A 144,179-nucleotide genomic window follows, 5' to 3' on the forward strand; every position below is an offset into this window, starting at 1 on the left:
TAATGTGTTCTGAGATCTCTATAGACACCCCCCCATTTCATAAAATATTAAAGGTAAAGAAGAATAAATGTTTGTAGAGAAATGTTTTTCTTTAATTTTTTTTCTTCATATTATACAATAAGAGAAAATTCTAAAATAGAAGTTTTCCTGAATGAAATTGATAATATTTTTCTTTGGGTTTGTTTTTCGTTTTTGTTTTGCTTTTTGTTTGTAACGCACATATGATTGATGTCTTAAAAATTGTTTACGTATTTAATAATTTATACAAGTATATGAGAAGAGGAAATTTTATAAAAGAAAAATATAATATTAAAACGATTTAAATGTAATGATAAAGTTATAAATTATTATGGTGTCTTCTTTTTGCAATATATATGTATATGTAGAATTCAGCGGTGCGAATGAAATAATTATATTGTCAAAGAAGATTAAGAATTTTCCAATTCAATGATTTTTTTATTCAAATTAAATATACATTTAAATATTAAATGTATATTGCATTTTCACTTGGTTTAACATTTTATCAGTTTGTTTGACTTGCAACTTTAAAATTTAAATTCTTAAATATTTCCATTTAAAAAATTTTGTTATATTTTAAAGGTAGTGTACATTATTGGTATTATACGTTTACTCATAGGTGATTTGTGATATCGATAATTAAATTGATATTACAATTATATTTCAAAAGTATTGCTATAACAAATTATTTTCACATTATTTAAAATTAACACAAATATATGCAGGTCTTAAATTATAAACACTTAATCTAAGCAAATTGCAAACAAAACTAAAATGTATTACGAAAGTATAAGAAATTTATAATCTATTCTATAACAATGGTATTTATATAATTGATTTTGAACAGAATTTAAAATTTCATTTAAAAAATATTAACTCTGATAAACCTTTTCCTTTTATATTCTAATTGATTAAATGATCTAATTGGTTGCGCATACGTTAGATATATACGTTAGATAAGCTGGAGTTAGAGCTAAGAAAATTTTAAAAAATGTTTATAATTTTATAAATTTCTGCATTATTAAAATAATTTAAAATTTTATTGAGTGTGCTAACACTTGTGTGTTCAGATTGAGAGTGGTAGCACTTGTGTGTACGATTGAATATTTTTTATTTTAGAATTTCAATAATTTTTCGCAAAATAAAAAAAAATATTTATCCATTAAGCGAAGTCGAACACCTCTTATACGTATATTATTCTATATGAATCATCAAAAATAAAAATTCTTCCATGTCCTGATAATTGAAGTCATAAATTTTATGTTTCAACTTATTCTGATCATCGGATAATTAAGTGATAATGATATTTTATAGTAATTTTGATATTACATAATTTGACATTGTTATTTTAAACGAAAAACTAATTCCTATAAATAGTTTGTGTCTATTTAATAAAGTTTTTGAAACTTTTACGATCAAATTTACTAAAAGAAAATTTATGAGAATTTCATGCTGAGAATGGAAATCTCATAATATCATTATATTCGGTAATATTATTCGATATTTTTAAATTATTTGCCTTCTATAAGACCTGTTTTATCTCCGGATATCTGACAAATGGTGATTGATTGTGACACCAGTCTTTTAACCGAAGGGCTTCTGGTTCAAAACCTTGTCACTATAATAATTAACTTAATATTATATAGCTTAACATACAATATTATAAAAAATAAAATTTTAAATTGCCCATATATCCAATAATATTCGATATTACATTCCAATAAAAAATAAACAACAAATATTATAATAACCTTCAATATTTAGTATAAAAAAAACTAAGGCAGATTGTTCACCGCCTAGATAACTCAATAAACTGTGAAACTGATGCTTGACTCTAAATTCAAATGGAATTCTAATGCTCCCAAGAAGAAGAAGTAAGGCGAAGAAAAAAAAATTATCTCCGGATAAGCTCAATGTGACAATCGTGGTGGAACCAACACGGCAGGAAGTTTTTGTTACCAATTTCTGTGATTTTTAAATTAAAATTTACATCAACTAAATTATTTTTAAAAAATAAATTTTTTTATTTTCTCAAATTTTTTCATCATTTTTAGTGATTTTTTTTTTTCTTTTTTTCCTTTTTTTTTTGTAATTTACTAACACAACATTTTTCATAATAATAATTTATTTTTTTTTTTTGTTATTTTCTTTATTTTTTTTTTTAAATAATAAACTATCATTTTACATTTCTAAAACTACTACAATAGTTTTTGCTTTTTCAATAATTAATAATTTTATATAATAAGGATTTTCAATTATGTTTTGTTTTTTTCATTTTATTTCAAAAAAAAAAAATTTTAAATTTTATTTTTCAGTAAAAACTATTACAATCTCTTACTAGTGCGCTTAAATATGTGACTTTGTTTTTGTTTTTTTTTGTAGTAATTTTAATAGTTTTTTTTTATTTGTATGTATTTGTATTTTGTTTTTCTAATTTTTTTTGTTTTTTTTTTTTGGTTTTCTACTCACTGTTTAATTTTTTTAACTTAACATGCAATTATTATTAATAATTAATTTAACATTCTTTTTTTATTATAAATACGACAAAATAAATAATTAAATTTATTTGTCGTAATGTATTTTATGCATATATATAGATGGCGTGTGTTTATCATAGGAATTTTCCCGTATAATCAGGATTTCATCCCGCGTTTTGCGTTGCAAATTTTTAAGTACAATTTTTTATATTATTAATTATTATTTTTTTTTTTTTTAATTTTTTTTTGTTAAATTAATATTTTGTAGTATTTGAATTTTTTTTTTGTTTTCTTATTTTTTTTTTTAATATCTCAAATTGAGGCACTATCCGGCTATACCACAGGTTTTTGAGTTTTTTATTCAATATAATTTTGTGTATTTTGTGTTTCTTTGTTTGTTGTTGTATTTATACTCAAGGAAAATTTTCTTTAATTTGTCCGTCTTCCTCTTAATTCCTTATATAATAGATTTTTTTTTTGCATTTCCTTTTGAGTTCTTTCCAATTTTTTGTATGCTTGTTTGTTATTTTTGTTTTAAGGATTAATTAGATCACTTTTTAATTAATATAGTTATTATACATTGTTAATAACTTTTTCAATTAAAAAGGTGCTATATATGATGCGAGTCTAAAATATTGTAAATTGTACATTGAAGATTGAGCTGCCAAGAACTGGTGTTATCTGTATAAAAAGAGATAGAAAAAATAAAATAATTAGTATAGGTAAAGAGATTTTTAATTAATTAATAATCGGAATGTACAAAAACGATTTGTAGTAACAATAAAAATAATTAAATTTTTTATTTTCACCAAATTTTTTTTTTTTCTATAATTTTATTATTAATTCTTTAAGAATAACTAGTGGAAATTTCTTCATACAACTGCAGAACAGATGATCAATACCTGTTCTGCAATTGTCTAAAGACACATAGTATGAATGAAGGCTGCATTTGAATGAAAACACATAGTACTCGTATGACACATATATGAATAGACGTAATCAAAGGAACAAGGAGAAAATTTAAAAAGTTTTTCTTCTTGAACTGGACCCGAACCAGTGACTTACTGCTTTCTACGCGGACACTCTACCGATTGAACAGCAAAGGTATGAAGAAATTGCCGTCAAATTGTTGTTCATATTGCTTTATACTGTAATCTACATGATTGATTATTGTTTACATGAGATGCTACACATAATCATTCATTTGAACATGTTCCATATGTTCACAAGAGCATGTATCAATACTATTACAAGCTACTAATAAAACGTGCTCGATTTAATATTCTTTAATTTTAAAATACAAGAATAGTTAGAGTACGATTTTAGAAAATAAAAATTAATTAAGCGAAAGTCTAAAAATATTCTAAGAATAATTGAAATTTAGGAATGTGTTCATAAATTTTTAAAATATTTTGATAAAAATCACGTAATATTTTAAGAACTTATAAAATTTTAGCCGTTTTAAGAACTGATAAAATTTAAAAAAAAAAATATTATCTAAATTATGTTCTGAAAAACAAAAATTTTAGACTTAAAACGTTAGATTTCTTTCAGAAATTTTGGTTTGATCCAGTTTACATTTTTAAATGAAAGCATGTAAAATTTAAATCTAAGAATAATATAATTGAGAACTCGTACACAAATCATAAACAAATGGCTGCGATTTTAATTAGTGCAAACACTTTAACCGACTACACAATTATTTTTAAATTTTATGAAACTTAGGGAAGCGACTTACCTTAATGAAATAAAATTCCATGTTCCAAGAACTCTGTTTCCATTATATTCAGTAAATTTTTTGAATTTTATGCAGCAACAAAGTGATTTTTAACAGTGTAACAAAAAGCAGAATAAAAATATATTCTCAAGGATAATCAATATTTTATCCTTGATTTTTCTTAAACTATTTTTGAAAATCTATTATAATTGTATTTAAATACTTTCCTTATTGTTTCTCTCAATAATTTCATTCCGTTTTTTTTTTAATCATAAAAAACATAAAAAAACAACCACTTTTTTTCCTTTTCAATAACAAAAATTAACAATGAAAATTACACAATTTTTATTTTTTTTTGTCGTTTTTTTTCTTTTGTCTTTGAAAAATAATATTCAAAGTTTGTTCAAATTAATTTGAATAAATAAACATTTAAAAAAAAAAAATTTTTTAATAGCGCTCCTTGAACTATGAATTATTTTCCCGATCGAAATTATGATTTGATTGCATCATATTTAAAATTCCTAAGAGACGTAATGAACCATATGATTCAAAATCATCAACATTACGACGTCTTGGCGTACATGTTGCTGGACGTGGTAAAGCCAATGGAACTGGTAATAGTTCCGGCATCACAGAATGATGTGTTATTAAAGCCCTTAATGAGGTAAATTCTTTGGTAAAACCCTATATATATAAAAAAAAGAAAAATAATAATAATTTTAACACCTAATACTAATTGAAAAGAAAAATTACCTTAATTTTATAACCTCGTATTGTCCTTAATATTAAATAATGAGCTACTTTCGGTGCCGGCGGTGGTACTCTTACTGATAAAACAAAACAATCTGATTTTGTATTACTTTGACGGACTAGAAATGAACCAGGACTTTGGCTTGATAATATTTCAACAGCAATTTCACGTGATATACCAGCTTGAAACCATGCTGCACCTTTTAATTCTATTTGTTCAGTTGGACTTAAACCACCTTTATTTTTTAATAATGCAGATGGACCAAATATTCTAGGACTTGAATTTGCTACAAAAAATTTTCTCATTAATTTGTAATTTAAAATTTTTTTTTTCAAATAAAATTTACCACTACATGTTTCACGCATATATTTCTTTTTAAAATTAAATTCACTGTTATCCAAAAATTGATTAGTATCTAAAGTTGAAATTGCTGTCAATGATTGTCGGCACGAATCACCAAATTTACTAGAAATAATTTTTTCTGGTTCACAAATACCTTCATTGACATAACCATCAATTGTAGTTGTTGATCCAAGATGTTGTTTTTGTTGCTGCTGTTGTTGTTGTTGCAATTGTAATTGCTGCTGTTGTAATTGTTGTTCATTATTTAATGTTGTTGGTTTTGCATGTACTAAAGGTCTACTATCTTCAGTTAAACCAAATAAACCCATTGTTATACGTTTCACCTATATAAAACAAAAAAAAATAATACAATAATAATATAAAGGAAAGAAACAAAAAACAAAAATAAAAAAAAAACGATTAAAATTACAATATATCCTTGATTGGAATTTTAATAGATCCAATATAGCAGAGGTATTTGTGTATTATTATTGTATATATACTTAATGAAAAAAAGGATTAAAAATAAAGAAAAAAACAAATTAAATTGTTTACATAGAACGGAAATTGAATTGTCAATTTCCTTGCTTTTGCTTTTTTTATTCATTTATAAGATGGTGATGCTGTTATGCATAGCATACTGAAATTAAATGTAAAGCAAAATACTTAAAGGGAAATTGTACAAAAACAAACAAGCACCGACAAAGGATATAAAAAGTTTAAAGTGTAAATAAAAAAAAAATTTTCTACAAACTGGTTTCAGATCACAAATGAATAACATGATCAGAAAGCTAATATTTTCCGTAAACAGTTTTAATACATACGCTCAGAGCAAAGCTTAAAGGATCTTACGTTGTTTTTACACTACAACGCTTTTCATTTATTCCTTTTTTTTATTATTTTTTTTGAAAAAATATATTTAACCTTAATTTGTGCTTTACTTTTTGAGTAAACTGTAACTAATTAGCAGTGATTTGTATGCAAATCATTTCTCATAATGTACATATAACCATAATTATACGTTTACATTGTTACACGTTTCTGCTATAAAATATGTAGGAATTTGTTAATAATCAATATTATATTATGACTTTTGAAATAATCCGAAGTTACAGCGATGGGCCTTAAAGGATTTTGGTCTGTTTTTGAGAATTATTAGTTATGGTAGAATAATAAAGACGATCCTTAGCAGCTTTTGAACTCATAGGGTAAAAATTGCAGATTATTAATTTGGATCTCTTAAACAATTTGAAATTTTTTTGATTATTGATACCCAATTGATTTTCAGAAGAAAAAAATGTTTAAAATTCTAATGTTATTCGCCTTTCAATCTGAAATCACTTCAAATACAGCACAATTTTTACAGTTTGTCTATGATTTTCCTGGCATTAAGGAATAAAATCGCAATATAAAGTCTGGAAGTGCCTATATAAATAATCAATAAGAGGACAAGATTTATTAAGGGATACGCAACATATTAACCCTCTCTTAATTAGATTTTTTGTAAATGAGTTGTGTTATTACAGGAAAAAATAAAAATTGACTTTACTTAAAAGCTAGCTGTTTTTTTTTTTTTTAGGTTTATTCGATTGCTTAATTAATGTACCGTTGTAGGAGCCAAAATTTGTGTTGCATATAAATAAGATCGAATATCAATTGCAACTCGACTGACCCTGTAAAACTTACAAATAGCCTCCAATTTTTAAAAGGTTGCGCGGAATCTGTTGCGTTTAAATTAGTATTAGTATTTGTTATCTTTAGAGCAGAGGCTCCCAGACTTTTTCTCTTGTAGACCTCTTGTCGAGTTTTTCGATTTTTGATAGAACCCCTGCTACTATCTTTGATAGATTTTAGTTTCTAACAGTAGTAAGGTACACTTATGATGTGAGAAAGTTAAATAAAAAATTTATTTAATTAAATTCATATTTTTTCCTAGACCTTTAGCAGGTTTTCATAGACCCTTGGAAGTCTATATAGACCACTTTAGAAATCACTGCTTTACAGCCAAAACTCTTTATCGTTTACTATTAAATTGTTAATAGTAGAGAGAAACCAAAACATTTGTTACTATATCTCTGACATTTTTTATATTAAGATTTACAAATTTTACAATTTAACTGTTACTTTTTGCTCTAAATATACATTATATAGCTAAAAATAATGTTGTTATCGTTGTATATGTTGATTGTGTTGGGTAAACAACAATTAAGATGAAAGTACAACGTCTGGGTTTATTGTTTATTCTCTATGTGACTGTTTCAACATTTTTAATTAATTTTAATTTTTTTTTCTTTCATTTCCTCTTTCTCCACTCCTCTACTTTCTTTCTATTTTACTTCTTTCCTATCGGGTATACTATAACCTCTACTGTATTCAAAGTATGATATTTATGTTAGCATACATATAGGCAAAAATTTGTATAAAAATGTAAATAGGATTGGTAAAAGTAGTATAGCTAGCATCAGCAGCAGCAGTAATAATAGTGTGGTTGTTGTAAAATATTTTATATAATATTATATAAAATAAATAAAATAAAAAAAAACTGAACTCTATTATGTAAAATGCTTGAAGGCAATTTAATTATTACATTTTTTTTTATATAAGATAATGATGGGGATAATATAAAGAGTTCAAATCCAGAATGTATATTCATTTTAAATATTATAAATATAGAAGAGTAAAGTTATTGGACACAATATGCTACTGTGCTATTACACTTCCATATAATGTTAACGCTATGCTAGTATCGTTTAAATAATTGTAGAGTGCGGTGAGAAATAAATTAATTGTTTTGCAAGAATATTTTATAAAAGGTTGTTTGAAATTACAAAAGGTTATTTGAATTTTTTTTACTTTACACTTGTAAATTACTACTTAAATGTACTCATGTATGATTGTACATATAGCTACAAAATAGGATTTTCTTAAACTTTTAAATTACAAAGTATTACAAAAGAAAAAGTTTCTTTTAAAATTTTAATCAGCAATCATTGTAGAAATTTATATTTAAAATATTATAAAAAGCCTTCTATAATAATTTATTTGAGTGTTATTGTGCGGGAGGGTTTTGCATCTTAATTTAAAATTTTCATTGTTCCAAAATTAAAATATCGATCTTAAATGGGCTTTAGTAAACAGCTTATATGAGTAGATTATTTTTAGACACTTATATGACAATATTTTAAATTATAATTATTCAAACAACAAATAATGTAAAACAGCTGTCTGCAATGTGCGGCCCATGGGCAGAATGCATCATTCAACTTAAAAATGTGGCATATGCTTGGAAATTCGAAAATAAGAGAAAAATATATTCGATTGCGACTATTAAAATTTTTCATAATCTTTGGAATTCAATCGTAGATATTAGATATGGGAATATAAAATTATATAAAAATCTATTATTTGTCAAAATAATCAATGAAGTCAGTTGAAAATGTTTAACATTCTTGTAAGTAGGTAATGTAAGAACCTCGAGTGGCCTCTACTCATACTCATAGAGAACATATTTGCCCATAAAACACAAAAGTTTGCCGACGTGTAATTTAAAATATTTAAGAATTTTTTTTTTAAATTTTGTAAATGTAATTTTTATTTTATTTTACATTGAACTTGTTGGTTTTAAATTGAAAATATTTCCAACAACAATTTTAAGATTTCGAAAATCAATTTACTTTTTGTTTTTCACTTCGTATGCGAATATCTAAATCACATGGAAATCAAAAACTATTTTAAAAATTATTAGGAAATTTAATTATTTATTATTAGAAAAAAAGTATTGAATTTTTTCCAGTACATAAAAAGTAATTAATTTATAAAATTTTCAAATTCACGTGAATTGAATTTTTAAAAGTATAGAAGGGTTATTGTGTGTCATATTGTTTAAATTTCGAAAGTATATCGTTAAATCTAACAATACAGCCATATATACACATTACAAATTCATTCCTTTTAATTCAACTCTTTTATTTCTATCAGCATTTAAAATTCTATTAATAGAACAGTATACAAGTTTTAAGACACAGTTTTGTTACATTTTATTACATACAATAAAATAAATTCTATTTACAGCTACTATATAAGTAAAAAACCTAATAAAACACTATACAAAACTTAAACCTTACCATCCCAAAAAAATAAAGTGAAAATTTTCTAACTCATTTAAAATTTATAAGGAAAATTTCTTGTATACATTTTTGAAAATTTTTCTATGTACACTTTAAATAATTTACTTCATTTTCAAGCACAACCTATATAGATGACACATATATACACATACTTTGGGGAAAGACTGGTGCATAAAACGTGATCAATAGTTCAACTTCATCGTTTGTCATACAAACATTTTTTCATCGTTTGTCATACATTTCTTTTTCTTCAGAATGCTTAAATCAAAAAATTTTTAAATGAAGCGTCAGTATTAAAAAAGGTAAATATAAAAGGTGTTGTAATAAAAATTATGATTTTTTTTTTGGATTTTTGAATGAACAGCAAATTCAATATAGGGTTGAGCTTTTAAAATGAAGAGAAATCACTGGTGTTTTACATTTTATGGCTCAACGTATAGGGTGGTTTCAAATTGCTCAACAATTAAAGAAATTGCAAAATTATTTTCCGAAGTGGAGAAGTAAGAAACTAGTTTCACCATTTTACGGTCCTACAAATCTAAACTGAAACTATTTAACTGGAAACTCTTTTATTCCTATTTTCTCAATCTCTTTTTACCCTATTGTTCAAAAATTACATAAAAATACTAGCTACAGAGTAGGAATACTTTGTGTTTTAGCTAGGTAAGAATTTCAGAATAAAATGCGAGTAAAACAATTTTGCATTACAAATCCCAAATTCATGTCCAAATCAAATTTAAGTGAATTACCGTAATACATCACTACCTAACTAAGACTATTTTGCTTAAATAATTCTCTTAAAAAATGTGCGCCAACTTGATTCCAATCATTTAAACCAACTTGATTCATTAAATTTTAGCCAATAAATAAAATTTTCTCTTCCGTTTTTTCCTTATAAAAAATGCTATTAAAGTTGTCGATAACCAACTTTGATGATTCGATTCAATTATTATATTCAGTTTATTTCTATCAGCATATAAAAAATATGTACAAAATTTATAAAATTCAAATTTATTTCAACTATATTGTACCTGAGGTGTACCACATTTTGAATATTTTGTATTCATATAAAATATAATAGTTTTATGTTATGACAAAAACAAAAAATACATAGAAGGTTCTTTCTAACTACATTTATATTGTATAACAATTTGGTTTACCACAGAAGGTGCAAAAGGATCAAAACCAATTCAAAGATTTAAAAAAAAATTATTAAGAAAAAAAAAAGACAAAAAATAATATTATGTACCTAGAAAATATCTGAATAAAATTCGATCAAATTTCCTTAATATTATAAAAATGAAATTGTACGCCAAAAACAAATTTTCAACTTTTAAAGTTTTTAAAGTTTACATATATACTGCAACTGTTATTAAATATTAAAACAATCATATGGGATAACCATAGGATAAATTTTTTGAGATTTTAATCAACTGCCCTTTGATTGCTGTATTCCTACAATTGCTTTTAAATTAACGGTTGGAATATGTTTCTTTCCCCTTGTCAGCGCAGCTTGTTGATTCAAATTTTCAGAATCAGAGAAGAGGTGAAGAGTATGATGTAGAAAAACTGTTATATTTCCAGCAAATGAAAATTTTCTTAATGACAATCATACAATTTGTATTCAAACTTAATAAAACTTATTTACGAACCACAGTTAAAATGAAAAACAGTAGGAAAACTGTTATAGTTGCTGTAACTAAAGAACTTCCAAGAGACTACAAGATCATATAAGCTTGTTATCAAACTAAATCAAACAATATTATATAGATTGCGAACCGGATTGGATTTGATTCAGAGAAAAGATACAGCAGAATGTAAAAAAACTGTTATATTTACAACTGTATATCGTAACTTAAATATTTATCATACCTAATATGAGAGCATTATAAATCAAACACCAAATTTTTTACAAAAACTGTAAGTATAATAGGTAGTCTAAGTTTTGAAAGTACAAAAAAAAAATATTTGCATATTTTCTTCTTTTTTACCACAAGTAAAAATAATAAAACCCCAAAAATTTTCAACTATCATAAAAAAAAAGCAAAAAATAAAAAGTAAATGTAAAAATAAACTATAAAAGAAAAAAAAAATTTTTTTGAAACCCCATCATGCCAATTTCCTTCAATCTTCTTCATACATAAAATATTATACCGTATCGGTTTAAGGAAAAAAAAATCAATTGTTTCCACATCTTATCATTTCTACATACATTGTACATATTGTTAATATGTTATATATACAATCTGATACAAGAATAAGAATGTTCATATGTAGCTGTTAAAAATACCTATAATATACATATATGTATAACTATGTGTATAAAAGAAGTTTCATCAAATTGCTAGTTTTATTGTTTCAATTTAAAAAGTTGATATTCTTATACCAATTCTAACTATAAATACCCTCAATCTCTCTCTTGCTCAATTTTACCTCATATTCTATATGACTCTTATGCGTTACCCAAATTCACAATATTATGTTTTGAATGGTTTGTTTTTTTGTTTTGTGACCTGAATATATTTTCCGATTTTGTATATGTATCTAATGGTGTATACTTGTATATGCAGTATAAAATTGTTTTGTTATCCTTTTTGAATACTTTTATTCTTTTCTTCTCTAATACAATATTATTCGTAGAGTATATCCCGAAAAATATAAACCGTATATAAAATAATAATCATAAAAAAATGAGAACGAAAAATAGAAAAAAAAAACTAGGAATTTATTGATACAAAACTAATTCAGATCATATAAATATCGGAATATAGTATGTGTTATACACATATGTATACGGGAAATGTACTATATTGTGAGAATGTGAGATTTGAATGAGGGTAGGTTATACAAAAAAAAAAAAATATTATTAAATATAAATTGTTCTTAAATATAAATTTGTATGATTGAGTTCGATACAAGAACTATTTTTCGTCTTAAATTAAGTTTAAAAGATTCCAAAAAAAAAATATAAAAGTATAACGATTTACTATATATTTTTATATGTATTATTATTATTTTAGTACATATACACTCATATGACGTATGTATCCTACTATAAACGTAATATAGTTTTTCTGGAGTTGCCAAAGAGTGCTTAATTTTCAAATGGAATGCAATTATTGCTAATAATCAACTGTATAACAGTTTTATTTTGAAATTAAATTCTATAAAGTTGGAGCTTTTATTCAACTTAAAATTGCAGAATTACATTTATGAACTTTATTAAATTTATTCTGGCACTTTATTTACGTTGCTAGAATACATTTGAATACTCTGCTGCGTTAGAATTAAGCTTTTAAACTTTAATACTCAAATTATAACACAAAAATTTAGGAATTTGAATTAAAATACACAAATTCTTTGAATTGTGTGCAACGCTGTCTTTTAATATTTTAATAGGGTTAAAGTGTACTTCAAAATTTTCTTAATGTGAATATAAGGCAAAAAAAAAATTTGGCATTTAACACACAATATCAATTGGGCACCCCATATACATACATACATATATATATTATATTTTCGACCAATCTATTGCATAAGTAGCTTTGTTTATTTATGTATAGTATGTGATAAGTAAACACAGTTCAAATTAAAATTGTTCGAAAATTTCGATATATAGCTATGTGGAAAATTTGATAAAATAACAGTAAGGAAAAGTGAAAAGCATTAAAATATAAATAAAAGTATATACGTTTATAATATATGGTGAGTGAGTGAGTGAGTGTGGAAAATATATTTTAAGTACATATAACATTTATGTATGTACGTATATATTGTACTATGTCGAAAGAAGAATGACTGCGGAAATGTTGTTACTAAGAAATACATACAAGAACAAAAATCATATCAAAAATAAAAGAAGAAAAATAAAAATGTTCCTATACATCTCTCTTTTCTTCTCTTTCTTTCTCCTCTTTTTTTTTTTTGTTAGTCGTCTGTTGAATAAATTTATTGCGGAAAACAAACCATTAGGATCGATTGTTTTTTGATATTACGAACATTTTATTCAATATTTAGAAATTTCCAAAAAAACAGAAACAAAATAGAAAAAACAAAAATAAAACAACATTATCCTGACGTTGTCCTGATATTTTCTTTCCATACTTTTTTTTTTCTTTTCTTTTTACATTTTGATTTCTTCCCAAAGATTTAAATTTATTTACCCAACAGTTAGTAATGGAATAGTTTACAATTGGGTACATCTATAATATGTTGGTATTTATATACACACATACAGATATATTTATGTATGTTTGTATTACAAAATAACATACAGGGGTAATATATTGTTCGATTTACTTAGTATCAAAATTGTTTAGGTCTTAAATTTAAGAATACAGGCACATACATACATGTATATAGAACAAAGATAGGTAACTATTTATATAATATGTAAATTTACTTAACACAATGTATGTATGAAGAATGTAGCATAAATAAGTATATATTTTTCATTTCTAGATATGTACATAAGTACATAGATAATATTATGTGGGTATATAATTGTGTACAGGAAATCAATATAAAAATAACAATAAAACAAACAAAAGGACACGAAAAAAAATTCTAAGTAATTCAACTATTTACCATGTACAATGTAAATCTAAAGATCGTAAAAGGGTGGAAATCAGTGGGTAGGGAACAGGAAAATCAACTTTATTTTTTGTTTTGTTTTTTTCTGTTTTTTCATTCCGGAACAATTCCTATACATTATATGCTCTATAAAATGTTAGTTAAATGTTATTTTTTTTTTTATTTTTCCTTTCTATTCATGTTATTTAAGGATATGCAAGGATTACGAATAAAAATAAGTTTTTGTTTTTGTTTTGTTTTTTTTTTGTTTTTATTGAATATTGAGATTTTTGTTTGGTTATAATTTTTTTTTTTTGTTATAATTCTTTTAGTAAATCGATAAGGAACGAAAATGGGGGCGAAAAACAAAAATTAAAAAACAAAATCAAAAAAAAAACCAAGAAAAAGAAAAAAAATGTGGTACGACAACGTGTTTTAAAAGTTTTGTATTGGTTTTTTTTTTTCTGAATTTGATTTGTTTGCATTTTTCTATAATTTTTTATTATTTTTCTTTTCTATTTAAATTCTAACGCTTACATGCATAGCTTATCGTTTTATTTGAAACCATATTGAATGTACCAGAGAAGCGCATTTTCATAAAATAAATTTCAATAAAAATGTTATAATCGATTTATTCATTTATTGTATATATGAGAGTCTTGTGAATAAATTTCTATATATAGAAATTAAAGATTTTATAAAAATTATTTATTGAATTTAAAAACTATAAAGTAAAATTTAATTATTGTTAATTCTCGATAGGATTGTTATATAATGAAGAAGCAATTTAATTGAAAATATTGTTCTCTTCAACGTTTTATTTGTTTTGGTATTCATTTTTATTTCTAAAGCGATTGTATTAGTTAATCTAACTCAAAATTCTTGGATGTGGAAGGGAAGGAATTTTTTAGTGGGGATTTTATTTAGTTATATATTTCTCAACAACATGAGATTCCCGTATTCGTCATCATATGAAATTATAATAATTTTGTTTAAACTGTATAATTTCAAAATTTAATAAGAAAATCATAAAATATACAGGACTTTGACTACATTATTTAAAATTATATTATTTTCAATCAAAAAGTTATAATAAACTTGCTGCATGTTTAAAGTGCCAATATTTTATTTCTCTAAATAAACTGAATTTTTATAATAAATTCGCAGAAACAAAATTTTCAGAAACATCCTGTACATTTCTAATAATGAAATTTAATTAAATTTAAAAAAATTAATTTTTCTTTTAATTTCTTTTACAATAGTAAATTAATTTAATTGACCTCAATTTTCTATCATTTATAATGTATATCAGTTTTTATACTACTTATAAAGTATTTATTTTTGTTATTTTTTCAATATTTTAAATTCAGATCAAAATTCCATTAAATATTACAAAATTAAATTCGGATTAAATTATATTTTGAAAGGATTTCTTCTCAATGCGTAACTCCACAAATGGATTTTTTATTGAATTGCTGTAAATGAACGTTTTTAATAATTTAATTTCGTAAAATTTTTAAACGAAAGATTTTACATTTTTCAATTTGAAAATATGTATAAATTTTTTTACGAAAATATCAAATAAATTTCTTAATAAAAAAATTTTCACAATTTCGTGTTGAGATTATTATGAAGTCAAAATTTTTAAGGACTAAGTAAAAATATCATTTTTGTGCATTAAAAAACTGTTATATTAACAAAAATGTTTTTGATTTTTCTACTATTCAATTATGTTTTAAGTAAGTTTTACAGGAAAAGTTGTAAGAACGAATGTCATTTATAATAAAACTATTTTCACGGCAATTGAAAATAAAATCCTGTTACACATTTCATTCAAATTAAATTTATTTAAATTTAATATTTTTTAAAATAAGGTACTAAAATTTAGTTCTAATAAAATGGATTCTATTCAAAATATTCATAATATAATGAATTTTCTTTTCAGCTTTGATTTAATGAAAAAAATTAATAAAAATTGCTTTTAGCAAAATGAAATAAATTTTAAATTATAAGCATCGAAATTCTTATTTATCGTATACCAAAGTTTAATATTAATTATTGTACTTTTATTTTAAACAGATGAGTTGATTTTAAATAATTTTGAAAACATGCAAAATTCATTTAAAAATCAAAAATAAAATTCCGAGAAGAAACCAAAAAAAAAAATTTTTTGTATTCTGTAAATATTTTTTTTTCTTTTTCTTCATTCTATTTTTATATTTTTATTTTTATATTTAATATCCTTAAACAAAAAATTCCATTAAAACGCCTCATTTCCTTCCTTAATTCTAGACTTCGTTCCCCACACCTAATATTCATGTTGTATGTAATCTACTCTCACTTTATAATACCATTATATCCTCATTCTCAAATTAAAGTCAGGAAAAGGAAGTTAACAAAGAAGTTTTTCTCTGCTCTTTTTATTTTTTTTTTCTGGCTTTTTTTAAATTTTTAAATAAAAATGCTGGAAAAAAACAAAATCAGTAACAAAAAAATCTCTCGCCATTAAAACACATTTTTATATCTGAATTCTCATGAGAATTTTAACGCCCGGCTAGCGTCTGACTGTTATGTATGTAAATATTAAGGCGGCGCGGCGTATTAAAAGGAAAGGAAAGTAGAAAACAGGAAAAAAAAGAACAAGTTAAATAAAAGTTGGTAGTTGGTAGGTTCATAAAATAAAAAATTAACTAAAAAAAAAATTAAATAAATAAAAAAAAAGGAAGAAAACAAAAAAAAATTAGACAAGGAACAAGAAAAGAATTTTATTGTCGACACGTGATTTGTTCAGTGTTCTTTTCTTTCGTTTTTCTTTTGATTATTTTCAACTTGGTATTCCCGACACTGTGATGACAGTAAATTGTTGTTGATATGTTACTGCTGTTGATAATAAAATTGGATGCAATTTAAACTGTTCATATATAAATAAAAGAGGAAGAAAATGAATTAAATGGTAGAGGAAAGGGAAATTAAAAAATTATTTGAGGGAAAAAAAATTGAAGTAATAATTAATCTGAGAGTCGCCATGTCGCTCACTGCTATAATATTACGAATCACTGCTACAATATCTCCAACAAGTTTTTGTGTAGACATTCAAGTTTTGAAAAAGATGCATTAAGTGGAAATCATTTCAAATTTTCAGAAGTCAACCAAAACAAGTAAAATAAATCAATTGGAATTTAATAAATCAGTAAGGTTATTTGTCAGTTGTTGTGCGGGGTAATTTTTTTATCAGCTAATTCAGATCAATATTCTACTGCATTGCATTACACCCGTATGCTCTACAGAATTGTTGCACAAGCGAATCACACAAAAGAGTTGAAAATTATTTGGGAGCATATCAAAAATTTTTTTTCAATTAAGTTCTAAATTACAATATTTTTAAGGAGCATTATCCTGTAAAATCTAATTATTAAATTTTTAACACTAAACATACCATAACGGGTCAAATGACCCATTTTGAACTTTTGCATTGAAAATGCACGTATAATTTTATTGCGTTTGCACATTTGACTTCATGACTTTTTCTAAGTACTTTAATGTACAGTTATAACAATTTTTTTTGTTTGGTTTGTTTTGTTTATTCTGGGTAATTCTTGTTGTATACCGATATCTACCACAACGGGTCATTTGACCCGCTATGGTAGAAATAGGTATATATTAAATCTTGGAATGATTAGTGTTAATTACAAAATTTTGTAGTCAATTGAAAAGCAATGTACCTTTCTATTAGGCGCACTAAAAATTCAAAAACAATTTTATTTTAGAGTTCAAGTACCTAATTATAAAAATTACTCGATTACTTTTTAGTAATTTTCCAAAATTAATTTTTAAATTGTAATTGTGGGGATAAGTATAAATTTTAATATAATTATAAATCAAATTAATTTAAACTAGATATAAAATAATTTTAAATGCTTATCTTAGAAATTTTAGTAACACTATTTCAAAAGAATGTGCAAAAAATGTGAAAATACATCAAAAATATTTAAAATATGCTGTTGTTTTTAAATTCTGTATATTGATATTTCTACAAATCAAATGAAAGAATGGCACAAGAAAACTTTACTTAAATTAATTACAATTAATTTTGGCTCTTGATTGATTTTTGGATATGATCAAAACTGAGCTACAAAATTATTAGGATTTGTGTTTCGACAATTCAGCATTTTAAAATCCACTTTGCTTTACTTCCTCTACATTCATGATATCCAAATTAAAATTAAATGGAAATAAATGAATCCATTAGAGTTAAAATATTGAAATAATGCTCATAAAGCTACATTACAGTATTAAAATGTGAACCATAAATATTTATTATAAAAATCAATATCAAAGTTTTAGACTCTACATTAAAATTTATATAAATTAAGATTAAAAATTTAATCAATTCAATTTAAAGTAAATGCCCACTTTATGCAGAGAATAGAAAACTCTTCAATGGAAGTTTTTACTGAGTAAAATATAAATACTATAATATACGTATTTCGTAAATATCTACATAAAAAATTTAATTTAATTTACCTAAGTATCCTAAACATTTATTATCTTGCACAAAATAATGGAAAATATAAATAAAATCCAAGTAGATTTTTCTTATATTACCAACAAAACTGTATAAGCTAGTATACACCAGTATATGTATACCTTTATTGTTTAAATGTAACGCTTGAACGCGCAAATTGCTTGTTGCGGACAAACTGGACATAAATTACATATCCATATACATCCATACATAAATAACTTGTATAGAAAATATCCTTTTGTTTACTAACGTCACCACTATTATATTGTCAAGTGCAGAACACTTGAATATCATAGAAAATTAATGACTTTTTGCAATATTAAGCTTTTAAGAGTTTTTGTTTTTCAGTTTACTTTATTTTTTTTTCTCGCAGAATTTAATTCTAGTTTCATATTTCACGTTCTTTCACTTTTTGTTCCTTCTACATCGCCATCGCTATCGCAATCCCTATATAAATGAAAATGTAGAAAATCATAAAAATTGAGAGCGATTTAATCATAAAGTTTAAGGGAGGTCGTGCTCTTCAAGTTTATTCTCTTTTATTTATCATAAATTCTATTATTATATGCGCAAAGGTATTTATATATATGAATTTATATAGCTGTACGTTTGTGAGCTTGTTCATCTGCAATAGTAAAATACGTAGGTACTCTTATTATAGTTTCCAGTCAATGCCTAGATTTTCTATATAGTTTAACCGTTATTGCTTGCCTTTTTTTTCTCTTTTAATTTTATTTGTTTACTTTTTCCTCTACATTTACATTTTATTTTATTTTATAATAATAAAACTAGTTTCTTTTATCCTTTTAAATGAAATTTTTGTTTTCTTTATTCTTTTCATTATAATTGTATATAGTGTGTTCATATAAATGTATGTTAATATTATTTAACTATGGTATAAACCTTTATTATTCTAAGAATAAATGAATGTACGCGTGTATTGTGTTCGGCAGGCATTGTAAGAATTTAAATAGCATTTTGCTTAAATTATACTTTAACATCGAAAATTTTTATGGCATCCAAAATTAGTTTTTTCATTCATAATGTGTTGAGAATGGTTAGTGGATTTACATCGGGAAATTTGTGAGATACTTAATTGCTTAATGCTTAAAACTGCTAGTATAAGTTAGCAGGCTTAGTAATGAAAATTTTCTAACATTATTTAGTTTATTGTTATTAGTTTATAAATTTATTTAGTTTATTGTTATTCTGCATTTTCTTTTTAATTTAGACGAATTGCTTAGGCCAAGTATAAATTATCATGCAAATGATGGAAAAGAAAACGAAATGGTAGGGAGTTAGCAAGTGTTAGACTTCATTAGTATGAGAAACATAAAAAAAATATTTTGGATTAAATCACGTCATCGGGTCCTAGTCATCGGATCATTACTACCATAATCTGTACTGTGATGGCGAACATTGAAAAGCTTCAACGACTTCAAGTTGTTCGAATTCTCCCTAAAAAACACCTGCGTATTCCAAAATAGACTTAAAATATTATGATAAATAAGGATGCTTCCTGCTTCTTCTATAATAAAAGGATTCTCTTAAATACAATTTCATTTAAAGATTTAAACAGAAAACTTTAAAAATCATTTTCTAAGAAACATTACTTCTTTGTATTGCCACTATTTTTTTTCGTGTTAAATGTAAATTTGCCTATTTTTTTCCATAAGACTTTTATAAGCACATCCTTTTAAGGATATACAAGAAAGTTAAAACATAATCAACTAGCTATGTTCAAATTTCTTTTTTTTTTAAATTTTATAAGTCTATTATAAAAACCGCCTTGTTTAGAATAATTAGAAAGCATTAAATATTTTTCTTTATTTTTTATGTAAAATTTTGTACCAACTATGTCTACACATACATACAGAATTATGAAAACGTAATTTATATACAAAACATGTTGATGAAAAAGTTCTTCATAGGCAATTGAAATTTTCCTTGAATTTAAAATTAGATGATGAATAATATTAAATTGGGTAGCTACTACTTAATGTTATACATTTAAAATTAGAACAATTAAATAAATTTGAAATTTATATAAAATAGAAGTATAATAAATTTTAATTTTTGTTTGTTCATTTTCATTGAAAATATTATTATTTTAGGAAATTTAATTCGGAATGTGGTGAAATGAAGCAATAAATATATTTGTAGATATTTTTATTAAAACTAAATTTCATGTTCCAAATCCTTGCATTTTTATTAATGTGTATGAATATATAATTATTTACTTGGAAAATATTTATATTAAATTTAAATTGTTCAATAAATGTTAAATTGTGAAGTTGTGTTTTCATCCCAATATGAGTTGTTCTTTGAATATAATTGAAATTTTGCATATTTTGCCTCATTAAATACTTTTTATTTCAATGAAAATGAATGAAATTTCATTAATAATATTAAAGGTGTACAAATATTAAAAATATTGTACGTATGTCCAATGTATATGAATCATAATTGTGGTACTAAATGGAGTTTTAAAGTTAAGTTGCACGCATATGAAGTAAGATAGAACTTATGATTCTTAATTTACACTTGATAATTTTTTTTATCTATAGAAAATTACAGTACATTTTGGAATATTGCAAAGAGTAATGATAGTAATGAACTGATATAGTTTTTTTTCATTCTGCACTCCTAGGAGGGGCATAGGACTATTGCATGATATTATATAGGTAATCATGCCCTAGATTCATTGCGTCATAGAGTTTTAATTAGGTAGATGACTAGCCTGTCATAGAGTTTTCTTTATACTAAATATTCAAGGTTATTAATAATTATTGTTTATTTTTCTTAGTTTTTAATATCGAATATTATGAATATATGAAAATTACTATAGAATTAAAAGACAATTGAACCCGAGACTCTTCGGTTAAAGGACCGCTGCCACAACCACTGCAGCAATGGTCAGGAATAATTTACATTCTTCAATTTTTCAATTTATAGTCTAACATTACAAAAGTAGCTCATGAATATTACTCATGAATTTCCATATACGAGTATTGTGCTATTGTATTCTAATATATTGCCTTGCATTTTAAAAATTGAAAATATTTTTCAATTATCATCGCATTTACCAGTTGAATTCTTCAGTTTGAACTGCAATATATAATTTATGCAGTAATTGCTTACAATACAATTATTTTACTGTCCAGGACTTCATAAGAATAAAAATATTGCATTTATAAATGTTATTAAAGCAAAATTTCAGTATATGACGTAAAATAAATATTCTAGTACAAACACACACAAGTCATAATATCACATGTATATTACAATAAGGAATTTTGTACAAAAACAATATACCAAATACAAAATTTAATTTATAACATGAAATAATGTTTCTAAACCACCCAACATCAACATCAAACACACAAAAAAAAAAATTTTTAAAAGGGTTACAACATTGGTTATGACTGAGAAAAATTTAATAATTTAAAAGTTATAAAAATGTCAACCGCAATATTAATAAAACATATTTTCTAAATGGTTATGCAAGAACTGAAAACAAATTTTGACATTTTAACGTTCTTCTTAGAAGAAAAAAATGGAAAGGCAGCAAAAAAATAAAATAAAATGAAGGTCAAAAAAAAAAGAAAAATGTAAACGTTATTTGCCTTCTTTTCATAATTAAAAATAAATTCATGGTCTTAAAAGTCCTTGAGACAAGAGAATATTTTTTTTTTGAAGAAAAATTCATAAAACAAGGGGATTTTCAATTTCAAAATATAATTAAGAAAATAAATGTGAAAATTCTTAGAAAAATAGGTAAAAATAATTTTGAAATTTTTAGAATCATTCTTAATTATTTTGTATACTTAATTAAAATTTAGAAAAGGAGTCCCTAAATGTGTAGTAATTAATAATATTATATATGATACTAGAATAAAGGATGAATGAATTTGTATGTTATGAATATTAAAAATAAGAAGAGTTCAAAAAAAAATTTATCCTTGAAATCTGTTCGAGTTCTAAGTTAAACAATTTCGAAGGTTTTTCTCTTGTTCTCGCTAGAGCCCTTATTCTATACAAATTTTATTTTACAATTAAATAGTAACAACATCGAAATCTTTACTGATAAACTTATTTTCCTACTCCTGTAATTTTTCTAATAAAAATCTCATATTATTGAAACTTTTGTTTGACTTCTGCATGTAGGACCAATTTATTGTAAATTTTATTTTTAAATTCGGTAATTTTTGTCCCCATTAATGGAATATACTATCAGAGAACTCTTCTAAAGTGGAAAATTTTTCCTGAACTAGAAGATAAATTGGATTATTCTATGTGTTTTGTTTTTTTATTTAAAATTTATCTGGCAATTGGCAACACAATATAAGGGATATTGTCACCGTTTCTATGAAAAAACTTTTAAACATCTTCTAATGCGGAGCTTTCCAGTGAAATCATTAGAAATTCATTATGCGATCTCTAACAAAACTCGTATTATTTAAAATTAATAACTTCAAAGAATAATTTAAATAATTTATTATTTTCATTTTGTTCCTCATATAATAACTAAATTCAAAAGACCATCTTAAACATATTTTTCAAAAAATAATAAATATAGAAGGACAATAAAACAAAAGAATCCTTTAACTTATTGAAAAAAATATTTTACCTTCCTTTTCTCTTCTGTTCAATTCAATTTTCATATTGTTAAAAATACAAAAGTATAATTTTTTCTTATCCACTTATATTTGAGTGTAAAATAAAGTAAGGATAAAAATAATGAGAAAAACAAGAAACAAAAATATAAAAATTTAAATGAAAAAGAAAAAAATTTTCTTACCAGTGGTGGTTTATCAACTAATCGCCTGCAATTATTCATTTCCGTTGGTGAATTATCCTCTTCCGAACTTGGTGAATGGGGTGGTGGCTCATTTCCATTAGTACTATTATAAAAAAAAACGAGAAAAAAAACAAGAAGAACATTACTCAAGTTTTCATTTTAAATGCCTTCACCAAAATAATCAGAAGGAAAAATTTTCTAAAAAATTAAGGAAAATAGCAAAAATAAAAAAATACAAGAATATCGCAAAAAAAAAGGATCAAGATGGTGGAGCAGGTTTTCTTAAAGAAATGGTTTCAGTTTTTGTTTTTTTTTTCTGCTTTTCTTTTTGTTTGTTTTTCGAGTATAGAAGCATAAGACCAACATCATTTATAGTAAAGCAACCCTTCAATCAATTTTAATTAAAATCCAAAAAAGAAGAAAATAGAAAAAAAATATATAGTAAAAAGAACAATAATAATAACAAAAGAAATTACACAAGAATGAAATGTTAAAATAATGGGCTTGACTGAAAGGGGCCGATTCTTAACAAAAATATAAAAAGTAAAGAAAAAAATAAAACTAAAATAAAAATTAAGGATAAAAAACTTAATATAAAAAAATAAATGAAAATTACCAACGAGAAATTGGAAGGATATTAAGATGACAAAGAAAAGAAAGGGAAGAAGAAATATAAAGAGTGAACATGAAATATACAACAAAAGAAATTTTCCATTAAATACTAGAAAGATTGAGTGGATTGAGCATAGATTTGATTACCAGAATTATGCAATAAATACAGTGAAATCTTTAAAAAATGAAATATTATTGAAATGTGTAAGTTTCTCTTTCAACGGTCTCTAAACACTGTAAAATGTTACTCTACTAGCTGTTTTGTATTAGCAAACTGAAAAAATATTTCTACAATAATTACTAAGAGTTGAGTTGTAAAATCTACTAAAAATTATTTGGACTTATGTGATCTTTTTATATTAGTTCAACAAGCCTACAAACTGAATTTAGAAATTCTCTTTTAATAAAAAGTTATACACTTTAATTACCAGATTTTCTCTTTTGGTAGGAGACTTATAGAAAATTGCTTTAGAATTAGTTTATAATTGAATTAAGGGCTATTAAAATAAAAATTAAATATCTGCTCAATTATATACTTGTACTGTATTATGTAAAATAAGCCGCTTTCCAGTATTAAAGCATTTTGAAGATAGAACGAACCAAAAGCCATTGGATTGCAATGAACTGAAATAAAATTCAATTAAACTTTATTGGATTGCGATTTTAAATGAATTTTGTTTAAAATAAATTTAAAAATTCGAGGTACAATTTAATGAAACTTTACTGTACATACGCAAACAAAATATTGAAAAAAAGGACTTGATTTTAATGTATATGAAAGGGGCCATTAAAGTACATATTTTTTTTTAAGAATAAGAACAAGGATAATTTGAAATTCTTGTATTTTTAGTTGGTTCTTTAATTTTGAAATTTATTTTCATATTTTATTTTCAGCCAAATCAGTTATTATTTATGTATAACAGTACACATATACATGCATACATGCATACTTACTTTAAATTTGCTGTTGTTGAAAATAAATGTATCGGTCTATGGCGTGGTGTTATATTATTACTGATATTTGGGGAGCCATGATTTTGGTTATGGTGATGATGATGAGTTGGCGTATTATTATGATTATTTTGATTTTGATTATTTTGATTATTATGATTATTATGATTATTGTGTAAATGATTTTGTTGTTGCTGTTGCTGTTGAAATTGAAAATTTTGTTGAAAATGAAAATTTTGATTATTTTGATTAAGATTTTGTTGCTGTTGCTGTAATAATTGTGTTTGATTTTGTTGATGTTGATGTTGTTGTTGTTGTTGTTGCTGTTTATGAAGTTGTTCAAGTCTAATTCGGACGTCTTGCATAACGTCAAATCGTTTTATATTATTATCAAGACTCCCACTTGGTTGATGTTTATTATAATGTTGATGTTGTTGCTGTTGATGCTGGTTCTGTTTGTGTGGTGATTGTACTTGTTGTTGCTGTTGTTGTTGCGGATATTTTGATAATTTTTTAATATCCGTTTGATAATTTTGATTTTGATTATTTTGATGCTGCTGTTGATTATGATTTTGATGATTTTGATGATTATGATTTAAAGTCTCTTTATGATTTTGGCTGCCCAGATTGTTGTTTATCACTTTAAGCAGACAATTCGGAAACTGTATAAAGTACACAAATATTTTGTTGTGTTTTTTTTCCATTGAAATTATTATAGATGATTAAAATTGACCAAAATATCCCCACATAAATGTTTCATTTTATTTAAATATAATTATAAGTATATATATATATTAAAATAAGTGCGTATAAGTATGCGGCATAATGTACAACATTTTTTTTTGTTTTTTTTTTTGTTTTCAACCACATATTTTGATTTTTATTATTATATTATAAAACGGAGAGAAATGATGAATAATATTTTTGGATCAGAGTTCGTATTAATGGTTAGTCCCCAATCATGATGTTTTTATATATTATATGATTAATGAGGGTTAAATTGACAATCGTATATTATTTTTGTAAGTTGGTTGGTTGGTTGAATGGTGGTAATGTGTTGTAGATGGTGTTGAATTATTACAGTTGGTCGGTTAAAAATATTGATCGATTAAGTTTTTGTTTTTTTTTTTTTTAATTTCGAAAATTGAAGTACAGAGATTTTTTTATAATTTTTTTTTGTTGTTGATTCCAAAGAACGATGATTTTTGTATAGAAAGTGACGATGCATGAAAAGAAAAATAAAAGAAAATATTTTGTATAATCATACAATATTGAATTATAAATTTATAATGTATGTATGTGTATGTATTTACATGGATATGTTCTGTTTATTTCAGATATTTTGTTATACTTTGTATAAGAAATGAGACATTCTTTATTAGAAATTTAATAATACCAGGAAAAATATAATAGAAAATAAAGTAATAGAAAAGAATAGCTGCAGATAAATTTAAGGGGCATAATGACAATATAGAAAAATTGATAAACGGTGTAAAGTAATAAAGATAAATTATGTTGTCGAATAGATTTAATATATCATAAGTTTTGAAAAAAAAAATATTATAAATTAACTAAAACGTTATTGAAATGGCAACATGTTCTTTCATAAAAATATAGACTGTCACAAAGTTTTGTTATAATGAATTGCAAGTTTTCTTTTTGAATTAAATAAATTTAGAAAAATTAAAAAAAAAATTACAGCAAATTTTTAAAGAATTTCAAAATTTGTAATCAGAAGAAATATTTAGTACCAATAAAGAGAAAAGGCAGCCTAGAAAATAATGATGTCTAAATTTCACAAATAACAAAATTGGCGGAGAAATGAAAGTTTACCAGAGATATCACAGAACTTTGTAACAGAAAATTCCAAGTAAATTAATTTCACTAAACACACATTCGTTGTAATTCAATTCAATTTAATTGCAAATTAGAAAATAATTAAACTCGCAAACTCATTCAATTATTGGCTTAAATAGCATCAATTTCACCAAAAATTGTTAATACTACTATCGGAAAGTAATATATATATATATATGGCCTGCTGAAATTCCAGAAAAATTAATGTTTATACAAAATTAAATTTAATAGAATCGTAAAAAGGATGCGTTTTAACACAAAAATAATATTTTTCTTATGGTTGTGCGTAAAACTAAGTTCTTAAATATTTTATATTAGCAACCAACTTTTTTTCGTTATTAAATTTAGTAACAAGTTACAATTCTGAACTACTGATAATACCTATATTCTACAATTTGTTACGCTAATTTGCTTTCCTTCTTTTAAAAAGTAATCACTTGCATATAAATGAAAATTTTGAAAAACTAACAACGTGTTTTTAACACTAATACTAATTTCAAACGTCCCTGTGACTTAGGTTTCAGTAGCTTACGTGAATTAGTTTCCGAGATCGGCGTCGTACAAATAGGTTAAGTACAAGGCCGAAGTTGCGAAAAAAGACTTAGCGCTTTCTCAGAATGTTTATATTACAAAAACTACAAAATCTGGGGCAAAAACGAAAATTTTATTAAAAAAACTTATTTATAATCAAAAAATTCATTTAAGTAGTTTAATTAGAAAAAAAGGACAAAGACAAAAAATTGAACTATGCAACGTTATTCTAATTTACTGGCTTCTTTTCACAAATTATGTTAGTTACCACCACAATGAATCACTATCGATATGAAATATAAAATTTTTATCTTACATCAACGATTAAAATAGATGTCGACACCTAAAATTATGCAATATTTTTCAGTTTTATTTTAAAGAATATATAGAGATGCGAATAAGTGATTAGCAACAAATTTTAAGATGGATAAGAGATGCGATAAGAGTGGCCCTAATACTAATTAATAAAGTCAAGACAAAGTAAAGTTAAGGAATGAATTAATTTGCAGTGTAAAATGCCTACATTACAACAGTATTTATACATCATTATTTGCTCAACTTTTACTTTCTCCTTATGCATATTAGTTCGTGTCCATATCAGTTTTTTTTAAGAATTATATAAAATTTTCATTCTCAAAATATAAAATGTCGTTTCTGTTATACAAAAACAAAACAAATATATTTTATTACATTTTACATTTGGTTGGGTCCCAAAATATTATTAAAGTTGTAAAATTTTTTCCAAAATTTAATTCAATGAAATCGTATTGTATGTACTTAGATATTATGTAAAAATGTATGTATACACATACATATATAATTTGGTATAAACTTGTTTCATTTTAATGAGAAAAGTTTTGACTTATCAATTTCCTATAAATAAATTTTTATGATCATAAAAATAAAATACAAGTACCACATAAGATTTTATTTACAAAAAAAAAAAAAAAACTTTTCAAATTATTTTCTTTTTCCGATCCAATACTCCAAATTTACATACACGTACATACTGAACTTACATAATAAAAATATTTTTGCCACAAAGAATACAAAAAATGAAATGAAAATCACAAAGTTTTTCTAAACAAATTTGTTTATCTATTCAGCAAGCAATACAATGAATTAAAAAGTATAGCAGAAAAAAAAATTTTCAATTTTTTACGCCCTAAAATTTTTTTTTCTATTTTAGAATTCAATGGATCTAAACTAACTGATTCAAATCGAATGAAAATCAAATCGAGCATAAATATTTTCCTGTTTTTGTTTTTCCAAACAATATTATTGTGCACATATTACTCTTATGTTGGACAAATCGTTAAGCTAGACAAGAGTAATAACCGAGCGACAGATGATAATGAATAAATAGAAATGACAAACTAAAAATATATCAAACAAGAGAGATAAACTATATATACAAGCTATCAAAATTCATTGACGTAGCAATAATTCAATAATAATAAAAATGAAAAGCGAATTTTTATATTATTATGTAAAAAAAAAAAACCAAGGAATAAAATGATAACAGCAATAATATAAACAAGTAAAACACATTTTATTGATTTTGAAAAAAAAGTTATAAAAAATAATTTTGTTAATATTTTCAAATATTATGGCAATTTTTGTACTTTTATTAGTTAAATAAATTTTCTATTGTAATAAAATATACGAGAGCATCGAAGAGTACGTAGAAGGAATAAGGGACAAGGAATACGTAAAATTGTACTGGAATTTTATTGTCATTCGTGTATATTTCAAATATACACGAATTTTTAAAAAATATTAGAATTAAAATCATAAAAATCAATCAAAACTTAACGCAATACCTTTAATTGAAACTCAGTTGCTATACTAATGAAAATTTAACATTATTAAAGTCAGCTTAAACCGTACTTCTGACTTTTCTAAAATTCAAAATAATCGGAATATTCCTTTCTTGCCCGATTTTTTATAATCTATATAATGTGTTCTATTTTCAGAAATGCCGCTCGATTGTTACTCAAGTAAAGAATTTTTCTCCATATTTTCCTCACATTTTAATGTTTGCTTCTTTTATATGAATTCAAGGATTGATCAATTTTAATAAATTTATTCAGAATTCAATTCGAAACAAAATTTTTATTTTGAAGAATTTAAAAATAAACTTAAATTTCATAATTTTCTTCTAATATTTTTAAAATAATTTAATTGTATAAATTACAAAATTTTCATTAGACTTGAATGGAACAACCCGCTTAATTCTTGAATGGAGCAACTTGCTTTTTAAATTAATAAGAGCTACATGACACATTTAACATAATAATTTTGTTATTCATTTTTTAACAAGATAAGAAAATCTTAATAAAAATTTCATTCTAAATATTTACTTAACACAATATTCTATTAAAATTATATAAGTTGCCATAGTATACTTTAACTATGAAGACCGTATATTAAATTAATGAATGTAGTGTCATTATTTTTGCCACCAAAAACACTGAAAACAGTAATTCAATGTAATTTAAAACCATACAAACTTTTTTAAAAACCAAAAAAAAAAATTTTTTTTAACTTTAGTCAAAAAACTATTTATTATGAAAGTTTCCTATTACAAGTTAGAAAGTTTTGTGTGAAAGTGTAAAAGTTAAATTTAATATCGTATTAAGGGTCGCCTAAACTTATGCAATCTAAAATTAATTAAATTAAAATTTAACAATTCTACATTATTATTACTCATGCCATTTAATTGAAAATGCTTTCAATTATTTTATATACATATAGCTATGTATTCGAATATTAGAAATATATTTACAAGAATTATGAAAATAAAATTCAAAGATAAAACCTTTTTAATATCCCGAATTATTAAACAAACAATAAATATTTTATTAGAAGATTAACTTCGGCGAATTGACCTTTTTATTTTGTTCAATTAAATGCTTCAGTAATTTTTCGGTAAGAGTTCTTTTCCTAAAAAGTATTTATTTCCCATATTTTCACTTTCATAAAAAAAATACACTTAATGATCTGCTAAGTGACCTTCATCAATATTATATTTTCTTTTTATTAAAAATTTGTTAGAAGAAAATTTTAAATTTCTACAGGCTGTATTTTATTTTTGTTATAAAGTAATTTGAGTTTGCATACCCGTTTGCTATTAAAGAGTAAACGGTACTGTACAAAACGAGTTTAACACAACTTGAAAATATTATTACTTCATAATTTATGCAATTAATATTGAAAATTTTAGAATAAAATTCAGAAATTGTATTTTAAATTTGAAAATTATGAAAAAATTTTACTTTGTTTTCCTACATGTTTTAAAATTTCGGATTTTAATTCAAATATTTTTTAACATATAAGCTAATTGAGCTTATTTCAAAATTTACAACTTTTTGTACGAGATTTTAAGACTTAAATTCATAACGTATTATACTTTGTTTTATTAAAATTTCCAGATTAAAGTGTCGTGGTATTGGGGGGTGCATTAAAATTCCAAAAGCCACGCTTTACTGACTTTATAGTATTCACTAACTTTATTTATGGTTAGAACTGGGACAGACTTTACACATAATATTTTAAAAAATTCTTTCATTCATTTGCACTTATAAACTCTTATAAAAGTTTACAGAAGAAAACACAAAACTAAAAGCAAAACATCGTCGTGTAAACTCTTGAAAAGTAATAAAAACCTACCAAAAAATACAACAAAAAAATATTATCCTTTATCTTGAGAAAATAATTTTGTTTATGTCTCGTTTTTCTTATATTCTTTTTATCTGTATGTGTCATTTCTTATACAATATTTTTAAAACACAACATTTTTAAAACTAAAAGTGAACTGTTTCCATCTTATGTAATATTGTGTATGTAATAATGATAATGTACTTTAAATTTAAAAACTAACCTCAACATATATGTCTTCCTCATGTAAGGAAGACCCAGTTGTTGTTGTTTCTTTCCTTGAGCTGGTTGGTGTTAAAGTGTTAAACTTTTTCCTTAAAAAGTCCTTCATATAATCATAAATTTTTGACTTCGGTCTACTAATAAAATTTTCTCTTTTATTATAATTTAATTTTGTTTTTGTTAATTTTGTTGTTGCTGTTGCAGCTACTACTCTTTCTATTTTTTCTGAATTTTTTGTATTTGTTACTGATGATGGTATTGTTATTTTCTCCCTAAAAGTTTTTGTTGAAAAAGGAATTTCTGAAGAGATTGAATAAAATATTTTTGTTTTATTATGGCAATGATATTTTTCAAGAATATTTTCTTCTTCTTTCGTTAAAACCCTTAAACTATCTGGTAAATCTTTTTGATTTGTTGTCTTTTCTATCTCTTGATATTGATAGTTATGATGCTGATGATGATGATGTGGGTTATGATGATTATAATAATTGTAATATCCTTTGTTACTAATGTAACAATTATTATTCTTATTCTTTTTTAAATTCTCTTCTTTATTTTGAATTTTTTCGGTGCCATCATCATTGAAATTTGATAAAAATTTTATTTTATTTTGTTTTAATTTTTGTTGTTTTTTAGTTTTTAAATGTTGCTTATGTTGTACTGTTACTGTTGTTTTTGTATAATATTTTCTTGAAAATCTGATAGTTCTTGGAATAAAACTTAATTTTTTCTTTATATTATTATTTTTATAATTTATATTAACATTATTATTATTATTATATTCTTGTTCATCTAAATTAAGTAAAGGATTCTTAATAGTTGTTATGATAGGTTTATTTGTACAGGTTATTGTAGTTGCAGGAATATTAGTTTTATTTTTTGTAGTTGATGTTGGTAATTTCCCGTTCTGGTTAATATTATAATTACTATTTCCAGTTGTAGTAATGCTTTTAGATACCGTCGATAAATTCTGAAATGAAAAAAATGAGAAATTCTTTTGTTAGAAAATTTATTGACTAAGATTAATTGGTTTACTTATGTTGGTATTCATTCATAAATATTTTTTTTTATTTTTGGTTTTATTGTTAAATGTTTCATGATTTTTACTAATAAATAATATTATGAATTCTTTTGGAATTTTTTTCAAGCGAGCTATATCTAAAAAGAAATGGAAAATAAATTTTTGAATTATTACCCATTTTATTGGATGCTTGTTGTAAATCTTACGCATACTTAAATTTTAATAATGTATGCAAAAACTTTTTATGATACACTTTCAAGGTTATTTTAGATGAGATGAAAAATCAATGAATTTCATAGAGCATTTCCTTCATTTTGGTATTTCTCTAGGCACAATTACGTGTTTCATTCAGCAATGAATTAAAATCCTCATATCTCTAGATGTTTCTTCGTAGTAATAGACGAAGAAACATCTCTTTGTAAAAAAATTTCAGCATAAATTGTTAGTAAAAAGAAATGAATGTTTATTACCGTGAATGAACATTTCAAATTATTTCTGTGAACGCTAATTTTAAACCACCAAATAATCTATGACTCAATTTTCTCTTCATTACTTCAAAATATTCTTGAGTGTTTTCGAGAGCCTCCTCTAAATATAACACGATTTGCTTTAAGAACTATAAACAGTTACTCGTAAATAGAGGATAATTATAGTTATAACTCATTTCGTATCGACAAAGTGAATTTAATAATAGCATCAGTATGGCTTAAAATGTTAAGCTTATCGTAAAAAAATTCCACTTCTCGAATTTCTCCACTTTTCGAAAATTAATGATATTCATGAATTTCGAAAAAAGTAGATGACATTTTTTTGGAATTTTTTATAGAAAATCAACTAGAAATTTATCTTGCATTTACTTAAGTATCAAAATTTTATTTAGTTTTCAAAATTTAACTTAACTTACTTCTGCATTTACACCATACCTTTTATTCACTCAAAATTAATCACGCCGTATGATTTGGGTTAGATTTAAATTTTCACAACAAATTTTTAATTTTTTAACAAGAAAATATTTTTACAAAAAATTTGCATATATTTTGGGGCATATTAAAATTTTTCAGTATGAAAATAAATTTTTAATAGGAAACGAAGGAAAACCCGGAATTCCTTATTTTCTTATATGCCTGTATAAACATTAAAAAAATTTTTTATGTTCCTTTCCTGTTTATTCTCTTATTGCTATCATTATTATTATTAATTTTATTATTATTATTTATCATTCTTATATAAGTGATGCTATTGAATAAAGAATAACTTTTATTATTGCCAATTTTGCTTTTATTTTTTTAGTGATAATTTATAGGAATGATTATGAAAGGACCATTGGCTATCAGCTTAATATTTTATTTAAGAATTTTTTTGTTTTGGTGGGGGGGGGGGGGGGGGGGGGGGGAAATATAAATTTATTACTGTTCTTGTAAGTTTTTATTTATACTTAATCTCTCAGATCCATGAATAATCACATAGAATTTTTGAAAAATGTTTTTATTATTTACTTTATCTTTTTATGAAATATGCAAGCAAGTAGATTATTTGGAGTATAGAAAAGTTAAAAATAATTTTTAAAAGTTTTTTTTTCTGTTTTCTTTTTTTTTAAGTGTTTTTAATGGCGATTTTTTGCAATATTTATATATGTTTTTATAAAACAACCAAAAACAATAAAAAAAAATATTATATTCAGAAATTTCGATGATAATATATTATTATTATTGTTATTACAGAGGAAAAAAATTATTATACAATAAATTATTTTCAGTCTGATATTTTTATTAATTTATCCTGTATAACGTACACTGATAATAAATCAGTAAAAGCAAACAATAACTATGTAAACATGTGTGTCGGTTCTTAACAAATAAAATTCATATATTTTTAAAGTATATAAGTACGACTGTATAAGAATTTAAATTGTCGAAAAATATAAATGGTACGAGAGAAAGCACGATATGAAAAGAAATGATTGTATATTACAATGTTTAAACGTTTTCGTTATTTTAATCAACGTGAAAGCAGTAAATGAACAGGGCTGATTAATCTACTTTCCAATTAATCGAATCTCGGAATGAATCTGATTTTCAGTAATATAAGTGAAGATTTTTCGGCCTTATAGTATTATTTACCACGTTTCATCAATAAAGAATATCTCGAATAATTCCAAGAGGTGAAAGATAATAAGAGCAAATAAACAGTTTTCAATATGTTAGAAAATTTCATGAAAATTTGTTGGAATTATTTAATATAATATATAAATATTTCTGGCTCAGAACCCATTGTAAAATAGTTCATGTACCCATATTTCAAAATATTAATCGGAAAAATTGAGCCTAGATAAAAAGAACACTTCAAAAAGAATTATAAAATTTTGATTAAATTAAGAGATTACCCATAATTTTACATTTTAATTTCGGTAAAATACAAGGGAGAGCTCATTATTTTATTAATTTATATATAATTGCTATGTTATTGTTTTCCTGCAACTCCAATTTTGCATTTATTATCATATAATAACAAAAAAAAAAAAATATCAAATTAATTTTTGGTATTTTGTTATTTAAATTATTATTTTTCTGTTATCGATTTTTAATTTGTATTGAAAAATATTTAGCATATATAAAAATTTTTATTAAAAATATTTTATTAAAATAAAAAAAATATTAAAAATTATCATAATATTGATATTAATGTCACTATATATTAAAATATAACAATGCGTGAACGCCTTTATTATTTTAATGAATATTATTCTTAATATCATTATTATTATTAATAAAAATAATAATGAATCCTCTTTTATTTTAAATTTTTATTTTCATAATATTCTTATCTCATTTTTAACATACCATAATATTTTATAATGTAGAGTGATTTTTATAATAATTTAAATAATATTTGTGATTATCTTGTCATGCATACCCGTGTAATATTATATAATATATACGTACATTAATTATTGGTTATTATTATATATAAAATGGAATTTATATAATATTTTGTTGTAATCTATAGTATTAAAATTTATTCATAATGACTATTTTATTGAAATTGTTCTTATTATTAATAATATTGTATACATTTACTTAAAAGTTTTTAGAGCAAATTTTAATATCCCTATAACTGGGCAATTTATTTTGCACATCAATCCGAAAATTCCAAATTTTAAGCCTTTCAAATATAAAAAAAAATTTGAATGTTCCCATCTGCTATAGCTCTCGATGAGCATAATTTGAAATACGCCAATCCTGGAAAAAATTATTTGTAGAAAAATTTCATTATTTGCAATTGTAAGACCTATTCTATATACCATTAAAAACATATGTATATTGTTTTAAGAACCCATTAACTATATCTTAACTATTTATATTAAACTTTTTTTTTATAAAAGTAACTATTATTTGTATGCATTCTTTATTCCTTTTAATATCAGTTCTTGTTTTCTTATTTTGCTTATGTTTCACTTTATATTTATGCAAAAATTACAATAATAATAATGAAGCAATTGTTTAAAATATTTTTTAATCCTGAATAATTATAGAAAAATATTATTACAATTTTCTATAATATTATATATGTAGAGCAAATGTAAATATAGATAATTATGAAATGTAAGTATAATTAATGATAAAATGTTCGTTCATTAGAAATATTTTCCAGACATTTTTTAATGTGCTATTACTTTATTCGTATTATAATGTATGTATTAACTGGGTCGAATACCATTCAATGACTTCATTTTTATATATAGTTTTTTCAGACTAAAATATTGATTAAAATTTTAAATTGTAATACATTTTTTTTTTCATGCAAATAACATGTGAATAAATTTGAGCTTCATTAGAGTCGTATTCAAAATTTTCATTAGGAAAAAAATTACTTATTAAAAATTGTAATTTTTTAATTTAGATTTTTTTTTTAAATTTTATATAAAGCTAAACTACATTTTTTTCTAGTGCTTAATTTAATTTTTGATTAAAACTTTTAAAAAATTATCAAATTAAATTGCTTAATCAATAACAGACATTATTTTGGAATATTTTTTTTGAAACCGATTTAAATCAAATCTTAAATAGTACTTTAAATAGTCTCTTGGTTCAAGCAAATACATAAGAATTAACATGCATTTGTTGTACAAGAAATATTTCTATATATACAACATTTAATTAGAATTAATATTGAATTTCCCATTTTTTTCGGAATAGAATGCCTTTATTACCAAAAATTAATTAGTAAAAATAAATTTCGTGCTCTACATACGCTTTTAATCAAAGCTGCTTTTTCTCGAAAATAAATTTATATAAGTGTACGAAATATATGAGCAAAAATTAAGGCAATATTAGCAAATATATTAGCGTTCTTTCCGAGAAATAGGGAATATTCTTTAATTCATCTAAAAATTTAAAAATTTTTTAACAAAAATATCAACATTTTCAATGAAAATTTTTTGAATTTAATTTACCATTAATATTACATTTAATATGATTATTTTTAATTCTAAAATTTCTCCGGATTACAATATAACATAAAACGCTAATGACAAAATTAATAAAATTTCTATTACTATGGCAAGTTCTATTATGAAGTTGAGATTAATAAGTAACAGATTCAAGCTATTCTAAAACTATTAATGTGCATCTATAATATGAATTTCAAACGCTCCTGGATTATAATATTATTGGAAAATTTCAGAATTTCAAAAATTTAAAATTATTAATTAATTTCTAAATTCAACGTTTGGCCATAGAATATAATTATAGAAATAAGAAAAAATTAAAAATTCCGAGATTATTTAGGTATTCGTTAATAAGAAGTTTTCCTTTGATTTCATTCAGTCTAATATCCAATTTAAAAATTTAAAAGGAAGGAAAATTGGAAATTTTCAAATTACATGATTTTTTTTTCTCTATTTTGTTTTTATAACAATTCCCCAACTCCCTTATCTTATTATTTTCTTTAAATGAATCGAAATAGTTTTTTTTTTTTGAAAGGACATTTTGAAATTTTTGTTTTCATGAATTTTGTTTTTTTACCTTTCCCTTTTTTAAATATTAAATATAATATTCATAATAATAATAATAATACTTTAATTTTAAAATGACAAGAATTTTAAAGTTTATTAAAAACATTGAAGGAAATTTTATTTCAAAGCTTAACAAGTTACTTGAAAATTTTCGGACACGATTATAATACGCTTTTGAAAATTCATGATACGGTTAAGGATAACAATAAATACATAGTTTTATAATAAAGTAGCCATGTGAAATTTTCCAAAAATCTTTTCTGATACCATAGATGGCCTCTTATGGTTAAATATTCCTTGATTCAAATGAAGTAATAACAATGAACCAATACAAATTAAAAAATTTAATAAATATTAAAAAAAAAGCGAAATAAAAACTTTCTGAATTAATTAATTAATTGTCATTTAATTAATTAATTTCTTTTTCATAAACAAAAAATTATTTTATTAATATTCCAAAATATTGAAAATAAATTATTATTATGTAGATACAAAACATGAAATTCAACTCAAAACTTCTCGAATTCTAAAATTATCAATATTATAAACATAGATCCTTAAAATTTCATTCTATCACTAATTATTTTCATTGATGTTACACAAGCGTGATATTGAAGTTGACCAGAACAACCGTATTTACCCATTCTATATTAAAAATTAAATATACAAATTTAAATATAAAGAAAATTTTCAAAAACCCCTTCAAATATCCAAATTAAATGTACATTGCATATTGTATATAAAAGCCTATGCATATTATATTTAATTTGAAAAGGAAACTAATTTGTCTGTTGTCCTATAAGAATTCAAATAATTAGTAAAAAAAAAAAAATCTGATTAAAAGAGTCTAGCAAGACATTAAACATTATGTAGACCACTTCACTCCCATTTATCTAATTAAAAAAAAATACAAAAATTTTCTTTTTCATTTAAAAATTCCTTAAATTTTGTATACCAAAACCAAATGTTTATATTTATATTATTTACAAACATATGTTGTATGTATTGATGTGTAAATATGTAAATAGATTTTCAAAATACAAAGAAGCAAACATATATTGAATGACTCTAATAAGAATCTTATATCCTTTTAATTTTAAATTAGATGCTATATTTATATAAGAAAAGAATATTTTTAGTCGTAACATGCGGTACGAAGGAGCAAAACAAAAAATACATTATAAAAAACATAAGAAAAAAAAACAACATCAAAGGATTTTTTCTTTCTGCTTTTTAAATAAAAAAAATTTCATTTGAATATGAAAGCAAATAAAAAAAAATCAGAAGAAAAATTTGCAAATGTAAATAAATTTAAGAAGAAACAGAAAGTCAAAAGATGAGAAAAAAAAAACAACAAAATTTTAAATAGAAATTTGTGAATCCTGCTGATTTTGAAGATTTGATTTTTTTTTTGCTCGTCCCTTATTTTTTTTTATTATTATTGTTATGTTTCTGTGTGTGTGTGTGTAGTAGGAATTTATTGTTGTAACCATTATTCTATTATATTTTCTTTTCTGTTTTGCCTTTCTATAATTTTCTTATTTTTGTTCGTCTCTTTTGCGATTCCCATTATAGCTGACCTAATGGAAAATCAATTTTTAAATGAAATCCCTTTTTTCTTTTGTTAGCACTCTTTGATTTCATTCACTTTAAAAATAATATGGTGGTTTTAAAATGAACCAGATTTTCAATTTTGCCCTTTACATTTGAAAAAAAAAATTAAATGAATTCTCAATTATTTTCTTTTTATTTGACTTTGGTTAAAACCAAGAACCTTGATTTTTTTTTCTTTATTTTATTTATTTTTTTTTTTTGCAAATGTTAAATTGCAAAATCGAAATTTCTTTTCTTCTACTCTTTTTAGCACTTTCCAAAAAAAAAATTTTAAAAAGTGGTTTTAATAGATTCACTCTATCCGTTTGTTCGTCCGTCCGTATGTGTGTCTGTTTACAAAACTTCTAAATCTTGAAGATAGGAAAAGGAAATTTCACGTGTACATTGATCTTTACTAGAAACTCATTTCCGTACCCATCTCCCCATCTAAAAGTTGTAACCCATTAAAGTCCTTAAAAATGCTGTTTTTTAAGAAATTGCTGTAGCAAAACCATAAGCCTTTTAAAAATTTTGCAAACGCACACAGGTAGTGGCTGGGCTCTTCTACCGCGGCATACGATATTTGCACTTTAAAAAAACAAAATGGCAGTTAAAATTTACCTTCATTTTTCCAAATTTTTTATGCCGATTTTTTTTAGACCACAGGTTGCGGGAGACAGGGAAAAATTTTAGCAGCTTTTTGATATTAATTTCGTTAAAAGAATTTTTTTTATCGCCCCTCGAAATTTGTAAAATTTGAGTTTTTGACATCATATGTTTCCGAAACTGCAGAAAACTGGCAGTAAATACCATGCTATTAACAAATAGAATTATTTTTCTTAACTAACGCAAATAGCCCTTAAATTCTTTAATGCCTTATTCAATTTTTTTTCGTTTTATTTTAAAGATTCCATGCATTGCTCATCCTTAAGGTATGCAATCTTTGAAACGTATTTATCTATGAATGAAAGTAATTTTAATAATTTCACTTGTTGCAGGGAAAATTGCTACATTACAAACCATGAATTTCGCCCAATTTTCTTTCTTTTTTATTTATTTGAAATTTTCTATTCAGACGTAAAATGAATATTTTAAAGGGCAAATTATTTTGTATGTTGATATATTCAAATCAATTCCAATATAATCACAGAGTATTGACAATGACGACCTTTATTAAAAAAAAAATACCGAAAAAAAAACAAAATAGCTGTCTAGAGATCAGCTAAAATTTATTAGAAAAATAAAAATTTCTACATGGTAATCTCAAAAGGTCACAAGATTTAGTTGGAAAAATTAAATTAAGGTTTAGCATTTATTTGAAAGTTTTGGTTTTTCAGGAAACTAAAATTTTGTTTTTATAAAAAGACCTTGATTAATTTAATCTAATGAATTCAAAGTAATTGTAAGAAAATACCAGATACGATTTATATGAGTTCACTCGAATGAATGCAAAAGAAATTTGTAAATATGATTACTGATTCGAGGATCCATTACAAAAAAAAGAATTACCTGCGGTTGAATTTGCTTTATGTTGTATTTAAATGATGGTCTCATTTAAATAATAGATTATACTAAGACTTAAAATTTTCCCCCACCCTATTGAATTTACTACGACAAAATGTTAAAATAATTTACAATTTTAGCTAAAAACATGAAATTTAAGGAAAAAATATGTTCAAAATCACATGTTTACTTAAAAGAAAAGTCAGTGTTCTTACACTTTTCCTCTTTTTTTTCTGTAACACCAAATTCTAATAATATGAAAAAAATCAACTCAGAAACTAAAAACATAAAAGAAAATTTAAAAGCTCTTATCATTACCCCGATGTTTTTCATTTTAACCTAATAACTAAAATTGTAATTATTAAAAAATTACAATGCATGTATGCAAATACAAAAAAAAACCTCCGCAGTTTTTAAAAACAGATGTACTTTAGAATTTTAGCGTCTATATTTATTCTACTTTATTCTGATTCGGAATAATTTAAAAACGAAAAAGAAGAAAAAAAAATAAAGAAAAACACAAACACACATGCTCTATTATTGCCAATTCACAAAGGATTTTAAAATGAGGAAAATATTTTTTTCTTACAATTTCGAAAATATGAGTATGAGAGAATGTATGATTTGAACAAAAAGGGTTGTCGTCATTAGAAGTGAAAAACAATTTCCCTTTCAAAAGAAAATAAGAAAAAAAAGACAAACAAAAAATATGCTTAAGTTCGAGTTTTATTTTCATAAGCCATTGAATATGAAAAATAAAGAACACATATAGAAAGGGAGAGGATAAAATTTTCCCATTTTCGTTGTTTATACAAAAGAAAAACGAAAAATGAAAATGTTGGCATTAAACATTATTTTCTCGTTACAAAAATCTACTCCTTTTTTAATGTACGTACATGGTATTTTAATTTTTGAAGTTGATAATTTTTTGAAAAGTTTTTTTTTTCGGTTAAAATGAAAATTTGTTTTTTATTTGTTTCAAAGTTTACAGTAAATATATATGTAGTTGGGTAGAGAAGACTTAATATTATTCTTTATTAAATGAAAGGAAAATCAGTGCTGAACTCAATGACATAATACTTAATTGTGGCAATCGTAGGAAATCAGAAGATTTGTTTAAAAACAAAAAAATTTTCATTCTGACGAATGATTCGCTAGCAACACACAGAGAAATGGATTATAAAAATAATCGATTGCAGTCAAAGTATCCGATAGATTTTATCCAAATAAAATGTATTTTATCCGAATATATAAGTTTACACAAGCATAAAGACTTAGTTAGTCAGTTAGCTAGTTAGGAATGTTGCCCTTTAAGCGACGCCAGCCATCGGCTTCCATCCACAACACATCGTTCGTGTGCCGTTCCTCTTCGGCAACAGGATCTTTAAAGTTGCACATTTTCGCCCGTTAGTTTAATTAAGTTATTTAATTTAATGAAGTTACCCCCTTCTTCTAGTTTTGCCACAGTATCGGGCACCGACCCTTTCATTCCTTTCGATATTACTGTGTTCCGGAACCCAACATAAGATAACACTACAAGCCAATCCAGATTTGACAATACAGAAACCCAGCGCCTCAAGAGCCGCCCTGCCACCCACGAAAATTTTGACGGACCCAGTTGATAAACCATCTCGATGGCACTGGCGACGGCAAGTACCTCGGTCTGAAAAACATTACTATCCGGCAGTCTTACAGATCAGCCTAACAGAACGTTAAGACCTTAATTCAGTTCTGTTTAACTGGTTTTATTTTTCTCTTGGAACTTAGTTCTTTCGATTAATTTAAAATTTTATTCAGTTTAATTATAATTGTTAATTCCCTGTTAACCAAAAGAATTGGAACTACAGCCGAATTAAGTTGATTTATTGTGACTGAACTCAGTTGATTAAATAAGTTGATTGAGTTGAATTTCTGATTGAATTCAAGTTTATACTGGTTTCAAATTTAATGTTTTAGAACTTAAGAAAATTATAATGCGAAAAGAAAACAACCAAGCCTCCCAAAGATTTTTTTCTGAAAACTCGATTTGTGCCTCAGTAAATAAAATATCTCAGACTAACTCTGAAATTAAATTGAATAAAATTTACTTGTGCGTGGCAAAGGATCATCATACATGGAGTTTCTATGTTTCTTAAAGTTTCCAAAAAAAAAATTTTTGTTTTCTTTTTCTTATGCTATATTTCTTCCTTTTGTTTTTTCCTTTTCATAATAACAAAAACATCAGGTAAAACATACCTTGTATAAAATTTCTACTTTATGAAAATATTTTCCTTGTAGAACGCAACTTAAATATTCAAATTTATGTAATTTGGCAACATGTAATTCTATAGGCATATTTAAATATTATTTATATATTTAGATTCCTAAATCATTTAAAAATATGCTTTCTTTCTACTCTTAATTAACCAAAAAAAAACAAAAACTTTTACATAAAATAAATTTAATTTTTGTTATCATTTGCCCATCAAAAAACAAAAAGGAGTAAGTTTTCTTTTTCCACATTATTTGGGTACACATAATTGTGTGTTTGTGTAATATATGTGGCATAGTACTACTATATACTGTATACAATTATGTAGATTATTTACATATGTAGAAATGTCCAAAATATTATAAGTCTAATTAAAGTTTTCCACAAACAAATTACTTATATGATATCAAAACGAATTACTTGTGTTAAAGTTAAAAGGAAAAAAAAAATTTTTCTTTCCCACATTGTGCTGAATTTTTCCGAATTTTTGTTTTTATTTTAATTAAAACAGGATATTTTTATATTAAATTATATTATATAATTTAGTTAAAATTTAATATTTTTGTATACAAAAAAGCCATTTCAAAAAGAAGAATTAAATTGAATAACACACACACACACAAGGAAGAAAATTAAATCTCATGAGAAATTAAATTTTAATTTACATAGACTCCTAAAAAAGAATGCGATTATGACAACAAAAATAAAATAAAATAAACAATTAAACAGATTTCCAAAAAAAAAAATTTTGTAAGTGCTGAACCATGTAAGCTTTTCTTTTTTGTTTGTATGTGTATTTCGTTTGAATTATATAAGCAATGAACAACATTAGTTGACGCTTCTAATGAAAAATAAAAATTTTTAGAAATTTTTCAATATTTAAGTGGACCATTCTTAAAACCGGTGGACGATTTTGAAAAATTAAAAAAATTAACGTACACGCGGGGTAGCATTTCATATAAAACATCAACTCATCGTGCGATTTTCGTGTAGAAACTTCAGTAGTGTTTTCGTCTGAAATTTTGGTATGTTTAAGTGCATAGAAGCAACTTTTTCTTTTGACAATGGTATTCTACGTCCATTTAGGTTTAGCACTAAAAACTTTTGAAAGCTTTCATTTTTTTTTATTTATCTCAAAAACAGGTCAAATGTGAAACAATTTATTTTCGAATATATGAACGCAATTAGATTAAGTGTAGAAAAATTTCCAGAGATAATGGGCTGGGTATAACTATAAAACAATATTGAGCTTAACAAAAAACTCAATACTAGTAAAAGTTTTTGCAAAGATTTTGTTTTGTTAAATCGTCAGCTGTTTTTTGTCGATGTTTGATGTCAATACTGATAACAATCTTGATATTATGTACTGTCTGGAGTTAACTATTACTATTATATCGTCGGTATTTTAACGCTAGGATATTCGGAAAAATAACGTTGTAAATTTTACACGTATCTGCAAACTGGCATTAGTGTGTATATTTTTAAATGCGTTTTTCTCGAAACACAAAAACAGCAATTACTTAACTCTTCCATAATACCGACGAATAGTTGCTCTCAGTTTAAAAGTCAGAAAAAATTTTAATTAGTTTACGAGTGGGCAGTGAAAACTACCAAACATTTTTTATTTAAAACTTTAAATCTATTCAAATAAACAATCTCTAATCATTAATATTATAACTGAATTCTAAAATATTTATGTAGGTATGTAAATTTAGCAAAAAAAAAATATTTAAATTTAAAATGAACATCAATGTTCTAGTTCAAATTTAATCTCTCATACATAACAGAACTTCCGGTTTTCCTATACGAATTGCTTCCTTCTCTAATTTTTCATATTTTTTCCCCCTGTTTTTGTTTTTTTTGAATAAAATTATAATATACTAAAAAATTAAATTTAATATGCAAATATATTTATTAAAAAAAGAAAAAAATAAATATTATGTGTTTATATTTTCCTATTTTTTGCATGTTAAATTCAAATTAATTCAGAAAACAACAAAAAAATAAACAAAAATAAAACAAAATAAAAAAAATATCAACACATACAAAAAAAAAATAATTATCCCTCTTTTGGAATAAGGACTTAAAGTGTCATAAAATTATTTCCCTTTTCAATAATTTAAGAACTCAAAGTACCTTCCAGGCAATTAAATCAAAATTATTTTTTTGTTTTTCCTTTTTTTTTTGTTTTATTCGAAAGTATATCATGATAAAATTCTTGATACCTTTATAATAATTTTCTCAGGTTTCCAAATAAATAATTTTCTCTTTTGGCTTATATGGTAAAATTTAAGAGAAAAATCGAAATTAAAATTTTTGCCACAAATAAAAAATTAAATTAAATTTTATTAAATAATGGCATTTTGATAATTTAACAAAATATACAAGAGAATATCGTAAAATAAACAAAGAGGTACTTTATAATGGATACAACAAGTTTAGTTGTTGTGATAGTGCTATTTATGTCCTCCAAATTCAGCAATATATGTGTGGGTTTTTTTTTTTTGCCTAAGAATGTAATTTATTTATGAAAAGCATTTATAAACTAGAACTCAACTTTTTTGTATTGTTCAAAAAAGTACTTTAATATAAAAGCACTTCCCGCCAAAAAATAATCAAAATAATAATACTTAGGAGTTTTTGAGCTATAAAGAGTAACCTCTAATTACGTATACATATAGAGTAACCTCTAATTACTCATATTGAATGATTTTACCCATACACCTACAGGTATTTTACACCTTTAAAACTCATGCGAGGTAAAAATGTATTACGAGTATATAAGAAAAATTTTTGTTTTACAGATTTTATTTAAGCTAAAATTTTATAATTTTCCTGCATTTAAATTCACGAGAACAACAAAATATTATTTTAAAGACTAGTTTAAAGACAACCTTTAAAGGCTGGACTAATTCATACAGCTGTTAAAGGTTGTTCTTTAACTACTATTGCTTTTTTGAACTAATTATTACTATTACTGTACTCAATTAGGTCTTATTTACAAAAATTTTACTATTAGTAGATCACTATCAGATTTTGTGTGATCAAACACTAGGCTTTTGCTAAAATGATTTTAACGTAGAACAAATTTAAATTTGAATAAAAATTTCTTTTCTCAAGTGTTTAATCCTATTTTTCACTCGAGAATAATATAGCTGAATTATCGAATAAACGAAAATTAATTTCTAAATTATGGTGAATGAGATTTTAAAAATTCAGAATCGCTAAAGTCAATTTAAGTATAACTGATAAGCATTTAGCCAGCAGAATTATTTAAGAAACTAATCCATTAAGATTTTAAAATAACATCCACGACAAGGCAATATTTTCAATTCTGGCTAAAATTATGAATTTTTTTTTCATAAATACAGGGTTAATATGATGACGAAAAGAAAATTTTTTTGATTATTTTGTACATTTTGCTTGCAGTATTGTGTACAGTGTTAAATAAACCTCATTAAATACCTATTTGAATGTGGTTTTCACATTTTTCATGTCTCGGAAAAAGCGATTGTGAGTCACATACTTATTTAAGTTGGTGTAGCAAAAATTTGTCAATGTGTTTATAATACTTTTGGTGAAAAATTACTAGCTATTTGGAATTCATTATAATTCTGTTTATGCATTAACCAAGATACGAGTATTAAAATTTAAAAATACTCAGTTCATGGTTAAAAAGCCACCAACATTCAATTAATTGCCAATATTATATGAAATGTTCAGACGAAAATTTTTAAGCACATCTTGACTCATTCCCAAATTTTCGTCTAATAGAAAATTAATTCGAAAATTAATTTCATATTTAAATCATAGCTACCACAAAACAATTTAAAAGTCCTGCATTCAATGAGTATAACCTTTAAAATAACTAATAATTGACATTCTTATTGACTACAAGTTTTAAAAATCGTAATCATAATGACATTGACATGGGTCTCTGTATTCTTGTAAACAGAATGTATGGTCCTACAGTTACCTCAGCTTGATTCTATTATAATGTACTTTTATAATTTTTCATAATACTCTTAAAGAAAATAACCACAAAAAATAAAAAAAGAAAAAAAATTGAGTGAAAAAAACGGTAAAAAAAAACTTTCAGGATATCAAAAAACTTTTATTATACTATATTATAATAAAAGGATAAAAGGACGAGGCAACAAAAGGACAAAAATAAAATAACAAGAAAGACGACTATACGAAAGAAAAAGAACTAAGTAAACGAAAAATTTTTGTTAAAACGTCGAATATTCCATCCAATAAACATTACGGATTATAGGGTGTTACAAGGATATTATAAAAGGATAATATGTTAACAAAAAAAAAAATTTTTTTTTTTAATTTTCATACACATTATTTTTTTTTTGTTTGCTTTTTCTTCTTTTGTATTTTTATAAATTTTATTTCTGTTATGTTAATAATTTTTAATGAAAGTCGTACAGAGGAAGAAAAAACAAAAAGAACAACAAAATTTCCACTATAAAACCACCAACACACACATTTATTTTCTTCCGTGTTAATTTTTTACTGTTTTTCTTTTTTTTTTGCCTTTTGTTTTAAAAAGGACGCAAATGTTTTGGATGTATGAAAGCAACGAAAAAAAAAAAAATAAAAAAACAAAAAAAATAGGGTTCATTTTTATGTTCAAAGCACATTTTCAGAAACAGTTAAAACTTAAAAGTGAAAATATAGAGAAAAAAAACAAAAGAAATAGTAAAAAGAAAAAGGAAAAAAAAACAAAAATATAAAAAATAAAATATTGTCCTCGCTTAACAACGCTTCAACACGCTATTTTACTGTTAGGAAAGCGTTAAAATTTTATACTTTCCTTTTTTTCCTCAGGCCCCCCTCCTTCCTCCTTTTCAAGTCTTTCTCCAATACGTTTGGTGGTTTTTCATATAAAATTATAGCAAAAAAGGCAAAACAGGAAAAAAAAAACAAAAAATAAAGAGAAAAGGTAACAACACAAACACACACACAAATTTATAAATTTTATCAAACGGTAAATATAAAGTTTATTTTTGATACTAACGGTACTGTATAACACAAGTGTAATAAAAACTAGGTTTAAATTATAATGAAGAGAAAATAAAAAAGCAAAATAACAAAAAAAAAGGAAAATATTGTTGTTGTAGTTTCCTTTTTTCTAGTTTTGTTTTTTTGAATTTTCTTGGCAATGAAATTGAAATTTTTTACTTTTTCTACATTTTTTTTGTAAATGCCTTTGAACGGAAGGATCTACTAAAAGTAAAAATGAAAGAAAAAAAAGGAAAGTATAAAGTGGAATTTAATAATTTTTGCCATTCGAATAAACAAAATCTAAAATAAGGAAAATTAAATATCGATTAAGCGAAAAAATAAATTTTGCAATACAAAATCCGAAAAAAAAATTAAAAAAGTTTAAAGAAAAAGGATTGAATTTTATTTCTTTTGAACTTTAATTAACTGTGTAGTGGAAGAATTTTTTCACTAAATTAAAATTTCTATTCAAAGAGAAATAAATTTATGAAAATTTACAAAAATTCAGTAACTTAAATAATGAATAAATAAACTAAATTAGAAAAATTAAAAATTTTAAGGCAAATTTTCTGTTAAGGTCTACATTTTTATTTATATTTTTAATATGTTTAACAACATATAAGAAATTTAAGGACGGTAGCAGAATATTTTATAAAAATAGATTTCGAAAATTTTACTTAAAAAAAATTTTAATTTAAAAACAAAAAATTTAATTTATTCAATTAATTTACGATGCCATTTTTATTATTACACTTTTTTTCGTTATATAACAAACCTCACCATAATATGGCAACAATAACTTTATTTTAACAAATAAATAAACACAAATTATTATACAAAATTATTTTATTGTTATAATAAACAAAAAAATCTTCTAAACAAAACAAGCACTTTTTCTTATTACCAATTACTCATTATTTTAATTAACTTATTCAAAATATAATATTATAACAAATTGAATTTCACAGAAAATATGGAATTCACGTGGAAAACAGCATGTCAAGCGTCTTAAATTTATTCTGCACAGCATGTGCAGATTGTTTTTTTAATACCATAAAAATTATATTTAAATTTACTAAGAAAAGAAAATCTTTTGAATTAATTACATTTATGTTTCTATTATATTTCGACAAATTTCGACAATGAGAACAAAATTTCCAATTATATACAAGTGTTAAAATCTAATTAAAATATATGAAAATGTATACACTAAAATTGGACTTGAACAATAGAAAATAAAGTAAAATAGTTGAAAACATTTTCATAATTTCAAATATACTTATTGCAAGAAACTGTATCATATCATATTTAATTTTTAATATTTAAATAAAAATATTGTTCGAATTTTTAAATTATTTATTATTTGATTTTGTTATTAAATTTTTGAGTAATATTTTGGAATATGTAATATAATGGTAAAATTGCTAATTCTAATTAGAAATGATTTTAAACTGAGATTCTTTTTTCATGTGACCCGAAAGTATTTTTGGAGCCGTATAGTCGCTTTACAGAAAATCAAAATGAAATTTAAAATTTAAAAAAAAAACAAACAATTTAATTTTAATTTAACCATTTCAAAATTTGAAAATTTTTTTACATCAAGAGCCTGATCGCGTATCTCGCTGTTTTTTTTTCGTCAAATGAGAAGAAAGTGAGTAACTATCATATATTTGTATAATGCAGTTTTCGAGTGAGAAGAATTATTCCGTGTTGCATGTCTCGTTTCTTTCAAAAATGTATTCAGAATTTATTTACTTTGTTTTTAAAAGATGAGACGCTAAGTCAATAATTTGAGAAAAAAATAAAAAAAATTAATTGAAAAAATGAGTAATTATATTGGAAATATGCAATATCCATTAGAAAAACAGAAAATTCCGATTTGAAAGTGAATAAAAAGTGAGATGAGAAAACGAGATATACGATTAGGCTATAAATCTTAGAAACATGCAAGTTTTGAGAATAAATTTTGTTTTGTTTCTTTTAAATTATTCACCAAAATACAAGTTAAAACTCAAAAATTTTTGATAGTTACAGCTACAAAATTTAAATATTAAAACAATTTAATTGAAATCTCTTATTTGAATTAATTCAAATCCTCTCTTCAATTGAAAACTTGTAATCTAAAATTATTGGGTTACAACGAAATGTTAAGTAAATTATAAAATATTACTTTCGATATTATTATACGTCAATACCTAATATTTTAACGTCAATACCCTGCAATATTTTCACCTTATCAATGAAATTATATTCAAATATTAACAGCATAATTCCATTTAAACTTTAGTTTTGAGCACCAATTCATACAAATACATACACATAATTTAAATTTTTCAAAAATTATTATTCAACATAATTTTTAAGGGTTCAAGAACAGTTTGTTTTTTGAGCACAATTAAATGGAAGTTCAAAAAAAGTATAATTTTCTCAATTAAATTTTTATAATAAACAAAAAAAATTAAAAAAATTTTCATAATTATCAATGCTTATCTTTATGTTCATAACTTTTATGATGGAAAACTATGAAAAATAAAAATTTGTATGAAAATATCCTGCGAATATAAAATGAAGAAATTTTTACCTATAGCTACATAAATATAAAAAACAAAACTCAAATTAAGAATAGAAAAATCATAAATTTATATGAAAAGTTTTTTTTTTTCTTTATTTAAATAATTTTTCTATAATAATATTTCACATTTTGTTTGTTTTATTATTACGTCGTTGAAAACATAAAAACGTATAATATAAGTCACAAAGAAAAAAAAAAATTAGAAAAAAAATGGTTAATGAATGTTAAAAAATTATTGACTCAATGAAAATCCTTACGGATGAAGGTATTAATAAATTTTCTTACTTGAATTTATTTTTTTGCTTTTGTATTGTTTTATAAATAAAATACTTTTTGTCCTTGCCTACTTCTCATTCCTGTCGTTTACAATCTTATTTTATTTTATTTATTTTATTTTTTTGGGTATATTCAGAATTTTGTACCTACAGTGGGTTCACTAAATTTTCTTTATATACTTGTACTTTTGTACTTAAATTGTTCATTTTCGTGAAAATATTTTTCCGTGCCATTAGGTAATAACAATTTCCCATTTTCCTTTTTGTTTTTCGTTTTGTTTTCTTGAACTATTTTTTTCAGTTTTGTTTTTAACAGAAAAAGAATAAGAATAACAAAATAAAAAAAAAATTATTTGATTTCTTTTTTATTCTAAATAACCTTTTAATATACGAAAAGAAAAAAAATATTCTTTTTTTATTATTTTTTTGACTATTTTCCAACCTACATACATACATTACCTACATCGTGTAGTAAAAGTGTCGTAATTTAAAATTCTGTTACTTTAAGTGTTATATATTTAGATTCATTTGTGAATTTGTGTATATGTGCATATAGAATGAGAACGAATATGTTTTTGATTTTATTTAATTTAAAATCAATTTATTTTGCATGTTATAAGCCAGTTACATTTTTTCATATGGATATTTTTTTTTTACACATGTAAAATTCTATTTTTGCTTCTTTCTTATTCAAATATAATGGTCACCCTGAAAATATAAGGCGAATATCTGTACTTTCATGTAAATAAGTTGTATGAGCACTCCATTATTATTAAGCCCTGAAATACAGTGCAGAGCGGTAGTATACAGATATATAAAAGCAAAAAAATTATAATGAAATTCCAACCAGATTTTGTTATTTTCTAGTATAGATTTACTATGACCAATGGTGTAGTGGTTATTGCACTCGTCCTTTAAGTTAAGGGTATAAGGTTCAAAACCTGGTCAGATCACTATAAAAATTATATTCAATATTACTTATGTCATATTGACAAATTTTGTGAATTTTTCACCAAAACAATACGGTAAGTAGCATAAATCACTAAAAAATTTAAGATTCCACACAATTTAGAAAAAAATCGCGAATAATATATTTTTGCGAAGAACTATTTTTAAGTGTTATCCCAACAATTAAAGGTAACAAGATCAAAAATACCTAAACATCCTGTATGTATTTTGCTTTTGGTAAACAAAAATTATTTCTTAAATTTATTTGATAAATTGTAGGCATAGATGGTATTAATTTTCTACAATACATTACAATACAATAGAAAAACTTATTCTTCATTTGACAAAAATTGAGGTTTCTATTAAAATATTGGAAAATTTTCGCACGGTGGCCACCTAAAATCAATAAAAAATGGAAACTCTGTCCATATTTTCTAAGAATCTTTAATTCTAATAATAAAATGTAAAATTTTTTTTAATATAAATACCCAAATTTTTCATTTAAATCAAAATTATTCACTTACACGTTTTGAACTTTAAAAGAACTCTAATTATACATGTACATATTTTAATACAAATAGTAAGTAAGTAGAAAGCAACACTCTCCTCTTTTTTTTTTTGTTTTTTAAAGGAGTGCTTTATTGAACCATTTATGTACAAAGTAATCTACAGTTCATTTATTGAATCGTTCGGAAATCCTTTATGAAAAGTCCTTTATAAAAATCGTAAATTTTCTTTTTTTTTTCTCTTTTTTCTTATTTTTGATTTTCTCATTTTTTTGTTTTGTTTTTTCTTTTTTTAAATATAGAACCTTCTCTTCTACTACTCTTATACTGCACACAAAATATAAATATATTTTTGGATTGAAATATAACAGTAAATATCGAATTGGAACAAAATTATTTTTAAAAGATAAAGAAAAGTGAATACATATGAACGAATACTTTTGTTATATAAATAAATTAGTATGTATGTATATACTAAAATATTGTATTAACAGAATCTGCTATACATATATTTTCAAAAGGACATAATCAAATATATAAAAAATATATACTTAAATGTGTGTGCGAATTTAAAAGGATCACAAATAAAAAAAAATTATCTAAAAATATTTAAAAAATGTTAATATAGAACCTAATTCGTAAAATATTGGACTACTGGTGCCATTAATCTAAAAATTGGAAAAAATAACCAAAATAAAAAATCAAGATACAATAGAATTAAAAAAAACAGTAAAAGTTTTGGTATTTTTCCCCCAAATTTCTTTTTTAAAGATTTTTTTTTTAAGTTTTCCTTTTCTTGCTTTTCTGATAAAGAAAATTAGATTTGTTGTGACTTTGAATGAATTTTTTGTGGTTGAGTAAAAATCAGTAAATAAATTTACAAATTAATGAAAAATTATTGCTAATTTTCTTTTTTTAGAATTCGCTTTTTTTTTGCCATTTTGTTTTTTGATGATTTGGTTTGGTTTTTTTTTGTAAAATTTCAGACAAGCAAATATTTTACGCAAAAGGTTATATTTGAAAAGGTAAATACAATTAATAAATATAAAGTATAGTTATTAATTTTAAGGCACGATATGACTAATAACCGCACAAATATTTAATAATAATTAAATATCCTTCTTTTGTATACTTCCACTTGTATAATATGTATATAGAGAGTTTTTAATTATATAAGGGCACCAGTTAGAACAATTTTAGTTATTAATGTTCTATGGTTGGTACAAAATATTAAATTTAAAAGATTAATTGAATGGGGAAAAGAACGTTAATTTATATTAATTTTGTAGGTATGTAAAAATGTGATCCCTTCTTTTGTTTTCGCGTTATTATACGAAATTTCGGGAAAAAATTGGATTTTACGCGAAATTTTTCCAATTAAAAAAAAAATAATCATTAATTTATAATTTTAAATGTTTAATTATTAAAATTTATTTTAATAAAATTTCATAATCTGAGATTAGATTTGTATATTTTAATTATGAAAATAAATCTCAAATAGGTCTTTGTTATAAAAAATTTGAGAAGTTTTAATTATTTTTCATTTATACAACAGAGAGAATACCAAATGGGATAAAAATTTCATTATTACTACAAGTTTCGGCTTAATAAGGGTCAAATAAAAATTTCACTATTTTTTGTTACTATAAACTTTTTGTTCTATGTGTCAAATATGATTGTTCCATACAACTCACAAAATTATAATAATGAGAGAATAAAACATATGTAGGGCTAAATTTTTTAGCACGAATTTTTTGGGCTAAAATTTTTTATAATAAATTTTTAAAAAACTTAATACGCTTAAGCATATTTTGCGAAATTTCCCAATTTTTATCGCTTTCCTTTCATTTTTAAATCTCGGTAATCCTAATAAAAATTCTAGTTTATTTATTTTTATTATTAAAAATATTTTTAATTTAATTTGATTAATACCAAAATATTAGAAAGGATTATGATATTTTGAGTAAATATATAATTACAGTTAGGTATAAATAAGATTTCATTAAATAAATAAAAATTATCCAAAAATAAAGTGCAAAACTAAAATGTTTTCATAAATGGGTATATTCTATTTTTAAAATACAATAATATTTTAAAAAATAATTGGAAATTTGAATATTTTTTTTTTGGAAAAAATCGTTTTGTAATATAGGTCTAGTTTCTGTTTATTCCAAAGAATTAAAAAATGTGAGTTATTTTGAGAAAACCTGTCCGTATTATACGGTATTACAGACACGAATCATTTGCAGTAATTGGTTTGCGTCAACAATAAATTTTCCCGATTATTAATAATTGAGTTCGTTTCTTCAAGGAGGCCTCCTCTGACATTCTAATAAAGAATCAATTATAAGCTTAGATCAGGAATAAGTAAATGAATAATTCCAGTTTTTTTTTATATTATAATCAGTTAAAATGAAAAAATTTCAATATATGGAGATGTTAGAGATTCTAAGCACGTGCTTCTACAAAAAATAATTCGTTTTCCATATCTGTAACATATTTACTATGAGAGTAGTGTTCATATAACATTATTTCAAACGTTTAGTGTCTCATATTATAATTATTTTACATTATACTATTTACATATGTACAAGTATATATTTTTATAGGTCATCCAAAGAAAAATATCAAAATCATACATGTATGTATGTAATGATAATAATAAAAATTATTTTAGCACGTAATCTTCACTTAAGTCTTCTCAATCATAAAATATGTATTTAAAAAGATATAGAGAAAAATTTTATTCCTTTTCATTATGTTTTATGAAATTATTATTATTTTCTTCTTTATATTGTTTTTCATTATATTATATTAATGGAATATGGCATATAGCATAAATATATGTACATAAAATTATAATAATAAACCTCAGAAACTAAGACCCTGGGAAACCAATTACAAAAGTCATTTTAACTTTTAATATTTATTTTCATTTTCATCATTAATTTTCATTAATTTCTTCTTTTTTTTCGGGATTATATTGTTTTCTCTTTATATATTTACATTTTATCCCTTTTCTCTACTACATCTCTAGCCGCCCTTGTAATCTACACCTCATTCTTTCTCAGGTTTTCTTGTTTTTTTTATAAAGAGACATTTTAATCCGTATTTGATAATGTGTCACAACTTTTCTTATTTAAATAAACATAAAAACCTATACCTATATATACAAGATATGATATATGTATATTGTACATACCTTAATGTATTAGTATATAATATACATAATATGTATACAAAATATTAATATGATGTACAACATAACCATGATGTTATGTTAATATTATGACTTTAAATCCGCTATGACAAAAGAAAATGTGGGACAAAAAACAGATTATCGTATTGTGTATTCTTTCAATCCCTCATTACAAAAAATAATTATATTTATATATATCTATATATGCCTATTTATATTTCATAAGTTAATGCAAGAGTAGGTCTACATATTGTATTATGTACATATACATATATATAAACAATGGAAATAAGGCGGCAGAGCGCGAAAGGTTTTCTTTTTTTTTGGGAAAAAGTAAGAGAATTAAAGTATGTAGTTAAATTATTTTTATAAATTTTGTAATAAGTGTAATCTTTAAAAATAAAATGTGAGGGATGAAAAATTACAAACCTATATATACATTTATACAGGGTGATCCGCATAAGGTGGCAAATAATTTCAGGCACGATTCTTTAATCAATTACGCGCAAAAAATTGTATTTGGGGTGAGCTGGGGTGCAAATATACTCGTTTTCGAGCTACAGCTTATTAAAGAAAAAGGTACCACATTTTTCTTGCATAAATAAATACTTATAGCTTCGGAACCATGCATCATAGACTTGCTATTAGGGGTTTGTTTGAAATTTTTTGCCAACTTATACGAAACACACTGTATACACTGATTATTTATTAAAAATCTTAAAAAAAAAGAATGAAATAACAAAAATCATACTATCTATCTTTATCTTTTTGAATTTTGAGGGAAGGATGGATTGTCATCACGTCATAATATAATACAGCAGCAATATTTATACAACAGTAATATTTAAATGATATGGGATATTTTAGAAATAATATTTTCTCTTTAAAATTTTTGCTCTAAAGACCTTAAGATGTGTACGCATAATACAACAAAAAAAAAAATTTTTTTTTCTATTTTACACTATCAAAATAAGTGATTGAATAAAACCCGGAAAATTTTTTTTTCGTAAAAAACAAAAAACAAAATACACAAGAAGAAGAAAAAGAAATAAAGACGGTATATATTTAAGTAAAAATATAAAGAGAGAGAAAAAGAGATAAATAGAGGAACAAATAAAATTTACGATAAAAATCTCAATGTTGCGGTAAGGAATCCATAAAATTGTTTCCTTTTTATTTTGCTTTCTTCTTTTTTTATTTGTGGCTTTTTTTTTTGGTTTTGTTGTGTGTGTTTTAAGATCGTATATAATAAAAAAGAAATCATCAGTAAATCCGTATCAATTTTTCATCATTTACTTAAAGTATTAAAAATCCTTAAGGAAAAATTCAAGATAAAACACATAAAGCTAATAAGAAAATTATGCACGTTACAACGTAAATTTCCCGATTCTCCATAATAAAAATATGAAAATTAATATATTAATAATTAAGTAAAATTTAAATATTCTAGATACACTTAAACAAATTTGTAGTTTAAAAGAGTATAATAAAAATTTTTTAATATAAAAATGGTATCAGAGATTAAGGCTCCTTTTTTCCACCTGCAGAAATTTCAAATATTTCAATCAATTTTATTTTTATGCTTTCCATAATTTCTACCGAATCAATATCGTAAATAATTTACCCAAATTGTCTATCTCAAATAGGCAAAAATTTCAATTCATTAATTACTTTGAGCACAATACAAAAAAAGTGTCTAAAATTTGTAATACAAACAATATTTGTAGTCCGGATTGTAAAAAACATTCCATCTATATGAACGAGAAAATAAAAAAATCACTATAGCTAAGTATAAAGTATAAAATAAATGTAACTCTTTGCTACTTACTGTTCTACTTACTGAAAGCGAAAAAATAAAAAAAAAAGTTATAAAGCCCTATTGAACCTTTAAAAGATTTGAAAGATAAATTATTTGGTCTTTAAAAAGGATTCAGTTAATAAAGTATATTTCTTTATTCTCCTATATTATATACATATAAATATATATAAATATATATACAAGTTATTATTACTCTCCCAAACACTTAAATTCAAGAATTTATTTTCTAAGCATAAAATATAATGTAGACTATAATATACCTATATAAATTGTAAGAAATCAAATATATCAATTCACATGACATACTAAAGAATTATTTAGTTTAAGGATTAAGTTTTACTAAGAATTTTCAAAGGCCAAAACATTTATATTTAAAAATAGAAAAGTAAATATGTATATTATATAATAATATATTATTACATATATTATAGGTGGTACACCCAAAATAAATAATAATAAAATACTGTAAGAAAATATAAAACAACCCGTCTATATTATAACTAATGGTTAAAAATAGTTCCTAAATCATTAGAATTCATCATTGGACACTTTGTTAATGGACACTTTGATATCTTAAGATTATCGGTTTTAAGAACAAATATAAATAAATAATAATATAAATTTGTTTTCTTTTTTTTTCTGTTCAAACAAAATCTAAAGTAAAACAAATTACATAAAATACGAAAATATGTTATATGGAAGGATACTATTAGCACATATATATTATTTAAGGATATTTTGAAGAAAATGTGCCATTTATTAATTCCCTCACTTTATAGTTTCTTTTAAGAGAATAAATACATCATTAAGGATAAAAGGCGTTATATATAGGTGATTTTGTAAAAGAAATAATTCAAGAAAATGTATAAAGACAAAAGGTTGTGCAAATATTTCTGAATGGAAAGAGTTTTTTTTTGTTTTAAACCTTTTTGGGATTTTTGCTATTAATGAAAAACGATGGGAACATATTCGTATTTGCTTATATATAACATATTTTATATCCTATTCAAACATCAGGTGTTAATTGAGGATTAAATAGATTTTCCATTTCTCTAAACATATCTGTGGTTATTTTGTGTATCTTGATTGTAGATCGGAAAATAAAAGAATAAAAATCATAATTTATTACAGAAGTAATAAAAATAAACCAAAATTTTGTATGGCACAAAGCAAGTAGCAAGATTCTATCGCCTGTTCTTATAATATATTTACTTATATGCATAGATTTTTTTCTTTTTTTTCCTTATTCACTCCTAGAAGGAGCATAGGGCTAGTGCATGATTTCTCATGCACTAGTTTCATAGCGTCATAGAGTTTAACTAGGTAGGTGACTAATCTGCCGTAGTTTTATTTATATTAATTATTTGAGGTTATTAATATTTACTGTTTATTTTTCTTTTTTTTTTTTTTTAATATGGAATATTGCAAATTTTTGTAAATTACTTGTATAATATTTATTAGTATTGTATATTAAGTTATAATAATATTGAATATAATTTTTATAGTGACCTGACCGGGGTTTGAACCCGAGACCCTTCGGTTAAAGGACCGGTGCCATAACCACTGCACCAATGGTCAGATATGCATAGATGACCTTTGTTAATTGCATTGAAATTCTGCATAAGTATAGTGTACAAAAGTAACTTGAGTGCAATAGCAAAAAACTCGAAAATAATGAAATGTTAAAAATTGACGGTAATTTACTCGGTGTAGATCGTCCATTTAAAAATCGGTATAAGTCATGCTGTTCTAATTCAGTTTAAAAACAATTTTTCTTAAACTTTCCATTCTTTCACTTTCTCCATGAAATCATAACATTTCATTATTAAAAATCTACACCTTCAAATTTTAGTAATTTGGAATGAATTTTAGTTGCCAATGGATTAAAACACCATATACGTACATATGTACATGTATATGAATTATTGTTCAAAATTTCGATTTCGAAACTATTAAACCATTCGCTTTTGTATTATTAAAATTTTTTGCACCTGTTATTATATTGATCTTTTAACAATGTACCTTCTGAATTCAACTGCATTTAAGTTTATTGGCATCATTATTTTATTCTACAGGTTAACTGAATAAAATTTGGGTAAACAAACAATGGTACTCCATGTTTAATTTGAAATTATTCAAAATTTATAAAATATTTGAAATATTTTATTATATTTTTAATTTATGTTTATTTTTTTGTTGGTGGTTGAAAACAATCAGAGATTACAAAAGGTAAAATATTTCAATATTTTTTAAAAATTTTTAATTTATTTTCAGAATATTTTTTATTCTATTTTCATTGTACTTTTATGAATTTTAATTTTTCTTTATAACACAAATGTATACAATATTATACAGGGTTAGTCAGCAACAAGTTAAGAGTCATAAGTAAAATTTTTGTTTGTAATATAATGTCAAAGATTCTATTTGGAAGAGCATTCGCCTAGAAAGCGGTAGGAATTTTTTAATTTTTCTGCCTTTAACTCGTTCCTTTGATTACGTCATCCATCTGTTTTGCAGTTGTATGAAAAAATTTTCATTGAGTTAAGTGTAATAGGCACAATATTTCCTAATTGAACAACTACACGTTTTATTAGTAATTCATTAGTTATACTTTTTCCTGCTTCCCTTTCATTTTTCTTAATGTTGTGTGTTATTAAAAATTTTCATTAAAAAGAACCCTGTACTGCTTTCATTCAAAACAAAAAAAAAAGGGTAAGTAAAAATATTCCCTTATAATAAAGCAAAAATCTCATAATTTTTCAATAAAAATATTTAAAAAAGAATTTATATGTAAATTTTAAATAAAAAAAAAATTACAAAAATTCCAATCAATTTTTTAATATAAAATTTTCTCTTCTATACTCTTTTATCCCTGAATCTATCTATATAGAAGAAAATCTACATACATTCATTTTAATTTTATAGAGAACTCCAATTGCCTCTCTCCTTTGGCCAGCTTGTGTACCAGGAATTATTTTCAATAAACAAATTTAAAATTACCATTATCATGTTGGTACAATATTTTCCAATTTACTACTATACTAAATTTATACAAAACACTCATTGGAATATGAACAATATATTTTTTGTATCAGAACCACAAGATAGGCAAATCAAATTTTTACAATTCATGAAATGATTTTTATATTCAGTGTAGAATAAAAGTATGTAACAGAGGACTAACTTCACAAAAATTTTTTTTGTAAATTTTCAGTAAAAAAAAAAAACCAACAGGAGTTACAAAAATATTTGAAAAAAAAAATCTTTACTTTATTGGCAATGCACGTACACACTCATGAAGGTATTATAATTCTATATATGCGGCTATATAACAAGTTTATTGTTAGAAAAGCATTGAAATTAAAAACTTTATCAGAAAAATTTTATTTAGAAAAAAATTCTATATGAAAAATCCATTGAAAAGAAAGTTATTTGTGACGATCCTTTCTCTAAAAATACTAAATTTTATTATGTAATATTTTATATATGGGTTTATGAACATCTTTAATTTCCTTTTACCTTTTTTTATACTATATACATGGTTAAGTGAAAAGTTATCGAATGCAGTTAAGTATCCTATAGCGACAAGATTAGGATGCAATGGGAAACAAGTATATACTTAAAGGAAATTTTGATTATGTTTTTTTTATTTTAAACATAGCATGAGCTTGACATTCCACTTTTGCTACCCAAATTTACACAAAGCGAGTTTATTACAATAACAGCCAATATAAATATTAAATTATAGCAGTTATTAAAACTTAATAACTATGTAACTCGCTTATTTAAGCAGAATTTGTGAAAGGTTCAACTAGGTTGTTACTTTGTCAAAAACATTTTTATTGAACAGCTTTCAGAATTCGAAATCGCCTTATTTTCGAAATTGCCTTTTTTCCGGAATTGCCTTGTTTCCGAAATTACCTTTTTTCCGAAATTGCCTTGTTTTGTTCAGCAATTTAATTTATTTTTTTCAAATCAATGAATTTTAAGCATATACTTTTCAAAATTTTTCATAATTATTAATTAAAATTTTATAATAATTAAATATTGTCAGCTTATTCACCAAAATTTTGCATATAGTAGTTTAAAATAGGAAATATACTCGTACATAAATATTAGAAAAAGAAATGAGGGATAAACAACAGTGCAATTTCAAAAGCATATGGAAATATCACATAGTCTTATACATGTTATGACAGAAATTTCCTTCATGAGCAATTTTATACAAAGAAAACTAGTTATACTGCAGAAATTTAATTTGAAAATAAAAGTTAAAAAAAAAACAGTAATAGCAAATTAAGCAATGAAAGAAAAATGCAAAATCTTAAAGTGAAAAGATTTGGCAACATCCAATAAAAATGCTCCTAAAAAAAATATTATTTAAAGCAGAGTTGCAGTCAATGCATTTTTTTAGAACATTCTTTTTCAAATAAAAATTTGGAAATTTTTTTTTTGTATTTTGTTCGTCCAACATTATTTTTATGCTAAAGAGTTGAACAATATCAAAACGTTAAACTAGACTTCCTCACTCAACTGAAATTTATTTAAACGACAATGGAACGTGAGATTAACTTTTATTTACTCTACAACCTATTTTAACTTTTAACTAAAAGTATTGAAAGAACTTTACTGCAAAAAACAATCTCATTATAAAGACCGGATTTACTTCATCTACCTAAACTCATAAATATTTATTCCACAATTTCTTCTCTTGTAAAGGTTTATTTGTGTAGTTTAAAATCACTAAATATAGAATTTTATTTCAAAATATTCTGTGCACTTTTTCAGAATGGTTTTATGTGAAAAAATTTAATTGTACAACTACAACAATTTGAAAAAAAAATATGCTTTTTACAAACTATTTCATACTAATATTAACTTCTGTTTCATGTAACATTCCCGCATAAATTGTATGAATATCTACATATAATGTAGATGTAAAATATTAAATTCGTTTAAAGTCTATTTTAGACGATAATAATAATGATTATCATCACGAATATGATACAATCTGCAATATGATGTAGCAGCACTCAACCTAAAAGTATCCATATGTATATTATATATGTATATTATAATCACAGGTATATAATTTTAAAAAGTAGTTAGGTACTTTAGTATGAAAAAGGATAAAAAATACTCTGCACATTATGTATGTATACTTAAAAATTATTATGAATTTAAAATGTGAATTTAGGTACCTAGATCGGTACAGAAAAATTTTATTTTTTGAATTGTTAGAGAAAAGGTTTTTTTTTTCTTTTTTTTAAACTCATCCGACATCCAACCCGTGCAAAGAATCATTTTTATTTATTTTTATTCTCTAACATATTTATTTTGTATAAACAGTAAAGTAAAACCAGTAAAGTAGTGGTTACATCGATGTTCTTGCCCATATTAAAATACCCGGTAATTATGTATATATTATGTATGTAACAATATTATTTTACCTTTGTTTTTCAACTTGGTTATGATACCAATATTTTATGCAAAATTTTTTATGTAAACAATATTATATGAAATAAAGAAAAATGCTTGAATCAGCTTACAACTTGTATAATGGGGAAATTACTGATATAATATGTACTATATTACAGAATAGAAAAACTTAATATTGCATACTTATGGGAGAACACTTTATATGGTTGAGTATAATTTTTACTCTCTCTATGGTTTCATTTGAAATAAATTTTGATTTGGTATTTCTGATATCCCAGTATTTTACAATTTTCATTCATTCTTTAAATTTAATTTATTTAAAAATTAACGAAAGAAGAGGTTGTTTATTTATTCGATTTTTTTTTGTTGACGAAGATTTTTTGAATTAATAAGCGTTAATATTTTATTTTTTAGCTTAATTTCAAAATTTTAGTTATTATTCTGAAAAAAAATCGAAAATTTTAAAATTCGAATAAAACTGTTGCGGTTGTCGTAGGCAGAAATACTTTCCTTGTAACTAGTCAATTTTACGAGTTTGCAAAGCCAGATATTTACCTTATCCGAATTTACAAATTTCCTGATATCGGGTTTTGGCCAATTGTCACAGAACTAATATTTTATTATAATAAAAATGCAATATTGATAATTGTATTTTTGCATGATATGCGGTTAAAAAATTGCTGGCATTCACATCTATTATTGCATATTTTGCATTCATAAATGTAATTTCAATGAAAGAAACTCAAATATGCACATTCAATGAAACTAAACGCAGTAAATTTTGAAAACCAAATTATATTATATTACATACGAGTAGTATATCAACATGATAACACCACTTTCACTTCTTATTTGCTTGTCATTCAAAAAATTATACATTTGCATATGTGTTAGTTCGAAGAAAATAAATATGTACACGAACACTTACAGAATATTAATATTACTTGTAGTTAAAGTATCATCATTATATTAATATTAAGTAGTCAAATTTAATGATAATTTTTTCGTGTAAAATAATATTATAAACTAAAGTGTTCTTTAGAAAATTTTAGAGAAAATATTTTCAAATTCCATTAGAAACAAATTTTATGTTTAATTGAAAAATATTTTTGAAAAATTTTTTATTTAGCTATATAGAGGTGAAAACTAGTTAAGTTTTTTAGGACATAGTTAGCTATGAATTCAAAATATTTTTTTTCTAATAAATAATATATCTACACTAAAGCGAACATGAAGTATGTAATGTATAAAGTAACAGAATGAAGAAAAATTTTGACATATTTATCGTCATTTCAAATAAGAAAAACATGAATTTAAGCTTAACCATAAAAGTTCAGAATTTTAATTTTAAGTTTCCCATAAGTTGGATGAAAATTGCTTTACTAAAATCGTTTATAATTTCCATTTAAGTATCCATATGTAGATGGTTCTGGACTAAACTAAAAATCAAACAACCACAATATTTTTATGCAATTTATTATTTACTTAAAACATTTTTCATAAGAATTTAAATTGCATTTTTGTCCCTTATTAAAATGCAAAATGAGTAAAACTAATTTTAGAAAAATGAACTACTTTTAATATAATTTAATAATTATTTTCAAAATATAATTAATTTAAGTCTGTATATACCATGTATAATACTTAATTATTATTTATAGCATTTCTTTTTTTCAAATATATTCATATAGCTCATTTTTCAAAATTAAAAAGGACAATTATTCTATTAACACGTAAATATAATTATAAAAATTCTACTATATTCTTTTATAAAATCCTTTTTAATAATAAAAATGTGTCAAACATAAATTTTATAATTTACACTTGTATATTGTATGTCCTTAAAATAAAATATTTACCTAAATGTTAAATGTTTTGTGAACGAACCTAATAAAAATCAAAAAGTGCAAGAAAAAAAAAATATTAAATATAATTTTTCCTCTTCTTTTTTGTTTTTTGTATTTCTCTACTTATAATTTAAGAGTCTACATAACACGTTTATCTATTATATGAGACACGTATTATTATTAATAAAATTTATTAAGCAATTAATTTAAAAATAGAAATCTATTATCCTCTTATACTACTTATTATATGAACAATGTTAGTATATATATATATATATATATATATGTATAACTTAAATAATTTTTAGTCTATATACTCTACAGAAATAATATTCTAGACCTAAATTAAAGAAACAAAAAACACGCATCTCTTAATAGATTTCCTTTTCGCAATTATTGTGTAGTGGAATGAGTACACACTACCAATATAATAAAATTATATGAATGGAGAAGGAAAATCAATTATATAAAATGACCCAAATTTTTATTTTTTTTTTTTTTTGCCATTTTCCTAATTTTTTTCTTTTATTTTGTATTCTCTTGAAAAATTAATATAAAAGGATACTTTTATTTTAGTTTATAGTTGTAACAAATTTTCTCTCACCGATCATTGTGTGAATTATTAAGCTTTTTTTTTTGTTTGTTTGTTTGTGTTCCTTTGCTTTCCTTTTGTTATGTACCCATTTAATATAAAAGGATTTTATAGTTAAAATTTTTCTTATTTTTTGTTCCTCTAGCTCTGTTTTTTTTTTATTATTATTTTGTTGTATTCATTTTTAGTGTGTTCTTAATATAAAAAATTCCCAACACGTAAAGCACATATATAAGATGTGAAAAAAAAAAAATTTGTTCATCTACGAACTTTGCCTCTCTTCTCTTCTACATTATAAATAGTTCTTGACCTTGATAACACTTGTATTTACATATCGTTTATATATTATATACCTACAAGCAAATAGTCGTATGTACTTGTACAAATTTACCATTTATATGTTCATCGTAAGAAAACTTATTTAAGCAATTCTTGTCTAGCATATTATAAAATTTCTTAAATTGATACGAAGGAATACTAAATGCATATACTGGAATATATAATGTGGTAATACATATATATGTACATAATGTGCGTTAATATTATGTTAGGTTGTATACAAGTTAACATAATTTTTATATACAGTGAAACACGATTTGTATTTAAATTAAAATATCAAAGAAATTATTAAGAAAATTGCAAATTTTTTAATTAGTAAATAACACAATTCAATGACGCTTAAATAATAACATTTCAACATTACTTGAAAAATTGGATGAATTGAAAAAATTCTTATAATTTCTACTTTGTTAATTTTCTTAGTGAATCAAGCAAGATAAGCAAAGAGTAAAAATGCAATGCATTGTTTCCTTATGTTCAAACAGTAAATGAATTTATAGTGGGTAATCTTTATACTTAAATTCATAAAAAAAAAGACAAAATCAAGATCCAAAGAGGATGATAAAATTTGAAATCCCGAAGAAATTCAGTAATATCTTCGAAAAATGCATTTGAGGGTGTAGAAACAAATAATATTTCCCTTTCTTCCCCTGAATTGTGTACAATTTTAGTAGTTACACAAATTTCAATTAGTTTGCATCTGAACATTTTTAAAATTCCTAAAAACCAAGGCTAAATACCCGTTATGTGTTGTTTCAGATGTGTATGCTTTGCATTCAAATACACTTGTAATTAGAGTAATCTTCTCATGAAACATAAAGGTCTATATGCAGTTTCAAAATAGCTGTTTAATAACCTTCCAATTAAAATTTATTCGCTTTAAATTATTTCCATAAATCTCCTACAGCGCAATAAAAAAGAAAATGTAAAAGTGGGATATTGTGCCAAATTGTAGGAATTTTTCTTTTATTATACAAAAGAAGAAAAAAATTGAAATTTCTTCACTGAATCCTTTTTTCTCCTTTACATTAACTTGATGTGAGAAAAACTGTCACATATTATTTTGCCTTTAAACATGCATGTATATAGTTTTTTTTTCTTTCCGACAAGTTGAAAATAAGACGATTTTAAAAGCATTGAATGAAATATTGTTCATAAGCCACAAAAATTTACACCACAACAATGGCATAATACCAGCAGTAGTAACAGCAGCAGCACCAAAAGCATCAACAATAGAACCAGTAATATTCTTAAAAGTAACAGCAATACGGTATATATATATATATATACACATATATTCCACCATCACCTTTTTATAAATAACCAACACCGCGGTATTTTACACACTTTTATGCAAAAAAAAAAAATTGTTTTTTTTTTTTTGGAAATTAAAAATGAATACTGTGAATGAATGTACTTGAAATTTATGAGATATCGTAAAAAAAAAATGAATTTAATAATATTTAAAGGATAGTAAAGATTGAGTTTAAAGTAGTTTTTTTTGACACAGCTTTCACAAGTATTTAGAACAGCAATGTCTATATTTTTCAAAGTATTTTTTAAATTCTAAACTGAAGGCAGTTTCTCTAAAATTGATCTCTTCCCGTGGCCCATTTGAAACATAACCTCGAGAAATAAAAATACCGAACCAAACCTATTAATAATATAAAACTTAGTTTGGTTTCGAATAATTTATTAAGCCTCTTCCAGACTACATCAAAACCTCTACAGAACAAAATCTCATATTTCGTTAGGTTTCGTGAAATTTGAAAAATAAAATTTGATTTGTTTTATAGCATTAAATTTTTTGCTTTCGATCAAGTTAAATCCTTCGCCAAGATACTGCAGCCGGAAAATCACAATTTCCATAAATAAAATGGCGGTGAATTGTTATAAACGTAATTCTACATTATGTACGTTAATAGCCTTATTGAAATTTTTTATTTGAAAGGATTCAGACTTTGCTTTTTTAATTTTTTGTTACGAAAAGTAGAATAAAGGAAAATTTTTGATGAATTACTATGGTACTATACAGAGGTTGCATACTCCTTTACATATATACATACTGACAATGTGTCATTATAAAGTATTGTTATGGAGAATATGAAATTTTTTTTTGTTATACGTAGTTTGTTTGTATTGCTTGTTTTGCTAAAATTTCATTATTATTTTTTTTTTTCATTTTTATATGAAAGCAAATGCTCATCTGGCATTGTCATTATACCATTTTTCTCCGTTTTTTTTTACGTTTTCTAATTCGCATTGTTGTTTTGTTTTTTTTTCGTGTCATATTTAAAAGATTTTGGGTAACAATAGGAGACATTCATTTCATTTTCTCTCTATATATATAAAGCTTTTTATTTTAACATGATCTCTAGAATTTAAAAGGCTTTAACATATATGTATATATACAAAATGAAAGTTTACAAATAAATTATGTACACATATGCATACACATTTTGTTTTTATATATTTGTACACGTAAGTTCATGGCATTGTGAAAATTTGTGCAAAAGTTTCTACTATATTATATGCACGTTTATACAATGATTATATCTAATGTTTTTTTTACCATTCATGGTGGCCATCTGCAACTTATTATGAAAGATAATTCATCATTGTGACTATACGTCGTAATTCATAATTCATTATGTAGAATACACATTTTCCATAAGAGCTTATTTATATATTTATAAGTGTTTACATATTATGTGCTTGCACAAAAATTATTGATTAAATTAAAATGAAATTCCTTTAATATAGACTGCTCTTAACTGATTGAAAGTGATAACTGCAAATATGCTCAAATTGATAAATTAAAATTCGTTTCCAACTATTTGTTGCCACAGATAACATGGCTCGTTTTACAACTCTTGTCTCTTATTAAAAAATTCATATTGAACTCAAGTTCTTAAAATTTTTTTAACAAACTTTGCAATATTTTTAATTTATTAACATGGTCACCACAATTAGGCATGCATAATAATATGGTGTAGTTAAACATACCAAATATTATTCAAGCACAATTCATATTCTAAAATAAACATTTGATAAGAGGAGTAAAATGCTTATTAAATGTAGAAAAGATATAAAAATTAAACTCGTATACTTCTATATTATGTAACTTATATTTATATACATGCCGTATAACATATAAGTTATATTATAAAATGTTATACATACAATACGTAGGTACACAAAAATATTTTTTTTTTTTGAATTTTATAGTCCTCGTTTCATATTTTCACAATGTCGTTTTGTTTTCTTTTTACGATGTTTATGTGAGCTTTTTTTCCACTCTATGTTTTTGTTTTATTTTTTTGTCGAAAGGATAATAGATGCAGGCGAATTATAAACCTTACTTTATATATTATTATGATACAGTCATTGAAAGACATGTGAACTAGAATACATAAAATAGCAAAAAAAAACATAAAAATCAAATGAAAAAAAAATTTTTTAAATGAAAAATTTTTTAAACACAAAGATTCTATATAGTATGATGACAACAGGCAGAAACAATTACGAAAAATTTAATAAAATTCTATGTTGACAATATGAATGTCAAAAAAATGAATCATCATAAAGAAACATAAAAAGTGAAACAGTAAAAAAACAGAAATTCATAAAAAAAATTACAAAAAAAAAATAAAATTAAATTTCATATTATAATAACGAAAATTGAAAAAGTTGATTTCTTCAACTTTTGGGATCGCCATCTGAAAAATCCTTGTGAACAACAGAACTGTATTTTGAGTCCGAATTAACGTTATTCTAGGGTCGTATTTCATCTTTATACTGCGTTTAGGCACAATCTTGACTAATGACATTTTCCCGAGATGATACTTTTACAATATAGCATAACGGTTAATCTAGAGTTGCTCTTTATCACAATAGTAATTTCAAACTTCTACTAATGTAATAATAATTTTTAATTATTTTATCATTAGATTGAGCACCACAATCACAAGAAGTGACAAAAATTGCTATATCCGTCTCTTTTGTCATTCTCTTGTGGAAGATTTTATATGTTAAGAAAGATTTCAAAAATTTTTTACCATACATTTTTTAGTTATCACACATTTTCGTAAGTGAACGACCAAGAAAATCAAGACGTTTGGTAAAATTTTCTAACATCACACCAGAGCATTTTAAATTACCAGCTGTAATATTAAATTACGTACGAAAACTTGGCTACAAAAATCAGGCACATAATATATATGAAAATCTCACGAGACGTTTCAACGCATTTGTGTCTTTGAACGCAATCCTCAGTAAACACAATTGGCTAAGGAAAAATAATACAATAATTTAGAATTACAATAATATTAGAAAATAGCTCTTATTTTTCGACATTGTCCAAACGCAATATGATTTTTATAATACTATTTAAATTTTATGATAAAATGGATACAAAAACATGTTAAGAGTTAATAAAAGAATTTTGCGAAACAAAGAATTTCTAAAAAAAAAGAAAACAAAAAAAAAAATACACAAAAGCATTTTTTTTATTTTACCAAAGTTTAAAGCGAAAAAAAAGTATACAATAAAACGAAGGAGAAAAAAAAATTTTTTTTTGCAGATTTAATTAATTTAGAAATGGTGGGATATAAGTTATCCTGGGAGTATTTATGCGAACAAATAAACTCAATATATGGAAATACTTATACGTATATATACATACATATTATGTATGTTCATATATGAGTTGTTTAACACTTTATATTAAATTTTTTGTAATGATACGAAAAAATTTCGGCAGTTCCGAGTGATGTTATCGTAATTTAAAGAGATTTTAGGCAAGTTTCATTTATATTTATTATTGAAATTAAGCAACCAACAAACACATAAAATTATACTTAAATTATTTGGTTTTATTCAGGTAGGCTTGTAGGTATCTACGAGTATTCGAATTGAAATTAATAAATAATTATTTTACTTTTGAAAGTAAGCAATTTAAAGCTAATTTAAGTATGCAACATCTACCGCATGTAATTCTGAGTAAAATGTAAGAACTCAGTTGCAAGAGACTTAGATGTATTACAATGAATAATTTTATTTTGAGTAACAGTAACTGTAAAATATTCAAAACTATAATTTTATTGTGGAATTTAAATAAATAATATTTTAGGTCATAGCCTATATACCCGAAATACTCTCTCTTCGTAATTACTAAAATTTAAATCTATACATAAGTATTAGAGAAACAGGCCGAAAAATTTATTTAATTAAATTTTCATAATAAATTAGTTATAAAAACTAATTTTTAAGTTCTCTACTCTACCACATTTTCAAAACAAAAACAAATACATACTTTGCAAATTATTTTCTAAAAAAAAGGGTCTAATCATCATTGCCAAAAATAATATCCCAAAGGATAAAATTGGATCTGGTATTTTTAAAAGACCGCATTTAGAAAAATTTGTTCAAGTGTTTTTATAAAAAAAAAAGCAAAAACAAAATCATTACATTTTTCTTTAAAAAAAAATTTTTTGTTCATAAGCAACGACGGGAACACAATAACACCATTAAGCTGTTATAATGATATAAATTTTCGCAACACTTGTAATAAAGAGAGAAAACTAGAGAGTTTTTTAAAATATAAGAATTAAAAAATTTTCCAAATTAAAATTATTTTAATATGAGAAATCTAAAATTAAATGTCAGTTAAATTTTTTATACACAAAATGCTTATTTCAAGTGAAATAAAGTTAAAAAGTACGATGATAAAGTAGTTGAGTGCTGTGTAGACTTGATATATGAAATAGGCCAATTTAATTAAAAAATAATTTTTTTTTTATGAAACATTTTTTTATTTTTAACATAATAATCATAAGAATCGAAAATGGTTGTTAAAAATTTTTTATGGTAGTTATATTGCATTATAATTTTAAAACCAATTATGTAAGCAAATGAAATTGAGGTAACTAGTTTTTATTAAGAGAATAAAATGGAATTTTATAACAAAATTAAGTTAAAATTTAATTACATATTAATAAAAGTTGCTTCTTGTGCTGCAATAAAGAATACGAGTAGTAAAAATTGCAATTCCAGCCTTTACAAATGAATATTAAAAGTATAACAATTTAATTTAATTATTAAACATTTTTGTTATATTCAAATGGAAAAATTCGGTTAAAGATAATATTTTGAAGAATTAATGATGATAGCATTAATAAATTAATGATTTTTTTTTAAATTTAAATTTTAATGATAACCCCCTAAACTGTTGACTTAATTACGTTTAAATTTTGTTATGTTTAAGGGTAAAAATGGAATTTAATTAATAAAAAGCACCTTATTTTGAAATGACACTGCATTATTCGACTATCGTTCTGGTAAATATTCCGATTCTTGAAACATGACAATGTTATTCTACAGAATTGTTATTGTATTCAGAATTATTTATAATAAAAATTGAACATTATATTTGGGATAACATGGTATTATAAACAACTTCTGGACCATAATCTAACTCTTTAAAATTAAATTACTAAATTTACCATTTCGAAAGTTAAAATACTTATTATAAGGTGTTTTAGGCACACATATAACTGGCAAGCAATCAAACAATTTGTAATGTTTTACAAACTGTTTGCATTTTTTATCTAACGCATTCGATTTAAATTCGCACAATAGTTTTGTTGGTTAGATGTGCGCGCAACGACTCTACAATCAACCAGAAATTGTAAAACTAAAAATTTCATGTCTGTCCGAGTCCATGTAATGCAAGAAAATTATTTAAAATCTATTTTCTGTAATTTTAATAGCTATTAAATAATAATTATACTTAAAAAATTTTATTTCGTAAACTACATATTATTTCAATTGTTTGATTGTACCTACTAAAACAAATAAATTAACTAATTATTAAATTTCTACGCTATTTATAGAGTTGAGGGTTAGGATAGAAAAACAGAAACGAAAGACAAAACTCGGTTTAATCTAAAGTGCTGAGACAGCACCTTCTTCACAAAATATAGACTAAAAAGGACACTAAAGCAAAATTAATGATAATTAAATTTGATCAGTTTTAGAAAGTTACAATCACCCATATACGTTTTGGGTTTGATTAAAGTCTTCAATTATTGATTTAACATCTGCGAGTAATTACTCACATTCATATTATGATAAAATTACTCAATCTTATTTTATTATTCATAATTTAACCATTATTAATTTTTGTTTAACTACTACATAATCTTAATAACGTTGTTACCACACTATACTTAATATATTTCCATTTTAAATGCTTTATCTTATATAATTACATATCCCAAATACACAATATATATACACGTATTAAATTATATTAAACTAATAATTATATTTATGTATATTTATACGTGAAATAATATTTAAGTTAAAAATTCAATGTTTGTGTTTTTTATGTAGAATTTTTAAATCTTTTTGACATTTTTAACATGTATACATACTTATATTTAAATATACGAAACCATGTCTAAAAAAAATAAATCTTCAAAAAATGTTAAGTATATTTTTTTATTAAAATAAACAGGATTAAATTACACAAAACGTAGTATTATGTATAAATTAAATGTTATATGACATGTATGTGATGTGCTTAAAAAATATTATTATACATAGAAGTAGAGTATGCATATACATATATATAGATAGAGTAAATTGTAGGTAAGACAAATATGTAATAAGAACGTATGTAATAGATCTTAGTGTATAATATCAAATTACTTTAATTTTTTTCTCTGTTTATTTTGGTAAGAAAAAGATTAACCGAAACACTTAATGAAAACATGTCACAATTTTCCAAGTTATACATATGTATACAAAAAAAAAGGATAATAATTAAAATGTTGTAAATGTAATATATATATATTTATATATAAACTTAAACCTGCACATATATTCTTTAAACATTAATTAAAAGAGCTCACAATTTAACTCTTATTACAACTGTTATACATCGCTTGATATTTCCATGATATTTGAACTTAAAAAGGATTAAAAAAAAACAACAACAACTTTGGATCTATGCACCTAAAATTTACATACATATTAATTTACATATAGCTACTTCAGTTGTACTCCTACTAAACTTTAAGAATATCTTTATCCTTAAATTGTTGTTGTGCTTCTATTTTTACATTCACCATTTTTGTTTTTTTTTTGTTTTTTGTTATTTTCATTTTTAAACTTATACTTTCATATTATACATTATTACTAAGGTGATGATAAAATTTTAAAAATGTATAAAATAACAGTGAAAATGAAAAGAAATTTTGAAGAAGAATTTTTTTTTTAAAGAAAAAATACAACTTTTAACCTGCTCTCCTCCAAAAATGAAAATTCTTTATTTAATATGGAGTATTACTCAAGGACATAATTTGGGAACGCAAATAAAAATTAAATTTCGTATTTATACAAACAAACACACACTCATATACAAATTATATTGGAATCTTTTATAACATAGAAGAAGAACTAAGAAAAGGCGCAGTGCGGTGCAGCAATGGTAAATGATAGTATAAGGAAAAGTAAAAAAAAGGATTAAATTAAAGAAGAAAAAAAAGTAAAATCAGTAATAATTACATTGTTATGTACAGGATTAAATACGAAAAAAAACCTGAAACAACTATAGTTAAAGCAACAAAAATAAAAGAAAATCGACAAAATAAAAGGTCGGAGAAATTTAATCTAGGATATTTGAAATTTAAATGAATAAAAGTAGAAAAAAAAGGGAACAGAAAAAAAACAACATTCTTTTTTCACCTACACGAATATTAGAATAAGAGTATCCTTTTTGTTTTTCTTTGTTTCTGTTTTTTACTTTTGCTGGATAATTACAAAGTAAAGGATTTCAAAGGAAAAAATAACACCGAAAGAACAAAAAAATAAGAAAAGAAAAATAGGTCAATATATAAAATGTGAGAAATAAAACGAAAAAAGGTAAACAATTTGCAAAAACAAAATCTAGATTGTAGTGCGATGCGGTTTATTAGGGTTAATTTAATTTTAGAATACAAAAATAGGAACGCAAACCTTATTTGTATACATACATTGTTAAAATTAATTTGAAATCTACTTATAGACTTCTTTCTTTACAAATACGGTTTAAGTCAATGAAATTTATAAAAAAACAAAGGTAGGTAAAGTTGAACTTCTCAACTCTGTAGAACCCGTACAATTATCATACATCTATGGATAAAAAATTTCATTCACACACCAATTTTCTTTTATTCTAAAAAAATACCCCTGTTATTAAAATAGTGCATCTTAAACTTCTACGTTGTAAATCGCAAATACCGTAAAAATAAATAACAAAATTCGACCAACAATTGACGCTAAAAATGACGATTATATGACGTTAATAAAAATTTTCAATTTTATGTTTCAAAAAGTTTCTGAAAAACGATTCTGAAAATTAAGTTTCGGAGTTGTGTTGCCAATACAAGAACCAACACAAGCCAAACTACTAAGCTCTAACGAAAATTGCAGTATCATACTTATTTTTTGAACATGCAAAGTTTTAATGCAGCGTATTTAGTATTTCGAGATATGAGGCCAAATTATTTTTAAATGTTAATGTTATGGCTTCACAAACCATTGCCTCGGCCTAACAATAACTATACCTACGAATTTGCACAAATGACTATATTTCAGATAAATGTTTCAGAGTATTTAATACACTCTGTATAAAATTAATACGGATATAAAAATATAAAAATAATTATTGGCTCTTGTTCTTCCCTATGAATCAAGCAATGTTATGATTCTCCATCAAGTTAATTTACTAGAAAAAAGGTTACTCTATTATAAAGAGCAATAATACTTGGTTTTTTTCGTTAACAGAAATATTAATATTTTCTATAAGATAGCTACAATGCAAATAGCAAAAGGTATTTAATGAAGGAATGATTGGCTTTCATAATCTTTCAAAACTCTGAAACAAGTTTTATAGTTGACATCTATTTGAATGGCGCTTTTTATTAAAACTGAAAATTTAACACGTTTTAATAGATCACAGAGACATTTACAAGAACGATTTGAAATTCTTGCTATATTGATCGCAATAGAGGAAACGAGGGAGTAAAATATGATAAAATTAAAAATTACATAAAACTTTTGGAATTGGAATGAAAACCCAAAAAATTGATTTTCTTTTAAAGTCATTGAAATTACAATTGATGCAAATTAATGGACGAATTTCTTCCATCTCATATTTGAATTAAGAGAACATTTCTTAATAATTTATCCATTCATCTATTCATCCAATGATTACATACCACCTTGTTTGTTTAAAACTTTCCCAATTTCCTTGTTTTGTAAAAAACCGCACAATTATTTTTATTTTTGTGTAATTTTCATTTTCTTAAATTTCATTACCCGCCATAAAAACAAGTTTTTCAGCTAATGAAGGTATTTTGTTTTACAAAATTAATGTTTTAAGTATAGAAAAATCAATTTGTGGTTTCTTGCTCGTTAAACAAAAAATTAAAAAAAAAATTACAATATCCTTTTTAAAATAAATTTCCTTAACTATAATTTTAAGATTTCACATTTATTTCAAAGTTAAAATCCCCTTAATAATTATTGCTATACTAAAACATAACAACAGCAACTAACCAGAAATTATACCTACTTTATAATAAATTAACTTTAATTATCTTTAGAGAAAATTCAAAGTGTATACCTACTTAATTATTATTTTCACCTTTTACAATGTTAAATTACAATCAATTAATATTTATTTTAAAAAACAAAAAAAAAGCATTTCCTTTCGTAAGTAAACACTTAGATCTAAGAAAACAAAACTTATTTTTTTCCCCCTTGCGTTTGAAATCCACTTTTATCACCAATTTAATTCATAATTTAAAAAAATTAAAATTAACAATATAATTTTGTCATATAAAGACTAGTAGAGAGCTGATAAGTAAACGGAATATTAAACTAGAATCGGCAGCCGTAAGGTAAAATTCATTATGAACTATTGAAAACACTGAATATGTACTCGTACACTTAGAACGAATTTTGCACTTTACAAAGCTAATAATGTATTATACATAAATTACTTATCGTAATAGAAAAGAAAAACATAGATTTTCTTAAAAAAAAAAAATAAATAAATACTAGTTGCCTGAATACAAGATATTTAGGCCGATGGGCGCACCCAAGAATAAAATAAAAAAGAAAACTGTATATGTGGTTAAGCATGCAATAAATATACGTCAGTTGCAATTGAATTCTAGCCCCTTTAGTAATTATATATAAATATTTGTAAATCTATATATATATATACATATGCAGTATATTTTTTTAATGCTTATACAATATTTATAATATTTTAAATTCTATTTAATTGCGTACAGAGTGTATAAGAAGTAGTATATTCAAGATTTTTATGTATATCGAAAAAAAGGCTTATGTAATATAAAAAATGTTATAGTAGTTCGTGACTTCCAAAACACAGTTAATGTAAAAACAAAAAGTTTAAATACCATCTAAACAAAGTTTGAAATTAATGAAAAGCCTTTGAAATCGCTTCGTTACATAAAATAAACAGTCTTAATTTTTTTACTAAATTCTCTGCTTTTGTTTTACTTTTCGACAGCGTATTCGATACATTGTAGAATAGTGTACAATATCAAGAGCTTTTAATATACATTTTGGAATATGACACACAGTAAATTTTACGTTATCACTGCGTTTTGGAAGTCACAGAATATTATATGTTACTACGACAATATTTTGAATTAAAATGGGCTACATTATGTTTAAAAAAACCACGCTATATGCAATTTAAGTGTAGGAAAAAAGCAAATTTTTAAGAAATTTCTCGATTGTGAACCCAATAGTTGATTCTTTTATCTTATTTTTTTTTAAATTTTTACAATTTAATTAACTTTTCATGTAAAATGTTTTGCGAAATTACAAAATCTTACTTTGAAAATTAAAATTTCTTTAACAACTTTTTGTTCAACTACCCTAGCGCCCTTGTTATGTATAAAGAAACGGTTGCACAAAATGAATGGTTCTTGTTTCCTTTTTTCAAATTTTGGTACTTTAGTTTGTAAATGACGTTTCAGATGTTTTAATACTATCCATTGTAATACAAATAAATAAATACAAATGAAAGGCCTCATAATTCTAATAATTGCGTTCTCATATGACATACTCTGTAAATTTGCAATGAAGAATGAACACTTAATACTACATGCCAATATAGTAACAGGTTTTTTTTATGTTTTTTTATTTAAGACTTTCATGTTCTTTTAATTAAGTTTAAACAGGTTAGTCTGTGAATTCCATTCGTAATAAATATTAAAGCAGGTGGAAAAATAAAACTTAAAGAATTTTATAGATTTTTCGTTTTTATTTGTTTTGTTTTTCATTACGTTAAAAATTTTTTTCTATATTTCAGTGATCTAAAAGGAAAAATTAAATAAATAAAGAAATTAGTCTGAGAAAACGTTAAGTCTAAAGCTTTTTATAAGCTAAATGCAATTTAATTTTTCACTTCTAAAAATAACAAAAATGCTCCCTTTTCTGGTATATGGCCGGAAGAGATTCAATATTACAATGATAAAAGGAAGTTATGTGATCGAAATATAGTCAATTAAATTATTTCCTTAAACGTTGGAGAAATTGTGAAAAATCACTTGCATATAACAATGAACTATGATCAATTTTTTATTTTTTATTTAAGATAAAGAAAATCTATTAAGAGCATTATTCTGTTATATTTAGCATATAAATTATACTTTAATATACAAAAAGTATGATGCTTTATGAGTAAATCCATTCTAAGTTACAGGAATAGTGATATTTTTTATGAGATATGCGTAATTAATTAAAAAGCAAGGTATTTGTTTAAAAATTTAAATTATACTCACTTCTTTTTAAAATTAAAATCCACATCTTATTTGAATTCCAAATAATTTAATTTTTCAATTAAAATGAAACTATATTATTACCATATTCAAATTTTATATTGGTATATTTATAACCAACTGATTAATTGACCATTTCGGAATTCTATAAATTCATATACTTAATTACTTATATAGGTGTTGTGTATTATTAAATTGCCTAGCTGGCAATTATATAAATTTAATATTAATAGAAGTTATTTTAGTCAAATTGAGCAGAAATCAATCAATAATACCATTTGATTACTATTCTACTTAAGTTTACATACACAAATAATATTAATCTAATTCATTTATGATAATGAATAGGTACGGGTGCATACATGAATACGTCAGAAGAAAATTGAATTTATTATACTTAAGTGTATAAATTATTATTCGATTGGAAAATAATTAATAGTTTATCGAAATCAAAAATATTATGAATATTGTACTAATTTGTACAATACATCCAATTAATTCCTATATAATTCGTATTTTGTATATATATGTAGTATAAATATAGGTGATTTCAACAGTTTTACGTAATCTTAAAGACTTAAATAAATTGTTGGTAATTACAAAATTTTTTAATATTATTCCAATTTATGGTTGTAGTTTTTGGTAATTTTTATTTCTTAATAGTATTTAAAAACCAATGTCATCATGGTTGTTAAATGAATTTATTTTATACTTATTGCTTATAAGATATAAAAACAGTACGTATATTGTGCTTTATTTTTGGATGTTGAAATTTAAAGAAACAAATACTTTCAAAAGATTTTCCCAAGGAAAAAAGTTAAGCATATCCTCTTCTGTAGTTTCATTGAAATTTTAGTGAAATTTTGATTTATTTTCATAAATCCTTGAGAATTTAACAAAATAGTTTTACAAAATTTGTGTTACATGCACTCATATAAAAAAATTAAAATTATAGCAATTTTTGTTTGAATTAAATTTCATTCGATCATCAATAATACGAGTAGTACTAAAGCTTACTACTGAATCGGTTTACCCTTGCATTATAAAAATTTTTTCATAATTATTACAAATTTGACACATAGCTTCCGTTCCCATTTACCCTTGCATCGTATGAATATTACACACGCAAATAAAGTTTTCTTAAGTGCCATTTATTTCTCAATAAAAGCGCATACAGCATTTATATATTGACTTAATTGAATGATTGCATTTTCTTATGCAGATGTATATTTGAGCAAATAAAAAATATATTTAGTAAAAAACCAATTCTCATAAAAAAAAATACAATAAGAGCATTAGGAAGAAAACAAAAAAAAATTTAAGAAAAATACTTTGTAACAGGAAAATTGAATAATCCGTACACAATTATCATTCTTTAGCCTAATTACCTTTCTTAAATAAAGTATAGACTTTTCTTAAGTAGATTAAAATAAATCTTAAGTAGATCAAATATTTTTCATTTCATGCATATGCTAATTATCATAAATGGATTAAACCAGGCATGGGGAACCTGCGGCCTTAAGGCCGCATGCGGCCTTTTAACTGTTTTTTAGTGGCCTTTGTCCTTAAAAAAATTTATTTCTTATATTTCTTAAAAGTTAAAATTTTGCTGCCAAACGAGACTGGAACCAAATATAAAATTGTTATCGAGCAACAAACAATCACAGAAAAGTCATTGAAATAATGAACCATATTATTTTATTAATAATGTACATACTTACTTATCTATTTTTATTTATGAAATAAACTGTTTTATGTTATTTTTTATATTCTGACATAATTTTCTTTTCATCAACCTACACAAAGCAAAAATTTATAACCTTTGGACTTTTTTTAAACTTTGCGGCCTGATTGACTTTGCATTGACTAAAATTTGGCCTTATATAGAGAAAAGGTTCCCCATCCCTGGATTAAACTAAAAATTTATCAAGAATTAAATATCTAACCGCATAATTTTAAGATTAATTCGATAACAAAACAAAATAAGAGATGATTAAAGAACAAATTGTCCTTAATTTTGTAAATACTATAAAATAATTTTAAAATTTCAAATATAACAATCTAAAACCAAATGAAAATATTTGATATATTGAATTGAGCTATGAGAAAAGAGAAATCTTAAGAAATTTTATTAAGTAATCTGAAAAGTAGTAACTCTAGACTCTAATCACAAAAGAACAGAAGGCACTATGAAAGAAATATATTGATAGGAATTATGCCCACAAAATATGATAACCACAATTTACCGTTTTCACATTGAAATTAAATTGTTATACTCTTACTAATGAAATATTTATATATTGGTTAATCATAAGAATTAATATAACAAAAGGAAAATATTTTATTTTACCAATCTAAAGGCTAAAAATTATATTAAAAACCACCAACACTTCAATTACACCTGAATTTAATTTGAAAAAAAAATCAATACAAAATTCTTTCCATCTTCATTTTGCATATTCAATTTAATATTTAATCTTTAGTAGAATTTCAAATTCAATTTTAACTATTTTAAAAATCACATTGGAAAATTCTTTTAAAAATTAATTTGATTTCTTTTCTTCTTATAAAAACTAAATTCTTCCTTAAATTTTAAATTTTTACAAAAGGAAAATTTTCTTAATTAAATTTTCTTTTCTATGTATAACATTGCTATATAAGCTTAACATTACTGTTATACTACTGATTTTTTCTTGACTTTTATAAATAAGTATAATATTATAAAATTTCTATCCCCTAAGCCATCTATAAAATCTAAAGCAAAATTTTTTAACTTTAGTCATAAAAATTCTATTTATATATATGTATGCATATATAAGGATATATAAGTTTAGAAATGAATGTTTATACAGTATGAAGTATAATAAATTTTATTACACCCTAAAGTTCAACTTTAAACTATATACAGACTATAAAAAGCAAATTATATAATATAATAAAGCATGGTAATACCTTAACACTTCTTATACATATTTTTGATGATTCTTCCTTTTTTTTTAATTAATGAAACAAAAGCAAAAATAAAATAAAATTTTAATAGTTTATTTTAACTAAACATTAACAATAGTCTAAATTTATTTTTCTGTTTTTGTTTTTCATAAACAACCATGCAAAATATGAACCTAAACTATTATTTTTTTTTTGTAATATATATATTACAACAACTGTTATACAACGTGTATAAAAGTATATAGATTTTTTACTATCATTATGCATAAAACATCCGTCGTTTGATTTTCTCCCAAAGGGATATATTATTATATTTACCTACTCTTTACTATCTTAAAATATTAAATATAACCATACTATTATAATTTTAACTAAAATTCTGAACTTAATAATATTTTTTTCCCAATTTATAAATAAATATGTACGTGCAAGTGTACATGTAATAAACTAAATCAAAATAAATATATGTATAACAAAAATATTATTATATAAGTAAAGAAAATCAAAAACGGAATAGTTTCCTTTTAAGTTGAATTAAAAATTTTCACTTTTCTTCTATTTTTTAACAAAAATATTATTTGAATGTGTTGTAGGTACATATAATATTAGTAAGTATTTGTTCATTTGTAGACGGTATTTAGAATTATCCTAAAAAACTTTGAGATATAGTTGAATTATTTAATGTATCTGGCAATAATTAATATTTTATTAAGTAGTATTTTGAAAAATTTAGAATGACGCTTTCAAATTTGAAAATTTTTTTAAAAAAACATTGTCTACATATAAAAATCTATATGTATTATGGTGATGGGCTAAATATACAGATGTTACATTTAGCTCATCACCATACCGATTTAGACTTCAGGCTTTTAAAAGAAAGTTATATTACATTGTGTACAACTATGTAATTTACATCAGTCAATTACCTTTGTTATGAATGGAAAATCAAATACATATATTAAAATATAACATAATACGTACTGGTACAAAGTAAAGCAATAATAAATCGAAAAAAAAAATATTTTAAGACTGTTCATAAAATTTTATTATTTTTCTTATATATGGCTCCTATATGTAAGTTTGTACGTGTATATGGAGAAATAAAAATTTATATCAAATTAATGTATATATTTATTTATTTATATGTACGTTAATTTAGAACTTTTGTTGAACATTTATACATATATTTGAATCTATATACTTTGTGTTTAAAATTAATTTATGACCTTTGAATTATGGCTTGTCTCTTTTTTATTGAACAAACAAATTATATGTATTATATTGCAATGTAAAAGGTTGATTAATCGATTGTATATAAATGAAAATCGAAGTGTAGTCAAATATTTTTTATATTGGATAGTTAAAAGAAAATAATATATTGCTAGCTCGCTAGCTATAGTTATTTTAAGAATATAAAAATATGTTCAATTAATAAAAAAATTGCATATAACAAGGAATAATAATAGAAGGTATGTTTTTTACAGATAACTATTATCGCAAGTTTTTATGATTAATTATTAAAAAATAATGAAAGCCAGTTACTGCAGAACTATAAAACGAAAGAAGAATATATAAAGAGAAATCAATGACACATTATTCAGTTAAAAAACAAATGTTTGTAAATTGACGTAAAACAATTAAACCCTCTTAATAAAATGAGAAGAAAATTGCAGAAATATTTAAGTTTGCATACTTTTGGGGGAAATCATAATTTCACACAATCTGTATATAAAATTATGTAAAGGCAAAAAATTTATTTGACAACCACCACAAGGTACTTGAATTATTTCTGACCTCAACAAAACGTTCCTGAGAAAATTCTTTAACGCTCCTTAATTAGTGGATAACATGTCATTAACAACATTTTTGATTTTCAGCCTACATATATGACGATTATATAAAATTTTCGTAAAAATACGAAAAGTACAAAAATAATTATGGAAGACGTTTTCCCTTTCAATACCGTACGTTTTTAATAGCAAATACGCTGAAATTATTTTACTACACATTGTAAGTAAATATAAAAATCTAATCAATAAATAACAATTTGTTTTTCAAGTGAAATAATAAGAGTAATATCGAAAGAAGCACAAAGTACTTATATCTCTTTTTTAATAACACGTCGTTAACATTTTTATGTTAATCTTTAACATTTACATAAATTATTCATATAATATAGAAATATGTTTAACACTCTAACATATTTGAATTAATTTTAATGATAAATATTAAAAAAACCTAAATGTGCACATACTAAAATTATTATGGCTTTATACAAACAAAAAAAAACTTAAGTTAACATTAAACATAAAAATGCTTTAAAATTTTTATATCTCAAAATTTATGTATCCTTTTTTATAATGTTAATAATAATTAATTGTAATTATTGTATAGAGAACATAATACAGATGTTCTTCATTGTACTTTACACTATGTTAAGTAATCTACATGCATAAAGCTTATCAAATTCTACACATTATGTACACACTTGCATTTATATTGAAAATTTTTTTAGCACTAAATAATAAATTTATATCCCAAATCTTAATTTGTAAGTCAAATATCTCAAATTGTGAGTAAAAAGTCCAAAAAACATTAAAGAGCAAAATATATGAACGATTTATTTCTTTCTTCTTTTGAAATCCTAAAACTCACCACTTTATTATATAATGAGATTTTTTCATCTTACATAATTTCTCAAACAATTTAATTTAAGAATAAAGTTTCTTTTCTTTTTATACATGAATTAAAATAGAAGATTATGGCCCAAAAATTTTGTCATATAAGGATTTCCTAATTAAATAAAATTCTCTTTCTTCCTGCTATATATTTAATGAATAAATTAATGATTTAACTTATGTGATTTAAATAATAAATAAATTAAATTGTTAGCCAATAATAAAAATAATCAAAAAATTTTCTTAATTAAATCCTCTTTTATTTATTATAAAATATTTATTATTATCTAATAAATGCAAAGTAGACATATTTAAATATATACACAAATATGTTCCTCCGCAAAAACAAAAAAAAACCCTAAAATAATATTTATTTAAATTAAAATGACATTAATATTACTTATGAATTAATTCACAACCATGAAAATATATAAAAACAAAAAATACAATCCTTTTTACGTTTGTTTTTAAATATCAGCATAGAAAAGACATCATATAATATTATTTAAGTCCTTTAATATATATATGTATAATAAATATACTATTAAATTCCACAAAAAAAAATAAAATCCAATTTCAGGACTATTATAATAATCTCTAAAAACCTTTCCTTTTATCTACTACTATATATTGTATTGAAACCAAAATAACAATATAATAATTCCATTCTATTTCCTTCTAACCAAACCAATATTCTACATAATATTTACTGGGAATTATACTAAAAATAATAATCAAAGTTATTGTAATGACAATACAATAACATCTATATACATATTAGATATGTATTTTATGTACGCACAACCAACAAAATTGAGGATACAAAAAAAAATTAAAGACAAATAAAAATACACACAGAGTCCTTATAATCCTAATTAATCTCTTTGTTTCATTAATTCACACAAGTTATCAGTTTAATTACCAAAAATTTTTGAATCCTTATAGGCTTCTGATATTTTCATATTATATTTTTAATATTTTTCGTTTTATTTTTTCTCCCTCTCATTTTGATGCGACGGGTCGCTTTATTTCGTTTATTGTCATATTCATAAAATTGAACCCAATATGAAAATTTTTGTCGTATATAGCTAACTAGAATTCGTTGTATCTACATATACAAGTGTACCCACAAATGTAAATTACAATTATTATATGATATTCGTTATGTATATCCTTAGAATAAGTAAATGAATGCCGGATTATAATATTGTATTAAAATAATAAAAAAACAAAATTTCATTTTATAAATATTTATTATAATGAAAAGCATTGTGAAAGGTCTTTTGTACATATAGAGTACAACAGCAAGAGATTTCATTAAGTCTCAATAGATTTTGTTTGTGTACTCGTATTTTTTGTTATAACTGCTGCGTTTTCGTTTTTTTTGCTGTTGGTTGAGATTAATATTTTTTGTCTGCATGGTATTTTCAGTAAGGTCGAATTTTACCTAATGTGTATTTTAGTTTTTCGATTATATAAGTAATATTTTTGTGACATTCGATTTTTTAGAACTAAAAAGCAATATTTCCAATTTTTTAATGTTTTCCGTTCTTAATTCCATCCAAACTGATATATGTATGTACATAATTCCGTAACATGTATTTTGAGAGAGATCATCTGTGATATCATTTGTAATCAAATTTTTCGATAGCAGTTGTAAAAAAATGCTCTTAACAAACGTTTCCAAGTCTTATCTTTACGACCTCTTATTTAGCGGATTCTTCATATTGGAAGTTTGTAGGAGTACAAAATATGAGTTTTGTTGTAAGCTGTGCGTAACACAAAATAAACATAATCGCCACCGAAGATATTTAGTACATTAGAAATAAAATTTTCCAATTTAATTAAAGGATATTTTATACATTCATATATCTACATATGTATAAGGATACGTAATTAAAAAAATCGGAAAATTTATAAATTGAGTGAACGAAAGGAAACCCATTGAGAAATTAATCACCCTAAAAATGGGTAACGTGTACCAAGCACATTTATGTTCTCAATTCAAAAAAAAAAAAGAACACAACATCCTTTTTTCGTCACTTTATTTAAGCTAACACCCAAGTTCAAAAATTTATTTCAAATTTCTCATTTTGCACTTTTTTTTTGTTAATTCACTTTTGCCCTCGCTTTGGGTTTCCTCCTTTGTTTTTTTTTTATTATTTATGCTTTTTTTTATAATATGGTAAACAAAGATACTGTCATAACTGTACACAAATATTTACTTAAGAGAAAAAGGATATGCCCAATGTCGTTATTGTAAGAGGAAAATAATATAAAAAAAAATTTCCCTATAGCCGAGTACTATGAATGCATGCTGTTTAGATTATTAACTTGAATGTCTCTTTGCTTACTAGTTATTTTTTTGGTTGGTTTTTACTTTACTGGCCTGCTTGATTGAATTCAATGTTATATATAACGTAATATTTTTATATACCTATTCATTTATATAATATCTGTAATATGCTGCTTGTTTTTTTGCAATTTAAAAAAAACTATACCTATCCACTACATCATATTATATAACATTTATATTAAACAAACAATAACAATATATTTAAATTTAAGATCTTCCTTTACATCATAAAAATGATGATATATTTGCATATGTGTATGTGTTTTAACTAAATGTAAATTTAAATTCATAAAAGTGTATGATAGTTCTCTTTATTTTCTATTATAATTGTTGTAAATGTATATATTATGCATATACATAAAGAGTAAAAATAAGAAGAAAATTCATGACTAAAGAAATGATGCTATAAAAAGAAACAACATCTTACAAACATTCACAAACCGTTCAAACTCTCGTTTCATGAAAACTATTTATACATATATATAAATTTGTAGTTTTATAAGAAAATATAATATTGCTCCAGTTAATGAAAGAATCACATAATATAGATATTCTTTACATGCGGTGATATTGCTTATGTATTCTACATAATAATTTAAATGTCTAGGAATATTATAAGAATAAATCCACACATTACATAAGTTACTCATAAATAAATTATTATGATAATATTTCACAATTGTGCTAGAAAAACACTATATGTAGGTACATTTATTTTTATGATACACACACCATATATAACATGTATGTACATCTATTCTGCATTTTGACAATGAACATATACAAGAATATGTATGGATGTAAAAATAAAATAAATAAATTGTGAAGGCGAAAGAACTTCTTGCGGCCGATTAAAATCATTTAATTTCGAATAAAACAGAAAAAGTCTATAAAGAAAAATTGCTTAATGAAAAGTAATAATAATATTCAGAATAAAAATATTTTTATATGCTTCCAGTGAATTAGTAGGAGCTTTCTTATAAAGATAGTTTAATAATGGGCTAAAATGAAATAAAATATAAGTTAGAAATAGATATAAACATTTTCTTTATTTAATAAGAAAACAATAACTTGTTATTACTGTGCAAATATATGCATGTTATCTAAATATATTATGCAAATGAATGAGAGAAAAAAAAATTGTTTTATTTTAAGACTGTACAGCTGTTGTTATAATTACAGTCACTAGGCAAGTGACCTACATTCATATAAATGCCTGAACATAATTATTATAAAACGTGTACAAAATAAAACCAAAATAGTAAAGATGATGAAAAATAATTATCATACTAATCCAACATTAAATTTATATTAAATTAGAAATGAGAAATTAAGCATCTTAAAAAATTTTCTTCACTTCTATTTAAAAAATCAAAAATTAATTTCATTTATAATTTATTTATTTAATATTAAATAACAGAAACAAATCGAAGTGCAGAAACTTTCTGTAAGATATGTTCATAAATTTATTACATAACATCAAACAGTTGCATTAATTTTGTAAAATATTTGCCATCATTTGAAACGTTTTAATTGTAGTAGCAAATAATTCAAAGAGCTCATTCAAAGGCATAGTCCATACAAAATATGAATGTTCAAATGTGTGTTCAAATGAATGTTCCAACATTTTCCAAAAGCTGTCGCAAAAAATTTACTTCTTTGCTATATTTGAGTTAAACAATATTTAGTGAAATTGATTTGCTTCATAAAATATTCAATATTCCGTCGGGAACAATGTGAAGTAAGTTTGAAATAGTTTTCAATAAATTTGACCTTTTATTTTGCATAAATTAATAAAAAAATTACATCAAACCTATTTCCAGATAGAACCAAAAAACAATTTGTGCGAAAACCAGAGCAACAATAATTTTGAAGAATGCATGAGTTCCTTTCAAACTAGATAGAGCAGTGAATTAATTTGTAATACTAGTGTTCGCAATGACATTCTCAAGAGATTGTCAGAGTTTTTGGAAAATAACTTATAATTTGATAAAGTAAGGACATAATTATCAAAAAAAAAAATATTGGTTTAATAAAATTTCCTGGTAAAAATTGAAATTTTTATACATATATGTACATTAAAATACTTAAAATAAATCAGTAAAACATTCAGGATCCGCAAACAATTTACCAATAATCACCGCAATTTAAATCAATTTTTAATTACTAACAATAATATATTACGTAATAAAAAGAATATATCGTTAATATCTTATAAAGATAAAAAATTAGATCTTACTACAATGTATATAAAATGTATTAAATTTTATACACTGGACAAAAAAAATTATTAATTACCAGTATGTTATACATTTGCTATCGGCACATTATCTCTCAAATAATAAATTATTCTATGTACCATTTTGGACACATCAACTTAAAAATTGATAAATAACACATAGAGAAAAAAATAAAAGATTTCATATACATACATATATAAACACACACATACTTAAATTTTAATTAACCGTCACATTACCGATTTGATAAAAATCAAAATCTAAACCGCCGCGTTGTCTTTAAACTTTCTTATTTCAGTCATTGTTAACATTTTAAAAACAAGAAATAAGAATGTGTCAATAATATTAATAAAATTATTTATTAAAACAATATTAACAATTAAAATTTAATTTCCTTAAAATAGGCATAACTTCAATGACATCTCCTAATTTGATTTCTTTCATAAGAAATTAAAAAATAACAGTTAAACAATTTTTATTTTTATAATCTCAACTCGTAATTTCATCTAAGTATATAAGATCAAAAGAATCGACAATTGAAATTTTTTTCTATTTTGTAGTAAATTACATGCCTACCTATATATAATTACAAATATAACATTTACTTCTAATGATCGCTTGAATAGCTGACCACATTAGGAAGTCTATTAAGATCAAACAATTAATTGAAGACAATATAAACAGTTTAGTATTTTTGAAAACAAGAAATTTTTGCCGTTTATAATCCATATTTAGTTTTAATTATCAAAAGTTAAAGTCTAAAACTGTAATTAAAGTTGTCCCGATAGAAAAATTATTTGATAAATTCTTTCTGCTTTAATGTTATTACTTGCATCATTTCAAATCAGAATTTAATTGTCTACAATTGAAGTTATGTCAGGTATCTTATGTGAAACTACACAATCATATAGATGAATACAATTTCTATAAATCTACTCTGATCGTGCAATAAAATATTAAGCGCCACACATTGCTTCAAAATTCAATTTCCTAATGTTTTACATTACAAAGATCTCATACATCAACCACAAAAGAGAACCAAAATAAAATAATTCTATTATAACAAAGGCGCAATTTCTTTCTTTTCTTTTCTATCACAAATTAAAAACCATTACTTCTTCACCTTTAAAAATCTTAAAAACTAAAAACATGGACTTTTTATACGAAAATATTTTTCTTTCATAAATTAATTATTATTGTGCCAGCTGATTTTATACACGAATACATACATAGTATTCTTTTGTCTTCTATATGATATTCTGAAAAGTATGATTGACATTTCCACTCGATGGGTTGCTTTTATTATACATGAGTGCAATTAAAAATAACGCGTTCTTCATTTATGGACCATCTTTAATAATAATAACTTTTTTTTTGTTTTCTATTGTTCTTCATCTACGAATATTTTGCAAAAATGCGAAATATATCTTTAATATTTACTTACATCTTTAGGTATTGTGTGATGTTGACAAGGGAACTGGTTCGTTATACTTAGTTTTTGAAAGCTTTTCTCTTTGTAATTTATTTCTTCAAATATTTTTCATATAAACAATCCTTTACTATATAACATCATACTTGTATTATTTATAATTTTTCTTTTTATATTATTTTCTATTCATTTCACTAAGTGTACATGTACGAATGCCTGCCTGCCTGTCAGACTTTAACTTTAAAAATATTATATTGAGGTAAAATGGTAGTTTTCTTTATTTTTTGTTGCTTCCTAAACTATCTAAAAATATGTTGTGTACTGTACACTTTTGTCTGCTATAGCAATTATTTCGAAGGTCATCAAAACTGATATAAGAGTTATGCACGGTAATAGTTTTTCATCTTTTTGTCTTCTATAGAATTTATTCTTTCTTTCAAACTTACATTCACATTACTTATTTTCTTTTTTCTTTATTTCTTTCTGCGTCTCTCTTTCACTCTTAAGTTAAACTATTGGGTATAGAATTTTTGTTTAATGCACACAATCATTTCAGAGTTTCCGTATAATGACCAGTAGCATTTATATAAGTAAGAAATAAAAAAATCAAAAAAAAAAAATAATATCATAAACATTGAAGATAAGATAAAATTACATTGTGGTTATGTATACCTTGAACATGACGAAGAAGACTATCTTTATGATGAATGTATGTTTGTTTACCTGTTAGCTACATAATAGAAAAATATACGGAATGATTGTATAAAATTTCCGAAAACTATAAAAGAAAATATGAAAGAAAAAACAAAATTGCAGCAATTTCTTAAAGATTGTATAAATTGAAGGAACTACTAAAAGATAATTGGTCTTTCTTTAAAGAGATAGTACATACGGGATAATATACGGGATACGGGATAAAATCTTGGAGAGTAAATTTTTGAATGAAATAGTAGTGTAATATAAAAAGTTAAGTCTCCAGTACCTTATGTATGCAATGAAAATGTAGAAGAAGTTAGAACTATCAAGAGTTTCAGCTTTTCTGACCGGATTTTATAAGACGGTGTCTTTTTCTGTGATTTCAAATTTGAAGAATCACAGCAAATTATTACAGAAAATTGATTGGTCGATTAATCGTGTTATGTGTACTAAATTCATTTAAAAGGCGCGAAATACGCGTTTAAAATTCGGTTGCAATCAGAAATTTTCCAATATTATGCAATTCTAATAAAAATATGTACATATGTATGTATGTGTATTAAAAAAAAAATTACAGCAAAAATAATACAAATTTTGGTAAAAATTTTTGTTTGTTTTCTCGTTTAATTAGCTGCTGAAATTGACCATCTCTGCTTTACAACGTCACTTCATAAAAAAAAAACAAATAAGTAATAACCATAAAAAAAAAAACAAAAGTACAAGTACAAAGATAACCACCGACATTTACGATGACCCACCATCATTTTTTACTCTTTTTCCTTTTTCCCCCTTCATAAAAATTTGTTGAGCTCTTTTTCTTTTTATGTTAAGTGAAGTTACTTTTATGCTCTCTAAAAATGAAGTTAACTGATTATATTTTATATTCTCTGTACACTGCTATTATACTTTTAAAAAAGTAACCAAGCATTGGGAACTCTTTTACATTTTGTATCGTAAAAAGTAATGTAAAAAAAAATAAAAAGAAAAAAAAAACTGTAATGGTTACTCGCTTGGATTATTTCATTATTTGTATATTATTTGATTGTTCTTATGTTACATTTGTAATAATTTTACATACACACATGTATATATATATATATATGTGTACATACAAATAGGGAATTGTATTTTGACTTCATTATTATAGTTCTACATCATCATTATAGTGATTGTCATCAGAATTTTCAGCATTAAATGTCTAGTTAAGAGTTTTGTGCTAGTAAAACACAGAAATTTATCTTGAGCACAGAATATTTATTCATCCATAAGAATATCCAATTGTCAAAGTTGCCAAAAATTTTAAATTTTATAATTTAAATGCACACAAATCATTTACAAACAAATGAAAACCATTCGAATATATTGACTCATTAAGAGTCAATAAATTTCTGACTTTCTAATAACCTTCTCATTCTCTTTATTTAATACAATTTTCTTAATATATAGTTTCTTTGGGGCTCTTATGATATATATATGAGTCAGTAACTGACTATTTGGATTTAAGTAAAATAATTTTCTTTAACTATAAATGTAAAAGCAAATTGGCGATATTTCCTTAAAATCTAGCCTTTTTATTCATTTACAAACATAATATCATCAATAGAAAAGTATGTTAATTCAAATTAAGATAAAGTTTAAGTTTATACTTATATAAATTCTAAATACTTCTATATACTAAATAACTTGAATGTAAACTATAAGTAGGTCATACTTTAAATTTTATTGTTAACATACGATCTGGTCACATTGACCAATTTCTTTAGAATTTTAGATATTAGATACTCGGAATTAGGGAACTGGAAGTACATACATATGCATAAACAAAATATAGAACTAATGAAAGCAAACTTATGAGAAGCGTAATAGTGTAAGTAAATAAATTCACATATGTATGTACATATAAAAATTACAAACAAATTTGGAATTACCTCGTATTTTTGTAATATTCACAATTTTAATTATTATATTACAAATAGAATAATGAATGAAAAAGAACATCAATCAGGAGAAATTATGCGTGCACATATCTATAATTAAATATTACCTATGCTATTATCAAAGTTTTAAAATTATTTAAGAGTCAATTTAAAACACTTATATGGAGCGATTATGCCTTATATTATACAATATGTAAACAATTTGCTAAAAAGTAAAAAGAATGACACAGGATCAATCTGCAATACGTTGCTGATTTCTAGAGTTTCTGAATAAAATTTAAAAATTCCAAAATAAATCTACATTTATCAGCGCTATCAGCAATAGAACTAAGACACACATATATGCATATGCGACGGCTAAGAGGAAATTTCGCTAAAAGTATATCTAGATCTTTTTCTCATTTCTTTAACACAGCAAAGTTTCTCTTTTATTTCTCTTGGAATAATGGTATGAAAACAATACCTCTCCCCATGAAATACAGGGCGGTTAATTAAAAGTGGTCCCAATAAATAATTTTCGTTTTTCGTTTCTTTATTATGAACCTTACAATTTAACACAATAATTTTAACAATCATTTGGGTTATCTTAATTAAAAGTTCTTATATAGAATTAAGCGCTTATATAACAATAACTTCAGGTAGCAAAATAAAAAATAAAATAAGTTTTTCATTTTTATTACAAGGTTATATATAGAAAATTGTATAGAAAGAAACCAAGAGCAAATACCATTAAATCTACTGAGAACACTTCTTTCTTGAACAATATTCTTTGAAGAATAAAAGAAATTTTCCAGAAAAATACATATACTTAGTATAGTTATAAGCTAAAGATAATAATTTTATAATTGGTTAGGGAAAAATTTTTTTGTACCCGAAAAATAAAAAAAAAATTATAGTTATATTCAGTAGTATATACATACATTTATATTATGAACCTTTTAATGTGGTTTTCAATTATAATTTTTCGTTTTTATTTTATATGTGCAGCTACACATTTGTACATTCCATAAACACAATATTATAAGAACAACAACTTTTTGAAATGAAAAGAAAATTCCTTTAAAATTGGTTTTTTGATGTTGTAAGTACACCACCTGTAAACGTGATTTTTCAATATTTTGTAATTTTTGTAAAAATCGTACACATTGAATTAACACAAGTAATTTTGTCTGGAGTATAGTTTTGTACTTAAAACAAAATACAAAGAATACTAATTGAATTTTATATTATTAGTTAAGGTATTAATAATTCATTGAATTAACATTGGGAATTTGGAGCAGATTTGATAATTTACAATTTCTTGTTATATACGTTAAATATTTTTTACTGAATTAGTAATGATTTTTCTGAGAAGGTATATGTATATTTTATAAATAAATTAATAATTTTGAATTTTTATTGAAATGAAAGAAGAAGTTTTAAATTTTTAATAAAGAAATAACAACCACCTTAAACGAGAACAATTTGAACCTACAAATGCCCCATTCATAATTAGAATTAGAATGCAGATTACTTCAGTTTTAAATACACAAGCAAAACATTTTTAATTCAAGTAAAATGTTTAATTTCAAAGCCTTAAAAAACCTTTAAAACTTTTTTTTTTTAAAATAGTTGATTACAAAATTTTATAACTTTCTTTTTGTTAATTATGGCGTTAAAAACGCTATAATTAACAAAATTTCCATTTGGCAACTTACCTACAAAATATATAAATTTATTATAGTAATGTTATGCTCTATAGTAAAAAAAATATTAACTTTATTATAATGTTATAATAATTTTACGTTTTTAGATCCCACTGGGATAATAAACTGATGGTAACTGGTGATTTAATTTTTTTTTCTTTTAATTTACTCTTGTTTTAGTTTTGCTTCTATTAATTTTACAAAATATTTTTATATTGTATATGTACACCATTTTAATTTTTATAATTTTATTAACGCGTGCATATATGAAAAAACATTAATATAGTAGCACGCTAATCACTTTTTTTTTCCATTAAAATAACCCATCTAAAAGTTTTATGTAATTAATTTTTATAAAATGTTTATGTACATGTTATATAATTTTATATTTTTAGGTTTGTATTATAGGTAACTACGAGTATATGTAAATATATTCTTTAACCATTAAATTAAAACATTAAAAATTTAATGACTTTTCAAGTAGATTTATATAGTTATGATATAATTAAACTCATATAGATTAATTCCTATTTATATTGTATTTATATAGTAAAAATACATAATATGTGTGTAAAGTGTTTGAATTTTTATTATATAAAAAGATAGAATATTATCGCTGGATGCGCAAAGTGATATAAGTTAAGTTAAGAATGAAAACAAAAATAAAGCCACAAATTTTGTATAGCTATTAAAATTTCATCTACATAGTTATATGACAATAAAGCGCTACCAGATTTATTTTCACATCTTTATTTTCATATTATAAAATTTTATTTAACATAAAAGTTTCTACAATATGTAATCATATATTGCTACTTATGGTATTATATACTGAAAGTCTAATTATTATCACTAAAATTAACTCCTCAACAACATTATGGTTTACGTATTGCAATAAATCTAAAATATTTTATTGCCACCTATACAGATTTTTGCTTAAGTAGATTTTTTGTTGTTGTTAAATTAAAGTTTATTTAATAATACAAAATCTATATTTAATTTGTTCACATTATTGGTCTTTATTTGATTGTTTTTTTCCGGTTTTAATAATTTGTACAAACAAAATCATTAAATGAAGTGTTGAAAAGAAAATTATTGTAAAAGTTATTTCAAAAGAATTCAACTACGAGTAATAATAATTGGAACACATACTTACAAATATCTTATTATACCATTATAAAAATCTAATACTTATAAGTTATAACTAACAAATTTAATATTTTTTGAAGGTTTGGTTTTTCAACAAAAATCAAAAATAAAAATGACAATTGTTTAATTAATATTTTTATTAAAAAAGAATCTCATATGCAGGTACCATTCAAAATATTTGTGTAGGAAGTAGAAATTCCTTAAAAATTTAAAGCAGCAATTTCATGAAATTTATTTCCAAATTAGAATAATAAAGCGTGATTTGGGAATTATAATTTTCAATATGGTTTTTTAAGAATAACGTCATTGAATTATTGCAAACAATAAGACCTATAAGAAGTACTTCAACATTGAATTTAAAATTTTATATCAAAATTTATCGTACAAATTGCATTAATACTATACAATATTAATGTATTATAATAAACCACAAAATATCAAAAATTTATTCACTATGAGAATGCTAGTATAAAATTTAAATACCTTTACTAAATTATGTACTAAAACAAAATTGAAATTAAATCTAAAAATACCATAATCACTTTATTTTTAATTCACGTCAATATAATTGTATACAAAACTTTTATATACGTATTCAAACATTTTAAAATTTTTTGCAAAATTCCATTTAACCTAATGACGAACTCTGGGTTTTTTTTTGATAACCTAGGTGAAAGTAGCTAATATAAAACCATAGATACTCTATGAAATACGCGTCCCATTAAGAATAATTAAGAATAATCTAAATATTTAATAATTTAATTAGGTTATTACCATGTACATATTATATTACAAAAATAAAATTTAGGTAAAATTGTTATAATCAAAATTTTGTTCTATAAAAACAACACGCCCTCCTCTTCTTACTTCTTATCAAAATATTTTTAAACTGAGAAATTTTGCTTTTATTTAAATGCTTACTACACAAATTTATCAATTTTAAAAATTACGTTAGTATTGGATTCACCTTTAGAAACTTCTATAAATATTAAGTGTAGCATATTCAATTATTAGCGAAGCAAATTTTAATCTTATATTTCATTACTATGTGATTTACTATGATCGTTTGGTTAATGAACAAAATTAAGAGGTTATTTAACTTTGTACAAATACTGATAATTTTTCTTATTTCAATTAAAATTTACGAAAAATGAAGGAAAGCCATATGTATTTAATTAATTAAATCATAATTATACAAAAAAAATAATAATTTCAAAAGTAATAATGATTTTTTTATTATTTTATTTTATGATCAATGACATTTTATTTAAATATTTCGGATGACCTAAGCAAATATACATAAATCACATCAAATTTTGAAAAAAAAATTTAAAATTAATTTATTTTTGATTTCATAAAAAATATTATACTCTAACATGTACTTGTGCATGTGCAATTATTTCTATATTTTATATATAAAAATTATTAATGAAATAATGTATTACAAATAATTATTGAAATAAATATTTACATAATATTCATTATTAATTTAATTAATTAAATTAATATTATCATTGTAATAATTTAAATAAATCCTCAATTTTCCTATATAACATGCATATATTAGAATAATTACTTTATTTATACTCGTATATGTAAATAAGTATGTAATTCTATTATAGTACTTAAATCATAATAATTATTGTGGTCATATTATTCACAATAATTATAAGTAAATATATGTAAACCATAATATAAATAATGAATTTTAAAATAAATTGTTATTTTAAATAATTTATACTTATTAAAATATTATTAAGAATTACTGCGGTAAATATTCTGTGTAAATATATATGTATTTATGTATAAGTATATAAGTATATGAAATTTTACATTTTACTATAAAGAATTGCAATTAAAATAGTAGATTTGCTTTAACACTATATTTAACTGCAAAAATAATCGAAATGATGACACTTGATTCGAAAGCTGATTATGTATTAGTTCTTGCTAAAGATATATTTATTTTTCAATAGCAAATTCAAAGCTTAAAACAAACGAACGCCTAGCTACGGTCATATTGCATGTTCTTCTTACTACCACATTTTAAAAGTTTCTAAAATTTGATTTACATAAAAATGGCACAAAAATTTACATTTCAGCATTTTATTTTTTTAAATTTTACGTAAGATTTTGAATTTAATCGCCGCTAGATCTATATAGCTTAAGATGAGTTCAATTGATAAAAATTTCACGAACGTTTTTCACTATAATATAGCAATATTCGTTTTTGTTGTTAAAAAAATTTAAAATTTATTGAATTTTTAGCTTTATATCAAAACTTTTTCTTGTTACTCCGTAAAAATTTGAGATTTTTGTGCAAATTTTTAGATGTACATAGTAGTTTTTATATTTGCGATGAAGGAATCACAACTATTATATCTTCTAGAACTTAATATTAAATTATCCAATATCAGAAACAATACGATTAATTTTTTCAAAAGTTTGAACATTAAACAAAGAAATTGTTAAAATTTTCTTTGGTTTTGCACACACCAAAAAATTTGCCAAATACAAATACACACAAATATTTTCAATATTCTATATGAATTTTTAATAACAAAAAAAAAAATTTTTATTTGACTTTTTTTTAATTCAATTATATAACATAACATCATTACAATTAATTATAGCCTATATGTATTTTAATTAAATTTTAATATCGCAATTAAAATTAATTAATAATGTAATTGGTAAAACCAATAACAGCAACAAAATTATATAAATTGAGTAGGTAACATTTAATTAAAATTTTTCGCAATAATTAATATTTAATTTTGAAAAATTTTTTTGACTTTATACAAATAAACTTGTTAAGTACATATAAAGTGTAATACGTGTACGTTAATATATATGTATAAGAAAATAGGTTAACATTTGTGTATTTCGAAATATATTAGTTAGTATTCTAAATTTTCTAAAACTTACAATTTATAACTATGTAAAAAGAATCTGCATTTTTTGTTAGCTCACCATAACTATGTGAATCCACAAAAAATGCACCAAAACAATAAAGGAATTGGTTTTTCTTTAGTGATATTGCTATTTACTGAAATTTATAATTAAGCATTGGCAAAACTTAGTGTACCATAGTGTTATTAAGCATAAGCAAAAAACGTGATTTTTATTGCCGTCAAATTTTTTCTTAAAAATGGAAAACTAACAAAAAAACAATCGTAAAACTAAAGTAAAATTATTATTTTTACTAGAAATATGAAAAGCAGTTGAAAGGGAAAAACAACCTCTGTTCTTTGCGAGATCAAAAAAGGCCTTGGCATTTTTTTTTAATAACTAAATTTCATATAATGTTTCACTTCAAACTGCAATTTGTGAAATGGAAGTACGTCAGCTTTTAAATACTTATGGCAGTTTTCTAAAGTCATAGAATTTAAACTTAAAAGTCTGTAGTTTTTACACGTTTTCAAGCCTCCGACGTAGCAGCGTGTTTCTGTTTTAATATTTAAAGTTTAATATAATAACTTGGCACTTAATTATTTTAACTCAGAAGTATATTTTTTTTATCAAATATTTATTTATAACCTTTCAATTATTTACTATAAATTTGTAAAACCAATTTCATTATTAAATGAATTAATTTAAAAATTTATTAATGATGTTAATAACCGACCATATAACAATTTTTTTTTTTTAATTTTGTGACATAAATTTTAAAAATAAATTGAACATAAATATATCTCTTCTACTACTTGTATATAAAATGACATAAATTTATTTATTGATTTTAAATTAAAAAAAAATATCTCTTTTTAAAACAAAAATAAATTAAATATTTATAAACCAATAAATGTATAACACATATATATGCCTGTATATAAACAACTCTGTTATAGTATACTTCCATAAAGTTGTATAGTCCATTTCCACTTATATTACTATTATTCATTTTTGATAAATCATACAGTTAATTTTGGTTTATTTAATATTATAACCTATTAGGTTGAAAATGACAGTAGCCTTAATAAGTATAAAGTTTATATTATTTTATATTATATACAATGGTAGCTATATGTATTATATTTTGTTATACTTACATTATGTATATAAAATAATTAATAGCTATGTAAAACTTAAATATTATATATTATATTAAATCACATAATAGTATAAAATAACACATCAAATATAAATTTGTGGACTCATTTAGAATACCATAATTTCTTTCTCACCACAAATATTGAATTTAAATAACCACAAATCTCTCATAATAATAAATTTTATAATAAAATTAAAACATTTAACAAAAAAACTATGTTATACATTCATATATTACACACATAATATTATAGTAATGTGCATATATTTGAATATACATAATTGATATATTATATCTTATATATACATATGTATATTATTTGGGTTTTTCTGTAAGTATCGACATTACGGTCAATTTAAAAAATGATGAAAGTAGATCCTACACAAAATTTTAATAAAAAAATCATGGAACGCAATTTGTTGTGCATGATTTATAAATCAATTAAATCGATTTGTTTTATTACTTCGACCGCGCATGATTGTAAATGCAACATGTTTGATTAACAATAAAAGAAATCGCATAGATTAGATTTATTGTTCGTTTAATACTAAAATTTTCTAGAGTTAAGGCTTACTTCATTTCGTTAAGAGTAAAATTAAATATAGCTCAACAAGGTGAGAGAAATTTGCTTATCGATTGAAAATTATACTTGTTGAATATGATTGAAACTCATTGAAAAACAACAAAATTTTTGCAGAATTTTGCCTTTTCTCAACTCCCAATTTCAATTTGGAAATAATTTTATATACAGTATTTTAGATCACAGGCCTAAAACAGTTGCTTGAAACCAAATTTTCGTCAAAACTATTAGCGTAAAGTTTATGTTTTCCTATTCTCGGCACTCTTTAGATGATCCCATTACAATATTTTTTTTCTCCAATTTTATAATTTATGATTATTATTGTAGGTAGCATACTCACATACAGGTACATATGTATACACATTATGATATTAGTATACATGTATGTATATTTAATTTTGATGATTAAATTTAAATAAATTAAATAAAAATCGCAATTTAATTATATTGTGTATCTTTTATTTTTTTAACTATTTTTCATTAGCTTTCTCTTTCACCTTCATTCGTTTTTTTTTCGCTTGTTTTATTGCGGATATTTTAGTGGTATTAAATAAAGCACACAAAAGTAGGTGTATAACAGTATAACCGGTGTTTTGAATCATGTATAACTCCATACTTGTAACATCGATATATTGTGTATAATTATATATTCGTATTTGTATGAATATTAATATTTCTACGGATTTTGTTAAAAACGAACATACGATATATAAAAATGTTATATCTTAAAGTTATTGGTTTTGGTATCGCATATTTTTAAATAGTTGCAGAATTATTTATTTAATCAATGTCTTAATAAACCAACGATTCCAAAATGGTTTTATATTCAAAAATGTTTATTAAAAAAGTTGGTTTTCTTCAGAATATTAAAAAAACTGTTATGTATTAAAGGAAAACTGACCTTTGTTGGGAATCGAATATTTATTATAAATATTATAGATATTAATAGATATTAAAGAATCCTGATTTATATTATTGCGCAGAGTTAAATTTTTTTACAACCGTTTTAAAATTAAATGCACTTATTACACTACTAAAATGCAATACTACACTATATGAAAAGCAAAAGTTTCAGCGGCGCAACCTGGATCAAAAAGACAAATGGAAGAATAATGACGAGACAAATGGGTTGCGGTCAAAAATAGACTTGCCAGGCATCTGATATGTCTTCAAAGGGAGAACGCCGGCAGTGTAAGAGAGGTTCTGAATGAACATTGTCTAATTGGGCAACATAATACGGGGAGGAACCGACCATCAAACGGTCCCTGTAGAGGCTGCTGTAACAAAGAGGAAAAAGAAATGGTAAACCACTTCCAGTGCTTATGCCCGACTCTGGTCTGGCCAAATATTTGTTAAGTCTTATTTCTTCAAGTGCGCTTTGTTGTTAATTTTTAACAATTACCCTAAAAATTTACATACATATTGTTTCTAAGTTAGTCCCACAAAATCATTTTCTTTAATTAAGTCGACAAAATCCGTTTCGTTAATCAGTAATATTTTCGATTTACTTTTTTTATTATTTTACCCATTATACGAGCTGCTAGAGTTTAATCCACTTGTTCTAATTTTTTTTTTTAAATGAAATCACATAAAAACTACAACTAATTTTTTTATTTGAAAGAATAAAGTTTGAAATATTGGACTTATGTATTGTATCGGAAACAATAAAAATTAATGACGCTTAGAAAATATATATATATACGTATTTCAAACTGGTTTCTAAATTATTATACCTACCAGCAGATTATGAAGTAGAGCTAATCAGCTACTTTAAATTTTATACTTTTAATGGGAAAATAATCCTTTTTCATATGTAATTGTTTAGCCTTTTTTAATTAATAAATTCAAAATAAAAAATGCGCCGAACTAAATAGTTTTTTTTATGTATAGTTTTAGAGTTGTTTGTAAAATTTAAAACCGTAAAATAGATTGAAATATTTAGATTAGTAGACAAACACTATTGACATTAGAGAGTAATATTTTTAAGATTTTTTATTTATTTATGTCTTCTTTCAAGCACGCAGCAAAAACGATTATTAAAAAATATTAAATATTATTAAATTATTAAATAATAAAGAAATTTTAATTAACGGTACTATAAAATGGTAACAATAACAGTATTTGATTCAACATTTTAATAATTTAAGTAATAGTCAATGTAAATGCTTGCCTTATTACCATACAATATTGCATACATTTAGGAGAATTATCTAGGTAGGAATTTAACAGAAAAATAGAAAAAAGAAAATTCATAATTTGTAAAAATTAATAAATAACCGGGAAGAAGACTATAGCCCGAAATAACTCCTTTTAATTTTGAAATTTTAGAGTATTCTTTGTCAAATGGTCAAACTTTTAAGGGTTGTTTTAAGGGATAATATAGAAGAGAATGACTTTTCGCAAATAGATGAAAAAATCATTCTAAATTACGATCGGTTTCACTGGTAATTTCAACTAATTTATATAGAATAAGTCAATATATCTTTTTGACTTTTTTTTCTGGAGTTTAACCACCTATCTACTCATTCCAGAAATAATTTAAGTACTTAAGGCGATATTTTAATAATGTACTTTAATTCACTTAACTACTTTAATTTAGTGGCATGTTTAAAACTTCATATTTACGCATTTAAACATAACATCAACATGATATTACGAAAATCTCTCATATATTGTATACAATAAATTTTCTTGTCAAAATAGATTTAAAAAAAACTCTTCTCATTTTCAATTATGCCCTTTAAATACCATAAATTTGACATTTTAACTCTATAGTTTCTGTCATATAAAACAAAAAATTAAATAATGTATTATTAATGTTTAAATGTCATGTTTAATTTGTATTTCATTTATTTTAAAAATTTTTACAGTATTAATTTAATAAATTAAAGACTTAAAATATTTTCTCTTTAATAAAGTCATAAGTACAATGTACACTTCACAACATAAGCAGCCTATACTTATCTGGGAGCGTGTCAAATTGCCTGAAATTCAAATTAAAAAAAAATTTATACATATATAAAAAGAATCTAAAATAACACCATTTATGTTGCTGCAATACCAAAAAAAAAAAAATTATGTTGAATTGACAGTACAATGTATTTTGGTTTAAAATACTGCATAATATAAAAGAGAAATGAAATTGCAGAAAAAAAATATAAGAAAAATAAATTTTATGTTTTTGTTTAAAAAAATAAAAAAATGACTAAAAAAAATTAACAAGCAAAAACTGTAAAATTCTTAATTATTTTTGGAAAATTTCCAAAAATTGAATTTGCAACATAAAAAAAAAATCGAATCATCAGACACTCAATGTTTTTTTTGCAATCATACACACACTCGTACATATACGATCAAAGTAATGCTAAATTTGGATTTTAATAAAAAAAATTAAAAATATTTAAAAAAAAATTTCATTGCGTTTTTGCTTCTTCTTTAATTTTGCTATTTTTTTTTTGTTTTAAAATAAAACGAGTGAAATTAAGTGTGAATTATAATTTATAGCATTTCATTTTCTTTTTTCGTTTTTTTTGTAATTTTTTTATTAAATTAAAAAGGAAATTGAATTTAATTCTGAAATTGTAATTATTTTTGATTAAAAAAAAGCAAAATGAAGAGAAGTGGAGTAAAATTGCAATTTCTAGGCGAGCAATGCCAAAAGATTTTAAATAATTATGTGTAAATCCTTATGTCTACATTCTAATGTACACACTTGTACAAATATACGCAATTATTATAATTTTTATTTTCTAGAAAAGATTCATTTATTCATAATTTATTTTTACAAAAAAAAAAAATCCATTTGTTTTTTAATGTATAAAATTAACATGTCTAGTATATTATTCTGTCTGACAAGACTTACACGTTTCACTAATTGCAAATGGAATTTTCTAGTTCTTCCTATATCTAGGCATATTGTATGTACTCAATAAAATCCAATTGGTAAATGTGTTTTATACAAAAGTAAAAATATTATACAAAAGCAGGTGCAGAAGGAAAAGCAAGTATAACAAGTAGAATAAGGCCAACACAGAATTAAAAATTATTGTAAAAATTTAGTAGCACTTAAATAATCTTTTGAACCATAAAATGTTTAATTACTCGTATATTAAATGGAATATTAAATGAAATAATTTAAAATAAACTAAACCGTTATTAGTGTTTTACAATAAATTAATATAAAAGTGAAAAAAATTGAACCATTCAAAATTAAAGTTCAAATTATTTTGTATAACAATTATAATTTTAATTAAATTTTCTAATAATTCCAACTCATTTAAGTTTAATAGCTAAGTAAAATGTAAGAAAGAATTTTGTTTCCTTTAAAAAATATATTTTACTTATACATATATTGTAAGTAGTTACTAAATTTAAAATACACACGTATCTTACTTTTGCTGTTACACAAAATTGTGATACGGTATAACAAAAGGTTTTCGTCATTTTCCCATTTCAATAATTAATTAAAATTATTTGAAATAAAAATCAAAATTTTTAATTTCTTTTTGAAACAGCTTTTTTTCAAAACATTAAATTTTATACGATTACTAACTACAATGAATATTAATCACAATAAATACACACAAGTACACCATGATTCTGTGCGTATAACAGAATTTAGCGTCCAACTCTTTGACTACAATTACGGTATTATCCTTTCCTTTTTTTTTGTGTCATTTTAAGATTAATAAAAATATTATTTTAATGAACCTTAGTAAAAAAAAAATTATTCTTTTTTCATCCTTTCTCTGATGTCAACTATATTTTTATGAGATTATCATAACAAAAATTAGAAAAAAAAGAAAAGATCTCTCATATTATGCCTAGTTAAATTTAATAGGTTTTAACATTTAATAAAACTTTTCGGTTAGTTGAAAGAAGGAGATAGTAAATTATTAAAGAGTTGTACATTTATACATACTCAGATAAATTTTACATGTAATATATATATTACAAAAACTTATCGATTCATAAATTTATAATCTACATATATAATAATAAAATCTGTATATATAGTATAAATTTTTATACTATAAATATGTTACTTTTGAGTTATGTATGTATTTTATTACACTAGGTTACAGAAAAATATTATATTAATGTCACCAAATGGGGTATCAATGGCCTGATATCATTAACACAAAAAAAAATAGAAATAAAAGAATAAAAAATAAGAAAGGCAAGCCCTTAACTACGAAAATCATAAAAAAAAATTCGAAAAAGCCATGTAAAGAAAACGACAAAATAAATCATAAATCTGATGCAATGAAAAATTTACTAATTAAATAACTCCCAAAAAATTTTAATTTCTGTTTTGCATGTACTTTTTGGCAAGTAATGCTTAATAACATTCTTAAATATTTAGGACATTATGTAAGTTACAACTAATTTAATTGTGCTATTGTGCCCAGTAGCCTGATGATTGCAAGTAAAATTGGTCAAGAAAATCAAAATACAAATTGAATAGAATTCATGAGTAACAACAATAAAACATTTTATTAAAACCGTTGTAATAAGAAATTTCATTTTACATAACGATTTCCATTTTTTGTTAGTGATAGTAAAATGAAGTTATTTTAATCCATTAATTAAATAAGTACAATTCCTTTGAAAATGTTTCTGGGTAATATTTTATCATACAATTTAGGTACTAAGGCTATACTTATTTCATATACTAATAAATCCCAATACATTCTTAATATCTTATGGAAATTACTTCATACCACCATAAGTATTTAAATGTAAAAGAGATAAACCAAATAAAAAAAAAAAAAGAAAAACTGCAAAATCAAAATGAGACCAAAAAAAAAAAATTTATCTTTTCTTTTTTTTAAATGAATTTTAATTACAAAAGTGACATTTTTGCCTCCTGGTGATCATATAATGAACTTGAAGATATTTTTAGACTTTATTTATGTATATTCCTTACACAATACAAAAATATTTTAATATGTAGATATAATGTACATACATATATCTGTATAATGTACTAATGTTTATACCAAATGTTAGCCCAAATTTAGTGCCTATAAGATCCAAAATATAAAAAAATCTTTGACATGGTATTAATTTGTAAGTAATTTTGAATTTATCAGAGAAGAAGACAACCCAAAATAATTGTATAAAAAAAAAATTTTCCTTGATCTTAAAATTTGAAATTTCCATTTTTATATTATCTGTTAAGAAAAGATTATAGAATGAAAATTATTTGAGTGTTATTTTGACATTTAATGAAAATAAATTTGGTCCATTTTTAAAATATTGAAATGATATTATTAAATTTTTGGTACCCAAGGTGATTTTACTTTAATTTCAAGGAGTAGGTATTGACCGGAAAAGTCGACTTCAACCTTTTTGATTAGAATCTTATCAAGCGTTTGGTAAAATCCTTTTCTTAAAATTGCAGTTCTTACAAAAACATTTATACGGATATTTTTGAAATTGCATAGCTACTATATTTGATTATACACGTGCTTCACTACACTCATTAATATTACGATACTCCACTAATTAATATTAGGGAAATTCACATTTCCGTTTGTAAAAACAGATAATTTTAGGTGAATTAAATTAGAATTTTAAATAATATAGATTGATTCGATTTGAAAAATCCAAGCAGTTTTTATGTAGAATTAAAATTTTCAAATTAATGTTCGTCTTTCAATAATTAGCAACTTGCCCAATATTCTCTGATTCCCATTGCTAGCCAATTGTCAAAAACAATTATTTATTTTTAATAATATTAATTATATAATAAATATAATATGTTAAATATAATTAAGAAATTTCTTAAAATATTTCAAAACTTACATTTTATTTGATATCAATATTGTGTATCAAGTGTTATTCGTAAAAAAATTATTAAAAAATCTTTATTAAAATTTTTTCATTTATTAAAACTTAAAAAAAAAATATTTCATTAATTTATTCTTCGCGTTCAAATTGCATAATTAAAAATCAAAAACCAATTTCTTTATATTAAATTTTAATTAATAATAAAAAAAAAAGAAACGAGTAGGTACTTGAAATTATAATTACAATATCGTGAACACCAATTACTAATTTGGAATTTTATTTCTTTTTATTTTACAATTTTTTTTTTCTTTTTAATTTTAATTTTAAAAAAATTCCGGCACAAATTATATATTTTCTTTTTTTGTAAAGTAAAAATAAATTAAAAATAAATAAATAATAAATTATTGTTGTTTTCTTAACGATTTTCAGCGATAATAGCGGTGAAGACGACAACGTTATTTTTTTTTTATTTATTTTGCTTTTTCTTTTTTTCTTACTCTTTCACTTTGAAAATTCACGTTTTCTTATATAAAAATAATAATGAATCAAACAAAAAAAAAAAAAACAAAACAAATTTTATTTATTTTTTTTTTAAAGAAAAAAAAATTTTTTTCCTTCTCTATCTTATTTTATATTAAAATATTTTCTTTTTTTTTCTTCTCTAATTCTATACAATAAGTGTATTTTATCCGCGTTCAATCTTTAATTCAGTGTTGAACTGTAAAGACGGCAAAATGAATACTGGTATAAGAAAAATGTCAATCTATATTATGTACCTTAATATTATAACGTAATAGATAAGCATGTTTACGGTATCGTAATATATTTTATTCCATATATAAAATATACCATGTAAATTCATGTGTGTGTGTGTGTGTATAATGTAACATAAGGTATTTATGGTATATCGTACTAATACGATATGATACCATCCATAATATTATTATAAACATGGTATGGTATATATGATAATTTTCTTTTTTTTGTTTTTGATAAAATATTATAAGACCAATAATATTATTGGTGTAATTTTAATTAAACATGTTAAAGAAACATTGATGATTGAACTTTCAATTTTGATATTACATATTTGTTTTGTTTTATTAATTCAATTTTTTCTACAATTTTTTTCTATAAATAAATAAGTACACCAATCATACTATAATTTTATTTTAATAACACCAACACGTTTGTTATTATTGTATAACCTAAACAAAACATTTGTGTGTGCATTATTTATTTCAAAAACCTTATAAATTTGAAAATAATTTTAAAAATTAAATTATGATATGAAAATTTTTCTCCTACATCCAATCAATAACATGATTTGATAGTAAAAGAGAAAAGTTTACAACCAAAATAATGTTAAAAAATTTAAAATATTTCACACATATTTATAACATGAAATTACACACATATGAGTAACATGAAATATTTTACAACATCCGTTCATATCTTTGTGCAATAAAATAATTTTCAACAATAAATTAATTCATTGCAATAAGAATTAAAATGAGCTTCTTTAAACAAATAACACTTTTACCGTTGATATCGCAAAATGCTAAATTTCTCCTTATCATAAAGGATTACGAAGGAGAAAAATATAACGAAAGAGAATTTAAACAGCACGTGAACGTATAATTCATGGCATATGAGTATGTACTACAGTACAGAATAAATAAAAAATTTAAAAAGAAATGGCAATTAAATTTCTACAACGAAAAAATACTTTAAATTTTAATGTTGGTGAAAAATAAAAATAAGCGGTTTTCACATTTTCAATTTGAACATAATATGATGAAAGTCAAAATAAGAAAAACGTGGAAAACTTCGCAATGTTTTGCTTTCCGTTTATTTTGTAGCTATTAAAGAAAAAAAATTTCATATGGCTACATTCTTTTTGTACAATATTTTTTAGAGGATAATTTCTTTTTTAGCGCATGTGATTTATATATAGTTCAAGATGATAAAAATGAAATGAGTATGAAATGCAATTTCGAAAAATTTCCCCTCTTTATTATATTACTTACTACATAAGTTACTACTTATACAATATTGTTTATTTCATCAACATTATTGCAAGAATATGTATAGAGTACTAGAGTGCATTCCTTAACAGTATTGAGAGAAAATGATATTATCTTTAGCCCACAGTTCTCTATACGCTTTTTTAAAAGTAAAATGTATTGAAAAGCGATGATGATAATTTAATAGCATAAATAAAATTTCAAGAGAGAAAAGGAGCAGTAATATCAAAAATACTCGTAAAACGTAACATGAAGAAAGAGAAGAATAAGCAGAAGAAGTAGAAAAAAAAAAAGTATATGTAACAGCAAAAGGAAGAAAAGAAAATTATGTTCAACTGGTGGTTTTGTTTTTATTTTTCTTTTTTTTATATTGTAGATTTCAAGATTCAAAAAGCATGATGCAATTGGTAATTGCTTTATATATTTTCTTATGAAGTGTACATACACATATCACTCTTTTATATGACATATGTAATAATATAGAGGTATAAGCATGTTCTATATAATATGTAGGTAACAAATTTTTTATATTCTTATTTTATCTTATCCTGTATAGCTACATACACTTACGTATAAACATACATAATTAGATTTTTCTTCCGCTTGATTTTTTCTTTTATTTTTACAAAATAAAAAACTTGTTTTTTTAGGAGTAATCTGGTTCAAAGTGATGTAGGAAATGTACATTTTGTATACCTAATGAGAAAGAGAAGCAGAGGAGAAGGAAAAGAAGAAAGCAAGTATGCAAAAAAAAAGCAACCAAGAAAAAAAAAAGGAATTTTACTTCTTCTTTTGTTACTTTTCTCTTCTTAACTCTTTAATTTCCTCTTAAAGACGATCAATATAAAGAATGATTAGCAAAAAAAAAACGATCGAACGACCGACCAACAGGCCGACATTTAAAGAAGATGAATATTCTATGAATGCCTCAATAATATGTTTTTTTTTTTCTTCTCTAATTTATTCTCACGGTCTGCAGATTTTTGAATAACATACATATATATATGTATGTATATAATATATTATTGAAATAGTGGTATAAATTAAAATAAAATTACTAAAAATATGTGCAGTTAATTTATTATGAAAGTTAAATGTGTATTTGATATTTAAAAATTAAAAATGTTCAATAAAATATATATAATATACAGACATACATATAACATAATATATAATACGTACATATTTATGTATGTGTACCCGTATATATAAAAGATTAATTCACTGAGTTGTGAATCAAGTAAATAAATTTGCATAAATGAAGAAATATTATTGTTAGATTTTTATACTTTATTTTTTGTTATTTATTTAGATGTTAAGTATATTTGATTGCTACACAATATTTTTTCATACTAGCTATAGGTATGTAGTAACTAGATTTATTGTAAAATTCAATGGAAAAGACATTTAGATTTATATTTACTTGCTTGATAAATTTATACACATAAAATGTAGATATAACAAGTAGTTGTCTTCATTCGGAATATGAGACAAAATTGCTATATTTATCTATAACATAGGTCATGTATTACGGTATATTATCAAGCAAAATAAAATTCCAATTTCAAATTATAAAATTTCGTTCTAAAATTCAAAATGTCGAATATTTATAGGTATTATATGAATTTTAGCGATTAAACAATACCATCAATAAAATATGATGGTGGTATTATTGTGAAACAACGATAACTCTGAAAACATTTTCAAATACATAAGAATTTTAATTGAAATATAAATACATACACATACATACGTTTACATATTTTAAATCAAATTTGTCATACAAATTATATTCTAATTTTCTAAAACATTTTTAAAATTTACAATGCTTTTTTAAACTTGTTTTAAGAGAGAGAGTGAGTATACTGCAAAATATTACAAAAATTTTGACATTTTCATCATGTACGAGTACCTTATTTGCAATTTAGATTTTTTCATCGTATAAGTGCATATATATTTATGTATGTATGTAATACTAAAAAATTTAAATATAATGGAATAGGAAGAGGAAATCGATTAATTCAAGAAAGTTAAAGAAAAAAATAACAAAAACAGAAATTATTTTTATGTACTCTTTTCTTTTGTCATCATTTCATTTTTATCACAAGGTTCACACAGAAGTCAAATTTTTTGTCATTTTATTAACTGACCACAATATAAAACAAAATTTAATATTCAACTTTAAATAAAAATACAAAATATAACATATTATATTTATGCATATTTTAACCTATAAATCATAATGAAAAACAAAAAATTCCCTTCACCTAGAGTCTCATTGTCTGCACTCTATCATAATAAATAAAATGCTGGTCAAAGGTTTGTCATAAAAAACCAACAGACCATAGCAAAGGAAAGTTAAAAACTTATCATCATCAGATTGGAAACATAAAAAAACAGCAAAAAAAAAAAATGGTATACAATTAAGGTATAAACAAAATTGCGTGTGCCAAAGGTAATAAACCCTATATAAGAACCAAAGTTTAAAATGTATAAAAACCAGTTTTCTCCAAAATATACAAAAAACCAACAAAAAGTTTAAAACACCATCAAATAAACGTTACGAAAAATACAGTTATTACTTTGTGTCTTTTGTTTAAAGAATGCAATTTTCCATTTTTTTTTTTTTTTGTTATAAATTTTATGTATGCAGGTTAAATGCTTATAGATATATATACTGACATATTATGGATATGTGTATGAATATCAACATAAATTTAATAATATATTTTCACCATTCTGAGCGTTTTACGCGAATTTACGCAATTATGAGATGAGGCGTGGATCATCGATTGAGATTTTTTTTTTTTTAATTATTTCCTTTATACTTTCTTCCACATTAATTGTATATGCATAACTGCATAAGATTTTTTTATGCGGCAACATACACAAGTACCTACATATTTCGACGTGTTTAATAGAGTATATGTAAGATTTGGAAAAAATAAATAAAGTTGGGTTAATCCAATGGATTGTAATATACATAGCACTTTTCCCCTCATTTTCTCTCTCACGAGTGAAAATACTGCTTTTAAAAACAATCTATGTATTTCTTATATTATTAAAATTACTTGTATTCATAAACGTAAGAAAAATAATTATATTAAGCATGAAATTTGGAAAAGCTTACAAATTCAGAAATATACGTTGCCCAAAATTGAAATTTTTTAAATTTCGGGAGCAGTTAACTAAAGAAGGCGCAGAGATGAAAAACATTTTTCTTCTATCAAAATGAACCATTTATTAGTATTGAAAGTCATTAAAATTTTAGACTGTTACTGCCAGGGGCCTGTAATGATATAACTGTGCAAGAAAAATGATATTAAAAATTTATAAAAAGCGGGTTTTACATAACGGTAAAATTTAAAGGCCATTTTGCTTTTCTAAATTTCAAACATGGCGTTATAAGAAGCCAGTTCTGTTAATGGTGGGAAGATAGGTAAAGGTTTTCTTTAGCTTTCTATCATCAAGGGTGTAGAAGTTTTGTAAACATGTTCACGGATGGACGAACGGACGGACAAACAGAGTGAAATTTATAAGCAGTTTTTTTTTCAAATTTTTTTTTGGAAAACTGCTAAAAATTTACTTAAAAGAAATATATACATATGTGTAGGTACCAATTTTTATAAAAGACTTAAAATCCATTTTATAAGATCAGCTGAAAAAAAACCATTACTCACTCAATATCGTAAAAATTGGCATCGAAAAGGGGAAAATTAGAGTTTCCTTTGTTGCATTATAAATTTTCAGTTTTTTTCCTTTCTTTTTTTTTGCCGTTTTAATTTTGTTCTGTTCTTAATTTTTGCCACCGGCAGATTATTTTTTCTTAAATTTCACTTGTATAATACAAAAATATTTCTGAATAAATTTTTAAAGGAAGTTAAAGAATTGGAACTGAACGATTATTTTTCGTTTTTTACATTACTAAACTACTTTTCTTTTTGTTTTTTGTATTTTGAGGAAAAAAAAAATGCTTTTTCATTTGTTTTATTAAAAATATTTTAATACTTTTGAAGCGGATGCAATTGTAATTTGTTTCCATACCTCATTTCTACTTGATTTCTGATATCTGAAGAATAATAAAATTTCAAATCTGTTCATACGAAACAATAACAAAATTCAAAGGGATAAAGATTTATTTTGAAATCATTACATTGTATGTATGTATGTGTAAAATTTGTACATTTAAAATACAATAGCTATCAGAATTTTACAAGATTTTTTCCGCTTGTATATACCCCAATTTTTAATTTAATCATTATACGCTTTATGATGAGTTCTTTTAAGAAACTTCAGACATACTTTTAATTCGGCTTTAATCTTTTTTTTAAAGTTTTTTTTTTGATTTGTAGGAACGTGAGGCAAGAAATGGAAATTTTAAAGTAAAATTTTATATTTTGTTACAGAGTTTTTTTTTGTTTAAATTATTCATCGTCTTTATAGTGAATATGGGTACTTAAATTTTTCGATTTTGGCACATTTACAAAAAAAATTTGAAAAAAAATGTTCCTTTATTATAATTACACTCTGACTATCCGTTTGTTTGTTTGTTTATGATAAGACTAAATGCACTATAGTGAATTAAATGGTCAATGATACTTTGTACACAAATAAATCTCTTCGTAAAAATTTTATTTCAAGTCATTACGAAATTAATTTGACAAAGCACTAGCTATTGCGTCTAAAAAGCAATTTGTACATTATGTAGGCGCAAAATAATCAAAAACTATATCTTGCATCATGAAAAACGAAAAAAGTTACAATTACTTGTTTTTTCAAACTGGTTTTCTGTTGTTTCATACAGCAATTTTCCCCTTAATTGACAACATGGATGAAACTCACCACCTCTCTTGACTACATTTTTAAAGGCAGCGAAGAAGACGACTAAGATTAAATTTATGAAAGGGAAATGTGCTATTTTACAAGCAATAGTTTTGATCGAATACTTTTTTTTTTGAGAAGATGATAAATTAGCATTGAAAAATCCCAAAAAAAAAATTTGAATTGCAATTAATTGGAAATTCAATTGAGTTTTTATGTTCTTTTGCTGTTTCATTTGATTTTTGAATACGAATTGTAAAAATATTTTGTTAATATTTAAAATTTTAACATTAAAATATGTGCAATTCAATTTAATGGTTATTTTACTTTATTATAATAATGAAAATTGCCTTCAAGAAAAATGTTGATATGACTTCATCTTCGAAATTCCAAATATTTTTGGAGGTTTTTCAAATTTTTTTTATCTCCCTTTACAAAATTCAAATTCTTTGTAACAATAGTGTTTTAGGAATCAAAATAAATAGTTTAGCAAAAGATAAAAGTAGCTTGTTTAGGGTAGAGAATTACTTCAAGAGTCAGAGTTAATTTTTGTTTTGGAAGAATTTCTCATTTCCTTTGACCGGAAATACTTTAGAAATATGTTGTTTAAGCACTTATTCAATAAATTAGATCATTTTGTAGAATATTTTGTATTCATTTTAATTTTAGTTTTATTAAATATGCACACTAAATTGTAATTGAAAAGGAGCGATCTATAGAGTGATGAATCTCAAAAAATTTAAACACATCAACTCAAACAATTGTTCAATTTATTAATATTCAAATTTTTCTTAGTTTTTATGTTTAATACTATATTATTCAAGAATCAAGAGTGTATTTAATTTAGGCAAGTAGTCACATCGATAAATGAACCACGCAAGTTCTATTATACATGTAAGATGTGAATTGAGATCCAAGTTATTGAAAATATTCCTTAAATATTGTTGAGTTCCATATATTATTGAAATTTGAAACTAGATAATAAAAAGTTAATCAATAATAATTTAAAACAAATCTCTCAATATTAAATCGCATATTTTTTATCAACATCACTCATTTTCTTATTTTCTATTGCAAACTTTCAATATATTTTTAATTACCGGAATATAGGTATGAATTCTTAAGGTTCTATAATGATTTAAATAAGTACATTTCCAAAATGCACAAATTGACCGAATGAAATAATAAATTTCAAAAAAAAAACCAATTCTATTTCAAATTATACTGCATTTACTAAAACTGAAATGTGAGCACGTAGAATTCAATAAATGCCTTATAATCCAACTGATGCATATTTAATTTAATTTTTCAATTCTAACACATAAATATATTCCTACCCATATTGAACTAAATACATATATATGATATAAATACAGAAAACCACAGTAAAATTATAGTCTTAAGATCATTAAATCAACCTGTATAAGAGCCATTTTTATGATTTCAATCAGCACTATACTTACATGTATGTTCATACAATAAACATAAGAAAACATCAACACAAATCAAAAAAAAACGCTATATACCCCCTATTTGTATAATGTATATAATATATTGTATATGTATTTGTTCTTGAAGTAAAAATTTTATCCTGCTTTAAGTGTTCTGCTCCAATTATTATTGAAATAGAAAATAATATTTACCAATAAATTTCATTCCATATAAAATATTTTTTTTTTCTTTACTTTTCAAATATTCTTTTAATATATTTTTTTCTTATACTTCTTCAGCGTGGCACGTTTCTATACACTATATTCATATTATTTAACTAAAGTAAAACAAATTTTTTTTTTTTTTAGAAAATATATAGAAAAGAGCAAGAAGAAAGCATTAAAAACTAATATATTTTATGCTAGTTCTTTTTTTAAATGACATAAGCTTTCTGACCTATTAAATCCTTTTAAATATTTTTCTCTGTGTATAAGTTATGACATAATTTTTAATTTTTTTTTTCTTTTCCATATTTTGCTTACATTTGCACTACTTGCCTTCCTTTCTTTTAATATTCATTTTTCTTAACAAATCTCTCAAAATATTATACACCTTATATACATATATTCAAAAAATAAAAAAAAGGATGAAGGTCCTTGAATTTAAAAAGGTGCTTTTTCTCTTCTCTATATATATATTTTTATATTATATTATTATAAATTTATGCTTTCGTATATAATATGTGTGTTAAATAATATTCCCTTGTTCTATATTTATATAAAAAAAGTAGTAGTAAAAAATAGAAAAGAAAACGTAAAAAAAATTACAATAAAATCAGTGAAAATTTTTTATGTTTTCTGACTTCTTTAAAATTTTATATAGAGCTAGTTTTATTTTTTCATATTATAAATTATGGTATAAAATAGTTCATAAACGAATACATACATACTTACAATACCACATGTACATTTCACATATGTATATATAAGTCCTTTACCACATCCTTTATTGTACATATACACATACATATTATTACTTATTCGTGTAACCATCCAATTTTTATTTTTATTTTTTTTCGTATCGTATTTTCTTAGAAAGAATCACCACTATACTTCATAATTTCAACAGGTGGTAAATATATTTAAACACTTTACTTATTCTGCCACCCAAAAGTACCACTTTTTTTTTTTTCTACTTCTTCTTATTTCACATTTACTGAATCATTTCCATAATTTTTTTCCCTGAGATTTTCTTTCATACAAATACACACTCCCATATACATATGTTGTAATTTGGCAGGATATTTAAAATGTAAGTATATAATATTGTATCAGTATATTTAGCGATCTCGTTTTAGAATGAACCACAAAAAAAAATAAAAATGAAGTAAAAACAAATTGTAAAAACTACAAAAAATTTCCTTTTTTTTTTTGGCAGTTATTCATACTTATTTATGAATTGCACTTGCTCCGCATTTATGATGTGTATATAGTTATGCACCTACATCTATATAATTATAATGTTTGCAGATGCACCAGACATTTTAGTGTATTTTTATATATTGCATATTATAGGGAGTAAAAGCCAAATTTTCTAAGCCAAAATATTGTGTTATTAAGGTTAAATACTTTTTATGTAATATATTGAAGGTACATACAGACATACATAAAATATTAAATTGAATTTTAAAATCGATTTTTATACGAAGTATTTTTTTTTTTTATTTTACTACTTTTTTGATTTAGTTTGAGCGACTACATACAATTTCTATTTATTTGAGTATGTTGTTATACTCAATATTGTTTTAATCTACTTTCAAATATGCTTTCATATTGAACGCAAGCATTGCTAATAATTATTTACTTTAATCTATAAACAATCTAAGTTCAATGTATAGTGATTTGTGAAAGTTTCTACTATTTTTAAGAAATTAAAATTTTTCTTAAAGTTATTCCCAATAATAATAATTTAATTCAATTGTTCAAAAAATGGTAGTGTAATATAGAGAATTCGATAACTAGTACTATTCACAGTAACAAACAACGTGAATGATACTTTCCGATCTAGTTCAAATTTCAAAACTATAAAAAACAAATTTATTTTTAATGGATGCAATATTTTTTGTGATATTCATTCTAGCTATTATTTTTTTAGTTTTCCTTCCTCATTCCTTCATTAACGTAAATTCGACAATTACTGTATTTCTTTACGAATCCGTCCATTTCAAAGTGTGGTTCATTACTAAAACTTTCAATTGTTTTCTTCTTTTGTTGCCAGACACCAATTAAACGCATTATTCTATCGGGCACATGTTTAGGTTTCATTAAACGGAAATTAATATTTTATTACTAAAATTGGAAACATTTAATTCAAATTTAAACAATATTTGCATACTTATTCTTACATTATATTTCTTATAATTTTAATATAAGAATTAAAATTAAAAAACTGTGATTTATTCGAAAATTCTTCTCTTTTATTTTTATTTTCTATTTATTACAGCATATTTGTATTTTTGAACAGAGAGAAAAACTATTTTAGCATTTAATTATTAATTTACTTTAAACTTTTCAGAATTTCTGACTGCACCCAAAGTATTTACATTTAAAATAAAATTTTCTAAATTGAATATACAATCAACATTTTAATCAGATTAAATCACAAACGATATTAATTGCAACTGATTTAAATTGTAAATTGTTACTAAAATGTTCCAAAATAATCTTGTAGAGAACATCTATATGAAACAAACAACATAATATGTAAATAAATTAAAGTTTTTAACAAATTTAAAAAACTATTTAAAAACTATAATATTATTTAATTCATTCTGTCAGATTGACAATGTAGTGACAGCACAATTCATTGAAAACTTTCAAAAAAAATATATTTAACATTTTAGCTTTTACACTTGCATTATCCGGAAAATTTCGCTCTTGTTTTTCTTTTCTGAGTTTTTTTTTTGTTGAAATTTAAAGTGATTTTATTTTTTCAATTTATTACTGCAAACTGATAAATATGTGTGGTTTTTATTAAAATTTATTTTTAAATTTATTTTGTATTTGTTACTTTTAAAGTCCGGAATCGTATACATCTACCTATGTGTATTTTTTTTATACAATTTATCTGAAAAATTTTAATGAAATTTTGATAAGAGATGATTATTTGTTATTGAAAAAATTTTTAGTGAAATACCTTTAAAATCACTTGTTTAATAATTGGGTGATTTCATTCATCACTAATGGGATATTGAAAGAAAAAATTAAATAAATCGGATATTTATGAATTATAATTAAGTATAAGAATACTCTTTATAGTTTTTCTAGAATCAAAGAAGAAAATACCAATCGTGTTAAGAAGTAGAATTTAAAAAATAAAATTAACCTAGTAACCTAATACCTGTATTACAAATTTATTGATAGAAATTCTATTTATACAAATTTACTACTTCTTTATCTTGTAAACTAAAAATTTCAACTCAGAAACTTAAGGACATTCTAAACCACACATACCCACTAATAAAAAAATTTTGCTAACAAAATTCTTCTCTTTAACACTCTCAAAAAAATTTTGTGAAATTTATTTAAAATATACAATAAATTTTGGAAACACTTCGTCTATTGATTGTATTTCATTTTTTTGTATGTATTTTTGCCTGTTTATATAAAATTATATTTGAATTACTAATGTGTGTATGAATATACATTAATGCAGAAATTAAACTTCTACTCCCCATCTCATACTTATGTACGTATTTTTTAACGAATACTGATTCATACATACATATGTACTTAAACAAATTTAATACCTTTTTAGCAAAAAATATCAACATCACATGTATGTATGCATGTATATAACACCAGAGCGGAAATAGGCAAAATATATTAGAATTTAGTTTAATATTATAATATTCCCCATATAAAGGTTCTATACGTATTACATGTGTTCCACTAAGTACTGTAAACATTTAAATGTATTAAGTGCACTGTTAAAAAAATAACAGATTTAATTTTTTTTTTTTGAGAAAGCAATACACACCCCAATACTCTAACTCAGTATGAACGAGTCTCATATAAAAAATAAAAAAACTCACTTTTAAAAGCTGCGAGTAATATGCTTTGAAAAGAACTATTAACTATAAAATATTGAAGCATTTTCAAGCATTCATATGTGAAAACGACTTTTTTATTCAAATTGTCTATTCTGCTATTTTATGCTATATTACGGATCAGAAGAAAAACCACATAAAAGGGAACTTGACAAAAGTAAAAAATACAAAAAAAAATTTCCGAAACTCCACAATTTTTAATAAGAAATCGAAATTTTTTATTTTAGAGTTCTTATATACTCTTTGTAAAACTGACAAACACAATAATGACGAAGTCAAAAAGAAAAAACTCCAGTCAATTTTTTTTCCTTTTTACATTTTGCTAAAAAAAATGTGGTTTCTATTATGCTTCCGGATGGAGATGGAGTGTTCAATGGAGTGTCAAATGCATAACGAAATCTAGTAAATTTTATTTCCCATTTATTCTTTTTCCAGTTGTATATTTGTATATTTAAGGATGTGTAGGACAATTTAAAAATTTATGCAAAACTATATAAGTGCTTATATACTCGTATATATACATATATAAGTACGTTATAGGCAAAGATCTCATGTGCTGATGTTTCCACATACATATTATATAGGAAATGAATATGCTATTGAAGTTTTGAAAAATTGGTGTATTTTAAAAAGTGAATTTTATAGTTTGAGTAAAGAGAAGATTAAAAATCATATCATAAGTAGCGTAATATTTTAAATGTTTCTATAGATAGTTGCAACTTCTTGAATAATTATTGTAGTCTGTCGAATTCCAATATTTGATTATTTATAAAGAAAGTCTGATAGGCTAAGGATGTTCAACCAAAACTCAATGAAAATTGTGGCCCTATTATTATCAATAAATTGAAAATAAAATTGCTTCTTTTGGAATTGTCAAAAGTCAAGTTCCCGGGAACCAATTTCAAAAGTATCTAATATTAAGTTATTTTTTAAATTGTATGACAACCATTAAAATACAATAATAATTCCAATTAGGCAAATTGTCCGAAATTTTATTTAACGTGCTATTCGTGACGTTTTCAGATGATTACTGAAATTGGCCGATGGCGCTCATACGGCAACAAATTTCTTATATTCAAAATTTTATTGGCTAACCTTTCGGCTGGTATCAACAAGTAGGTCAAAGTAAAAGATCATAATAGCACCTTTTACTTAATTTAAAAAAATTTAATATGTTAATAAAGTATAGTTCCGAGTAAACAACGGTTTTTGAGAGCAAATTTTAAAGGAAAAGAGTAATTGAAAAAATTTTGCACTTAAATATTCTCCTTGAATGAGAACTTCAGGAGCCTATAAATGTGTTTACTAAATTAGAGCTAACATCTATAAGAGAAGAACTCAACAAAACTTTCTGCATTACCTTTGATTCACTATCTGGGTCAAATATATTAAACTACTTCGGAAGAACCGCCGAAACTCAGCACATATTATGATATTCTAGACTCTGTAATACTCTTTGTCTTTAACACAAAACATTTTGCTTATCGTAATCAAGCCGAATTGAAATTTAAACAAAATTGAATAAAAAAAAAATTTATAATTTATGCAACAATTTTATTCTAAAACTGTACTCATTTTATTTTTATAATAATTATGTAATATTATAATTAAGATTGCATGATATTTTAATATCTTTGAGCATCAACTCAAAATATAATGAGAAAATAATTACAGTCTTTAATTAATCAACTAGCATTTCTTTTCTTTTCATTCTTTTACATGGTATCCGTTTTGATGTTCTTTATGAAATTCAGATAATAACAATGTAATATCTTTATAAAATTCAAAAAGACACTATTCACTTCCTTACTCTATATAATTCTTTGAAAGTGAAAAATGCTAATTTGAAAATTACATGCATATTTTATTCTTTACACTTTACTATTCTATCTTCCATTTTTTATTTTTATTTTTTTGGCATTATGAACATCAAAAATAAATGAAAAAAATTAATTATTTATACAAAAAAAAATATTAAATCCTTAAAATCCTTAAAACTATATACTATGTATAATAATGATCTTTAAATAACGTTATGGACGAAGAACACACGAATAAAATTGCTAATGAAATTTTTAAAGCAGGAACAAAATTGGAAAAAGAAAGGCGACAATGTTACACCTGCCTTCAGTATCCAGGTAAATAAATAACGTACATATATATACATTGTATGAATAGCTTGTGGTTGTTGAAAATAGGCAATGAAAGATTAAATCAGTTCCAACATTATATCTTTTTTAATAAAAAAATAAAAAAATGGGGAATATGCAATTCATTCAGGAAAATGTTTCTAAAGCATACTTTCCAAATTACATACGTTTAAGACAGGGTTTCAAATGCGCACTCGCAGTGATGATTTTTTATATTCCTACTATAAGTCTAAGGTGAATTAAATAAAATTTATAATATAATAAAAACTTAAATTTTATATTGCGATTGCAATTTATAATTTCTAGGTACGGTATACTCGTATATTCTATTTTGTTTTCCGGAATCAAATACAATTGCAATGGACAAATTACAATAATGATAAATTCGAGCCTTAAGCAAATTGACGAATAAAATTTTATACCAGCTCAATAAAACTTATGCAATATTTTCCTTGACAAACAGGCAAATACTTTTTTAGAAAGGATAACATTTTGTTAATAGCGAATTAAGATGAATTTTTTCTAACATTAATTTACAATTGGGTCTCCATATGATGAAAATCTCTCTTTAGTGAAAAATTTGCATTGCAAAACAAAACATAAAGTTTACTCTTCCTATATTAATAAAATTGTAATAAATATCTAGTTTATTTTAAAATTTAGTTATAAAAAACTCACTGGTTTTAATATATGAAAAGTTGGTATTGAGTTTTTAACTTTACACAATATTCTAGATGAAAAAACATTTCCATTTTAGAAAACACCTTGTACTAAAATTTTTTATTCTTCTTTTCCTTGATTGTCTTTCAAATCATGAACTTCCCGTTTAAGATTATTGCCATGAATACATATACATTATTTTAAATTGAAATTTACATGCATTATCCATATGTAATGCAGATTGTGTGCATATACATGCAAGCTATTGTTCTAAGATGAACTACATATTAAAATTATCCGCTTAAGATTCAACGAACTGGTTACATTAAATTTAATACATTAGATATGCGTAAATAAAGTATTAATCTTTATATTTAAAGCAATTCTTATTAAGGATATTGTTCCCTTATAAATTTCTGTTTGAAGATAAATTTAATTCTATATAGGATGATGGGTATAAGATATCTAGGTAGGTATTATAATGTAAATCTGGGCGTTAATTTTGATATTGCACAAAACATATAAAGTCTATAGCTATGCATTCTTGCTTTAGTTTTTTGACATTCTTAAAAAAAATTTTTCTGGTATTCATCATTGCACTGAAAATCATTCCATATGTAAACATACGTGCACACATTCATAGAAGCTATATTTACCTAAGATTAATGCTCTTTATATAGTTTGTATGTATGTTCATGTAGGAAATAATCAAAGGAAGTAAAGCTGGGATTTAAGAAGATAAAAAGAAATCTAAACAAAAAGGATATTAAGAATAGGTAGAGAAAGATTTATATATAAAAATTATTGTATATACTCTTTTGCATATGGTGCAATAGTTTTCTGTATACATGTTTTGCATCTCATCTTTAATGTTTATTTAAGTTTAACTTGAAAATTTTCTTACCTTTTTCATTTATTTACACAATGTTTAAAACATTTAAGAAAAATTTCTTATAAAGAGGTGGCAATATTTCATAAAAATTTCATTTACAGAAAAAATTTTTTCAATTATTTAGACACAAAATATGTATGAGATTTTCTTGTATACACCATTAAGATAATAAAATTGAATGGAATTTTGGAAAATAAGGGGGAAAGAAATTTTCTTGAATGAAAAATAAACAAAAATTGTTTTTTGATTGAAAGAGGGTTTTACTAAACTGCAAAAAGGTAAATATTTTGACTTTTGAATTTAAAATTAATGTATATATACCTATATATGAGGAAATGTTTGACAGAGGAATTTAACTGCAAAACAGTCTAATGCAACATATGGTTTGATTGCTGATAAATGCAGAAATCTTGATTTAACAAATTTTTTAAATTCACATAAATGTTTTATTGCATTCTTTTTTTATTGCAAATTTTTATTCTTTTATAGGTCTAGATTATAACCAAAGCGTTGCCATATTGGTTTAACAGAAAATTTGAAATGTTTCGCCAAAAAATCTGAAAATTCTGAACATATATCAGCAATATAGGAAAAAATCTGGCACTGGTCTATCGAAATTTACAATAATATAATTATTATCCACGTTCAGCGTCACCTAGGTTTCAATTCATTTAAAATAAATTTTTTTTATATGGTGGTTTTTGAAATGAATAATAATAATTCACAAGAAATTTAAAAAGATTTGTTAAATTCCTCATGCTTGAAAAATCCGGCAAATCTTGGAAAGTTAAAAACGTTTGACATTTCGGATAAGAAATCTGGTCATCTGGCAGAACTTTGAAAAATTTGAAAAATTAGATAAATCTGGCATTATGGGAATTCTATATACCCGAGAATTTTACATGCAATACTATGAATTTGGGAAATAAATACCACTTGCCAGAGAACAAATAAAGTAGTCACGCAAATTGTAAAACTGATAGAGGCGTAACTGAAAGCATTATTACTGATACTTAAATTCGACAATCGCTTCGATTTTGGATACATAATATTATGGATAAACCGTTCTTTTAAGCCTATAAGTACTTTAATTTGTTTCAATGACATCATCACTCTTGATTCCAACATTTCTTATTTCATAACACGCGCTTAGTTAAACCATAAGATTCTGTTAGTAAAAAATTGCCTTTTTATACCCGTACGAACGTATGTTCGAAGGGTATACTAAATTTGCCTTACCGTTTGTAACGCTAAGAAATAACGGTGTTAGATATAGACTCAAGTGTATGTTTTTGATCAGCGTCAAATTCTGAGTTGATTTAGCTTTGTCTGTCCGTCCGTCCGTCCGTCCGTCCGTCCGTCCGTCCGTCCGTCCGTCCGTCCGTCCGTCCGTCCGTCCGAACGATAACTCAAAAACTAATTGAGCTAAGTTCACCAAATTTTCACAAATGATTTATTGTAGTAAGTGCCAGAACCCTATTTAAATTGGACATGATCGGGTTACCGGTTCGGGTAGCTGCCATACAACTTCAAAATTTATTTGGCTATATCTCAGAAACTATAAAAGTTATGGTACTGAAATTTCACACAAACGAATATATTAGTAGGGCCAGTATGCCCCATAAAAGTCGTTGAAATTACTTGGCTCCTTCTGGTACCTGCCATACAACTTCAAAAGTTATTTGGCTACATCTCAGAAACTATAAAAGCTGTGATATTGAGATTTCACACATGTGAATATATTAGTAGGGCCAATATGCCACATAAAAGTCGTTGAAATTACTTGGCTCCTTCTGGTACCTGCCATACAACTTCAAAAGTTATTTGACTATATCTCAGAAACTATAAAAGCTGTGATATTGAGATTTCACACAAGTGAGTATATTAATAGGGCCGATGTGCTTGATAAAATTCGCTAAAATTTCTTGGCTCTTTCTGGTAGCTGCCATACAACATCAATAGTAGTTTGGCACAACCAGTATTTTGAATAACACATAGTACTGAAATTTTGCATAAATTAATATGGTAATACGGCAACTTAAAGTCATAGTCTGCCCCATAGTTAGTTATGGCACATTAGTTATTCGCACATAGGATAACAAATTCGTACGGGTATCACAGAGTTGACAAGGTCAACTCTATTTTTTTTCTCGTTTTAAATTAAAATTTAATTAAGTGAAAAGAAATTTTACTTAAAAAATTTAAAAATATTAAAAAATGCAATCTCATTCAAACCAAATAAAAATCAAATGATTTTTCTTTTTTTTAATTTTACACAATAAAAAATTCAATATAAAATCCTAAAATCCTTTAATTAGCTATGCAATTGCATTTGCAGCTGTACAACAAGTTGCAATTTATTTTTTCACCTGACATCAAAACACAATAACAATTGAAATTTTTTATTATAAAATAAATATTAAAAATCATTTTATTTTTAATTTATAAATCTTTTTTCATTTCTGGTATTCTTTAAAAATGTTTCAAATCTTTTTGTTAAATTTTGAAATAAATTTCATCCAATTCTTTCTATATTTGAATTGCATGCTGAGTTCTCAAGTACCCGCACATATTTTCAATAATGAAAATAAACTAACTAGTGAAGTGTCTATATAACTATATTGAATTCGAATATTGAATCCCGTATATTATGATGACAATATAAATTATTTGAATTTTAAGAAAAGATGACGATTTTAAGGTCCTTTTCAAAATTTGTTTTCTTTTTTTTTTGCTTTTGTGCTTTCAACACAGAAAAGGATGAATTTTCGCATTCGTTAGCAATTTTATAATTTGATAAATCTATATTTTTTTACTTCTTTTCCCTTTCTTTTTTTATATAGAATTTGAAATATATGTGCATAATAATTGCACTCAACAATATTGTATAGAATGATGACCATATAACAATAGAAACCATAAAAAATCTATTTTAAATCCTTAAAAATCAATATCAGAAATCTTATGTTTTTTTTTTCACCGAAAAAAAATATTACGAATTTTCAATATTACAGAGTGTTTCAGTAAATGCATGGTACAATAAAATTTTTATTAGTGAATAAATTTTTATTTTGTGAATCAGAAAAACCACGGTGACCATATTAATAAATTTATAGAGTACTGCCCTTGTTCACTTATGTAAACAATACTTAGAAATCATGTAGATTACAGTATAAAGCAATGTGAAAAGCAATTTGCTAGCTTCTTACCTCTGTAGCTCGGTTGGCAGAGTGTCCGCCTAGAGAACGTTATGTCACTTGTTCGAGTACAGTTTGAGGAGAAAAATTTTTTAAGAAATTTTTTCTGCCTTAACTCGTTCCTTTGATTATGATTTGATCCATTTTTTCTGCAGTTGTATGAAGAAGTTTCCACCAGTTCTTCTTATAAAAGTTAATAATGAATTATAAACAACTGCACGTTGAATTAATATATTTAACTAATAATATAAAAAATTCAATTTAAAATTTCTAAACTGAATTTTCTTGTGTGAAATTTAATTCATTGCACTTTAGGTTGGAAATGAAGATTACATCAATGACATACATAATTTTTGATCAACATTATTTTTTTTTCAAAATTTTTGACTTATAAAATATTTAACATTATAAAATGTATTCGATAACATAAAATTTTTTTGCATATTACAAAATAATTTTAAGAGTCTATGAAAATCACTACAATAATTATATAACACCCTGTAAGTTTTTGTTTAACAATGTAATAAAAAATTAAGAAAGAAAAACCAAACTCTTATTAACAACCATAAGAGAACACACCATTACAGAAAAAAGAAATATCCCTATAATAATACACATAAAAAAAGATAAAGAACATAAGAAGAAAAATATTCAATTTCATCTTTCTTAAAGTTTTATTCGCAGGACGAGCTCTGTAGTCATAATTTAACGTTGTTAAATTTAAAATGTTCAATAGGATCTACAAAGCAGCTATTTGTTATTTTTTTTTCTTTTCTATCCTTCTTTGTTTTTGTTGCAAAAAAATTACGACAAAAGGAGAAATCAACAGATAAAACTACAAGTAAAAAAAAAGGACTTCGTTGCACATTTTTGAAGATAGAAGGATTTCTATTATAATGGGCTGTCAATATTCAATAGCTTGATAGGATTCATTTTTTATATTTTATTTTTCTTTTGTATTATATTTCTATTCTTTAATTCTTGTTATTCCTTTTCTGATAATTTCTCAAGGATATATACTTATCAAATTGTGATATTTTATTAGTTTTTCATGGTTTGTATTATTATATTGAATTCCATTGTTAATATTGTATAAGTTATGGCATCATTTTATGTACATACATATAGACAATATAAAAAAAATTAGTATAGAAATATGTGTGATATTATTGTATATGAGAATTAAGAAAATCTGCAACTAACTGTTATTGTACAAATATTCTACTTATACAAACTGCTGTATGTAATGCAAAAGAATAATGATGGGTTTGTATATATATATATATATATATAAAATATTTCTTATACAGTAGAAAATTCAATATTTACGTTATGATGGGATCAAAATCTCTTACTTATTAACAATAATAAGTCTAAAAAAACTACCATCAAATTGATTTCATTAAAATTGATCGAAGATAGCTATATAATTTATGCTTTAATGAAATAAGAAATCTTGAAGAAAAAGAAAATTGTATAACTTAAATCTATAAAGCTATGATGAAGTCCCCTTTTGACCTGTCCTGCGCCCTACGCGGCTTTCAGAAAGTTCCTCTACTATAACAAATTGTAATCTTGAATTCAGCATAATAAATCGATTTAGTGTAACTTTGCGGTGCTAAATTCAAGATTAGTCATCGAATTAAAGTGTAGAATTACAACAAGTACACGTTACGTTTCGCTGTAAATAGGAACAAAAAATGTTTGAAAAACATGTAATGGAAGAAAATTGAAAAGAAGTTTAGTTCTAAAAAATTAAGGTGTTTTCAATAGCGCTCGTCTTTTCTGGCGGCGATTACAAATGCTAACTGCAAAGTCTGAAGAAAAGTTCAGTTATTGCATTAATTTTGAAAATAATGAAATTTCGTACTTTATCACGCAAATTGTAAAATAGATCATGCGATGGAAATGTTGTGAGAATAATAAGCTGTCCGATATGATTTACAAATTTCAATTTATAATGGTTCTCTGCATATTAACAAAGTATAAGAAAAATTTCATGAAATGTTCTTCCCTACTACAACTTCCAATATTCTTGTATACATACTTCCTAATTTCTGCATTTTCGCTTTCGATTTTTTGACCTTTTATACTTTATCTACACTCATCTTAATAATCAAAATATCAAATATACTTAATTTTCTAGTACCTATATTTTTCAATGATAATATTAAGAAAATATTAAAGCAAAAAAATTGATAGTTTGCTAAGGAAAACCAAATGAACTATCAAAACCGAAAAAAAAAGACCAGATAAAACTTGTTTTGAAAATAATAATGAATTCATTATTTTGCAGTATTAAAGAATGTAGAAGATTCACAGTGGGGGGTTCTTTTGGTTTCATTTTTCTTTCTTTAATTCTTTTAAGAAAATTTTTTCTCAAATGCATTTATGCAAAGAAAATCTATTTTTCACTTCTTGTTTTATATAGTACCTTGTTTGCAAAAAGAAAAAATGCAGTGAATTTTTGGATTAGCAATGAATCAAGAAACTTGAATTGCACTAAAAAATGTTTTCTTTCCATTTTATAACCATTACTCTTGAAAAGTACACAGCAACACGGTCGGCATATTCATAGTTTTGGTTTTTTAAGAAAAATGTACATGCATGTGTGGAAATGATTTTATAAAGATCCGGTTAACTGTAAAAGAAATTAATCAAAAAAGTACAATATATTTTTTTATTTTACACTCCGATTGCACTTCATTATTTATTAATCTTCTGAATTTGATGTGAGAATAAAAGATAATCCTTATTTTTTAGATTTAACAATGTAAAATATTTATTCAGTTACACGTTTTATGGGCCATTGAGAGTTCAACATTGTTAAAAAATTTAATACACATTTATTTTATCAGATGGCTTTTGATTTTTCAAAATAGAAAGTGGGAACAGCATTTTCATTTACAAAATAGTTTTAACTATTCCGACGAGTTATCCTCTTATAACTGAGAATACAATTATTCTGGTGAATATTTGTTACGCTGATATAGATCCCATATAGATGGATAATGTTTGATATCAGAATTTCACTGATAAAAAGGATCCAGAATTGTAATTATTTTTAATTTTAGTTTAATGACTTAAGCTGAGCTTCCTTATTTGCTAAATTTGAATGACGGACAATAGTCGTTTTTGATAGTTTTATTATAATCAGGATTGAACGCCTACTCCGACATTTCGGCTGTTAAACTTTGCTTTTTAATTGACGATGGCATACAAATACATAAATAGTGGCATAAAGTGTGACATAAAGTTAGCTTAAAAATAACTTAAGCGTGATGAAAACGCGATGACGACGGAAACTGTTACGGAAATTATCCACACAAATCAGCTAAGTCCGTATTCTTAGATTTCCAGCTCTATTTTATGTGTTTTATGTGCTCCTTGGCATTTTTCAATATCTATAATTTTTTATTAAGTGTTTTGAAAACCCTTAGTCCGTATAAAGATCAGAATTTAATGAATGTCTAAACCTTGCCTTCTTATCCCCTATAAATACCATAGTGTTTTATTATATGTATAAGTACATATGTCGTGCGTACTTGTAGATTGAAATGGATGCAGGAGGATGTTTTAAAATTTAAAAAAAATATATTTAAGGCAATACTGTTTTATAAAAAAAAAAAACTATAAAACACATAAAGAAAAATTACATAAAATGCAATTCATGCTACGATGCCTATTTTTTTGTTTTTTTTCCTTTTTTCATAAATTATCTTTATTAATATCAAATATTACAACATATTTACTTTTTTTTCACAATATATTTTTGAATTAATAATTTCGGTTTACTCCCTATGGTTTTCCCTTTCCCAAAACTAAATTAAATACACAATAATGTAGGAACATATAAGTCAATACATACATACTCATATTGTATAATATGAAGAGCTGTTCCCAATTGATTCTATAAAAATTGTTCAAAAAAAAAAGTAAAGAAGAAAAAAATGCCAATCTATTGTCAGAACTAATTTTTGACAATGTACTCATTCAATTTAATATTTGAAATATTTTTTTTCGTAGAAATATCAAATGAAAAGTTATGATTCACCATAAAAATTAGAAATATAGCGAGTAAATTATTGTTATATTGGATGTTCATATAAGAGTATAATTAAAAATGATTTTTTAAACATAATCGATATAAGAGAATAAAGCCGACCCTTTTTGTGATCCTTTCTTTTTCATGATAACAGAGAAGAAAAAATCGAAAAAAAAAATATTTATCTGTGTATGTCCTTTTTTTATAAAATACCTTTTTTTCTTTCAATTATTTGAAATTGAAGTGAGTTTTCGAATTGAAATGTGCTCAAAATAAATTTAACTAAAAAAAAAATAACAATGTGAATTATGTTGATCCTGATATTGGCTTAGTTTAACAATTATTTTTATTATATACATGGCACTTTTGAAGGGTTTCAGTTTCGTTTCTTTCTTTTTGTTTTTTTGTTGTTGTCAAAATTCCCTGTGGATCATGTTTTGATGTCATTTATAGATTGAAGTGCCTGATTTTTGTCGCCTTTTTCTTGTTTCTCTTAAAATATATTTATTTCCTATTTAAAAATTTATATCAATTGAAAATAACAGAAAATATCCCTTTTATACTTTTAACAGAGTGAACAAGAAGAGGTATTTGAGTTGAAAAAAAAAATTATTTATTTTTTTTTTCTTGTTTCATTATTTTTCATATATTTACACATTTTATCAGACGTACTTCATTAAATGTCCATTATATAAATTTAAAAAGGATATAAAAATTGTATTTATGTTATTGTTGGCCTTTTGATAACCTAAAATTGATAAAAAATTTGATTAGAAAAAATTTTGAATTTTTCCCTTAAATTCTTATAGGAACAACTAAAGTAATTTTAAAATTCTTCGAGGTTATGTTTGTAATCAACTTAAATTTATGCATACAATTCATTCATACATGTATAATGATTGTGTTGTATAACAAAAAGTAATGTTTCAGTTCATAGTGTGATGTACGTTGTAAAGATTGTACACTTAAAAGGGTCGTTTAAGAGCCCCTATTGTTACATAAGATTAAAAGAAATTCATTTTTATTTTGTATAATTTAAAAAGAAAAAAATATTATGGTCTATTTTGGTTTTTAATATTAATTTTTATCTTAAATTTCAGTTATCTTGGAATTTTAAATACGTGTATGAATTTCTATGAATTTATATCCTGATCTTTTGTATTTTTATTGAAAATAGAAATCTTTTTTAAATATATCTTCATAATTACGCAAATGGAATAGAACTCTTCGTCCCAAAAACTGTTACTTGTTGGTTTATAAATTTGTTTAAAGAAAATTTCTGGATTAAATATCATCCAGATGGTCATCCAGCTCTTACAAGTAAAAGTTCTTGATAAAATTATAATTTTCTTTGAAATTCTACAGGAATTCTATAAAAAGTGCAAGATATATTTTAAGTCTAAGCCTAACCTGTATAGTCTAAGTCTAAATCTAATCGAAACTTACTTATTTCAATTTGAAATAATTTTGGAATTTAAAGTACACCGACTTAATAACAAACAATTTTCGAGCAATCCAAGTTGTCCTTCTTAATTTCTTTTTAAAAATTTTTGAAACATTTTATTGGAAAATTTTCCTTTTTCATAAAATTTTAAACAATGTTCATTTAATATTTCACATATAACTTAGCGCACTGGAACAAAAATGCAATATTTTATACTAAACAACTCCGGAAGGATAAAAGTAATTCCCTCCAGAATTTAATGGAAAATTTAATTAGTTTAATCAATTGAATTTAGCTTTAAAAACTTTTTAGTTTAAAATAAAATTCTTACCCTTCTGACATATTCGTTTTAATATAGATTTCATATGTATGCTTATATGTACATTAAGATGTTGGAAAAACTAAATTCACATACACCTACATAAACCAATTTTTAAAATAGTTTGAAATTTTATTTTTGTCGCTTGCTAACTCAAGATTAAAATGGATTGCACAAAGAAGAACAAAGAATTAAAAAGTTGTCTTAATTAACAAAAAAAAAAAAACCAAGTACGATATATTCATTAGTCACCGTAAATTTTTATGTTTGTTGAATATTTAATTAAAAAAGAGTTTCTGTAAAGGATCAAAATGCAAAAGGAATTAAAAATTTAAAATTCTTACATCAAATATCAAAAATTTTGTGTAAGAAAGAATTGTTTACAGAATGTGATTGTTGACGTTTTGAATGCGCAGGATTTTCATTACATATTCAAAAAGTGCATTTGCATTTTTTGTTTTTCCTTATTTTCTTTTATATTTTGGTGTTTTAATATTTAATTATTAAAGTATCCGTTTATAATTGCATGTGTATAATATTTAGTGTAGTAATCAAAGTTAATTTTTTGAAATAATTAAATGGTTTTATGATTTCTTGAGTGTATGTTTAAATTTCTCTCTAATACGTGAAACATAATTAGTTTGAAACTGAATAAATCACAAGAATTAAAAAAAATGCTAAATATATTAATCGACTTCTTTTCAGTTTTCGGAAACTTTCGAACTTTTACATTCCGACATTCATGTTTAATCCAACCTTATCAAGCTGAGGAGTTCAAATTGATCAAGCTAAACATTGAAAATTAATTTAAGAGTAGTTGCAACATTCACCTCATGAATAATACGATTATTGTTCATATTGAGAATTTGGTAATAATCTTTTCTTACGATCTATCAAAAAAGATAAAATTCTGTTCTTTCATTAAAATTTAATTTAATCAAATAATTTTCAAATAAATTCAATGGACACAGTATTAATAATATTAAACCCCATGTGTAATAATATATTCTAGCTACATAAAACAACGAAAATTTGAATTGGCCCAAGAATTGTTTGAAAACAATGTTAATATATGCAGAATTTTCGTCGTTTAGCTTTAATTGCAACACTCAAATTATAATTACAAACAGTTGTAGTTGAAACAAACATTTTAATTTTTAAATTTCTTACCTTAGTACTATTATTTTCAGCATCATTTTGACTTGTAGAATCCCTATCAGTTTCAGTTTGCCGGCAATCACAATTATCAAAATTTTTTAATTTTTTATAATCAAAAAATTTATTCATTTTTATACTAAATTTAAAATTTTTCATTTTTTCTTTTGTTAATCACCTTGTTTAACTTTCTTCAAATAAAATAAATGGTGCAAGTTGAAAAGCAATTTAAATATTTTTTTTTTTTTTTTAATTACACATACTCTTATAAGATTTAATAATTTTCCTTAAATGTACACACACTTACAAGTATTTAATTATTTTATTAATTTGTAAACTATTCCTTATATTTATATATGCAATTTTATATATTTATGTACTTGTATTAAAACACAATTTTCAAATTTTAAAATTAAATTTTAATTATACTACACATAATTTAAGGATTTTGTTCCTTTTCTTATACAATTTACAAGTATTTTACCCTTCTTAAAAATAATAATAAGAAAGTAAAGTATTTTTGAATTCCATATAAGAAATTCTTAACGTACGTTTATGTACATACCTTAAACGTAACCAAGATTAAGAATTTATTTGAGAATAAAACCGAAAAAAAACAAAGAAATTAAAAAAAGAAAAAAAACGCAAATTTTTTTCAAAGGAAGAAAAATTAAACCGAGAAAGATTCTTTTAACACGAAAAAACTGTTTTATTTTTTGATGTAATCTCGCAAGGATAACGATCCTAACTAAATTGACTGATTTTTTTTCATTTTACAATAATTTTTGTTAAGCCGTAACGTATACACGGGACAATAATAAGCGGATACAAGTATGTAGGTAGAAGATACACGTTAAGCGATACATTGAATCCTCCTGAATATATACTCATAATATAATATATTATGTTATAATGTATATACTTATACATATACAATCATATTATAGCATAATATATACATATATAATGTTGATATATACAAGCTGAAAGAGAACTATAAAACTTTTTTGTTTTATATATTTTTTTTTCGTGTTTTTTATTTCTTTTCCACATTATACATACATAACATATGTTATGTGCATGCATACATATACATACACGTCTTCTGTCAATCCATGTAGGCAGTCGTCATCATAATCATCAACTTCATCAACAACATCAGAATCATATAGCGCTCTGCTGCTCCTATAATATATGAAATATATGCCTAGTTTGTCGTTTGTTATTTCTGTGTGCACAATAATATAGTTGAGTACTTATATATAATATGTTTGTACTCGTATTTGCCTTTTCAGAGTAACTGACACTCGTAAAAGAAGTTAAAAAGTAAGAAAAAAAATAAGAAACAGAGAAATGAAAATAACAAAAATAAAGAAAAATTAAATAAAAAAGAGAATAAAATAAAAAAATATTAAAAAAAAAAAAACAGTTTTATTTGTTCAAGTCCTTAACTTCAAAAACCATTTCACGTTTATACATATGTGTATTTTGTACCGTGCACATTTGAGTTTGTATGTTTGTTATTCATTTTATTCATTATCCTTGTACGATGAGCATATATTATAATACTAACGGTATGCCCCTCTCTACACTCATTTGTTTGTTGATTTTTTTCCATTTTTTTTTACTTTTGCGTTTTTCAATTTTTTCTTATATTTTTCATTGGTACCTTTTCATATTATACATTTCATTTCTGTTCTCATTTAAAATTAGAGTATATTATTTTGTTTTTTTTTATTTTTTTTTATTATATCCTAATAGAAGAGTTGTCGCTTTTCTTTTTAAATTTAATTAAAACGAGTAAAAAAGTTAATTTGGTTATTTTGGCTGAAGTTAAAATGCCCGCCTATTCTGAATTAATTTTTATATTCTTTTTTCATAATTCATACTTTTAGTATAAATAAAAGTGTGAATATTACAAAACCCTTTTCATTCAAGACTTCAAAATCGAATTCGTCAAAAGTTCAAAAATTTTAAAATTCGGCTTACAAAATAATCTGAAAATATTATAACACAATTTCATTATCAACTAATTCACAACCAGCGTTCCCACTTGGATACAATTGTATCCATTTGGATACATTTTTTGCTTTAAATTTAAGTTGGATACAAAGATACTCAAATCTGCTAAAATGCCGAAATTGGCTACATTTCAAAATTTTGCTGAAATATGGATACATTTATTCTCTAAACACTAAATAAATGTTACAAAACTGTTAAAATGCTGCTAATATTAAAACGCGTAATTGCTTTATCGTTCAAAAGTGTTATTTGCTGGCATTTCTAAGCAGATTTCCGAGTTTACTAGAAGAAAGTAAGAAATCTGCTTTATTAAATGAGTGCTGCCTCTTAATGTATTCAAATCTATAACATTTAGACAAGAACATACCAGAAATATTTTGGAGTAAGCTAGTTGTAATAGAAAATGCATTGGCTGCACATATTTTTTAAAATTTTTCCGTTTTAATGGTGAATTGTCTTTAGCACATACATAGTTCAACAACATATATGCATATGTTTTTTCTGATCTTAACTTTTAACACATTTAAAATATAATAGAAGTTGTATGTGATTTCTTAAAGAATTTACTATAAATAAAAAAACCAACAATAGGACGGCTTGGTATAAAAATTCTGCTTTATGAGGTTGGATACATTTTGGATACATTTTTTCCTCGAAATTGGATACATTTTGTTTTTACCAAGTGGGAACACTGTTCACAACAGTTTCGAGAAAAATAATACTATTTATTTCTATTACTCTTTTTACTCACAGAGAGAGAGGGAGAGAGAGCAATTAAACACATATGTAAGATAGGATATTTTCGGAACTGTGTTATGTTTGTAATTTATTTGATGGGTCTGCAGCGTTGTAGATACTGAAATATCTGACAAACTGAATACATGTATGAAAATTTTTCGATATCTTACCGTACATATGATTTATTGCCTGCTCTTTTATTATTATTCGATTTTCAAAAAGAAAAAAGAATAAATCTAAGCAAATAATTTTTGATTGAGAAATTTAATTCAAAATAAATTATTTAAAGAACAAAACCTTATATTATTCTGCTGTCCAAAATTAAAGAGTACCAAAATTTCGAATAATGCAATACGTTAAGAAAGGAAAACGATTAAAAACTTATCAAAAATAAATTTGACATTTCATTTTAGGCAATTTTGACGAAGTCATAAAACTTTTATTTGATGATTCCGGAGATACCCATACTGATTACAATACTGACACATAGCCATAAAAGGGATGAAGAGTAATTTAGTATATAAACTATAAATATACCCAAAATTGAAAACAATACCTTTCTCTAACATAAAAAAATAATATTTGATTGGCAACACTTTACTGCATGGTACACACATGGTATTAAAACAAAATTCTGTAGATATTCATATAAGAATATATAAAATGTAAAAGAAATAAACAAAGTATGCCATTCTCGTGTGCTACTGCTGTTGGATAAACTACACACACAACAGCTTCTTTCTACTACTTTTGCTTGTTATACAATAGAGTGTTCCTTTTTTTTTTATTCTTATGCCTGTTTTTGTGTTTGCCTTTTAGTTCCTGAAACTTTTATTGCCGTTGCTTTAGGGTTTTATCAACTCTTATCATTTCTCATCTCATATCATCACAATCGCAAATATATCAAATCATATATAGGCATGTATGTATAATGAGAGATGATTTCGAATTGAACGTGAATTTAAGAGTATTCATATATAAAACATTCACATATCTTATGTAAAATTATTTTTTTCTTTTCTTGGATGTATACATATATACATATTATACAATATGTACACTTGTAAATGAAATACATTTACACTATGTGCACATTTCAAATACTTAATGTCTATAGCAATCCTAGCAATCCATACTAAATGAAAAAATTTACAAAGTCCTACATAAATAAAGTTAACTATACATAATGCCTATACAAATAGGTCCACACATACATATACATATATTTGTATATTCATTAAAATGCTCACTATTAATATGTAGCGAATGTAATGTAGTACCTACTAAATCTTTTAAAAGTTTATAAAAAAAACAACAGCAAGAAAAAATAAAAATTTATAAGACAAAAAAAGAAAATCTCATCTGAGCATTTTATATGTATATTATGATCCTTTATGAACCTAGTTTACGATTACATGAAAATTAAAAAACAAAAAAACTTTATATGCATATAATTGGTCTAATGTATGTATATAAGGCTGTGTATGCCTAAAATAAATAAAGTCTAATATTAATTCTATATCATTATGCAATGTAACTTTGTATACATACATATGTATATGAATATGTACCTATACAGAATTTATCAGCATATACATGAATCCTATACAAGAAGAAGTTGAATTAAGTTTCATAATGATAATTACAAAATTGAAGAGGAAAGATGATTTTTAATATCAGCCAAACATCTAATATAACTTTAAGCATCTTATTATAAACAATAGTATGGATTTATACATCTATAAGTACATGCTTAGACATTATATCTATCTACATACATAATTATATACATATATATGAAATTACTACATATGGAATTAGTCTCACTAATTCCAGTCGGGTTACTCCTACAAAATTTATATCGCATCAATTTAGAAATTAATTGTCAGTCATTTTCTGTATTGTGAACAATAATTTCTTATATATTTTTTTTTCCTATTTAATAGGATAACATAGACTATGTAAAGCTAGATGTAAAAAGTGGTTGTAATCATTTCAATGAATTTGATTCCAAAAAAACTCTTTCATTTATGTATAGTAATAAATTATTACAGTTTTGACCATCATAAAAAATTACTTCTATAGTTATACATGATTTCAAAGTGTATTTTTTAATATTAATTCACAGAGAGTACGCTATAGGCTCAAGAATTTTTATATATGAAACGACTGAAGGCCGGCCAGATTTTTTATGGCTACAGTCTACTGATACTGATTGCATATAGTTTCTGACTATACGCTTTTTATAATATTATTATTATAACACGACATATTATTAATGCCCAGAAATCCAAAAACACACGATTAAAATTTATGCGAAAATAGTATAACGAATCGAAAAACAAACTTTTTATACCCTATACAGAATTTCTATTAATTTTTCGGCCTTAATTTAATGTACACATAGTAGTAAAATAGTAAAAAATAAAATATTTTTTTTTCTAAGACCTCAAATATAGGGTCTATAACGTATAACATATTTTACCATATAATTAAGTCTAATAAATATTATACATGGGTTTCACGGCAGGGTTCTTTTCTATTTTTGAAACCTTTAATTTTCTCTTGTATAATTTTTATAAATTATTACTTCAATTTATGGAATTTAAGATTAAAGACAAAAAAAAAATTTAATAAAATAATAAAACAAAAAATTAATTTTTTTTCTAATTTATTATTGAGGGTCCATAATAAGAAAATTATAAGAAAATTTGTGCATTTAATGCACTTCGCTTACGCAATGCTATAAAAAAGTATTTTTTATATAAAACAGGTAGCATAAAAATAACAAAAATTAAAATAATATTAAAAAGGCATTAAAAGCATACTCGTATTAGAAATCCTTGCTACACTGTAAAATAATCTTTGAGTTAGCATTGCTTAGTATAAGAGGTTGTTTTACGTTATATAAAACTTACCGTGACCCAAAAACAAACATCGCACTTAAAAAAAATAAAATTCAATGAATTAAGGATAAAATATGACTTAAAAATTAAAACAATAAACGAAATTCGAAATATGAATAAATTTAAAAAAAAAAAGCTTTGTATGCCACTTTGTATTTTGAGTATGTTATTTCAGAAATTTTTACGTGTATTCATAAATGTGTAATTGTAAATATGTCTATAATTAAAGAGCAAGCCAGATGCACGTCAAAATTGTATATTTAATAAATAAAGGGTACAGAAAGAACAAGGTCTTTTGTTGGCCAGATATCTAAAATTTATTGAAAATTATCGAATGAAGGCTGAATAGAGACTCATATTTAACACAAAATATTGCGAGCATCATTTTCGTAAAATTGAAAATTAAAATGTGTCTTTTTCTTCTTAAGTTATAAAACACACACTAATTTTCAATAACACTTTCCTTAAACGAAAACCAATTTATCTACATATACTTAGTTTTCTCTTATAATAATTCCATATGTCATCGGAAAATAGTTCAAAAAATTCAATTGTCTTTCAGCAACAAATATTAACGTATATATGCACTGACGTTCATTATACAATCTTTATTCTCCATTATCAAGCTGTAATACAAGAATTTTTCGCTGTATTTTGCTATATAAATACATAATACTATGTATGTATTATGTACGTACATATATAACGTACATAACATGTACACTTGTATATGTACATTTACATAAAAGAATCTTTGGTTACAATTGCATATTCAATATTTTAATTGAAGTTATATCCGTTTTTAATTGAAGTTTTTAACCAAAGACAATTTCGTCCATTCAAGTTATTTGATTACTTGATTTGAAAGCATTTTACACTTTTATGTATACGTGCGTATTACGTTTCTATACCGAACAATTTTACATAGAGTTTACACATCTATACATACATATGTAATTCGTATATAACATGCTGCATATGCAAATTTATATGCAACTCATAAATTTATAGAACATTTCTCTTTGATTTTCTGCTTACAATTTTTCAAAATTGTTATATACCAATAAACCTTTTACATTTCTGAATCAATAAAAATGAATAATGAATATTCAAAGAAATTAAATATGTAGTAACATTTTAAATAGAATTTATTTATATTAAAGATAAGAAAATTTGTAGTTGATCATGTCTACTCAAGGACAACTGCACGAAATTGAAATTTTCTGAAAGTCCACCGTCAATTTGATTTTATCTTTTTAATGTACATAAATGTAGTCATAGAGTATATAACCATCTTTAATATTATTTAACACGAATTCGATAGAAAGCATCTGGTACATTAAAAATTTGGTATATTAATTTTTATACCTAAATTCATTAACCTATTAAAAAGAAGTGTTTCCTTAAGTAAAACCTAGTGAACAATAATTGTGTAGGTATATACAAAATAAACTTATTAAATTGCTTGAAATAACTAACAGTTCTTTCAAACAATTAAGTTCCAGAACAGATTTTATAAAGTAATCATAGAACGTTCGAATAAAATTGAACATTGAATGTTCTAGAAGGCAGCAGATATTTTCAAATTTTCCAAAAACCAAGTTTAAATAAAGATAGATTAAGATGTCAGTGAACTAGTTTATAATAAAACATATTTTACATGATTGAGTGAGTTGTTAACAATACTTTGTTGATAAAATAGAATTTTTGGATTCAATACACTATCTGTAATAATACGTAAGTTGATATTTAAAATTTGGGTTTAGAATGTTCAGGTATACTTACCTGATTTATTAACTGATGAGTATTATTAGTAACTACCACATTAAAAGCATTCATATATTGTTAGTTTTGAGTATATTCAGATTTGTGGAATGTTCGGGGGTGTTATCTGTTATGTAAATATAAGGTGATTTTGAATTTGACCTCACAATGCCCATTCACCTATATACACTTCAGTACCCAATTATGTTGTCTATGTCGAGTATACAACACTATTTTTAAAATTCAAGAAAAAATTAAAAATAAGATAAAATTTATAATACCATGTAAGATATGTTTCAATACACAAATACTACTTCTTTATTTGAAATTGCATCTTATTTGCAATAGTATTTTTCTTTATGCATTCATACATACATTGCATATCTACTTAAATTCCTTAGAGTTTTGTTATAAAATCCTACATATTATAATTTGAATTTTAATTTGCATATTAAATCAATAAATTTATTAAATCATTTATAAAATAATTTATTTCAATGATATACATGTACCTGTACAAGTACATACATACATATGTGCATGCTTTTGATATAATATGTTAAAACATAATTAAATAAAATATAATACCAATTAATATTTAATTGGAATAAATTTTTAAATTAACAAAAGTCACAATTTACTTAATTTGTAATTTAAAACTTATAATAAGATCGGCCTACATATAAATGCAATACAAAAATATTTTATGCAAAAGTCACATATGTATCAGGTATATAAGTTAATATATGTACACATGTACATGCTGTGTATAATTTTGTAAGTCATTTGTAGAAAACTAATTTTATGTTTGATTAATTAAAAATGTTGAAAATGAATATTCTGTTGGTATATTTTGAGAAGTGAGGGAATGAAAGGGATCTTGAAATAGAAATTATGTTACACAAAAATTATATTGTGTATATAGAAAATCAGCGTTGACGTTTTATTAAACACTTTATATAGACTATAACGGCATATCCTCATAGAATATAATTAATTATTTAATTTTATTTTATTTTTTTTAATTTTTCAATTTAATAAAATTTAAAAGTGTTGGAAATTTAAAAAAATATTAATATGACTTAGGTTGTTTCACGTTGTCTAATACAATTTAAATATTGAAATTTTAAAAAACTTTTGGAACATGACACAATGAAAAATCTTAATTATAAAGAAGTGTATGAGGCAAAAAGAGCATAAAATTAAATATAAATGTCATGTGATCAATGCATAACCGACCGTAATGGGTATTGTCTAGTCAACACTGTCACGAAAGATAATGAAAATGCCTTTATGAAACATTTCTTACCAATTTTAGAGAAATTAGTAAGCTCTTAGTTAATATACCTAGCAAAAAGTAAGTAAAGTTTCACTCTGTGTCTGCCGAACTTGATGGATACGCGTGTACACTGAGACCAGCACATCGACATTTTTCTAAAAATAGTTTATTTACGCTCTCTACCATGGAGAAGTGCGTTTCCATCGAAAACTCTATATGCAAAATTTCTTGCCATAATATAACGTTCCTTATTGCATATATTGCGATCGATAACATTTTTTTATGTTTATTGAAATAAGCTCCTGAATTTCTTACAAATAGAAACAACTCTAAAAGCGCAATTTTCTAGTTAAAGGTGTCAATTAATTCAAAATATATGTACGTAAATATGTGGATCAATAAAAATAACCAATAAAATTTAAACTAAAATAATTATTAATTGTGCTATACAGTATTTCAATTATGTAATAATTTTGAAAATTCACTGCTTATTGACCCAACTCCAAGTTTTCTGTTCGTTGTGTTTTTTTATTGTTGAATCATAAATATTAATAGGCTACTATTGTTCATGTATTATTCTTTTTCTTTTCTTGACTTAAAAATTGCAAGCTAAAAAATCAACCATCAACATTAATAACAGAAAAATTTCATAAATTTTATAAATTAAACTAAAGAAGAAATTTCAAATTTTAAAAAGCATATTTTCATAATGAAATTGCAAAAAATTGTTATCTATTGAAATTTTTTTAAATTCAACTTTTTTTACACAAGTTCCAAAACAATAATAATCTCCCTTTATTTTCATCCAAAAAAAGAAAAGTTTTTCATGTTTTCAAATATGTAATTCTTTCGTTCCCTTCCATGTTTTTTGTGAAATCTTAAATATTAAATGTTCTTAAAACATGACTTTTACATTAATTAAGACGAATACAAATTAAGAAATTTTTTTCTCTCTCTGTTTTCTTAAATTCCTGTTTTTTGCATAATAATATTACAACATTGCATTTCATTTAAAATAGGATCCTTACGAACAAACAAATAAACAAATGTGTATCAAAAAAAAAATATATGTATAACAAAACAAAATAAAAACAATAAAAGATTAAATTGAAAAAATATGCAAATCTTAGAGAATAATTTAAGAAAAAAAAAAAACAAAAAAACAAACACTATTCATCCTCTGTAAATTTTTATTGCATCATTTCTTTATTCCATTATTATACGGTTCCCTCGGTCGCCCCTATTTATACTGTTCATAGTCCTTTTATAGTTGTCCTTCGTGAAATTAAAACTTTCCTACATAATATTTTCATTGCATATAAATTGCATTTTGTGTGTATATAGTGTTGATATAGTTTTACAACTTGCACACTATTTGTGAAAAATTTCAACTTTATAACACAAAAATACTAACAAGAATTTTAAATACTCTTGCACTGTTATTTTACAATATAACTACTGTAAAGTACATAAAAAGTTTAAAGAAAAAAAAAATAGAAATGGAAAATAAAAATTATAATAATTTTTTTTTCTTATTTTTTCCTTCTTTTTATGCAAATTGGCCATAAAAATTTGAGCATAACATTAAAAAACACAAAAAAAAAAAATAAAAAGAAAACAAAAATTTTTTTGATTTCTTCATTTTCTTATTTTTCAACTGTAAAAGAAATCCTTTAAAACAATTGTCCTTTTTTATTAAAATTTTAAATGCAATATAAATAATATCATCAGTATTGTATAACACATCGTTATACTGGGTTAATCAACACATTGACGGTATTAATTTTGTATGAAAATGTTGTAGAACAACTGCAAAGTGAAAATCTTATTGAAAACTTAAATTTCATAAAATGATACTCATACTATCAGTATTTCCTTTTAGAAATTGAACGATAATTGTAAACTGTTATACGTGATTAAAAAAAATGTATTAATTGAATGACTGGAATTGTTTTCATAGTTTAATTAAAATTAAAAAGTAGAAAAATTTTTTTTAATTAAAAAAAATTCTACCTATTCTATTCGACTGATTACAGTAGAACTCTAGGGTTCATCAACACCAGATCTAGTTTAACTTATTCATCAAAACCATATTGACAAACACGAAAAAAATCTAGAATTTAAAAAAAATTTTAAATTAAATGTTAAATTAAAATGTTTCAATTTACTAATTACAATAAAGCACTTTTATTATTGGACAACCCTGCTCAACTTTGTATTTTATTTCAAGTATGTTTACATGCCCGTACATGTACATTTTATGTACCTATACACTTGTAATGAAGAATAATAAGTAGAACAATAGAAGATTCTCTTAATATCATATTGTTATCCTTAATATAATATTCCAAAGTTTCATTTTATTTTACTGACATTAGAAAATGATATTTTCTATACTAAAAGGGATTTGAAAAAGACAAAGGATGATTTTCATATTGTACTATTAAGAATTGTACTAAGCAATGTTAAAATTGCCTCAAACAAAAAAAACATATTCAAATTTTAGAGCATTTTCAAATTTCAAATTTTATTTTAATTAAATTTTTAATTGAAATGGTCAATGCCAAAAAAATGTCCTTGAAATACCTTAGTTATCTTGCTTAATTCTACTTTCTGTTTTATATTAATAAAACAAAATTTAAATACGTTATACAATGAAATTTAGGCGCTATTGTGGTATTACATGGTTCTATACATACATGGAAAA

The 144,179-nt window shown here is 23.8% G+C and overlaps 1 protein-coding gene across 1 annotated transcript; it reads right to left on the reverse strand.

Moving 5' to 3' along the window:
• Positions 1-2,190: 2,190 nt before the first annotated feature.
• Positions 2,191-107,227, reverse strand: LOC129610303 (EGFR adapter protein-like). Its single transcript, XM_055522837.1, has 8 exons — positions 106,530-107,227; positions 31,165-32,133; positions 24,897-25,555; positions 23,331-23,433; positions 5,310-5,649; positions 4,966-5,249; positions 4,234-4,896; positions 2,191-3,176 (listed from the first exon to the last, which is right to left on the reverse strand). Exons 2-7 carry the CDS (start codon positions 31,270-31,272, stop codon positions 4,678-4,680), a joined length of 1,713 nt encoding a protein of 570 aa, XP_055378812.1. The 5' UTR covers positions 31,273-32,133; positions 106,530-107,227; the 3' UTR covers positions 2,191-3,176; positions 4,234-4,677.
• Between the last annotated feature and the right edge of the window lie 36,952 nt (positions 107,228-144,179).

The sequence above is a fragment of the Condylostylus longicornis genome, unplaced genomic scaffold (assembly GCF_029603195.1).
Source record: "Condylostylus longicornis isolate FDR11 unplaced genomic scaffold, ASM2960319v2 ptg000044l, whole genome shotgun sequence".
Taxonomy (NCBI): Eukaryota; Metazoa; Arthropoda; class Insecta; order Diptera; family Dolichopodidae; genus Condylostylus; species Condylostylus longicornis.

What these genes read in the sequence shown, in the direction of transcription:
- LOC129610303 (XM_055522837.1), bottom strand. Translation starts at nt 31,272, where the DNA reads ATGAAGGACTTTTTAAGGAAAAAGTTTAACACTTTAACACCAACCAGC. An exon ending in AGGAAGACATATATGTTGAG is followed by an intron (nt 25,556 to 31,164) that starts GTTAGTTTTTAA and finishes TACTTTATACAG; the next exon opens with TTTCCGAATTGTCTGCTTAA. An exon ending in TAGTTGATAAACCACCACTG is followed by an intron (nt 5,650 to 23,330) that starts GTAAGAAAATTT and finishes TGTTTTATATAG; the next exon opens with GTGAAACGTATAACAATGGG.